Below are 144,179 nucleotides of genomic sequence, written 5' to 3'. Positions count from 1 at the left end.
CTAGGGCTGCAAACAAATATTTGCTATACTGATAAGGGTAGTGCACGTACATCTACACACCCTTTTAGTTATATATTTTGTATACCACTAACGCTATATCATTTTCATAGGACATTTATATTATCCATCTTTAATATTGCTCCAGTATAGGGTGTCTATTTATGATTATCGGGGTTATTTCCCCTTGTAATATTTATCTATTGGATAGGGGTTTGGTTTTTTAGTAAATTATTGAATAAAGTATTCCATTTTATGGGGGTTATTTTTCGTCTGTAAGCTATTTTGTTCTTCCCTCAGTTATATTATTGTTGTACAGTAAGTCCAGGTATAACATACACCAATACATTTCACAGTCGGGCCTCCAGGGGGAGCTAAGGGTGCTATTTATTAGGCCACTCCTCACCGTGTGGGTAAACTGGGGGTCAGGCAGGAAGTTAGTTGAGAAAGCTGACTGAGTTGGAACCAGGCAACACCTTGTGGCAGGGGGTGTTGTGGGGGAAGATTCGGTAGGGTCCCTGTCAGGTTTGGGACCCTGACAGAGGCCTGGCAACAGGAAAGAACGTCACGGGACCGTGCCTGCTCAGCATAGCGGCGGTGCCCTAAGAAAGGATCAGAAGCGAGATAGATTGTGCTGAGTGAGAAACGAGATCAAAGCAAGAAGGAGAATACCAGTAGGAGTCGTGCTGTAAGACCGAGGCAACATCCTACTGAGGCGCACAACCGGCGGCCGGAACGCCAAGGAAGTATTTATATATCTAGCTCCAAGCAATACTTCAAACCAACGGCAGGACAGTCAGTCACAGGCGGGCTGTCTCACACAAATCACCTATGCAGACTTGGGGGGCAACCTGTGGAGAGGGGCGACTCTAGGGTCCCGGAAGAGCTCCGAGCCTACCCGTCATACGGGTGCGTCCCAACCATAACACCGGGAGGGACGGAGGATTAGCAGAACATCATCTAATCGAGTTGTTGTGAGGGAACACGAGAAACAGACACAACAGTTGTGGGGACTATCCCGTAAGCACAGAAAAAGAAGTCTCGCACTCAACTTGAGTATGTTTGTAGATTTATTTGGTGCTGAAGTAGCACTGGAGAAACGTTTCAGCCCCAATTAGGCTTTCATCAGTCACTACAATATTCGGAGTGAAAACAAGTTTTAACACAGTGAACAAAAAAACAAAAAAATCAGCAAATAAAAAACAAAGTATATACAATTTACACAGAATTTGTCAAGAGAGCCATATTTGTAAGATATTTTACAGTTTTATATCAGAGTAACGCCATGTACAGTATCCTCGCTCCATATGGTGATTAGAAATGCATGAAATACATTTTGAAAGAATACTTTGGAAAATAACACACATACCGTGCTATATCTTACACGCTGGATGGTCTTTGGTGGTGATCAGGATATAAGTCCTGTGTGGTGCCTAAAAAGGCGTGGTGAAAGAGGGCATTGGTATGTGGTTATGTGACTGGAAATGGTAAGTATAATGTGCTTAATGAGGTCGTAATACTTACACTAGGTGGTCACCTTATGGGGACGTATGCTGGTTGAGAACCGGATACTGTGTGAATATTGTATCACTAGTAGTGAAAGAGGGGAACACATAATGGTATAGACCAGTGAAGTAACATGATATACGTTGTATATGCAAAAGCTCCCTACATGCTGTACCTCAGATGAACCTGCTCGGGTGACCGGTAATCTGTTTAGAGGTGACCAGATAAGGAGTCCAGGGCTAGATGAATGAAAGATCTGAGCTTAATATTACAGGAGATAGGTACTTAGTTGCAGTGTCACTATGTGTAATGTGCTGCTAGCATACCTGGAGGGGAGCCGCTGTGGAATAGACGTGATCCTCATCGACGCGGTGTCCACCGCTTGTCTGGGATCTCAGTGTATGCGGCGCTATTTGTGTCCCTCTGTGTGCGTCCAACCGGAAGTGACGCATGTAATAGCCGTCGGACCGGAAGTCCATGGCTAAGCATGTGGGAGAGATGTTTGCGTTCCAGGGTGTGGGCGGTACTGCGTTCCACACCGTGAGCACTGTCATGTAATAAAAATGGTTCAATGTGATCGGGGCAGCTGGTTGTATATGGTGGAATCCGGGATAAGGGCCTTTAACATGGAATATGCCGAGACACACATGAGATCGTAATAGGGGGGCGGACCTATATTTTGGGGGCGGGGTTGGTAACGGCCATGGGCTGTGAGTGAATCTGAATAGGCTTGAGCATGACCAATAAAGAAGGAGGAGGGTGAAAGGGGAGAAGACAGTATCGCTATAGCTGGATGGTAAGCTATGTGGTATCACTGAGCAAGGTGTCAAAAGGGGAAAGGAAATCTCGGTAAGAGAGTATGGTATGTTAGGTGGACCCTAGGGTGTAATAATGGTACATAAGAGTGGATGTAATCACACCTACATAACCGGAGTGCCAATAGAAAGAACTTATATCCGCGTGGTCCGTGGTGAGAGGTGGCATAGTGAATAGTGATCGATCCGGTGAAGATTCGTGTTGTATCAGACATCATTAATATAGTCGGTTCTACAAGATGAGAAAAAATATGTCAAATACACAGATCATATCACATATGCAGTATAACATGTACTACAATAGTACCAATCAGGAAATAACAGCTTTAAACAAATGCCGATAGTTCATATTCTCTGTTAAGTCCTTTCGGAGATAGTGTATCTAGAGAATGAATCCAATAAGCTTCACGTTTCTTAAGCATTAGTACCCTATTTCCCCCCCTGCGTTGTATGGGGACATGCTCGAGAACCTGGAATTTCAACTGTGAAATATTGTGTCCTGATGTGTGGAAGTGATGGGGTAAAGGTAATAAAAGGTTATTGCAACGTATGGTGGATTTGTGTTTCGATACTCGATCCCTTATGGGTTGCGTCGTTTCACCTACATATAAAAGTCCGCAGGGGCATTTAATTACATAGACCACGTATGCCGAACTGCACGTGAAATATCCCCGAATCTTGAACTCCTTACCGGAGTATGGATGTCTGACAGTATTCCCTTTCAGTATATTATTACACTGGACACAACTCAAACATGGGAAGGTGCCCTCCCTCGGAGTGCCCAGAAAACTCTGTCTCATTGTGGTTTTAGTGCCTATGTCTGCTCTAACTAGGTTGTCTCGCAGACTGGGGGCCCTTTTGAAGCAGGGAAGGAATGGTTGTTGGAACTCCTTCACTTTGGGGAAAGCATTGGAAAGGATAAACCAGTTGTTCCGTATAGCCCTGTGTAGTTTGTACATGTAGGGATGGAATGAATGTACAAAGGGAATTCGTAGGGAGGTGTCCGTCCTGGGTCTATTTGTGACGGTTCTTGAGGTTTCTAGTAGGGATGAGGGGTAACCTCTGGCTTTAAACTTAGTTGTCATCTCATTTATACGTAATTGTCTGGTGTCAATATTCGAGACAATGCGTTCTACCCTTTGGTATTGAGCTCTGGGAATGGATTTCTTAGTTGAAGGGGGGTGGAGGCTCTGGAAATGTAGGAGACTGTTTCTGTCCGTACTTTTAGAATATAGATCCGTACTGAGGAGACCATTCGGGTCCTTAATCACTAGGGTGTCTAGGAAATTCATTTCCCACATGTGGTAATTGATGGTAAATGTGATACCTGGCCATGAGGTGTTCAAAAAGGATAGGAAGGAATAGAGGGTCTCTTCAGAGCCCCGCCACAGACAGAATACGTCGTCTATGTATCTCTTCCAAATGATGACGTTGTCTCTAAATAGCGGGTTTTGGTAAATGCTACTTTCCTCGAAATGTACCATGTACGCATTAGCGTATGGAGGTGCTGCGTGCGATCCAATCGCGGTCCCCCGTTTTTGTAGGTAGAACGTATCCTCAAATAAGAAAAAATTAGAGGTAAGTATAACCCTCAAGAGGTCGATGCATAATGATATGTGGTCTGTGTCACTATCGGTACTCGCCAGTAGGTGGTGAACAGAGAGGATACCTTCTTCGTGCGGGATAGAGGTATACAGGTCCCTTACGTCTAGGGTCACCAGGAGCGCATCAACTGGTACGATGTTGATTTCTCTAATCAGTTGTAAAAATGAGCCTGTATCAAGAAGGAAGGATTTTGACTCCTGTATAAGTGGGGTGAGTATCCGTTCGACATATCTTGCCAGGGGAGAAAGAATCGAATCCGTGGAGGCCACTATGGGTCTACCCGGTGGATTATCCAGATTTTTGTGAACCTTAGGTAGAGTGTAAAAAACAGGTGTAATTGGGTTGGGGTTCATGAGGAAATCGCAGGTTTTCTGGTCTAAGACTCCTAGATTGGTGTATTTATGGAGGATGGTCTCTATGGTATGTCGGATCTCAAATGAGGGGTCCCTCTCCAGTACCTGGTAAATGGAACCGTCACTTAGTTGTCTCATTATTTCTGCTATGTATTTTGACCTGTCCATAACAACTAGTGCCCCTCCCTTGTCTGCCGGTTTCATGACAATGGACTTATCCCCTTGTAGGTTTTTTAACGAGTGTCTCTCTTCTAATGTCAGGTTTGGTGGGTAAAACAGATTACCCCTCTCAATGTCACTCCTAAGGGATGTGAATGTATTCTGTACGGAATTAATAAATGTCTCAACCGCATGGGAGTTTCGTGGGGGTCTAAAGTGACTTTTATTTCTCAAACCCAGACTGGAAGAAGTTAGTAGCTTCGGGTTACTACCCGTGGGGATAGTGTCAGCGGGCAGAGGGATCGTAGAGAAATGTGCCTTTAATCTGATAGCGCGAAAGAACCTCTGAAGGTCCATATCAAATTCAAAGGTACGACACCGATAGGATGGGCAAAATGATAATCCTTTTTGTAAAAGGGAATGTTCAGACATACTCAGGGTACGGGATGAGATATTAATCACTAAATTGTCCATACCTTCTGTCGGGTGGTCCTGTAGAATTCTTGATTCCTTCTTGTGTTTCTGTCCCCTTCTTGTCTTCTTGTGGGGTATCGTCGCTGTCCTAAAAAAGGAAGGGTAGATACTGAGGTAGATGGTGCCGATTCGTGATCCGACCCTGAGGTGGAGAGATCCGAGGACGTTGGTTGGTTTGTACGAGTGTTCATGCGCCTTGAGTTGTCTTGCCATCTATAGACACGGTTGTTTTTATAGTCCTCTGCGTCTCTTGCAAATTTGCTGCGTTTTCTTGCTTCGATGTCCTTTTTGTGTTTAGTGACTCGGTCCTGAATCTCAGCTTTCAGTGAAGATAATTCCTCAGGAGAACCTGTGGCAGATAACTGTATTTCAATAGATTTAATGTTCTCGGCGGTTACCGCAATAGCACGTTGGAGATGTTCTACCGTGAGGGTAATTAGATCCAGGGAACACTTATTGAGGATGTGCTCAAATTTAGTGCAAAAATCGGGTGAATCTTTGAACAGTGTTGGGCGTAAAGGGACCCGTAGCCCCCTTGGGATCCGTTGTACACGTATATACTCTGACAGAGTGGCACAATGAAGCTCAAGGTTTGTGTGGGATCTGAGTTCCCGTTCCAGGTCACGTCCAAGAATCTCACGTGGCGGAATAAGTAAGAATTCACTGGATAATTTGGATTGGGCGAGGATATTGGCGGTTTCCTCTGTGTTGTAAGAAAACGTGGGAAGGGTGGACATGGCTCTATAGCGTGCAACAACGTATAGGTAAAGTCTATTGTAGGAAAACACCGTGTGCACTGCTATATCAGGTGCAGAGACTAGGTACCCAAATCCTTCTATAAACAGAAAAAGAAGTCTCGCACTCAACTTGAGTATGTTTGTAGATTTATTTGGTGCTGAAGTAGCACTGGAGAAACGTTTCAGCCCCAATTAGGCTTTCATCAGTCACTACAATATTCGGAGTGAAAACAAGTTTTAACACAGTGAACAAAAAAACAAAAAAATCAGCAAATAAAAAACAAAGTATATACAATTTACACAGAATTTGTCAAGAGAGCCATATTTGTAAGATATTTTACAGTTTTATATCAGAGTAACGCCATGTACAGTATCCTCACTCCATATGGTGATTAAAAATGCATGAAATACATTTTGAAAGAATACTTTGGAAAATAACACACATACCGTGCTATATCTTACACGCTGGATGGTCTTTGGTGGTGATCAGGATATAAGTCCTGTGTGGTGCCTAAAAAGGCGTGGTGAAAGAGGGCATTGGTATGTGGTTATGTGACCGGAAATGGTAAGTATAATGTGCTTAATGAGGTCGTAATACTTACACTAGGTGGTCACCTTATGGGGACGTATGCTGGTTGAGAACCAGATACTGTGTGAATATTGTATCACTAGTAGTGAAAGAGGGGAACACATAATGGTATAGACCAGTGAAGTAACATGATATACGTTGTATATGCAAAAGCTCCCTACATGCTGTACCTCAGATGAACCTGCTCGGGTGACCGGTAATCTGTTTAGAGGTGACCAGATAAGGAGTCCAGAGCTAGATGAATGAAAGATCTGAGCTTAATATTACAGGAGATAGGTACTTAGTTGCAGTGTCACTATGTGTAATGTGCTGCTAGCATACCTGGAGGGGAGCCGCTGTGGAATAGACGTGATCCTCATCGACGCGGTGTCCACCGCTTGTCTGGGATCCCAGTGTATGCGGCGCTATTTGTGTCCCTCTGTGTGCGTCCAACCGGAAGTGACGCATGTAATAGCCGTCGGACCGGAAGTCCATGGCTAAGCATGTGGGAGAGATGTTTGCGTTCCAGGGTGTGGGCGGTACTGCGTTCCACACCGTGAGCACTGTCATGTAATAAAAATGGTTCAGAACGCATTGTCTCGAATATTGACACCAGACAATTACGTATAAATGAGATGACAACTAAGTTTAAAGCCAGAGGTTACCCCTCATCCCTACCTCAAGAACCGTCACAAATAGACCCAGGACGGACACCTCCCTACGAATTCCCTTTGTACATTCATTCCATCCCTACATGTACAAACTACACAGGGCTATACGGAACAACTGGTTTATCCTTTCCAATGCTTTCCCCAAAGTGAAGGAGTTCCAACAACCATTCCTTCCCTGCTTCAAAAGGGCCCCCAGTCTGCGAGACAACCTAGTTAGAGCAGACATAGGCACTAAAACCACAATGAGACAGAGTTTTCTGGGCACTCCGAGGGAGGGCACCTTCCCATGTTTGAGTTGTGTCCAGTGTAATAATATACTGAAAGGGAATACTGTCAGACATCCATACTCCGGTAAGGAGTTCAAGATTCGGGGATATTTCACGTGCAGTTCGGCATACGTGGTCTATGTAATTAAATGCCCCTGCGGACTTTTATATGTAGGTGAAACGACGCAACCCATAAGGGATCGAGTATCGAAACACAAATCCACCATACGTTGCAATAACCTTTTATTACCTTTACCCCATCACTTCCACACATCAGGACACAATATTTCACAGTTGAAATTCCAGGTTCTCGAGCATGTCCCCATACAACGCAGGGGGGGAAATAGGGTACTAATGCTTAAGAAACGTGAAGCTTATTGGATTCATTCTCTAGATACACTATCTCCGAAAGGACTTAACAGAGAATATGAACTATCGGCATTTGTTTAAAGCTGTTATTTCCTGATTGGTACTATTGTAGTACATGTTATACTGCATATGTGATATGATCTGTGTATTTGACATATTTTTTCTCATCTTGTAGAACCGACTATATTAATGATGTCTGATACAACACGAATCTTCACCGGATCGATCACTATTCACTATGCCACCTCTCACCACGGACCACGCGGATATAAGTTCTTTCTATTGGCACTCCGGTTATGTAGGTGTGATTACATCCACTCTTATGTACCATTATTACACCCTAGGGTCCACCTAACATACCATACTCTTACCGAGATTTCCTTTCCCCTTTTGACACCTTGCTCAGTGATACCACATAGCTTACCATCCAGCTATAGCGATACTGTCTTCTCCCCTTTCACCCTCCTCTGTTGTGAATTCGGTTTGTGGGCTCCCCCGGTGGTCTGTTATGGTAGTGTCTCTTATGTGCCTTCCTCCATCTCTGATTACCTGTCGCCACCCTCTAGGGGAGTTTCCTATTTAAGGCTGCTTGGCTGTTAGTCACATGCCGGCCATCAATGTGCTAGTAGCATTCTGTTGCATTCACCTGCCTCAAGTTCCAGTTCAGCTAAGTTGTATTTTGTTTCTTGTTTTGCTATTTTTGTCCAGCTATCTGCAATGTGACTCTTCAGTGCTGGAAGCTCTTGTGGACAGAAAATTACCACTCCAGTGGCATGAGTTGTCACTGGAGTTTAAAGTAATTTCTGGATGGTGTTTTTGAATAGTGATTTTTAGGTCGACCGTGAAGTAACTCTTTCCTGTCCTTCTGCTATCTAGTAAGCGGACCTCACTGTGCTAAATCTGCTGTTCATCCTACGTATGTCATTTCCTCTGAACTCACCGTCAATATCTGTGGGGGCCTACTATCATCTTTTGGGGTTCCTCACTGGAGGTAAGGTAGGCCTGTATATTCCTCTTATAGGGGTAGTTAGATCTCCGGCTGGCGCGTGGTGTCTAGGGCATCGTAGGTACATCCCCCGGCTACTGTAAGTGTTGGGTCAGGTTCAGGTCACGGTCGACCTTAGTTTCCATCACCCGAGAGCTAGTCCGTTTTGTATTTTTTTTCCCATGGTCATTGGGGTAACCATAACAGTTTGGCCGGCCTGTAAAAAATCTATGTGTTAAAATATGCACTAAAGTAGGAAGGAGAAGAAAAGGTTTTTTTTTTCTGTGTTTGAAAGTGCACCTTAGTTTGATCATTTGTATTCCTTGCTTAAACTGCAGTCTTCAGCCTTTTTTTTTTCTCCTCTCCTCTTAACCTTTGAATGCTTGGGTTACACCCATTTGAAACATGGATCCACAGAGTTTAGTTGCAGGTTTGAATAACCTTGCGACAAAAGTACAGAACCTACAAGATTTTGTTATACGTGCTCCAATGTCTGAACCTAAGATTCCTCTGCCTGAATACTTTACCGGAGACAGATCCCGGTTTTTGAGTTTCAGAGAAAATTGCAAATTGTTTTTGTCTCTGAGATCTCACTCTGCTGGTGATCAGACTCAACAAGTTAAAATTGTTATCTCTCTACTGCGCGGCGACCCACAAAGTTGGGCATTTGCATTATCGCCAGGGGATCCTGCGTTGTTAAATGTAGATGCGTTTTTTCAGGCTTTGGGGTTGCTTTATGAAGAACCTAATTTGGAGATTTTGGCTGAGAAAGCCTTGATAGCTCTTTCCCAAGGGCAAGATGAAGCTGAGATATACTGCCAGAAATTCCGTAAATGGTCGGTGCTTACTAAATGGAATGAGTGCGCTTTAGCAGCTAATTTCAGAGAAGGTCTCTCTGATGCCGTGAAGGATGTCATGGTGGGGTTCCCTGTGCCTACAGGTCTGAATGATGCCATGAAATTGGCTATCCAGATTGATCGGCGTTTGCGGGAGCGCAAATCTGTGCACCATATGGCGGGGTCTTCTGAGGAAAAATCTGTGCACCATATGGCGGTATCTTCTGAGCAAAAACCTGTGCACCATATGGCGGTGTCTTCTGAGCAAAGACCTGTGCACCATTTGGCGGTGACCTCTGAAAAGGCATTAGAGCATATGCAATGCGATCGTGTTTTGTCTAGAGGCGAACGTCAAAATTACAGGCGCAAAAATGGATTGTGCTTCTACTGTGGAGATCCAGCTCATGTTATATCAGCATGCTCTAAACGTATAAATAAGGTTGATAAAAAGGTTGATAAATCTTTTTCTACAGGTACCTTGCAGTCAAAATTTCTTTTGTCCGTGACATTGATTTGTACCTTATCATCTGTGACTGTGAATGCTTATGTGGATTCTGGCGCCGCTCTGAGTCTCATGGATTGGTCCTTTGCCAAGCGTTGTGGGTTTGATTTGGAGCCATTGGAAGTTTCTATTCCCCTGAAGGGTATTGATTCTACACCTTTGGCTAGCAATAAACCACAATATTGGACACAAGTGACTATGCGTCTTACCCCAGACCATCAGGAGATTATTCGTTTCCTTGTATTATATAACCTACATGATGTCTTAGTGCTTGGATTACCATGGTTACAGATTCATAATCCCGTCTTGGACTGGAAATCTATGTCTGTGTTGAGCTGGGGATGTCGGGGTATTCATGGGGATGCACCTTTGGTTCCTATTTCTTCATCTACTCCCTCTGAGATCCCAGCATTTCTGTCAGATTTTTATGATGTCTTTCAGGAGCCTAAAGTTGATTCTCTTCCTCCCCACAGAGAGTGTGACTGCGCTATTGAATTGATCCCCGGTAGTAAGTTTCCTAAGGGTCGCTTGTTTAATTTGTCTGTACCTGAACATACTGCTATGCGGGAGTATATCAGAGAATCCTTGGAAAAGGGTCATATTCGCCCCTCGTTGTCTCCACTAGGGGCAGGATTTTTCTTTGTAGGTAAAAAGGATGGTTCATTGAGACCTTGTATCGACTATCGACTTTTGAATAAGATTACAGTTAAATACCAGTACCCGTTACCTTTACTGACTGATCTGTTTGCTCGTATAAAGGGGGCTAAGTGGTTCACTAAGATCGATCTACGTGGTGCGTATAATTTGGTGCGGATTAAGCAGGGGGATGAGTGGAAGACCGCATTTAATACGCCTGAAGGCCATTTTGAGTATTTGGTAATGCCTTTCGGTCTCGCAAATGCCCCTTCCGTTTTTCAGTCCTTTATGCACGATATTTTCCGTGAATATCTGGATAAGTTTATGATTGTGTATTTGGATGATATTCTTGTTTTTTCGGAGGACTGGGAATCTCACGTTCAACAGGTCAGGAGAGTTTTTCAGGTTTTGCGAGCTAATTCTCTTTTTGTAAAGGGCTCAAAGTGTAGTTTTGGAGTTCAGAGAATTTCCTTTTTGGGATATATTTTTTCCCCTTCATCTATGGAGATGGACCCTGTCAAGGTCCAGGCTATTTGTGATTGGATGCAACCTACTTCTTTGAAGAGTCTGCAAAAGTTCTTGGGTTTTGCTAATTTCTATCGCCGATTTATAGCGGGTTTTTCTGCCATTGCTAAACCTTTGACTGATTTGACCAAAAAGGGTGCTGATGTTGCTAATTGGTCCTCTGCGGCTGTGGAGGCCTTTCAAGAGCTTAAGCGCCGCTTTTCTTCCGCTCCTGTGTTGCGCCAACCTGATGTGTTACTTCCGTTCCAGGTTGAGGTGGATGCTTCGGAGATCGGAGCAGGTGCAGTTTTGTCGCAGAAAGATCCTGACTGCTCAGTAATGAGACCATGTGCGTTTTTCTCCCGAAAGTTTTCACCCGCTGAGCGAAATTATGATGTGGGAAATCGGGAACTTCTGGCCATGAAGTGGGCGTTTGAGGAGTGGCGTCATTGGCTTGAGGGTGCTAGACACCAGGTGGTGGTCCTCACTGACCACAAGAATCTAATTTATCTTGAGTCGGCCAGGCGTCTGAATCCTAGACAGGCGCGCTGGTCGTTGTTTTTCTCCCGATTTAACTTTGTGGTGTCATATCTGCCTGGGTCCAAGAATGTGAAGGCGGATGCCCTCTCTAGGAGTTTTGAGCCTGACTCGCCTGGTGATTCCGAACCTACCGGCATCCTGAAGGATGGGGTGATATTGTCAGCTGTCTCCCCAGACCTGCGGCGTTCTTTGCAGGAGTTTCAGGTGGATAGGCCTGATCGCTGTCCGCCTGGTAGACTGTTTGTCCCTGATGATTGGACCAGTAGAGTTATCTCGGAGGTTCATTCTTCCGCGTTGACAGGTCATCCTGGAATTTTTGGCACCAGGGATTTGGTGTCTAGGTCCTTCTGGTGGCCTTCTTTGTCTCGAGATGTGCGCATGTTTGTGCAGTCTTGTGATGTTTGTGCTCGGGCCAAGCCCTGCTGTTCTAGGGCCAGTGGGTTGTTGTTGCCCTTGCCTATTCCTAAGAGGCCTTGGACGCACATCTCTATGGACTTTATTTCTGACCTTCCGGTTTCTCGTAGGATGTCTGTCATCTGGGTGATTTGTGATCGTTTTTCCAAGATGGTTCATTTGGTACCTTTACCCAAATTGCCCTCCTCCTCTGAGTTGGTTCCTCTATTTTTTCAGAATGTGGTGCGTTTGCATGGTATTCCTGAGAATATAGTGTCTGACAGGGGTACTCAGTTTGTGTCTAGATTTTGGCGGACGTTCTGTGCCAGGATGGGTATCGATTTGTCTTTTTCGTCTGCATTCCATCCTCAGACTAATGGCCAGACTGAGCGTACTAATCAGACCTTGGAGACTTACTTGAGGTGTTTTGTGTCCGCTGATCAGGATGATTGGCTTGACTTTTTGCCATTGGCAGAGTTTGCCCTTAACAATCGGGCTAGTTCTGCCACTTTGGTTTCTCCATTTTTTTGTAATTCAGGGTTTCACCCTCGGTTTTCGTCCGGTCAATTGGAGTCTTCGGATTGTCCTGGAGTGGATGCTGTGGTTGATAGGATGCATCAGATTTGGGGACAGGTTGTGGACAATCTGAAGTTGTCCCAGGAGAAGACTCAACAGTTCACTAATCGTCATCGGCGTATTGGTCCTCGTCTTTGTGTTGGGGACCTGGTGTGGCTGTCTTCTCGATTTGTTCCTATGAAGGTCTCGTCTCCTAAGTTTAAGCCTCGGTTTATCGGCCCTTATAGGATTCTGGAGGTTCTTAATCCTGTGTCCTTTCGTTTGGACCTCCCAGCATCTTTTAATATCCATAATGTTTTCCATCGGTCGTTATTGCGGAGGTATGAGGTACCGGTTGTTCCTTCTGCTGATCCACCTGCTCCTGTGTTGGTTGAGGGTGAATTGGAGTATGTGGTGGAAAAGATCTTGGACTCCCGTGTTTCCAGACGGAAACTTCAGTATCTGGTTAAGTGGAAAGGTTATGGCCAGGAGGATAATTCTTGGGTGACAGCATCCGATGTTCATGCTCCCGATTTGGTTCGTGCATTTCATAGTGCTCATCCAGGTCGCCCTGGTGGTTCTGGTGAGGGTTCGGTGCCCCCTCCTTAAGGGGGGGGTACTGTTGTGAATTCGGTTTGTGGGCTCCCCCGGTGGTCTGTTATGGTAGTGTCTCTTATGTGCCTTCCTCCATCTCTGATTACCTGTCGCCACCCTCTAGGGGAGTTTCCTATTTAAGGCTGCTTGGCTGTTAGTCACATGCCGGCCATCAATGTGCTAGTAGCATTCTGTTGCATTCACCTGCCTCAAGTTCCAGTTCAGCTAAGTTGTATTTTGTTTCTTGTTTTGCTATTTTTGTCCAGCTATCTGCAATGTGACTCTTCAGTGCTGGAAGCTCTTGTGGACAGAAAATTACTACTCCAGTGGCATGAGTTGTCACTGGAGTTTAAAGTAATTTCTGGATGGTGTTTTTGAATAGTGATTTTTAGGTCGACCGTGAAGTAACTCTTTCCTGTCCTTCTGCTATCTAGTAAGCGGACCTCACTGTGCTAAATCTGCTGTTCATCCTACGTATGTCATTTCCTCTGAACTCACCGTCAATATCTGTGGGGGCCTACTATCATCTTTTGGGGTTCCTCACTGGAGGTAAGGCAGGCCTGTATATTCCTCTTATAGGGGTAGTTAGATCTCCGGCTGGCGCGTGGTGTCTAGGGCATCGTAGGTACATCCCCCGGCTACTGTAAGTGTTGGGTCAGGTTCAGGTCACGGTCGACCTTAGTTTCCATCACCCGAGAGCTAGTCCGTTTTGTATTTTTTTTCCCATGGTCATTGGGGTAACCATAACACTCCTCCTTCTTTATTGGTCATGCTCAAGCCTATTCAGATTCACTCACAGCCCATGGCCGTTACCAACCCCGCCCCCAAAATATAGGTCCGCCCCCCTATTACGATCTCATGTGTGTCTCGGCATATTCCATGTTAAAGGCCCTTATCCCGGATTCCACCATATACAACCAGCTGCCCCGATCACATTGAACCATTTTTATTACATGACAGTGCTCACGGTGTGGAACGCAGTACCGCCCACACTCTGGAACGCAAACATCTCTCCCACATGCTTAGCCATGGACTTCCGGTCCGACGGCTATTACATGCGTCACTTCCGGTTGGACGCACACAGAGGGACACAAATAGCGCCGCATACACTGGGATCCCAGACAAGCGGTGGACACCGCGTCGATGAGGATCACGTCTATTCCACAGCGGCTCCCCTCCAGGTATGCTAGCAGCACATTACACATAGTGACACTGCAACTAAGTACCTATCTCCTGTAATATTAAGCTCAGATCTTTCATTCATCTAGCCCTGGACTCCTTATCTGGTCACCTCTAAACAGATTACCGGTCACCCGAGCAGGTTCATCTGAGGTACAGCATGTAGGGAGCTTTTGCATATACAACGTATATCATGTTACTTCACTGGTCTATACCATTATATGTTCCCCTCTTTCACTACTAGTGATACAATATTCACACAGTATCCGGTTCTCAACCAGCATACGTCCCCATAAGGTGACCACCTAATGTAAGTATTACGACCTCATTAAGCACATTATACTTACCATTTCCGGTCACATAACCACATACCAATGCCCTCTTTCACCACGCCTTTTTAGGCACCACACAGGACTTATATCCTGATCACCACCAAAGACCATCCAGCGTGTAAGATATAGCACGGTATGTGTGTTATTTTCCAAAGTATTCTTTCAAAATGTATTTCATGCATTTCTAATCACCATATGGAGCGAGGATACTGTACATGGCGTTACTCTGATATAAAACTGTAAAATATCTTACAAATATGGCTCTCTTGACAAATTCTGTGTAAATTGTATATACTTTGTTTTTTATTTGCTGATTTTTTTGTTTTTTTGTTCACTGTGTTAAAACTTGTTTTCACTCCGAATATTGTAGTGACTGATGAAAGCCTAATTGGGGCTGAAACGTTTCTCCAGTGCTACTTCAGCACCAAATAAATCTACAAACATACTCAAGTTGAGTGCGAGACTTCTTTTTCTGTTTATAGAAGGATTTGGGTACCTAGTCTCTGCACCTGATATAGCAGTGCACACGGTGTTTTCCTACAATATCCCGTAAGCACAGCAGGGGAGGACCACAACACATAGCGCTAGCAGGAAGGCACAGATTTCCACCTGCAAAGAGAACTCTGGAGGTGCCATCGGACCGGCCGGACTTGCGCAGCCTGGTGAACCGTATTCCGGACTGAGGACCCAGAAACCTTCAGTAAAGAGGTAAAGAGACTGCAACCTGGTGTCCTCGTTATTTACTGTTCCGCACCACCACCACTATCTACATCTATCACTGTACGCCCCTCAGCAGGGTCACGGACCGGGCCTAGCCACCGTGACAACCCCAGAGCAGAGACTCAGAGGCCCGGTACCGGGTACCCCTCGGCCCTGCGGCAGTGGGGGCGCTACATATACATAATAAAAACAAGTACAGTACAACACAAGTCACAATGGTACATGAGGAGAGAGGACCCTGCTGTCAGTATCTAGTCCTGAAATCTGTTTCTCTTGCCCTTAGACTTGCCCTTAGTTAACATGGATCTTGATGTTTCACGTCGGCCATCTTGCTTCCTGCCAAAGTTGTATATAAAGCCAGCACCTGCTCTGTTTCATTGCTTGTGTATTATGTTTTGGACCTTGTTCCTCTGCAGTCCCAAGCCTGGACTTACAATCCCTGTGGGTCCTTTCCTAACGGCGGAGTCCTCTGCCAACCTGCACGTCTGGATCCCTGCCTGCTGACCAAGTGATTGCTAAACACCTGACATCAGAAATCTCTGCCTGACCACACCTGCGGTGAAGTAAGAACTCCAGCCAGCTAATGTGTTCCTCTGCTCTGCAAGAGACTGTGTCTTGTGCACTCATTGCTCAGTGACTTTGCATGCTGTGTCGCAGAGTATCAGCTCTGCTATTACTGTTTATCAGATTGACTGAACATTTATCTGGACTTACATGCTATATAGCATTCAGATCACAAATACAATCTTGCTTGTTCAAACCATTGTGTCTGCAGTCTCTTTGACCTAGCCACTGGTGTCCAGTTGTATCCACTAGTATCGTGACAGGATACACAAGCCTAAAAAATGGATGCCGCTGGGTCAGAGACTTTAGAGGTGCGTGTTAAGAAGCTAAATAATATCACTGCCACTGTACACGCTGAAGTGCAGACATGGAAGAGCAGAATAGAAGGCCTAGAGGGGCAGACTAAATATGATATACAAGTGCTCAGTCAGACCCTTCAGGAATTGCGTGGTCGAGTTGCGGCTCTGGAGGCACAATCTCAGGCTTCTGTTCCTGCCATCCCCAAACTACCGCCATTTAGGTTTGGTGGCGACCGAGACAAATACCGTGGGTTTCTGAACCAGTGCCGTTTATACTTTGCTGCACATGTCACACAGTTTCCTACGGACCGATCCAAAGTATTGACTATTATCATGTTGCTGACTAACAAGGCTCTTGCCTGGGCAAACCCTCTGATAGAATCGCAGGATGCATGTCTGAATGACTTTAATATGTTTATTGCTGCCATGGGGCAGATGTTTGATGATCCGAACCGTTGCCTTATAGCGGAGACGGCCCTGCTGAATTTGCGTCAAGGTAAACGCCCAGTGACTGAGTATGCTATGGACTTTAGAAGGTGGGCTCAGGATACCACCTGGAATAGTGCAGCAAAGTACTCAATATTTAAGAAGGGGTTGTCCAGTTCTATCAAGGACGAGCTTGCACGTGCGGAGGCTCCCACTGCTCTAGGAGATTTCATCAATCACTGTATTCGCCTAGACGCTCGAATCTCTGAACGAAAACTAGAAAGGTGGACTGAGATGAACCGCAGCAATAAATCGCTTCTTCCTTTTCTTCCTAAGGAGACTCCAGACTCAAGTCCTCAGGAGTCCGCACCCGAGCCGATGCAGGTAAATTCCCTACGAAGTCGAGTAAGTGATGAACGGAAGGAATTTCGTTTCAAGGAGAATTTGTGTTTTTACTGCGGGAAGTCAGGACATTTTATTATCAACTGTCCCAGTCGTTCTCGCAGGACCACCGCAGCCGTGGTAGAACGCGACTTCTCTGAATCATACTCCGTGACTTCCGAATCAGGGCCACCCGAGATTGCAGCAACTGTTCCGGATTATGACTTTTCAGATATGAACTCTGTTACATCCGAAACGGTACTACCCATCAATGCTGTTATTCTATCTTCTGCAGTTTCACACCCTGTCAATAAAAAAAAAGACTCACATTGTTACCTCCCTATCAAGATCTGGATTGACTCCCGTTGGGTGAACAGTTCCGCCATGATAGACTCTGGGGCCAGCGGTAACTTCATGGACACTTCTTTTGCTAAGAAATATGGAATCCGATCACAGAGGAGAGTATCTTCAATTCTGATGGAGACTGTGGATGGATCCCCTTTGACCTCGGGGCCAGTAGACCAGCAGACTGAATCACTGAAGGTCCTCATGGGAGATGATCACCAGGAGAAATTGCCCTTCCTTCTGATTTCCTCTCCACATTTCCCTATTATCTTGGGTTTACCCTGGTTGCAGGCTCAAAATCCCATCATTGACTGGGAGACAAAGAGATTGCGCTTCCCAGCTAAGGAGGTAACCTCTGTGAATTCGATTGATCCATCTCCGGGCGACCCATCATCAGACCTAAAGTTACCGACAGTTTATAAAGAATTTTCGGATGTGTGCGATAAAAAGAATGCAGACAAATTGCCACCACACCGCTCTTATGACTGTCCAATCGAGCTTCTGCCTGCTGCTACCATTCCTTTTGGAAATATTTATCCATTGTCCGGTCCTGAGCTCAAGACTCTCAAAGAATATATTGACGAGAACCTGTCTAAGGGGTTCATACGCCCCTCGTCCTCTCCAGCCGGTGCACCCATCTTTTTCGTTAAAAAGAAGGATGGATCTCTCAGACCCTGTGTTGATTACCGGGAAATTAACAAGGTAACCATCAAGAACCGCTACCCCCTGCCATTAATTCCGGAGCTTCTCGAGAGAGTTCGGCAGGCCAAGGTCTTTTCAAAATTGGACCTACGCGGGGCATACAATCTAGTCCGTATAAGACCTGGAGACGAATGGAAAACAGCATTTAGGTCTCGATATGGACACTTTGAGTATTTGGTCATGCCATTTGGACTTTGCAATGCCCCAGCAACCTTCCAACACCTAGTAAATGATATTTTTAGAGACATTCTTGATATTTTTGTCGTAATCTATTTGGATGACATTCTGATTTTTTCTAGCTCCATGGAGGAACATCAGCAACATGTCAAGACTGTCTTGCAGCGTTTGAGGGAACACCATCTGTACATCAAGCTGGGGAAGTGCGAATTTCACAAGTCGGAGATCCAATTCTTAGGTTATGTAATTTCTCCACAGGGTCTGAGTATGGATAACAGCAAGATCAGGGCAATTCAGGAGTGGCCAATCCCCAAGAACGTCAAGGAAGTCCAACGTTTCATCGGATTTGCTAACTTCTACAGACGTTTCATCAAGAACTTCTCTGACATCGTCTCACCCATCACCCGGTTGACACAGAAGAAGACAGCATTTATTTGGTCCCCTCAAGCCCAAGAAGCATTCTCTCGACTCAAGACCAAGTTCACGTCAGCACCAATACTGATCCACCCTGACCCGGAACTCGCCTTCATTATTGAAGTAGATGCCTCAAACTGTGCCGTCGGGGCTATACTGTCCCAAAGAACAGGTGAGAAAGATTTACTTCATCCTTGTGCTTTTCTTTCCAAGCGACTGTCTCCTGCCGAAAAGAACTATGATGTAGGAAATAAAGAATTACTGGCTATCATCGCCGCCTTCAAGGAGTGGAGACATCTTCTGCAAGGAGCTTCACAACCGATCATTGTCCTCACGGACCACCGCAACCTTGAGTTCATCAGGTCAGCAAGATGCCTGACCCCACGGCAGGCCCGTTGGAGTCTTTTCCTTAACCAATTCAATTTTACAATCTCTTATAGACCAGGTTCTCGCAATGGAAAAGCAGATGCTCTATCCCGGATGTACTCTACTGACACTGTTCCAGATGCTCCACCTAAGACCATACTTTCTGATTGCAATTTTGTAGGTGTCATTCATAACCAAGATTTGTTGCAGGTCATCAAAGAAGCTTACAACTCTGATCTTTTCCTGTCTCAGCCATCTGATGAGGTAAGCCTTCTTTTTAGGAATGGAGTTTGGACCCGGGAACGGCGCCTCTACATTCCTGAAGCTGTGAGGTTAAGAGTGTTGAGAATGGTTCATGACTCTAAGGTTGCAGGGCACAGAGGAATTCAGAAGACTCAAGAATTCTTATCTCGCTTCTTCTGGTGGCCAGGTTTTCAGAAGGATGTTCAGAAGTACGTTTCATCTTGCGAGGTATGTGCCAAATTCAAGGTCCCACGTGCCTCCCCTACTGGTCTGTTACAGCCTTTGCCAGTGCCGTCTCGCCCGTGGGGATCCATTTCTATGGACTTTATTGTAGAACTGCCCCTTTCCGAGGGAAAGAGTACAATTTTGGTGGTGGTCGATCGCCTGACCAAGGCGGCCCATTTCATCCCTTGTTCCGGTTTACCCTCTGCGAAGGACACTGCTGATCTAATTATCCAGAACATCTTTCGTCTGCACGGGGTTCCGGATGAAGTTGTTTCGGACCGTGGAGTTCAATTTACTTCAAAGTTCTGGCGAAGCTTTTGTTCGGCACTAGGCATAGAAGTTAACTTATCTTCTGCTTTCCACCCACAGTCCAACGGGCAGACAGAACGTACCAATCAAACACTGGAGCAATACCTTCGCTGCTACGTTTGCCATTTGCAAGATGATTGGGTAAGGCTACTCCCATTGGCTGAATTTTCTTACAACAACTCTCAGAGTGCCTCCACCAAGCAGTCTCCATTCTACGCTAACCTGGGTTATCACCCTAGCATTCTTCCCAGATTACCGGTAGATACATCTTTACCAGCAGTTGCCGACAGGATCTCTTCACTTCAACAGAACCTTGAACTTCTGAAAGAGACTTTGGGTTCCGCACAAGATAGGTACAAGAATGCAGCTGACAGATTTCGCAAGCCAACACCAAAATTTAAGGTAGGAGATTTAGTCTGGTTATCTACAAAGAATTTAAAGATGAAGATCCCTTCTCCTAAGTTGGGACAGAAGTACATCGGTCCTTATAGGATCAGTGGTCTGGTAGGGGCTGTTGCATGTCGCTTAAAACTCCCAGGAACAATGAAGATACATCCTGTCTTTCATACTTCCCTCCTAAAGGCTGTAGTACCAAATCCTTTTCCAGGACGTTCATCTCCTCCTCCCAATCCCGTTCTTGTGGATGGTCAAGAGCAGTTCATCATTGAGAGGATTCTGGATTCAAGAATCTACAGAAATCGATTGCAGTATCTGATTAAATGGCAAGGCTATTCTTCAGAGGAGAATTCCTGGGAACCCGTGAACAATATTAACGCCTCCCGACTGATTGAGCAGTTCCATCAAAGGTACCCTGGCAAACCTGGTTTTGGGTCGTCCGGAGGCCGTTCTTGAGGTGGGAGTAATGTCAGTATCTAGTCCTGGAATCTGTTTCTCTTGCCCTTAGACTTGCCCTTAGTTAACATGGATCTTGATGTTTCACGTCGGCCATCTTGCTTCCTGCCAAAGTTGTATATAAAGCCAGCACCTGCTCTGTTTCATTGCTTGTGTATTATGTTTTGGACCTTGTTCCTCTGCAGTCCCAAGCCTGGACTTACAATCCCTGTGGGTCCTTTCCTAACGGCGGAGTCCTCTGCCAACCTGCACGTCTGGATCCCTGCCTGCTGACCAAGTGATTGCTAAACACCTGACATCAGAAATCTCTGCCTGACCACACCTGCGGTGAAGTAAGAACTCCAGCCAGCTAATGTGTTCCTCTGCTCTGCAAGAGACTGTGTCTTGTGCACTCATTGCTCAGTGACTTTGCATGCTGTGTCGCAGAGTATCAGCTCTGCTATTACTGTTTATCAGATTGACTGAACATTTATCTGGACTTACATGCTATATAGCATTCAGATCACAAATACAATCTTGCTTGTTCAAACCATTGTGTCTGCAGTCTCTTTGACCTAGCCACTGGTGTCCAGTTGTATCCACTAGTATCGTGACACCTGCCCACGAGGGCTCACAATCTATAAGGGTTGGGTGAGGATACAATAGGTGAGGGTAGAGCTGGTCGTGCAGTGGCTTGGTCAAGCAGTGGTTACTGAAGATTGTAGGCTTGTCAGAAGAGGTGAGTCTTTAAGTTCTTTTTGAAGGTTTCGATGGTCATATCTTAAATAACCAAAATAATTATTTAACCCGTTCATAACATGCATATGTATTCCTGCAAATTGCCGTATATGGAAGGTGCCGCTATATCCAGTCACCGCTCTGCATCGCGCAGTGACAGTGTTGAGATGACTGCTGTATCTGACAGCAGGGTCCCGCTAGCATGGCGTCCCGAGGGCTGTACTGCCCTACCGAGTTGGTGATTGCTGAGATTGGCTGATCAATTTGACCAGTCAATTATAGTGATATGACAAGAAAGTTGGCTGCGCCAATGCTCTGGAATGCTCTACCCCAAGATATTAGGACCATCCACAACTTGCATAGTTTTAGGCGCTCGCTCAAAACACATTTGTTCAGAGCGGCCTATCACGTTCCCTAATCAAACTCCTTTTATGTTTGTGTGTGTGTGTAGCCCATTCACTACTTCCATCTACCCCCCACTCCCTGAAGATGGCTGGACCATCATTGTAAATACACACCTGTACTTTGTATCCCCCCACCTCATTGTAGATTGTAAGCTCTCACAAGCAGGGTCGTCTTATTTTGTCATATTTTGCTTTTATTACTGTATTGTTAACATTGTTACCTATGATTGTTGTGTTTGAAACTGTTAAACTGTAAAGCGCTGCGGAATATGTTGGCGCTATATAAATAAAGATTATTATTATCAATATGACACACTGTGTAAGACACCACAATCACAGCAGTCAAAATGGATGGCTTGATCAAGAAGTCACCTCGGCTGATTAAGCCTTTTGGCATGGATTGGCTAAACAATAGTTACTGACCAATTGGCACCAAAAGGATGGATTTAAAATGGCAATCACAGCTCTGCACACCATCTTTTCCTCAGAGCCTAACTTTTATCATTTTTATAAAATTATAGTTGAACACTTCAGCAGAATATTTGCTGGGGAATACAATACCCAAAGGGACATCTGTATAGATGAGGTTCTGGTTCTGGTTCATTTCAAAAGGGAGGCTAAAATTCCCATAATACTTGCACAGTAAGAGGGCCAGGTATGGAATTAAACTGTACAAGCTGTGTGAGAGTACATCAGGGTACACCCACAGATTTAGGGTCTACGAAGGAAAGACCCCCAGATTGACATCCCCCTCCCCTGAATGCCCACCTGTCCTGGGGGTGAGTGGTAAAATTGCATGGAAAATGCTGCATCCACTGCTGGATAGCGGTTATCACCTCTATGTTGATAACTTTTACACCTGCATCTATCAGAGGTACAGTTGCATGTGGCACCATGCAAAGAAATAAGACCGATCTCCCTAAGCCGCTAATTGGGCAACTGCTGGTTAAGTATAAGGGCAAGAGGGGTATCCTTATCTTGACCACCATACACCTCGACAACAGCTCCCTTGCCACTGTCCGAGGAGCCACAACACAAGTCCCAAAGTCAAATTGTATCCTGGATTATAATAAATTCAAGGGCGCTGTAGATCTCTCAAATCAGGTCTCGAATATGGCTAAACCATACAGTGCCATGCGAAAAGCTAAAGTGTGGTACAAAAAATTGGCTGTGCACATTGTACACATGGCACTGTAGAATGCTTTTGTGCTATTTCGATCTGCAGGCAAAACGGGGACCTTGCATCAGTTTCAGGAGGTAGTCATCAAGGCTCTAATCTTTGGCAGTCAGGAAGGTGAGGGTCCCAGTTAGTGTTGAGCGATACCGTCCGATACTTGAAAGTATCGGTATCGGAAAGTATCGGCCGATACCGGCAAAGTATCGGATCCAATCCGATACCGATACCCGATACCAATACAAGTCAATGGGACTCAAGTATCGGACGGTATTCCTGATGGTTCCCAGGGTCTGAAGGAGAGGAAACTCTCCTTCAGGCCCTGGGAACCATATTAATGTGTAAAAGAAAGAATTAAAATAAAAAATATTGCTATACTCACCTCTCCGACGCAGCCTGCACCTTACCGAGGGAAGCGGCAGCGTTCTTTGTTTAAAATTCGCGCGTTTACTTGGTTACGTGAAGTCCCGGCTTGTGATTGTTCGCGGCGGCAATGTTGCCGGGACACGGACCAATCACAGCAAGCCGTGACGTAATTTCAGGTCCTGCAGGATTTTAAAATTACGTCCCGGCGTTGTGATTGGTTGCGCCGCAGTCACATGGGCGACGCAACCAATCACAAGCCGTGACATCACGGGAGGCTGGACACGCGCGTATTTTAAAATGCGCGCTTGTCCAGCCTCCCGTGACGTCCCGGCTTGTGATTGGTTGCATCGCGGTCAACCAATCACAAGCCGGGAGGCTGGACGCGCGCATTTTAAAATGTGCGCGTGTCCAGCCTCCCGTGACGTCACGGCTTGTGATTGGTCGCGGCGGCCATGTTGCCGGGACGCGGACCAATCACAGCAAGCCGTGACGTAATTTCAGGTCCTGCAGGATTTTAAAATTACGTTCCGGCGTTGTGATTGGTCCGCGTCCCGGCAACATGGCCGCCGCGACCAATCACAAGCCGGGACGTCACGGGAGGCTGGACACGCGCGCATTTTAAAATGTGCGCGTGTCCAGCCTCCCGTGACGTCCCGGCTTGTGATTGGTTACGTCGCCCATGTGACCACGACGCGCCCAATCACAACGCCGGAACGTAATTTTAAAATCCTGCAAGGACCTGAAATTACGTCACGGCTTGCTGTGATTGGTCCGCGTCCCGGCAACATGGCCGCCGCGACCAATCACAAGCCGGGACTTCACGTAACCAAGTAAACGCGCGAATTTTAAACAAACAACGCTGCCAGTTCCCTCGCTGAGGTCCGGCCTGCGTCGGAGAGGTGAGTATAGCAATATTTTTTATTTTAATTCTCTCTTTTACACATTATTACATTAATGTTGTTTCGATACCCGATACCCGATACCACAAAAGTATCGGATCTCGGTATCGGAATTCCAATACAGCAAGTATCGGCCGATACCCGATACTTGCAGTATCGGAATGCTCAACACTAGTCCCAGTACTTCTGAAAATGATGATGCCCGTATTGTACCAGGTCAACATTTTCGCGGTGAGGTTCCCCAAACAGTGAAGAAGAGAAGAACACTAAGGCAACGTGCACACATTGCGGATTTTGATGCATTTCCACAGCGTTTTTGGATGTATGGTATTGCATCAAATCCACAGTGTAGTGCACAAGCAATGTTAGTCAATGGAAAATTGACAATTGTTGTGCACATGCTGTTGAAAAAAAGTGCGGATTTGCAGCGTTTTATTTTCCGCAGCATGTCAATTCCTTTTGCGTTTCTGCACCCATTGACTACCATTGAGTCAGGCAAATCCGCAGCAAAACCACAGGTTTAAAAAGATTTGCGGTTTTGCTGTGGAGTTAGGTGCGAGAAACACTGCAGATAAGGAGGAGGAAGAGTGTGTGGGCGGAGTGTGGGTGAAGACTGTGTGTGTGCAGAAGATGTGCTTGTCTGTGTGCGGGTGTTTGTGTGTGTCTGTATGTAGGCATCGTCCGATAGGACCACTAGTCCCATCCGGCTATGCCTGCTACAGTGACAGCTAGTCGATAATGGGACAGTAGTAATCCCATCATCCGGTTACTGTGTAAAAAAAAACACACACACATACAGTACATACTCCCCAATCACCTAGTCACCGACGCCCTTGATCACCTGTAAAAAATAAAATAAAATAAACCAACAATATACTCCCTGTTCCGCCGTAATCTATGGAGGACTATGGGGAGTGTATTATACTGTATTGAGGACTATGGGGTGTGTTTTATACTCTATGGATTACTATCGGGAGTGTATTATACCGTATTGAGGACTATGGGGAGTGTATTATACTATATGAAGGACAACGGGGAGTTTATTATACTATATGGAGGACTATGGTGTGCATTATACTATGGGGAGTGCATTGTACTACATAGAGGACTGTGGGGGTGCATTATACTATATGGATGACTAGGGGGAGTGTATTATACTATATGGAGGACTATGGAGCACATTATACTATGTGGAGGATTATGGGGCGTATTATACTAAACAAGCAAAATATTGCCTATTCATCAAATGATTGGATTGTTTATACCAGAACAGAAATCATTGTTCTCAGCAGCATGTTGCTCAGTGAAAACTGTAGATATGTTGCTGACAACATGATACTGTATGGGGACAGATTGATGTACTAATGATTGTTCTGTCCCCATCATTGTTCCTCAGCAGATGGAAAGAGGCTGGGAAACAAGCATCAAACTACTTCAATTGTCACGGGGTTACCGCAATGGAGTGGAGCCAGAAGACCACAGTGACTGGTTACTGGTTACTCCTACTCTGCCGCTGAGAAGAAGCACTTCTCCGGTTTATTATTTTTTCAGCAGCGCAGGGGTTAATTGGCCATGTTGGAAATACCTGTGTTCAGTTGTGCTCTGTTAGCCACTTCTTTTCTCTATAAAATCTGGGCTCTATTACCTAGTCCTTCTCAGAGTTAGCTCTTGCTGCATGAAAAATGGAGCGAGAGAAGTTGGTGTGAGAAGGAATGCTGGAGGAGTTATAAGTGACTGTTGTTTGGTTTGTACACTTGATAATCCCTTATCCTTCCCAGTTTTGTTTTCTTCTCCTTCCTGCACTCCCTGGTGGATTCATCTGTTATATGTGAGTGAATATTTTGTGTGTCTGGAGCTTTCAGCTTCCCCTTCTCTTTGTTGCCCTACTTGTAGGGTTGGTGTACTGCGGTGCACAGTAGCGCCCCCACTTCCCTGGGTGGGGGAAGGGGACAGACGAAGGGCTAACTTAGGAGATAAGGCAAGGGCGGAGGTCCCCTAGTGTTAGAGTCAGAAAAGGAGCCCCTGGTCCCAGGTCACTCGACAGCTGTGTCATGGCATCAATATTGTTGATCACACTTGTTTAATGGCCTCAAATCAGAGCATGTAAATAAAACTGAAATGTTTCTGTGTGATGGTACAATATTTTAGCATTTGGGCCCCCATTTTAAACTTTTGCTAAGGGCCCCACTTTGCCTAAAACTGGCCCTGGTTAGAATGAGTACCTTTACAATACCAGCTGCGTCTAAATCAGTACTTATCTCTAATCTATGCAAGATTAGTGATTAGTGTGTACTCTTGCTACTTAATTGTAAGTACCCTATGTGAATCTGGCTCTGTCTAACCTGTGTGTACCTGTCTTTGTATTTGACATGTGTGAATCTGTTCCTGTCTGTCCTTTGTGTACCTGTCCTTGTATTTATCCTCAGTGAACTTGGCTCTATCTGACATGTGTGCACCTGTCCTTTTATTTGTCCTGAGTAAACTTGGCTCTGTCTGTCCTTGTATTAGTTCTACATGACCATGGTCCTGTCTGTTCTGTGAGAACCTGAGGTTCCATGTCTGTCTGCACCTGCAGTTTCGTACCCGTTCACACCTGCAGTTACATGGCTGTCCGCACCTCTGGTTCAGTACCTCACCTGTCAGTGACTCAGTTCTTCCTGAAACTGTTCCTTTCCATACAGACTGAACTGGGTCCTATCCATTCCAGTATTCCTGTAGTATCTGCCAGCACCTGCTTGTCTACATGCCAGCAGTACCTGCCAGCACCTATCAGTATACCTGCTGTGTCTGCTAGTACCTGCCTGTGAATCAGCAGTGCCAGTTAGTATACCTGCTGCACCTGCCAGCACTTGTTGTTACAGCTTCCTGTCCCTTGCTGCCATAAGTCCGATGTCTATCCTGGAGTAGCACCTGGCATCCATCTGGAGCCAAGTTTAACCCCACCATCAGGGGCTCTAGCAAAAAGTCAAGTGTTCGCATAGCCATGCACCCCTCCAGGCTCTCCTCGGTCCACGGCACAGTAGGTCCACGATCCATACGTGTGCTTAACAGTCCTCACACAAAATGTATGGTTAAACACATTATTATCTTTGGTTTTGATGGTAGCCAACAGTTAGAGAAGAAGATTACAAATTAAAATATTGTGCAAGATTATTTTAATTTTAGCATTTAGTAAGAAAAATCTTAAAAAACAATCTCATCATAGGAAACTCCATGACTTAACATTATTGTTCTGCAGCACTTGTGTTTTGCAATGGGTATGTTCCCATATTCCACATGCATACTAATAGGTCAATTATACTACTATGGCCCAAGCATGTTATAAATAAATTCATCAGAAAAAAAAATGTGTCTGAAAATGGCGTTGACCACACCTGCGCAGTTGCACCTATCGGTTGAGAAAAAAAAATCAGAAATATGTAAAACAAAATATTTTTGTTTGTGTCCGTTGTTACTTTTTTATCCCCTTAGTGACCGATCTAATTTTGACCTTAATAACCAGGCTAAATTTTAGAGATGTGACCAGCACCACTTTATGTGGTAAAAACTCTGGAACACTTCAACGGATCCCACTGATTCTGAGACTTTTTTTGTGACATAGTGTACTTCATGATATTTGTAAAATTTCTTCAATACGATTTGCGTTAATTTGTGAAAATATTGCAATTTTGGGGACGATTTTGAAAAAAAGATTCACAATTTTGAAACTTTCAATCTTTATATCCTTAAACTACATAGTCATGTTGTACAAAATAGTTAATAAACAACATTTCAGGTATTCGTATAATCAAATGGAAGCACATGCCAAAAATTAATAATATCTTTGTTTAATTAATCTCTTTAAAAATGATTCACTTAAAAAAATTCTGAAATACAATAGAGATACAAATGCAAAATAATGCCGCCATATGCAGATCAGTATCAAAAACAATACATATTTCAGGTCCTAGTTAACCAGTCCAAAACATCCGTTTTTCCAGATTAAATAAATATAAATTAGTTGATCTAGCAAAACTTGCAATAACAACCAGACCAATAGTAAAAGATGTATCTCTTAACAGCAAAAAAGTGCCCTACCAGTACCTCTCATAGCAAAAAGACTGCAAAAAGTGCCTAGTGAATCCATAAACATTTATAGCTGATTTAAGAAAGTGCTAAGTGCTTTTTAATTGCATAATGCATATAAGATTCCTATATTCACCAATAAATGAACTTATACCAAGTAAACAAAATAGTGCTCACTTATGAGAAGGTGCGTAAGAAACGGAAATCAGTAAAACAAAGTATTGATGGCAAGATAAATAGCAGCTGAGTAAAGGGGAACTTGATCTACAGTAGAAGCCCCACATCCAAGTCCTTACAAGTAAAGGATAAAGTATGTGAGAATGATACATGACCTGCACACACAGTTCTGAGCCCCAACGCGCATTTCGCGTTAGCTTCTTCCTGGGGGATGCGTCTTTTCAGATATGTCTACTTTACATCTGCATCATTTTTCAAATGTCATTTTATTTTGTTAGGATGTTAGAAGGGTTAAAAATTAAGCAGCCATTTCTAATTTTTTTCAACAAATTTACAAAACCTGTCTCGTTAAGGTCCTTTTCAGATTTCAATGGACTTTTAAGAATCTATATATTGGAAACTTCCCAAAAGTGATACCATTTTAAAAATCGCACCCTCCACATTCTTTAAAACTGCTGTCAGGTTTTAATTCATCAGGTGCTACACAGGAATGAAAAAGAGGAATGAAAAAAATGTAACTGTTACCTCTAAAATGATGCTTTAGCCCCAATTTTTTCACTTTTGCAAGAGGTAACACCAAAAAGTGGACCTCACAGTGTGTAATGCACTTTCTTACGAGCGCAGTAATATCCAACATGTAATCAAAAAATTCTGTTTGGACAAACGGCAGGGCTCTGAACGGAAGGAGCAATATTTGCATTTTGGAACACAAATTTGGCTTGAAGAAACTGCGGCGCCATGTATGCAGCGCTCCTAAGGTGACAATACAGCAGAAACCCCAACTAGTGACCTCATTTTGAATACTACACCCCTCAAGGATTTTATCTAGGGGTATTCCTCTGTTATATGTGAGTGAATATTTGTATGCCTTGTGTTTTCAGTTTGCCCTTGGTTGTGTAGCCTTGTTTGTCGGGTTGGTATACTGCTGTGCACAGTAGCACCCCTCTTCCCTGAGTGGGGAAAGAGAACAGACAGAGGGCTAGCTCAGGAGATAAGGCAAGAGTGGCGGCCCCAGCATCTTCACCTTCAGAAGTTTCCCGGGAAAAGGGCGAGCTAGGACGCCCCCTAGTGTTAGGGACAGGGAAGGAGCCCCTGGTCCCAGGTCACACGACATCTGAGTTGTGACAGCTTCCTGTAATAAAATCAGTGTAAAATTGTTCTTTCTATCTGCTTAGCACCCAGAGACCAATGGTCAAACTGAACATGCTAGTTAGCCACCTGAACAATTTTTTCAGTGTTATGTACCTGACAATCTGTCTCACTGGTTGGAATGTCTACCTTTAGCTGAATTCTGTGAGTATCATCCTCCCTTTGGTTATTTTTTAGCTTCCGAATTGGACACCCCTAAGATAAGTAAATCTGTAGACAGATCTGATATGAGATCAGAGAAGACCTATCAAGGGCAATGGGCAAACAGATTGCTTCTGCTAATTAAAGACACACTGATGGGCCAAGTTTCAGGGTTTGGAACACGGTGTGGTTGTCCACTAAAAGTATTAAACTTAAAGAGTAACAGTCGTTTTAATTTATATTTAAAAAATTGATAGTACATATAAAAATAGTAAACTTTGTATTGCATCTTTTGGAAAAAATCTGCTTCTTTCTCCTTGAACAATGGGCAGTGACTAATATAATGGCATTTAACAGGGAGAAATGTAAGATTCTGCATCTGGACAAGAAAAAACAAAATTACATGTACAAAATGGGAGGAATAGAACTTAGCAGCAGCACATGTGAAAAAGACTTGGGGATACTAATAGATCACAGACTGCATGAGTCAACAGTGTGATGCAGCAGCAAAAAAGTCAAACACAATTCTGGGATTAATTAAGAGTAGAATAGAGTCTAGATCACGTGAAGTAATAATCCCCCTGCTCCTTGGTCAGACCTCATCTGGAATACTGTGTCCAGTTCTGGGCACCACATTTAAGAAAAGACATGAAAAAACTGGAGTAAGTTCAGAGAAGAGCTACTAGGATGGTGAGCGGATTGCAAACAATGTCCTATGAGGAATTGTTAAAGATGCTGGGAATGTTTAGCTTGCAAAAAAGGCTAAGAGCTGACTTAACAGCTGTTTAAAAATATCTGAAGAGATGTCACATTATAGAAGGATCATCCTTATTCTTATTTGCACATGGAAACACAAGAAGCAGTGGAATGAAACTGAAAGGGAGAAAAAACTGTTTGACAGTGAGTGTGATCAAATAGTGGAAAAGGCTTCCATGAGAGGTGGTAAGTTCTCATTCAATAAAAGTCTTCAAAGTATCACAGGTGAGTCTGCAGACAGTCGCACTGCATCTGGCTGCTGAAGGTCTCCGCGTTTGGCTTTGCAGACACCTTCTTAACCCTTCTGGCTCTTTGACCCAGTGGCAATCTTTCTCCAGCTCTAATTGACACACCTGGACCTGGGTATTATAGACTCCCAGCCTGCTGCTGGGAATTGCCAGTGACATTTCCATTTCCCCCTGTTGAGGCTTGGAGCTGTAGCAGTCGCTATCTTCCTCTTTGGTGTTGCTGAAGAACATCTATGTTACATCTCTGAGTCTTCTCAATATGTGTTCCCCTTGCTTATCTACCTCAGCTGTCATTAGTGGTAGTGGGTAGAGAGATGGGCGAACCCGAACAGTAAAGTTCGGCATCCATACCGAAAACCTATTGTTCGGGCACGGACACCAAACATGGACTTCACCAGGAAGTCTGTGTTAATGTTTGGGTTCAGCTGCATGAAAAAAAGGCTGTTTGTCGTGCTGTCATGTGCATGACAGCATGGCAAACACCGCTTCTGATTGGCGGTGAAATCATCCCCGCTGGTCAGAGAGCCGTGGTTCCCACGCTGCTAGAAGACAGCGCAAGCGCTCAGCTGTGCTCAGAGGTATAAAGTTTACCTTTGGTCACTGGTTTCAGCTGATGGGACAACTGCTCCCATTATCTGACACCTGCTGCCGCTAATAACAGCGAGAGCAGGAGCTGCAGATGGGAGTATTCATCAGCTTCTCCTGCACTGTAAATAAATAATTTAAGCAAAAAACGGCATGGGTTCCCCCCTATTTTTGATAACCAGCCAGGCAAAACTCACAGCTGGGTGCTGCAACCCTCAGCTGTCAGCTTCAGCAAGGCTAGTTATCAAGAATAGAGGGGTCCCCACGCCGTATTTTTTAATTATTTAAATAAGTAATTTAACAAAACAGCATGAGGTCCCCCCTATTTTGGACAACCAACCTTGCTAAAGCAGACAGTTGGGGGCTGGTATTCTCATACTGGTAATGGGCTATGGATTTTGCCCCCCAGCCTAAAAATAGCAGCCCGCAGCTGCCCAGAAAAGGAACATCCATTTGATGTGCCAATTCTGGCGCTTTACCTGACTCTTCCCACTTGCCCTGTAGCGTTGACAAGTGAGGTTCATATTCGTGGGGTTGATGTCACCTTTGTATTGTCCGGTGACATCAAGCCCGGAGGTTAGTAATGGAGAGGCGTCTATAAGACACCCCCATTACTAACCCCATAGTCACATTGTATGAAAACACAGACACCCAGAATAAAGTCCTTTAATTGAAAAAAATGACACAGACTCCTTTAATAATCTCAATTAAACCATACATACGACCTCGCCTAATTCCACCTCGTTCTGCTGTAATAAACCCACACCGTTTTTTTCAAATTATTTATTTACAGTGCAGGAGCGGCTGATGAATACTCCCATCCGCCACTCCTCTTCTCGCTGTTGTTAACGGCAGCAGGTGTCAGATGATGGGAGCAGTTGTCCTATCAGGTAAACTTTATACCTCCGATCACAGCTGAGAGCTCACGCCCACTGTGTGTGCCGCGCTGTCATGCACATTACAGCACAGCAAACACTGGATGTTCTGGTCCCTCATTCAACTGAATGGGGTTCGGGTTCAGGTCCGGGTACTGTTACTGGTACCTGAATCCAAACTTTTTGTTACTCTTCGGCCAAATCCGCTGGACCCGAACATCCAGGTGTCCACCCATCTCTACTAGTGGGGATTGACTAGTGCACATCCTGTCTTCCCAATGCAGGGCTTACCCCAAGAGTAAAGCAGGGATTAGGTTCCTGCTCGGTGATAGGTGCAGAGCCTACATAGGGACGATTAGGGCAGACAGGGTTACGTTTGATCTGCCTATGGGGTCTTCACTTCCCCCTTTCCTAGTGTTGGGTTGTTTTCCCCTTATCCCCTTGTGTTGCACTTAGTCTTTCCTACACTGTGCGTGACACAAACAAAAGCTGGACAGACATCTGTCTGAAATGGTTTAGTGAATCCTGCATTGAGTAGGAGGTTGGATCGATGACCTTTGAGGTCTCTTTCAACTCTAACATTCTATGATTCTATGATTCCTCCTGAACTGCTCATTCTGTTTCAAAATTCTCAATTCACAGGTAAAATCTATAGACAGTGAAGACACATATTTAAATTATTGAGATAGGAGAGTGTAGTTACTGTTAATAAGATTCTATATGGAGGGGAGAAGGTAAAGGGGAGGAGCTAAAGACAGAGCACCTTCCCCTCTATTCTACATAGAATCTTATCAGTAACAACTGCCATCTCCTATCTCAGTAAAGTAACAATCTGTCTTCATTGAATACAAATTTTACCTGTGACTTGAGAATTTTGAAAATGACCTTTCAGTCTATGTGTTCTATACATTTAAGAAATAAAAATTTAAATGACTGTTACACTTTAAGGTCCGCTCCACTAAGATAGGACTTAAATTCATTGGTTCATTCAACCCTGTAGCCTTCTGTTTAAAATTTCCCTCTTCCTTTAATGCACCTATTGTATTCCATAAATCCCTGTATTGGTTGAAGACAGTTTAGAATGTGTGCTTAAAATAATCATTGATTCCCAAGTGTTGAGGGAGTCCTGTAGAATTATCCTAGGTAGTGACTAATAACATTAATGCCGACAATCTTATCATTAAATTCCATCAGTCCGTAGTAAGAGAGGAGTGACTGTGATATCAGTGTCGATGCCCAGCACCTCTGTTTCAACTTTAGTCATTGTGCCATGCTGCATCTCTGTCGCAGGTGATGTGGAGCAACAACATGGTGGTCAGATTTGATTCTATGACACGTGGTACCACCATTCATGGGAACATGAGGGTTATGTTTTGTCTTGGAATCCTGTTGTGAATTATGGTGTTAATCATGGTCTTAGATGCAGGCTATTTAAGGCTCTGTATGCCTTTTGCCATAGCCAGTTATTAATATCAGCTTGACCTGCTCCAAATCCCCGCACTCTCCTCCTGTGGTGATAATTTGATGATTCTGATTTATGACCTCAGCTTGTATTTTTACAACCCGTTTGCTTTCTATTATGTCCTTGGCTTAACCTCTTAGTAAAGAACCCGCATGATGACTCTTCTTACCACCAGCTTGCACCACCATCCAGCAGCCATCCAGCAGCCTACTTCATGGTTTCAACACAGGGGCCACTTTGTAAGTCCTAGTCCCTGTACAGTGGTAAAAGGGTAGACGGACTAGCAAGGTCTAAGCTTGTCGATGGAAACTCTATTAACAGCTGTCAGGCTACCACAAACAGTACCACTGTGACACAATTTTTTCCTGGATTTTATAAATTTGAGATGATCTCACAACCATTTTCAATGATTTTCATTACTGTAATTTTCAAGTGGATCTGTCACCAGAGTTCACAATATTAGCTGCATACATGATTTCTTAGAACTAATGCGGCTGGTGTATTTAGTTTGAAAATATATGTAAGAATGGCTCTACTGTCCTCCCATCCAGCCTGATTGACAAATGCAGCTTGTACTGAGCAGTGTGAGATCAGCAACAGGATGGCGGAGGGACTTTGTGCAGCTGTTGATTAGGATAGGTTGGCATAGATTCAGTTAAAATTTCAAAAAAGAATATACAGCCATTTTCAAAGTACACCAATCACCTGTTTAGCATCTGTTTCTATTTTGCCATCTGGTGACACATCTTGAATATAGTCAGCTAAAACATGTATATTACTTACCAGTAATGTGTTTTTACAGAACCCATGACAGCACCAATGAAAAAGTGGATCCGCCCTTCAAGGATAGGAAACCTTCAAAATAAAAAGGCTCCTTTCTCCGCATCAGTGGATTACAGAGCATGAGAGGAGATCCGACTTAGTGGACACATATCTATATACATTTATTCAAACTATTTTTTAACCACAACCATAAGTGGTGTTCTACATACAACAACCCACCAACCAGAAGGTGATGAACTTAGAAACGGGTGGGAATATAAGGGTGCGATCATGGGTTCCATAAAAACACATTACTGGTAGGCAATATCGGTGATTCCAGTCACCCATGACAGCACCAATGAGAGAATTAAAGACAATTACTCACTTAGGGAGGGACCACAGCCTTTAGATCCCTCTTCCCAAAGGTGAGATCAGAAGAGATAGACAGATCCATTCTATAATGATTATAAAAGGTGGAAGGTAATGACCACGTAGATGCCTTACAGATCTGCTCTATGGGCACATCTGCTCTTTCTGCCCAAGACGTTGCCATCACTATCAGAGTGGGCCCTTAGGTTATCAGGGACTAGTCTTCCTGTGCTTGTATAGGTCAATTTGATAGCCTCTCTTATCCACCTGGATAGGGTATCCTTTGAGACTCTAATTCCTCTCCTAGAGCCCTGAAAGGAGATAAAAAAGCCCTATCCTTCCTCCAAGGTTTTGTTGCTGATAAATAGTGAAGAAGGCATCTCCTAACATCTAGGGTGTGAAACTTCTCTTCGTTACTATTCTTCCTAGGGTCAGGACAGAAGAATGGCAAAGATATCTGTGATATTTGGAACTTAGATACTACTTAAGGTAGATAGTCAGGGTCAGGTTTTAAGACTACTCTATCTTCCATAACCAGGATAAAAGGAGGGTCTGCTGACAAGGCCTGTATATAGCTCACCCTACGAGCTGATGTTAGAGCTTCTAAAAGTATAGTCTTTAGGGTAATCAACTTTATGGAACCTTCACTCAAAGGGGGCTTCTGTCAAAGCACTCAAAACCAAGTTTAAGTCCCATGGAGGGGCCCTGGCGACCCAGACTGGTCTGGATCTAGCACATGCTTTAATAAACCTGACCACCCACTGATTACCCACTAGGTTGTAATTATACAGAGCACCTAAGGCCGAAACCTGGACTTTTGAGGTGCTAACTGCCAGGCCTTGTCCATGCCCCCTCTGAAGGAATAACAGGATTTTTCTTAGGGACATCTTTTCTTCCAGAGTACATCCCGTGGATGACAAGAATTTTTTCCAAGTCCTACCATAAATTTTTGTAGTGACCAGTTTTCTACTAGTAAGCAAGATAGAAACCAGATTGGAAGAAAACCCCTTACCCTCTAGCACTGACCTCTCAAGTTCCAGGACATGCATCTCAGCCATTTGGGGATGGAATACGGGCCCCTGAGCAAGAGGGTCCGGGATCTCTGGAAGGACACAGGGTTCTGAGACTGACATGTTCCCCCATCAAGGACAGGAAACCACTGATGCGGAGAGAGGAGTCGCCCTTTTTATCTTGAAGGTTACTGTCCTTGAAGAGCGGATCCCCTCTCTCGTTGGTGCTGTCATGGGTGACTGGAAAAAGGACTTTATTGGTATAAAGTGATACATTTACTGCTCAAGTAATGCCATGCATAATGCGTGTTTACATTGGCCAATTACTATTACAATTAATCGACTTTGTAGCCATTATAATGATTATTGGACAGTGTGAATGTACAAAAAAGTAACCAATAATTTAATAACACAAGTGATTGAAAAAATCTTTGGGGTCTTTACATATATTAAAAGATGGTAAGCAGATTTGGGGCAAATGAAAAAACTCCTTGTAATGGCCAAATATATTCAACGATGCCCTTACAGCATAAACATGTCTACCACATTTAGAGATCTTCTGAAAATTCGCATATAGGTGATACTTGCAAACTACTGATTTATACTGGATCAATTCCTTTTAATTTGTTTTGAAAAGCTACAAAAGGAGGATGGTAATGTGAACACTGGAGAATCAGTGGGAACATAAGAGAATCCCAAGGCTATGATACGGCATCGGTATTTGAAAATGAAGGATGATTATGTAAGATCTGCATGCGTCGCTGCCTTTTCAAATGTGTTTGTGTAGCATGTTGATCAGCAGGGTCCTACAGTCAGAGTTCGATATTTGTCCAGCCTTATGTTTTAAATGGGAAAGAAGTTTCTTGTGCTTTCACATGCTGAGTTCCCTTGGGAATATCTATCCTTGGTCACCAATTGTGCCTCGTGTCTGCTCAACTGCCCAGCTTATCTCACTCTCAGACACAGGCACGACAGTTTCTTCAATTACTTTCCCTACTGTCTGGGAAAACATTCAACTCTAAAGTGATCTGTGTTTTTATTTTAGAATTTTGTCTATTTTAACTTCATCTTAAAAGAAAATATTTCAGCCTTTCAAAAAATGTAAAAAAAAAAAATGTCATTCTGAGCGGTGATGCAGAAGTAGACCATGCCCCTGATGTAAAACATCTGTCCAATAAAAATAGTATGCCGTGCATTTGCCCTTTTTAAGGCTGGCAAACTTCTCACTTTGAATTTTTAGTCTGCTGTCAATTTTTCCACATAGCAAATTGTAATTCAATTCTCACATTATCACCTAATGCACAGGGCTAGTTTTCAGGGAAATTGGGCTATTGGTAGCAATGAAATTGGAGCCTTTATTTGAAATCTCTGTTGGTAGTATGGTAACAACTAATGCTGAAAAGTTTTAAAATATTCAACCCTGTGAATAAAATTTAAAAGATCAAGAGCACCTTGTTATAATGCATAGGAATTGAGGATCAATAAATGAATTGTTAAATCCATTTAACAGCATATTGCAAAAAAGTCAGTAATGTTTTTGGTTATTAACACTTATAAATAGGTCCAATATTATACAACAAAGATCAAAATAATAAAGTAAAACATTTATGACTAGTGTTGAGCGATACCTTCCGATATTGAAAAGTATCGGTATCGGATTGGATCGGATTGGATTGGATCGGCCAATATTCAAAAAATATCGGATCTCGCCGATACCGTAGCCGATACCAATGCAAGTCAATGGGACCAAAATATCGGAATTAAAATAAACCCTTTCTTTCCTTGTAGGTTCATTCTACATAAGGAAAACAACGAAGAATAATGTAGGATGTATTGGGGGATGTGGAGGAGACATTAAAGGCATAGAGGTTTAGCCCAATCAAATAGAATAGCAGGAATTATTATTTTATTTTTTTTAAGGCTAGGTTCACATTGCGTTAGGGCAATCCGTTTAGCGCTAGCGCTAGCGGATTGCGCTAACGCAATGTATTTTTAGGGGTCACGTTAACGTCCCCGCTCTCGCAGATCCCCGATCTGCGAGAGCGGGGAACGGACCTCGGGCGCGCCGCGGACGCTGCTTGCAGCGTCCGCGGCGCGTCACAAAAGAACGGCACATCGCTAGAACGAGCCGAAAAAGGCACGCGCTAGCGATACGCTACAGGCGAAATTTACATTGCTGTCAATGGGTGCGCTAACGGACCCGTTGCACGGCGTTAATTGCGACATTTTCGCCGTGCAACGCTGTCCGTTAGCGTGCACACATTAACGCAATGTGAACCTAGCCTAAGACGTACGGAGTTACAAAGATATTGACTATGTTAAGATTTTTTTATATTTTGTCAGATATTGATGTTTCACTGATTCCATGCTCTTCACCTTCTTTTTTGATTGTCTGACACTTTCTTCTTCATCATCCTCAGCAGCAGCATCTTTTACATAAACTTCTTCTTCACCTTATTCATCTTCTTCTTCACCTTCTTCCTATGATTCTTTTTTGTTACATTCTTCATATTCTTTTTATTAAACTATTATTCTCCTTCATATTCTACTTCTTCATCATATTCTTATTTGTGACAGGCATTCCTGTCGTTGTTATCTATAAAAGTTTGAAGATTACACCTTCCGTTCTGCCTCTCACAATTGAGTTACAACAGGATTTGTCCGCGTTCAGTTTGGCCTGCAGCAGCAGGCTTTTTCCAGGGGCACCACGAGGAGCAACGGACTCACCTCCATACACTGCTTAGTCTTCTTCTGCTTATAATTTAGATAATATCTTTTGCTCTGATTTTTAGTCTTATGCTTAATGTTCTTCTGCTCTTTGTTCTGCAGCTTCTTGTTCTTCTGCTTCTCGGTCTTCAGGGTCGTCGTCTCCAGGGTCGTCATCTCTACGGTCATCGTCTCCGGGGTCGTCGTCGTCTTCGTGGTGGTCTTCAGGGTCGTCATCTCCAGGGTCGTCATCTCAGGGGTTGTCGTCTCTGGGGTCGTCGTCTTAGGGGTGGTCTTCAGGGTCGTCGTCTTTAGGGTCTTGAACTTGGAAATGTAGCAGAAGGTACAAGAAGGCTGAGAAAATGCCGAGAACCAGCTGATGGTACTGGAACCCGGATGGCTACCCGAAGGTCCAAGAGCCAATGGAACTACCGAGGACAAGCTGACGGTACTGGAACCTGGTTACTAAGCAGGAGGTACCCGTGCCAGAAAGCACTACCAAGGACCACCTGACGTTGGTGGAACTCGGATACCCAGTAGGAGGCACCTAAGTCAAAGGCTCTGCCCGGAACCTGCTGACGGTACTGGAACCAGGATGGAGAGCAGAAGGTACAAGAGCCAAAGACACTGCCTGAACCAGCTGACGGTACTGGAACCAGGATGGGTAGCCAAAGGTACAAGAGCCAATGGAACTACCGAGGACCAGCTGATGTTACTGGAACCCGGTTACTAAGCAGGAGGTACCCATGCCAGAAAGCACTACCAAGGACCACCTGACGTTGGTGGAACTCAGATACCCAGAAGGAGGCACCTAAGCCAAAGGCTCTGCCCGGAACCAGCTGACGGTACTGGAACCAGGATGGAGAGCAGAAGGTACAAGAGCAAAAGACACTGTTGAGAACCAGCTGATGGTACTGGAACCCGGATGGGTAGCAGAAGGTACAAGAGCCAATGGAACAACCTAGGACCAGCTGACACTACTGGAACCCGGTTACTAAGCAGGAGGTACCCGTGCCAGAAAGCACTACCAAGGAACACCTGACGTTGGTGGAACTCAGATACCCAGAAGGAGGCACCTAAGCCAAAGGCTCTGCCCGGAAAGACCTGGCTATTCATTGCTTGCGTTGAGAAACACGTGATGGTGTCTCCGCGGCTTTTCTACATGCATTTGCATATTTCTCTTTAGGGATGGGGCAGTGTTCTGGATCACTGCATTGAGAAACACGTGATGGTGTCTCCGCAGTGTTGGATGTTTTGATCTCCCCGAGGTCATTCATCCTTATGTTTATAGTCTTTTCACTAGGCACTGCTCCTAATAGCCAGTTTCCTACTCCACACTGATGAGTGGCAAATACCCCGAAACAGCTGTCTGTGGATGGATACCATGTTTTGGCATAGGTGGTTTTCCTTTATTAGATGCTGCCCTTCCCATGGTTGTTCCTTCCCGGTGAAAGACCTGGCTATTCATTGCTTGTGTTGAGAAACACATGATGGTGTCTCCGCGGCTTTTCTACATGCATTTGCATATTTCCCTTTAGGGATGGGGCAGTGTTCTGGATCACTGCATTGAGAAACACGTGATGGTGTCTCCGCAGTGTTGGATGTTTTGATCTCCCCGAGGTCATTCATCCGTATGTTTATAGTCTTTTCACTAGGCACTGCTCCTAATAGCCAGTTTCCTACTCCACACTGATGAGGGGCAAATACCCCGAAACAGCTGTCTGTGGATGGATACCATGTTTTGGCATAGGTGGTTTTCCTTTATTGGATGCTGCCCTTCCCATGGTTGTTCCTTCCCGGTGAAAGACCTGGCTATTCATTACTTGCATTGAGAAACACGTGATGGTGTCTCCGCGGCTTTTCTACATGCATTCTTCAGAGTGTGCGGTGTCAGCTGATCCCTAATCACATGCCACGGCCGTGACGCCGCACAGTCTAAAGAAGGCGGAAGGAGATGAGTGAAAGGCGAAGATATGCACTTGGCATGCCCATGAATCCCAGCCCCACAGTGTCTTCTGATTTATTCACACTGCGGGGCTGGGATTCATGGCCTTGCGCAGTGCAAATCTTAGCCTCTCTAACTCATCTCCTTCCGCCTTCTTCAGAGTATGCGGCGTCAGCTGATCCCTAATCACATGCCACGGCCGTGACGCCGCACAGTCTGAAGAAGGCGGAAGGAGATGAGTGAGTGGCGAAGATATGCACTGCGCATGCCCATGAATCCCAGCCCCACAGTGTGAATGAATAAGACACTGCGGGGCATGATCTCGGGCAGGGCGGCTGCACAGGCGCAGCCAGCCTGACACCAAATGATGTCAGAAGACGGGCAGCGCTAACTGTGCATGCCCAAGGTTGAACATAACAGCGCAGGCTCCGGGACCGATTCATACAACGCTGAGGAGGTGGCTCACGGCGCCAAGGGGGTAGGAATGACGGCTGTGCTGCGTCTCATTAAGAAGGAAAGTCCCACCTCCGGGACGGTTTGAAGGTATGAGGGAATACATTTTATAAGTGTTAACTTCAGCATGTGCAAGGAGAAAAACTAAAATAGCCACCTTGTCCAAATGCAGCATTAGAGCTGCACAAGGTGGCTCTTCTAGTTACAAACGCCTGGGGGGACAGGTTCCCTTTAATTTCTGTTGTTGTGTCAGCGTGGAGGTCGCAGGACACATTGCCGGATACACAGCTGGGGATCAGCTGACGTTACTGAAACCCAATAACACGGCAGCAAGTGTTGACTGTGCAAACGGCACTTCCGGGCAGCAACTGGCGGTGTTGGAGCCCAGGGACAGCAGGAGGAGCAGACTTGAGTGATTGCCGCACACACAGCAGGGGAGCAGCTAGCGTTACTGTACCCCACTAACACTGGAGCTTGTGTTTTTCTCTGTGCAGACAGCACTTCATAGGCAGCAACTGGCGGTGTTGAAGCCCAGGGATTACAGAAAAAAAGAGTGTACGCCGAAGCCTAATTGGAGCAAGTTTAATTTCTGAAGTTGTGTGAGTTTGGAGGGAGCAGGAGCAATTGCCGCACACACAGCAGGGGAGCATCTGGTGTTACTGAACCCCACTAACACTGGAGCTTGTGTTTTTCTCTGTGCAGACAGCACTTCCGGGCAGCAACTGGTGGTATTGGAGCCCAGGGACAGCAGGAGGAGCAGACTTGAGTGATTGCCACACACACAGCAGGGGAGCAGCTGGCGTTACTGAACCCCACTAACACTGGAGCTTGTGTTTTTCTCTGTGCAGACAGCACTTCTGGGCAGCAACTGGCAGTGTTGAAGCCCAGTGATTACAGAAAAAAAGAGTGTAGGCTGAAGCCTAATTGGAGCAAGTTTAATTTCTGAAGTTGTGTGAGTTTGGAGGGAGCAGGAGCAATTGCCATACACACAGCAGGGGAGCAGCTGGCATTACTGAACCCCACTAACACTGGAGCTTGTGTTTTTCTCTGTGCAGACAGCACTTCCGGGCAGCAACTGGCGGTATTGGAGCCCAGGGACAGCAGGAAAAGTGGACTTGAGTGATTGCCGCACACACAGCAGGGGAGCAGCTGGCGTTACTGAACCCCACTAACACTGGAGCTTGTGTTTTTCTCTGTGCAAACAGCACTTCCGGGCAGCAACTGGCGGTATTGGAGCCCAGGGACAGTAGGAGGAGCAGACTTGAGTGATTGCCGCACACACAGCAGGGGAGCAGCTGGCGTTACTGAACCCCCCTAACACTGGAGCATGTGTTTTTCTCTGTGCAGACAGCACTTCCGGGCAGCAACTGGTGGTATTGGAGCCCAGGGACAGTAGGAGGAGCAGACTTGAGTGATTGCCGCACACACAGCAGGGGAGCAGCTGGCGTTACTGAACCCCCCTAACACTGGAGCATGTGTTTTTCTCTGTGCAGACAGCACTTCTGGGCAGCAACTGGCGGTGTTGAAGCCCAGAGATTACAGAAAAAAAGAGTGTAGGCCGAAGCCTAATTGGAGCAAGTTTAATTTCTGAAGTTGTGTGAGTTTGGAGGGAGCAGGAGCAATTGCCACACACACAGCAGGGGAGCAGCTGGCGTTACTGAACCCCACTAACACTGGAGCTTGTGTTTTTCTCTGTGCAGACAGCAATTACGGGCAGCAAATGGTGGTATTGGAGCCTAGGGACAGCAGGAGGAGCAGAGTCTAGGCCGAGGCCTACTTGGAGGCAGTTGAAAGGAAACCTTTAACCCCCCCCAGGCATTTGTAACTGAAAGAGCCACCTTGTGCAGCACTAAAGCCGCACAAAGAAAAGTTGGCTCTTTTATTTATGCTCCTTGCAAATGCAGAACTAAATACTTATAAAATGTGTCCCCTGATACCGTGAAACCGTCCCGGAGGTGGGATTTTCCTTTGCAATGAGACGCAACACAGCCGTCATTCCAACACCTTGGCGCCGTACTCCGCCTCCTAAGTGTTGCTTGAAACTGTCCCGGAGCCTGCGCTGTTATGTTAAACCTTGGTCATGCGCAGTTAGCGCTGCCCGTCTTCTGACATAATTTTATGTTAGGCTGACTGTGCCTGTGCGGCCGTGCTGCCCGAGATCCCGCCTTGCAGTGTCTTCTGATTTAATCACACTGCGGGGCTGGGATTCATGGCCATGCGCAGTGCATATCTTCGCCTCTCACTCATCTCCTTCCGGCTTCTACAGACTGTGCGTCGTCACGGTCATGGCATTCGATTATGGATCAGCTGATGGCACACAGTTTGAAGAAGGCGGAGGGAGATGAGTGAGAGCCTGAGGTGAAGATATGCACTGCGCAAGGCCATGAATCCCAGCCCCGCAGTGTGAATAAATCAGAAGACACTGCGAGGCGGGATATCGGGCAGCGCGGCCGCACAGGCACAGTCAGCCTGACAAATGATGTCAGAAGACGGGCATCCGTAACTGCGCATGGCCAAGGGTTAACATAACAGCGCTGGCTACGGGACAGATTCAAACAACGCTGAGGAGGCGGCGCATGGCGCCAAGGGGGTAGGAATGACGGCTTAATGGTTTAACAGTATGAGGGGACACATTTTATAAGTGTTAAGTTCAGCGGGTGCAAGGAGCATAACTAAAAGAGCCACCTTTTCCTTCTGTAACATTACTGCTGCACAAGGTGGCTCTTTCAGTAACAAACGCCTGGGGGGAGGGGACAGGTTCTCTTTAATACCTGTTGTAGTGACAGCGTGGTGGTCGCAGGACACATTGCCGGACACACAGCAGGGGAGCAGCTGATGTTACTGAAACCCAATAACACTGGGTCATGTGTTGACTGTGCAGACGGCACTTCTGAGCAGCAACTGGCGGTGTTGGAGCCCAGGTACAGCAGGAGGAGCAGAGTGTAGGTTGAGGCCAGCACTCGAGGCAGTTTAATATCTGTTGTAGTGTCTGCGTGGCGGTCGCAGGACACATTGCCGGACACACAGCTGGGGATCAGCTGACGTTACTGAAACCCAATAACACGGCAGCAAGTGTTGACTGTGCAAACGGCACTTCTGGGCAGCAACTGGCGGTATTGGAGCCCAGGGACAGCAGGAGGAGCAGAGTGTAAGCCAAGGCCTGCACTTGAGGCAGTTTAATATCTGTTGTAGTGTCTGCGTGGCGGTCGCAGGACACATTGCCGGATACACAGCTGGGGATCAGCTGACGTTACTGAAAGCCAATAACACGGCAGCAAGTGTTGACTGTGCAAACGGCACTTCTGGGCAGCAACTGGCGGTATTGGAGCGCAGGGACAGCAGGAGGAGCAGAGTGTAGGCCGAGGCTTGCACTCGAGGCAGTTTAATATCTGTTGTAGTGTCTGTGTGGCGGTCGTAGGACACATTGCCAGATACACAGCTGGGGATCAGCTGATGTCACTGAAACCCAATAACACGGCAGCAAGTGTTGACTGTGCAAATGGCACTTCTTGGCAGCAACTGGCGGTATTGGAGCCCAGGGACAGCAGAAGGAGCAGAGTGTAGGTCGAGGCCTGTACTCGAGGCAGTTTAATATCTGTTGTAGTGTCTGCGTGGCGGTCGCAGGACACATTGCCGGATGCACAGCTGGGGATCAGCTGACGTTACTGAAACCCAATAACACGGCAGCAAGTGTTGACTGTGCAAACGGCACTTCTGGGCAGCAACTGGCGGTTTTGGAGCCCAGGGACAGCAGGAGGAGCAGAGTGTAGGCCAAGGCCTGCACTCAAGGCAGTTTAATATCTGTTGTAGTATCTGCGTGGTGGTCGCAGGACACATTGCCGGATACACAGCTGAGGATCAGCTGACGTTACTGAACCCCAATAACAGAGGAGCAACTGTTGACTGTGCAGACAGCACTTCCGGGCAGCAACTGGCGGTATTGGAGCCCAGGGACAGCAGGAGGAGCAGAGTGTAGGCCGAAGCCTACTTGAAGGCAGTTGAAAGGGAACCTTTAACCTCCCCCAGGTGTTTGTAACTGAAAGAGCCACCTTGTGCAGCACTAATGCCGCACAAAGAAAAGTTGGCTCTTTTATTTATGCTCCTTGCAAACGCAGAACTAAACACTTAGCAAACACGGGCATCCGTAACTGCGCATAGCCAAGGTTTAACATAACAGCGCTGGCTACGGGACAGATTCAAGCAACGCTGAGGAGGCGGCGCACGGCGCCAAGGGGGTAGGAATGACGGCTGTGTTGCGTCTCATTACGAAGGAAAGTCCCACCTCCGGGATGGTTTAACGGTATGAGGGGACACATTTTATAAGTGTTAAGTTCAGCGGGTGCAAGGAGCATAACTAAAAGAGCCACCTTTTCCTTCTGCAGCATTGCGTTTCAGTAACAAACGCATGGGGGCGACAGGTTCCCTTAAATTTCTGTTGTAGTGTCAGCGTGGAGGTAGCCGTACACATTGCCGGATACACAGCTGGGGATCAGCTGACGTTACTGAAACCCAAGAACACTGGGTCATGTGTTGACTGTGCAGACGGTACTTCTGAGCAGCGACTGGCGGTGTTGGAGCCCAGGGATTGCAGTTCAGGTGGTAGAAACATGAACACAACAGGAGACCTAGATACTGTAGCCAATTAATTATTTAATCTGGAAGAGGACTGGCAAATTCCTGTGAGATCAAGGCCTTGTTAATTTTCAGAAAAGTAAGCCGGTCAACGTTATCGGAGGATAGTCGCATGCGACGGTCTGTTAGTACACCACCTGCGGCACTAAAGACGCGTTCCGATAATACACTAGCCGCAGGGCAAGCCAGCACCTCCAATGCATACTGGCTAAGCTCTGGCCATGTATCCAGCTTAGAGACCCAAAACTTGAAGGGGGAAGAGCCGTCTGGGAGTACACTGAGAGGGCAAGACATGTAGTCTGTCACCATCTGACGGAAACGTTGCCTCCTGCTGACTGGAGCCGTCTGTGATGGTGTAGACATTTGTGGCGGGCACACAAAACTGTGCCACAGTTGGGCCATACTGGTCTTGCCTTGTGCTGAGGCACTGCTTCTGCTCCCTCTTTGTGCAGAGCTTCCTCCACTGCCTCGACTCACTGAGCTGCTTTGTAAAGCACTAGCAGCACCGCTCTCAGTTGAACTGGAGAAGATGTTGGAATTCACCAGTGTGTCTTGGTACTCCCGCATTTTACGCTCCCGGTTCAACGGTGTTATGAGGCTTTGTAAGTTGTCCCGGTAGCGAGGATCTAGGAGGGTGTACACCCAATAATCAGCCGTGTTGAGAATGTGGGCGATGCGGCGGTCGTTTCTCAGGCACTGCAGCATGAAATCAACCATATGCTGCAGACTGCCAACTGGCCAAGAAACGCTGTCCCCTGCTTAAGGCGTGATCTCTGCCTGCTCTGCATCACCCCACCCTCGCTCTACACACTGACTACTGGAGAATTGTGTTACTCCCTCCTCTGAACAGATGTCTGCCTCCTCCATTGACTCCTCCTCATCCTCCTCACAAAGTGTCCCCTGCCTAGGCCTTTGTGAGGAACCACGTTGAGGTGACTGTCCACAACATCATCCCTTAGCGCTTGCAGTGTTCTTTCAAGCCGGCAGATAAGGGGGACAGTCATGCTGACTAATGCATCATCTGCACTCGCCATCCGCGTGGAATCATCGAAGGCACGCAAAACCTGGCAGACGTCCTTCATAGTGGCCCACTCAGTGGTTGTGAAATCTGAACGGCGCGGAGTGTGACTTCTTTGCGCCTGATACAGCTGGTACTCCATTACTGCTGGCTCTGCTCACACAATCGCTCCAACATATGTAATGTGGAACTCCAACTGGTGGGTAGGTCACATATGATGCGATGTTCCGGAAGGCGGAATCAGCGCTGGAGAGCTGCAATGCGCTATCTTGCCATGCTGGAACGACGCAAGTGAGCACACTCTAGGCGGACCTTGTGCAGCAGTGCATCAAGATCCGGATAGTCCCTCAAAAAACTCTGAACGACCAAGTTGAGCACATGTGCCAGACATGGGATGTGAGTGAGTTTGCCCAAGGCCAGAGCTGCCACCAGATTTCGGCCATTGTCACACACTACCATGCCTGGCTGGAGATTCACTGGCACAAACCACCCTCCTGCTTACTTCATGTGGATGACGCATCCACACGGGCTACCCGGCATATCGCTCCTGCTCAAAGGTACTTATCTGCCCTGTTGAGGGCAGAGCAAAGTACTGCAGTGCACTGGCGCTGGGAAAGGTCAGAGAGGTCCGGCGCCTGCGCACTGCAGAACTTTACTCTTCCCTCAACAGGGCAGATAAGTACACCTGCGCAAGAGCGCTGTGCCGAGGAGACTGTGTCATCCACATGAAGCAAGAAGGAGATGGGAGGCGCTAGACCAATAAGAGCGACAGCCCTCGAACCGGACCGGCCAGCAGATGAGTATAATGAAAGTTATTTTTCTTTTCTTACAGGTCAGATTACTGTACAGAATGCTGTATCAGCCCTGAAAGCGGTGGCCAAAACTCGTGGAGTGTGGTGGTGGTGTAGGTCGCAGTAAATAACGAGGACACAGGGTTGCAGTCTCTTTACCTCTTTACTGAAGACTTCGGCATCCGCAATCCAGAGCACTGTTAACTGGGCTGGCTGAGACCGGCCGGTCCGAAGGCACATCCAGAGTTCCCTTTGCAGGTGGAAATCAGTGCCTACCTACTAGCGCCTGGGTGTTATAGTACTTCCCTGCTGAGCACCACGGGATAGTCCTCACAACTGTCGTGTATGTTTCTGTTCTTTCTCTCCATTCCCCAGATGATATGGATAGGACGCACCCGTATGACGGGGTAGGCCTGTAGTAATTTTATAGGGACCCTAGAGACGCCCCTCTCCCACAATTGCCTCCGTTGTCTTCATTAGGTGATTTAGGTGAGGCAGCCAACCTATAATTAACTGCCCTGCCGTTGGTTTGAAGTAATGCGTGGAGCCCAATACTTCCTCGGCGTTCCGGCCACCGGCTACGCGCCTCAGTAGGATGTTGCCGATCTCAGGGCACGACTCCTACTGGTTCTTTCGCCTTTGTGCTGTGATCTCGTTTCTCACTTCTCCACAATAAACCTCGCTTCTTATCCTTTCTTAAGATACCACCGCAATGAAGTGCAGGCGCGGCTCCGTAACGATCTGTCCTTTTCGCTAGGCCTCTGTCAGGATCCCACCCCTGATAGGGACCCCCCTGAATCTTCCCAAGCAACCTCTTCTCTCACTAGGTGTTGCCTGGACAAAACCCAGTCAGCTTCTCTCTAACTTCCTATCCAGCCCCCAGTTTTACCAGATTGTGGGTAGTGGCCTAATACATAGAACCCTTTGCTCCCCCTGGTGGCCTGAGTGTGAAGTGTAATGTGTGACTGTGATACCTGGTCAGGTGAACTCCTTAAGTGCCATCAGACGTACCATCACTCCCCTTAGTGGCGGAGCAACAGTACTGCAACGACCAGGACTCTGGGGCGCTGCACTCGTATCGGCCAAACCTGGTGACAGGTTCCTTTTAAGATATGAATTAGTCGCCCTGCACATCCACACAAACAGGGACCAAGTCCCCTACTAAACCAAATAAGTCATTTTTTTTTAAAATTTAGGAGCAAGTTAAAGGGAACCTATCATTCTGTTTTTGCCACTTAAGGTACCTTCACACTAAGCGACGCTGCAGCGATATCGACAACGATGCCGATCACACAGACAGCTCTCCAGCGACCAACGATGCCGAAGTCCCCGGGTAACCAGGGTAAACATCGGGTTGCTAAGCGCAGGGCTGCGCTTAGTAACCCGATGTTTACCCTGGTTACCAGTGTAAATGTAAAAAAAAACACTACATACTTACATTCGCGTCCCCCGGCGTCTGCTTCCCTGCACTGTGTAAGCGCCGGCAGTAGCAGGGCACAGCGGTGACGTCACCGCTGTGCTTTGCTTTACGGCCGGCACTGACACATTCAGTGCAGGAAGCTCTGAGCAGCAGCGCGGACGCCGGGGGACGTGACAGACATCAGAGGGTGAGTATGTAGTGGTTTTTTTTTACTTTTACAATGGTAACCAGGGTAAATATTGGGTTACTAAGCGCAGCCCTGTGCTTAGTAACCGATATTTACCCTGGTTACCATTGTAAAACATTGCTGGCATCGTTGCTTTTGCTGTCAAACACGACGATACACGCTGATCTGACGACCAAATAAAGTTCTGGACTTTCAGCAACGACCAGCGATATCACAGCAGGATCCAGATCGCTGCTGTGTGTCAAACACAACGATATCGCTGTCCAGGACGCTGCAACTTCACGGATCGCTGTCGTTATCGCTGCAAAGTCGTTTAGTGTGAAGGTACCTTTAAAATGAGAGCAGTATAATGTAGGGACAGAGCCCATGATTCACATGATATGTCACTTACAGGGCTGATTTATGTAGTTTTGATAAAATCAAAGTAGATTATTACTAAAGGACTAGTAAACCTGCTGCCATATTCATGAGCTTTTCACAATCCCGCCCTCACCACTGATTGGCAGCTGTGTACACTGTCCATGGGTAGCAAATTGCCAATCAGTAGTGAGGGTGGGGTCAGCGTTCAGAGAAGTGATGGATCTGTAGCAGATAAAACTGTGATGCAGAGGAGTAGCAAGAACTTGGAGGACGATTCCATTTAAAGATATGTTTATGTACACACTTGGTACCTATGTATAATAAACTGCTAAAGTGATATTAGGTTTGTTACAATTATTACTTTTTACTTGAATAATATAAACCCAAGTGCCTTAGGCATTAATTATGTCAAATCGGACTGATGTAATATTTTGGCACAGTTCAGGAGAAGCTCAGAGAGTGGAAAGTCTACATGTACAAGTCTCTCTGCACTGGGAATTACTTGCGCGGAATATTATAACCACCATGTAAAGGAATGACCAAACTGATACCACCACGAAAGCTACAAATCACCAAAACCAGACTCCGATACTTGTCATGTTCTCTCTTGTGAACTCCATCCATTATATATACAATGTGATCCGATGACTTTGAAACTTGGGTAATTCATCATTTTATTTTACATCATTTATGATTATTAGATTAAAAGGTCTCATGTGCCGCATCCATGTCTCTACAGCACCGCTACGTTGCAGGAAAACAATGCATTTTTAAAGAAGGAAACTTTCCCTGTTGCCTCTCAGGAAATCCTTTTGTTGAAGGCACTGAAAGAAAAATGGAAAGCTTCGAATAAGTTATTGTAAATGCTTTTAACCTAATAAAGATGTTTCATTTGCCTCCACGTGATGAAGAATCATTTCAGCCATTAAGCTAATGTTTGGCAGGCTTTATACATAGACAGAAATAAGCAACATGACTATATCGCCTCCTACTTCCCTTCCTGTTTTCTTTTCAATGAAAGAATTCCATTCAGAGCCTAACGCTAAATGGTATTTCCAGATACAGAGATGACAGAGCATAAGACCACATAATTAACGTATTTTCCCTGTCTTACAAGAGATACAACATATACGGTCTAATGTCGCGCATACAATGAAGTGTTCTGGCATGTCTGCTAAACAGGAGTATATACGCAAAAAATTTGCTTCTCAAATATTAACTCTTACATTTTTGTTCTCTTTTGAAAACATCTTATTCTATTATATTACTATGAAATAAGTCCTAGGTGGCAGCCATACTTTTGCTCTTGTAAATCACTTTCGCATCACAAATAATTGTGTATACATGGCTGCGGGTCTCACGTAACATAGCAATATAGGGCCCGATTCACAATTGTTTATTTATTTTTTTAAGCAATTTTTTATTTTATCTCAGCAAAAGCACAGCAAAAAACGCAGGTATCAGTTTTGCTGTGTTTTTGGTGCAAAAGCCTTAAGGAACATGCATTATGACTTTTTGGGGAACGCTAATCAACATGCACAAGAGACAACAAGAACACAGCAAATATGCAGTAAAAAAAAGCAGCAAAGCCTACTTTTTTTGTAGCAGCTTCAAATAGGTTTTGCCTGCCCCCCGGCAAAAACGGAATGTGTGAACATAGCCTAAGGGTACTGTCACACAATGCAATTTTGATCGCTACGACGGTACGATTCGTGACATTCTAGCGATATCGTTACGATATCGCAGTGTCTGACACGCAGCAGCGATCAGGGACCCTGCTGAGAATCGTACGTCGTAGCAGATCGTTTGGAACTTTCTTTCGTCGCTTGATCACCCGCTGACATCGCTGGATCGTTGTGTGTGACACTGATCCAGCGATGTGTTCGCTTGTAACCAGTGTAAACATCGGGTAACTAAGCGCAGGGCCGCGCTTAGTAACCCGATGTTTACCCTGGTTACCAGCGTAAAAGTAAAAAAAACAAACAGTACATACTCACATTCCGGTGTCTGTCCTCCGGCGTCTCAGCTTCTCTGCACTGTGAGCGCCTGCCGGCCGGAAAGCGAGCACAGCGGTGACGTCACCGCTCTGCTTTCCGGCTATGGTGCTTACACAGTGGAGAGAAGCAGAACGCCGGGGACAGACACTGGAATGTAAGTATGTACTGTTTGTTTTTTTTACGTTTACGCTGGTAACCAGGGTAAACATCGGGTTACTAAGCGCGGCCCTGCGCTTAGTAACCCGATGTTTACCCTGGTTACCCGGGGACTTCGGCATCGCTCCAGCGCCGTGATTGCAAAGTGTGACCGCAGTCTACGACGCTGGAGCGATAATCATACGACGCTGCGACGTCACGGATCGTGCCGTCGTAGCGATCAAAATTGCACTGTGTGACAGTACCCTAAGTGGGTTCTGTAAGATAATTTCCACTATTGGTGTTTAGTTCTTCTCCCTGCATGAGGTGCTGTCTGATAACACCCACTTTAACTTAACAAATGTTAACTCATTAGGTGCCAATACATTGATTGCTAATACCTCCATTACAGAGAGTTGAAACACAAAAAATATATTTTATTACATTTTGTAGCTATCAATGTTTGGTCCATTTATAGCATAACTATCAAACATCAATTATATAAATTAGATTGTTTTCTGGCCTGTTTATACAGACTAACAGAAACTCTATTGGAAAGGAGAATGCTTAACCCCTTTACCCCCAAGGGTGGTTTGCATGTTAATAACCAGGCCAATTTTTACAATTCTGACCACTGTCCATTTATGAGGTTATAACTCTGGAATACTTCTATGGATCCCGGTGATTCTGACATGGTTTTCTCATGACATATTGTACTTCATGGTAGTGGTAAAAATTCTTTGATATGACTTGCACTTATTTGTGAAAAATTTGGTGAAAATTTTGAAAATGTCACAATTTTCCAACTTTGAATTTTTGTGCCCTTAAGTCACACAGATATGTGTTACACCCCAGGTTCCTGGTTGTTACAGTGGCATTGCTTTACTCATGGGGAGAGTGATGTCACGCTTGGAAGTGAGGAAGGAATTACAAGCGTGCAACATGTTCATACTCCAGGCCAGAAGGGGGAGCTTTGATCCAGCTTGTGGGAGGCTCCCCTATATATATTCTGGTCTGGAGGGAAAGTCAGTTAGTCTGTCAGAGAGACAGAGGAGAGAGGATGAGAGGGGCCGTGCAGCCACGAGAGGTGCTGCAGCTCCTGGAAAGAGCAAGGGAAGAGAAAGAAGAACAGATTATAGAAAGTGTGTAGGGGAAGTGAAGTGCAGGATAGTGAAGAACTGGGGAGTTAGCTGCAACTGTGCTAACTCCCTACTGAGGTAGCCAGAAGATCGGTGCTGTGAAGGACTCCACTTCTCACAGCAGAAACCGGTAGGACAGCTGGATTACAAGTCACCTGTCCGCCGTTAAACCTGAGGACACAGTAGCGCATAGACCCCGGGTTGTGATAGAGACCCTGTAAAAAGGCTTGAGCTACCTTTCGTATGGGTAGTGTCCTACCAACATGGAGGACAGAGAGAACGCGAGGACGTTTTGAGAGGCCTAAGGTAGCAAGGGACTACACCACATAGCTAAAGGGAAGGCTTCTAACCCCACATAGTAAGGGGGACTCCCAACTCAATTCCAAGCCAGCCGGACCATACCTGTACCTGTGATCCAATACCCTGGACTATGGCTGCCTGAATCCTTCAGTAAATCAGGTAAAGAGACTGCAAACCTGTGTCCTCCGTTTCTTGCTACATCTTTCACCATCTCTACCTATACACCGGGAGCCCTGGGGACCCAGCTTCACCTGTGGGAAGCCATACCGTCTCTTTTGCCACAACATCACCCTACAGGACCCCTTTAAGCAGCGTCGGTCACCCTGACCGAATACCACAGTTGCGTCACGAGCACAAACTTTATTCACATAAATTATTCCCTTTAAAGACCGTCTCTTTTACTTGGGCGCCCAGGGCCACAGATCGGGTTGCCGCCGCCGTGACACATCCCTTTTAAGTACCGGATCCGGTACCGAGTACCCCATAGCCCTGGTGGGTGTTCCATATGTCACACAAAATATTTAATAAGTAACATTTCCCACATGTCTACTTTACATCAGCACAATTTTGGAACAAAAAATGTTTTTTGTTAGGGAGTTATAAGGATTAAAAGTTGACCACATCACATTTGAAGTCAGTTTGAGGGGTCTATGTGATAGAAAATACCCAAAAGTGACACAGTTCTAAAATCTACACCCCTCATGGTGCGCAAAACCACATTCAAGAAGTTTATCAACCCTTTTGGTTCTTCACAGGAGTTTTTGGAATGTTTAAAAATAAATGAACATTTAACTTTTTTCACAAAAAAATTATTTCAGATCCAGTTTTTTTTATTTTCTCAACAGTAACAGGAGAAATTGGACCACAAAAGTTATTGTGCAATTTGTCCTGAGTATGCTGATACCCCATATGTGGGGAGAACCACTGTTTGAGCGCATGGCAGAGCTCAGAAGGGAAGGAGCGCCGTTTGACATTTTCAACGCAAAATTGGCTGGAATTGAGATCGGACACCATGTCGCATTTGGAGAGCCCTTGACGTGCCTACACAGTTGAAATCCCCCACAAATGACACTATTTTGGAAACTAGACCCCCCAAGGAACTTATCTAGATGTGTGGTGAGCACTTTGAACCCCCAAGGGCTTTACAGAAGTTTATAACGTAGAGCCGTAAAATTAAAAAAATCATATTTTTTCCAAAGAAATGATCTTTTCACCCCTAATTTTAATTTTCCAAGGGTAAAAGGACCCCAAAAGTTATTGTGCAATTTATCCTGAGTACATTGATACCCCATATGTGGGAGTAAACCACTGTTTGGGTGCATGGCAGAGCTCGGAAGGGAAGGAGCTCCGTTTGACTTTTTCAACACAAAATTGGCTAGAATTGAGATCGGACGCCATGTCGCGTTTGCAGAGACCCTGATGTGTTTAAACAGTGGAAGTCCCCCACAAGTAACCCCATTTTGGAAACTGGACCCCCCAAGGAACTTATTTACGTGTGTGCTGAGAACTTTGAACCCCCAGGTGTTTCACTAAAGTTTATAACGCCCGGGTGTGAAAATAAAAAACTTATATTTTTTTCCACAATCATGATCTTTTAGTCCCCATTTTTTTATTTTCCCAAGGGTAACAGGAGAAATTGGACTCGAAAAGTATATGTGGGAGAAAACTACTGTATAGGCACATGTCGGAAGGGAAGGGAAGAGCTTGGAAGTGAAGTAGTGATGTTTTGGAATGTAGACTTTGATGGAATTATCTGCAGGCGTCAAGTCACATTTGGTGAGCCCCTGATGTGCTCAAACAGTGGAAACCCCCCACAAATTACACCATTTTGGAAACTAGACCCTAAGGAACTTATCAAGATGTGTGGTGAGCAATTTGAACCCCTAAGAGCTTCACAGAAGTTTAAAACGTAGAGCCGTAAAAATAAAAAATCATATTTTTTCCACAAAATTGATTTTTTCGCCTCCAATTTCTTATTTTCCCAAGGGTAACAGAAGAAATTGGACCACAATAGTTATTGTGCAATTTGTCCTGAGTATGCTGATACCACATATGTCAGGGTAAACCACTCTTTGAGCACATGGCAGCGCTCAGAAGGGAAGGAGCACCAGATTTTACTGTTATGATTTGCAGGTGGCATGAACCACTGGGAGAGCCCATGAGATGCTCAAGCAGCAGAACCCCCCATAAGTGACCCCATTTTACGAATTACACCTCTCAATGAATTCATCTAGGGGTACAGTATTGAGACCATGGGTGTGTCACAGAATTTTATACCATTGGGCAGCCATGCGGAGAGACTCGGGAGGAACGGAGCGCTATTTGCCTATTCAAGTGAACGGGTCTCTTCACGCCAGTGTGTTTCCACGGACCGTGTGTCCATGGGCAAAGCACACTGATGTCTGTTATGATCCAGTGACCTTGGAGCCGCATGAGACTTTCTCAGGAGTAGGAGGAACCTGTACTGACCGCAAACCCTAAACTGTCACCGCAACTAGAAGTAGCCGTGGGGTGTACCTAACACATCCTAGACACCTCGACACAGCCGGAGGACTAAATACCCCTATAGATGGAAATGGGAATTCTATCTTGCCTCAGAGCAGAACCCCAAAGGATAGGCAGCCCCCCACAAATATTGACTGTGAGTATTAGAGGAAAGACACACGCAGGCAGAAATCAGGATTTAGCAAAAGAGGCCACACTAGCTAAATAGGAAAGGATAGGACAGAATACTAAGCAGTCAATATTAAAACCTTAAAAATATCCACAACAGATAATACAAAAATTCCACCATCTAACTAAAGACATGGAATGTATATCTGCATCTCCTGAGAATCCAACTTGACTGAAATATCCAAACACAGTCTAAGCTGGACAAGAAAAAACATTGAATAGTACTGAATTGTAAAGCACACAGCATGTGTGCTGTAGAAACAAAACCAGACACTTATCTTTGCTGATTTGGCAGCAGGGCAGGAGGAACCAGACAGAGATGCAAAACCTCCAAGAACAATGGACAACTGGCAAGGGCTAATGAATCCTGCACACCTAAATATCCCAGTCAGAGCAGCAATCAGCAGGGACACCTGCCCAGGATTGCAACCCAGGGACAACTGCATTACTACCAACAACCACTGGAGGGAACCCAAGAGCAGAATTCACAACAGATGTCCATTTTTTCATGTCAGCACGGGCCACAAAACATTCAGCACACATGCATGTGCATAACACGTATGGACATGTGACACACATCGGCGCCGGGGAAGAAGCGTTACAGTAAGCGCTGTTCCCCGGCGCCGGGTGCTGAACACGGCTCTCATCATTCTCCCCTGGTTGTGCCGATTGCCGGCAGAGCAGGGAAGAATGATAAGAGCCGATTCAGCACCAGGCGCCGGGGAACAGTGCTTACTATAACTCTTCTTCCCTGGCGCCTGTCCTTGTGGTCCTGTTGAAACACCCGCATGTCACACGTGTGCCGCAAGTATTAGGCCGGGATCACACATGCGCGAGATACGGCCGAGTCTCGCATGGTAATGCCCGGCCCTGCCACCTGCACTTCGGAGCTGAGCGTGCGGCCGCATAGCAATACATGGAACCGCACGCTCCGCTCCGGAGTGCAGGCGGCAGGGTCGGGGATTACCATGCAAGACTCGGACGTATCTCAAGTATGTGTGATCCTGGCCTTACACACACGGACACTGACATCTCCGGTACCAGAAATATCAGGACGTGGAAAAGAGGCGTTATAGCTGGTTTTTACATTTGGCTGCTGTCACACGCTAAAAGACGTTTTTTATTTTAAAAAATAGTCTTTGCATCACCCTATTTTGAGAGCTATAATTTTTCCATATTTTGGCCCACAGAGTCATGTGAGGTCTTGTTTTTTGCGGGACGAGTTAACAATTTTATTGGTACCGTTTTCGGGCACATGACATTTTTTGATCGCTTTTTATTCCGATTTTTGTGAGGCAGAATGAACAAAAAACAGCAAATCATGAGGGGGCGTTTATACCGTTCCGCATGTGGTATAATTGATAAAGCAGTTTTATTCTTCTGGTTAGTACGATTACAGCAATACCTCAAATATATCATTTTTTTAATGTTTTGCCGCTTTTATACAATAAAAACTAATTTATATAAAAAATAATTATTTTGCATCACTTTATTCTGAGAACTAGAACATTTTTACTTCTCCGCTCATAGAGCTGTATGGGGGCTTGTTTATTGCAGGACAAGATGACATTTTCAGCGGTTCCATGATTATATATATCCGTCTTTTTTATCACGTGTTATTCCACTTTTTGTTCGGCGGTATGATGATAAAGCATTGTTTTTGGCCTTGTTTTTTTTTAATGGTGTTTACTAAAGGGGTTAACTAGAGGGACAGTTTTATAGGGCAGGTCATTATAGACGTGGGGATACTAATTATGTGTACTTTTATTGTTTAGATTTTTTTTCACTTAAATATTTATTTAGTGATAGAATAAATATTGATTTTTTAAATTTTTTTTAATTATTTTTAAAAATATTTTTACAATTATTTTAATTTTTTTTTTAAATTCATTCAATTTTTACACTTTGTCCCATTATGGGACACTTATTTTGTTCAGGCTGATCGCTTCTATAGCGATCAGCCTATAGCTGATATAGCTATCAGCGCTGCAGCTTCTATACACTGACATTAGAGACTTCCTGACATGCACTGCACATGACAGGAAGTCTCTCAGCTCCGGAGACCTGGATGTTGTCATGACAACATCGGGTCTCCATGGCAGCGATCAGGACCCCACGGCATGCTGCAGGGTCTCAGATCCAAAGGCAGAGGGGCTTTTTGATCGCAGTGTTCCGGTGGTTAAAGTGTCGGGAGCGGTCCATGATGGCTCCTGGCACTTAGTACTGGGTGTCAGCTGTGAGAATCAGCTGACACCTGGCCCCAATCGGCTGCACACCACCTGTGTGCGTTGCCAATTGGCTACAATGTACTATCCCCTCCATGGCCATACAGGCCCAGCCCACATTGACGGGATAGTACATTAGATGTCAGAAAGGGGTTAAATAAACTCTTCTGCCCCTATACACGTTCATGGCAGCATACTCTCCATTTACACACAGCAATGTGCTGCCTGCAACAAAGATGTTTAAACAATCCAACAACCTAATGAACAAGTGCTTTTGTATGATTGACCACATGTTTGCATGAGAAGATAATTGGGACCAAGAGTTTTAATAAACAGGCCTCGAAGGCAGTGATTCTCAAGGTCTTAAATTGCTTTAATTAGTTAGAATGCATTAGACAGCATGAAAATAAGCAAGTTTACAATTAACTTTTTTATCTGTCTTTATCCTGCAATAAGAGCTTTTATCTTTTATAGTGTACAGCTGGATTCCAAGGAGCTCGCTCACCAGAGCCTATCCTCACCTTGTCTAAGGGCTTTTTTCACATGTTCGTGTCTCCAGTATGTGTGGTAAAAGTTTTCACACGTTTGAGTGAATGGGTTTATGCACATTTCAGTGTGTTTACACGGATCGTGTGTCCGTGGGCAAAACACGCTGACATGTCTTGCACAAGTGCATATGGAGAACACACATGAATGTCATCCGTGTGACACATCCCAGTGCCTGAGAATCAGCGAGAATAAACGCTGTTCCCTGGCTGCTGAAGACGGCCTTCATCATTCTCCTCTGCTCTGCCAGCGATCTCTGTGAGCATGGGAGAATGATGAGAGTTATATTCAAGCAATAACAATGACAGCAGGCGGCAGCTGATGGGACTATTACTCTCATCAGCCTACACCTGCTGCCGCTAATGACAGTGACAGCAGGAGCGGCTGCTGGGAGTATTCATCAGCTGGCTCCTGTGCTTTAAATAAATAATTTAAAAAAACTGAGTTGGTTCCTCTGTATTTTCTATAACCAGCCAGGCAAAACCCCTGTGTCAAGAAGGCTGGTTATCAAAAATAGAGGGGTCCTCATGCTGTTTTTCTAAATAAATAATTTATAAAAATGGCATGGGGTACCCCCATTTTTAACAACCAGCCTCGCTAAAGCTAACAGCTGGGGGCTGATATTCTCAAGCTGTTAAGGGGCCATTGATATAGGTCCCCCATCCTAAAAATAGCTGCCTGCTGCTGCCAAGAAGAGGCACATCTATTAGATGAGCCAATTCTGGTGCTTTGCCCGACTCTTCCCACTTGTCCTTTAGTGGTGGCAAGTGGAGTTCATATTTGTGGGGTTGATATCACCTTTGTATTGTCAGGTGACATAAAGCCCACGGCTTAGTAATGAAGAGGCGTCTATAAAACACCTATCCATTACTAACCCTCAAGTTACATGGTGAATAAAGACACAGTCAGAATAAAGTCTTTTATTAGAAATAAAACAAAACACACTTTTCCATTTTTATTTAAAAACTAGCTGAAGAGCCCGGCGTTGCCTGGGCATAGTAAATATCTGTGGTTAGTTATAGCACCTCACTTCTCTTATTATCCCATCACGCCTCTCATTTTCCCCCTCACATCTTTCATTTTCCCCCTCACTCCTCTCATTCCCCCTCACTCCTCTCATTCCCCCCTCACTCCTCTCATTCCCCCCTAACACTTGTCATTTCGACCTCACATCTGTCATTTTCCAAACACTCCAGTATTTTCCCTCACTCCTCTCATTTTGCACTCACACCTTTTCATTTTCACCTCACACCTCTCATTTTCACCTCACACCTCTCATTTTCCCCTCAGTATATATATGTTTGTCATCTCCCTTATATATAGTATACACCTGTATGTCATCTGTATATAGTATATACCTGTATGTCATCTCCCCTGTATATAGTATATACCTGTATGTCATCTCCCCTTTAAATAGTATATACCTGCTGTATGTCATCTCCTCCTGTATATTGTATATACCTATGTGTCATCTCCTCCTGTTTATAGTATATACCTGTATGTCATCTCTTCTGTATATAGTATATACCTGTATGTCATCTCCTGTATATAGTATATACCTGTATGTCATCTCCTCTGTATATAGTTTATACCTGTTGTATGTCATCTCCTCCTCTATATACCTATGTGTCATCTCCTCTTTTATATAGCATATACCTGTATGTCATCTCCTCCTGTATATAGTATATATGTGTGTGTCATCTCCTCCTGTATATAGTATATTAGATTGTGGCCCGATTCTAACACATCGGGTATTCTAGAATATGCATGTCCCCGTAGTATATGGACAATGATGATTCCAGAATTCGCGGCAGACTGTGCCCGTCGCTGATTGGTCGAGGCAACCTTTATGACATCATCATCGCCATGGCAACCATTATGACATCTACATGGCGGCCTCGACCAATCAGAGACGCGGGATTTCTACGTCGATACTGTGCCCGTCGCTAATTGGTCGAGGCCCAGGCGGCCTCGACCAATCAGAGACACGGCATTTCCAGGACAGACAGAAAAAGACAATTATATATATAGATACCTGTATGTTATCTCCTCCTGTATATAGTATATATGTGTGTCATCTCCTCCTGTATATAGTAAACACCTGTATGTCATCTCCTCCTATATATAGTATATACCTGTGTCATCATCTCCTGTATATAGTATATACCTGTATGTCATCTCCTCCTGCATATAGTATATACCAGTATGTTATCTCCTCCTGTATATAGTATATACCTGTAAGTCATCTCCTCCTGTATATAGTATATACTTGTGTGTCATCTGCTCCTGTATATAGTATATACCTGTGTGTCATCTCCACTGTATATAGTATGTACCTGTATGTCATCTCCTCCTGTATTAGACCTCGTTCACACGTTATTTGGTCAGTATTTTTACCTCAGTATTTGTAAGCTAAATTGGCAGCCTGATAAATCCCCAGCCAACAGGAAGCCCTCCCCCCTGGCAGTATATATTAGCTCACGCATACATATAATAAACAGGTCATGTGACTGACAGCTGCCGTATTTCCTATATGGTACATTTGTTGCTCTTGTAGATTGTCTGCTTATTAATCAGATTTTTTATTTTTGAAGGATAATACCAGACTTGTGTGTGTTTTAGGGCGAGTTTCATGTGTCAAGTTGTGTGTGTTGAGTTGCGTGTGGCAACATGCATGTAGCGACTTTTGTGAGATGAGTTTTGTGTGGCGACATGCGTGTAGCAACTTTTTGTGTCAAGTTGCATGTGACAGGTTAGTGTAGCAAGTTGTGTGCAGCAAGTTTTGCGCATGGCGAGTTTTGCGCGTGGCGAGTTTTATGTGTGGTGCGTTTTGAGTATGTGCAAGTTGTGTGTGAGGCAACTTTTGCATGTGTTGCAACTTCTGTGCATGTGGCAATTTTTCCGCATGTGCAAGTTTTGCGTTTTGGCGAGTTTACCATGAGGTGAGCTTTGCACGTGTGGTGAGTTTTCCATGAGGTGAGTTTTGCACGTGTGGCGAGTTTTGCGTGAGCCTAGTTTTGCATGTGGCGAGTTTTGCGCGTGGCGAGTTTTGAGCGGCGACTTTTGTGTTTGGACTTTTATGTGGCGAGGTTGGTGTATGTGTGATGAAATGTGTGCTGAGGGTGATATATTTGTTCAAGCACATATTGCTTATAACATAATGCATATAGCGCATTTTGTGTGTGTGTTCATATCCCCGTGTGTGGTGAGTATCCCATGTCGGAGCCCCACCTTAGCAACTGTACGGTATATACTCTTTGGCGCCATTGCTCTCACTCTTTAAGTCCCCCTTGTTTACATCTGGCAGCTGTCAATTTGCCTCCAACACTTTTCCTTTCACTTTTTCCCCATTATGTAGATAGGGGCAAAATTGTTTGGTGAGTTGGAACGCGCGGGGTTAAAATTTCGCCTCACAACATAGCCTATGACGCTCTCGGGGTCCAGATGTGTGACTGTGCAAAATTTTGTGGCTGTAGCTGCGACGGTGCAGACGCCAATCCCGGACATACATACACACATACACATACATTCAGCTTTATATACTAGATAACAAACATAGTTATACTCACCTAATGCCTATTCCACCGAAGGCCTCATCTCCTGTAATAAACCAAAAGTAAAAAAACAACATCTCTAACATGTCCGTTGTTCTGTCCCACACTGCAATCCATGTCTGGGGGAAAAAACGTTTTCAACCTGGATTGTGGATTGTCCACAACTATGAACCCCCCTTGCCACCACTGTAGGGCAAGTGGGAAGAGCCGGGCAAAGCGCCAGAATTGGTGCATCTAATAAATGCTCCTTTTCTGGGCAGCTGCGGGCTGCTGAGGGGATATATCAATAACCTTTTACCAGCCTGAGAATACCAGCCCCCTGCTGTCAGTTTTAGCAAGGTTAGTTGTCAAAAATGTGGGTGACCCCACGCCGTTTTTATTAATTATTTGAATAATTAAAAAAACAGTGTGGAGACCCCTCTCTTCTTGATAGCGAGCCTTGCTGAAGCTGACAGCTGAGGGTTGCATCCCCCAGCTGTGAGTTTTGCCTGGCTGGTTATAGAAAATACAGGGGTACTCACACCGTTTTTTTTTAAATTATTTATTTACGGCGCAGGAGCCAGCTGATGAATACTCCCATCAGCCGCTCCTGCTGTCACTGTTATTGGCGGCAGCAGGTGTAGATTGATGGGAGTAATAGTCTCATCAGCTACCATCTGTTGTCATAGTTCTCACTTGAATATAACTCTCATCATTCTCCCCTGCTCACGCTGATCCCTGGCAGAGCAGGGGAGAATGATGAGAGCCATCTTCATCACTCTGAGCCGGGAAACAGCGCTTACTGTAACGCTTCTTCCCTGGCGCCCGTCCATGTGGTACTGATGCTGCACACGGTCGGCACATTATTGCCACACGTGTGCTGAAAGTATTACACACGGAGACACACGAACACTGTCATCTCTAGTACCATTTTTTTCCGGTGCCAGAAATATCAGTACATGTGAAACTGGCCTAAGAGTGCACTGTGGTTACATTACAGGAGATGAGTTAACTCGTAAGATACCAGCCACCTCTCTACAGACCATTATTTTATGATAGGCAGTTAGCTGTTCATGTCCCTGTTCCTCCCTCTCAGCCCCTGACAAATAGCTATTATAAGTCTTGCAAAATCACCAGCCAGCAGCTTGTCTTTTCTAAGAGGTCTACTAATCATGGTTTTCTCTGAGCTGCATGCTTATACAAATGCCCAGTTATCTCTATATGTAAATATAGTGAAAGCAGGGAAGATTCCAGGAAAATCAATGATAGCTGAATGTGTGGCACCCTTGAGGTCCAGTCGCCACAGAGGTACTGAACCTCAGCCAGAGGTGTGGTACCCCACTCTCGGGTAAGGAGGGGGCACTTCCCAGTACCCACACATTAGCATCCAACACCATACCACTCCATGCTAGGGGATCTGGGGAGACCCTATTTAGGGAGAGCCCCATCTCCGGCTGGAGGGGGAACTAGGTAGAGGGTCTGGGTGGAGGAAGTAGATAAGGGTAAGAGACCTTTAGGCAGAGTGAGAGTTGGAGAGAAAGTTGACAGTTGGTAGTGGAGAGTTGTCATGGAAATGGGAGTGAGGTGGAGCAAGTGTAGAGAGAGGAGAGAAGAGTGGCGGAGGATGTCAGAGAAGGGCTCCAGGGAGAGAGAAGGGGTCCTAGGGGCCAGGGAAGTGAAGAATCCACCCATGGCGCCCAAATCCATGCCGACCGTAGTCGGGTGGAGTAGCCAGGTTGCAGTGGGGACCGGCCCCAGACTAGTGGAAAGACTGTAGGACTCAGCTAGCGAACCGGAGTCTGTAGTATCTGTATGTGCAACAACCAAATCGACACACAATCGCTAAAAAGGCAGCCACATTGGGTCAAGGGGGCCAGGAGGTCATCGCCCAACATGACCTGAGGCTGCTGGCTTGGGACACTGTGTGTGATGCGCAGGGCAGGAGGGTGTGAGCCAGCGCAGAGAGACGACCTGGCAAGGTACACAAGAAGGGGTCCCAGAAAAGTGCACCCAAACTACCTGAGAGCTGGCTGGACCACCGACCCGGAGGACACAGCACCTGGCTGGTGATTGTAACCTAAAAACTCTGAGTAAAGTGTGAAGACTGCACCCTGCTGTGCACTCAGAATTATTTACTACATCACCTGCCCTGTGCTACAACAGTTACCATCATCAAATTAACCCTATAACTGCCCTGGGGCCTGCTCTACCCATGGACAGCTGTAACATCTCTGCTGCGTCACCAACTGCCCAGTGGACCTGAATCGCAGCGTCGGCCATCTATTGCCAAACACCATGGGTAGCGTCACGACTTAATCCTCTATAAACTTTTCCCCTTGCATTTTATTGCACGCCCAGGGCCACGGATCGGGTCACTGCTGCCGTGACATCCCCTGAAGAACTAACCGGCCTGGACTGAGATCACACACATGATCACGGGTTGCGCTATTCGTGCTATGGCAAATTTTGACCACGCTCATGGCCAAACCCCAATCCACACCTATTTATCATTACTTTCTCCCCCCCGGCAGGAAGAGATGTCAGAGGGGACACCATAGTGAGGGACATTCAGCAGACGCCCAAGACTGCAGGGTGTAAACCCAAATCCAGGACTGTCCATAGTATACGGAACAGTTGTGACTAGAGATGAACAGATAGATTCATAGGTTTCTGATCTAGCGTGCAGGTCAGTGGTACTTAGCTGCTGGATTGGAGGCCATGAATCTCTATCCTTCCGGTGTTCCCGGTGAGGCTTTTGATTTACCAGGACTGGTGCGACGTCATCTCTAGTTGGAACCTGTAGATTTATTTTTTGTTCTTTCATTCACAGTCTCATCTTTATGTAGCTTCACTATGTGACATCTGGATTTTTTGTGTCTGTAAGGCCGTGTTCACACGTGGCAGAAATAATTTTTGCTTTCTGCAGCATCCGCACCAAACTACACAATAACAATCTTATCCTCCTTATTTGATGCATTGTTGGTGCAGATGTGAAGCCGCGTTTATAATTTGCTTTTTATAGTACAGAAAAGCTTTGATTCTGCACTTATTAAAGTAACTACAGTATTTTAAATGTGTGTTTTCTAGGCTCCACATAGAAGACAAGGGAGAAGCAAAAATATACCCACACAGTTCAGCGGCATTGTTGGGTGCAGAGCGGGTGCCTTTTTGTTAAAGTAGTTTTTATTAAGGATTTTTTACGCAAATGGGGTAAAATGAAAGGTGGGATACATATTATAAATAGCAATATAAATGCAAACAATAACAAAATAAAAGCAGAATAGAGAAAGTTGAAGGGATGAAAGTTATAGGCAAAATAAAGGGTTGAAAGGGTTAGAGATAAGACGGGGAAGGAAAAATATTGTTTATTAAGGAAAATGAAGAAAAAGAAAAAAATTCTTACTGTGTGGTGTGTTTGATTAACCCTTTAACAACTACAGGATTAGTAATAGATAGGTGTCTTATTGACACCTCTCCATTACTAAGCCGGCTTAATGTCACCTTACAATAGGAAGGTGACTTTAACCCCTCACTACCCCGATTGCCACCTCTACAGGGCAAGTGGGAAAAAACAGGCAAGGCTCCAGAATTGGCGCATCTAATAAATGTGCCTTTTCTGGGCAGCTGCGGGCTGCTTTTTTAGGCTGGGGGGGCATACCCATGGCCCCTTACCAGCCTGAGAATAGCAGCCTGCACCTGTGAGTTTTGCCAGGTTGGTTGTAAAATATAGGGGGGACTCCACTTCATTTCTTTCAATCATTCTCCCCTGCTTGCTGGCTGAGCAGGGAAGAACGGTTGACAACCGGCTTCAGCACCACTCGCAGGTGAACAGCGCTTACTGTAGCGCTGCTTCTCGGCAGCCGTCTGTGTGGTCCTAATGCGACACGCGGTTGCCACACGTGTGCCACACGGATGTATCACATGAACACATGGACATGGATATCTCCAGTATCGTGTTTACTGGTACCGGAAATATCAGGATGTGTGAAACCGGCCTTAAGGTTGTGGGTTCAAGAACTGGGAGACTCACAGAAAAAAAAGCACTTTTTGCAATTGCTTATTATTTTTAATACTTTTGTAGGAAAAAAATATTTTTCTTCAACTCAGTATACAGGCATCATAAAAATACATTGTTATATACACATTATATTTCTGTGGATATGTATGCTCTGCTTCTGGGTTCATTGCCTGCAATATAGAGGTCATTCTCCTTTCTCCAGCGTTGTGGCTCACTGGTAAAGCCTGTGGCCACTGAGATGTCAATTCAGTTCCTGGGGAGACCCAATCACAGGACTTAATTTCAGCAGAGAGAATTGGTCCTGCCCCAATGAGGAGGAGCTACCAGAGTAATGAAAATATCAGAGAGGTGAGTAAAAAAGGTCAGAGAACAGTTCAGACGTGATGTGACACGGGACTGAGCCCCCAAGTCAGGACAGTCCCGCTCAATCCAGGATGGTTGGGAGCTATGGCATTATCTAATATATAATTACCAATCGGCTTTGTCACAGCTTCCAGCGATTGTGTCGCTAACACAATCCACAGCGGCCGGAAGCTGTGACAAAAACCACACAGCTATTCCATCGGGAGATCAGCAACCGCTCTCCAGGGGCTCCGGCGATACAGTGACAGAAGGTACCCTTCCGCACTGTATCCCTCTGCCGCTGTGAGTATAGTTCATACTCTCACTTGTGGCACTGCTGTGTGGAAAAATTCACACGCAGCTTTGCCATAAAGTGAGAGCCTGAACTAAGGTAACCTCTTCAGTGATGCACTGCAGGAGCCATTTTCTCCTGTCAGTTCATCACTGGGAGGCCCTACAGAGCAGTTACATCACCTGTTGTCACTGTTCTGTAGGGGAGATCGTCGTGGGACATTCGTTATTAATTGGATTACGGCGGAAAGGGAGTAAACGGTTGGTTTATTTTTTTTTATTTTTTGCAGGCGATCGAGGGTGTCGCAGGAGTTAGGTGTGTTTGTAAGTATGGTGAAATAAGGAATATTAAAATACTTTTTTCTTGCTATGTCATTTTTTAACTCTTTCACTATCATAGGATTAGTAATGGATAGGTGTCTTATTGACGCCTCTCCATTATTAACCGGGCTTAATGTCACCTTACAATACAAAGGTGACATTAACCCCTTATTACCTCATATACCACCTCTACATGGGAGTGGGAAGAAAGGGGATAAGTGCCGAAATTGGCGCATTTTACAGATGTGCCATTTCTGGGGCGACTGTGGGCTGGTATTTGTAGCCGGGGGGCAAATATCCATGGCCCCTCTCTAGGCTATGAATATCAGCCCACAGCTGTCTGCGTAGCCTTTCTGGCTATAAAATATAGGGGGACCCCAATGTCATTTTTTGGGGGGGTCCCTCTATTTTAATAGGCAGTAAAGACCATTGGTATTACCCCCTTCCCAGGCTACAAATATTGGCCCCCGGCCCCTCCTCTGGCCACGCCATTTTCTGTTTTTTTTAATAATCTATCGAATATCTTATTGCCAATTCGCTCTGTCACAGCTTCCAATGATTGTGTCTCTATCCCAAAATCCACCGTGGCCGGAAGCTGTGACAAAAACAGCACAGCTACTCCATCAGGAGATCAGCGGCTCTAGCCGCTGAGATCCCAAAGGTAGCCGCAGCTCATCTCCCGCTGCAGGGAGATCAGCGGCTATGCAGCCAGGAGATGAGTGGCACCAGCATCAGAACTACATCAACTGCCATTTTGGAACACCCAAGTTATGGGTATTCTGATATGGCGGCTGGGATTCATATTTTCTGCCAAGCCATGTGGCACTGCTCATTGGCTGAGCCCCCGGCCTCAGCCAATGAGCGGCGCGGGATTGAAATCCCCCACCGGCTAAGCCAATGAGCGGTGCCACACAGGATTTGAATCTCCCGCCAAATCCACGCGGCCAGAGGCAGCTCAGTCAATGAGCTGTGCTGCGAGGCTTTGGAGGGGGATTTGAATCAGACGCCAAAGCTGTGCAGCACCTCTCATTGGTCGAGCTGCCCGCCGGCTGAACCAATGAGCGTTGTTGCATGGGATTTGAATCCCCCGCCAAACCGTGGGACACCACTCATTGGCTGAGCGTCCCTGGCCTCAGCCAATGAGTGGCGCAGGATTCAAATCCCCCGCCATAGCCGTGCGGCTCCGCTCTTTGGCTAAGCCACCCGCCGGCTGAGGCTTGGCAGGGGATTCAAATCCCACGTGGCACCACTCATTGGCTCAGCTGGTGGGGGATTTGAATCCCGTGCCGCTCATTGGCTGAGCACCAGGAGCACTCAGCCAGTGAGCGGTGCCCCGCGGTTTGGCGGGGGATTCAAATCCCGTGCGGCAACACTCATTGGCTAAGCTGGCGGGCAGCTCAGCCAATGAGCGATGCCATGCGGCTTTGGCGTCAGATTCAAATCCCCCTCCAAAGCCGCATGGCACCGCTCATTGGCTGAGCCGCCCCTGGCCGCGTGGCTTTGGCAGGGGATTCAAATTCCGCGCAGCACTGCTCATTGGCTCAGCCGGTGAGGATTTGAATCCCTCGCAGCTCAAAGCCGGGCGGCACCGCTCATTGGCTGAGCTGCCGCCGGCTGAGTTAATGAGTGGCGCGGGATTCAAATCCCCTGCAAAAGCTGCTCGGCACCATTCATTGGCTCAGCCAGTAGGGCGGGGGATTTTAATCCCGCGCCGCTCATTGGCTGAGCGCCAGGGGATGTTAATTTCACCGCACTCCCGATGCAATAGCATCGGGCCTATTTCTAGTTCTAATAATACTGTAATTATTTTACTTATTGTTACTCAAGGAGCAGAGTCCACCCCACCTGAAACCAGGAAGTAGGGAGATTGCATAGCTCTGTGCTGCTCAAGAGACAACTTGAGAATAATCCTTTAATAGATTGCCCATTCTGCTCCGGTATCAGAGATTCCAGGTAAAAAGTTTTATAGTGAATGGTTCAATCAGAATAATATGATCGGCATAGTCACTAATTTGTTCTTTAGGATGAAGTCCATACATTTCTATGCATGTGATTACAAAGATAAAACACAACTTTGGGATTAAAAACCTTTAATACATATATATGCTTCTTTCAGTAGTGAATAATACTTGTGCTTCAAATAAAACCAGCAGATCCCTCAGTTTTAAATCATTTGCAGTGAAAATTGTCTCAATTTTGCAGGAACACATGTCCCTAAATATGTATTTTGTTAGTTGTAAACTGACTAAGCTTCTCTCGTTAGGGGCATTTTGCATATAATTTATAACAAAACAATAAAGCAGATAGCGTTTCTTCTCCAGTCTGTTAGAAACACAGAAAACCATTGTGAAATTGGGAAAAAGACCACGCAGGACTGTTTTAATGGGAAAATCATGATGTTGATGCTCTTTATTTCATGTTTGATGTTTTCATCCTCTTGAGAAAATGTCTCAAACTGTAATAAAAAAGCAGCTTATGAGCAGGAAAGCATGCAAGTTGGTTTTTCTTTCATGTCCTGCACAGGGACGATATTTGTATTCTGTGTGGCTTTTCCTAAAATTGCTTTATAGGCAAAAGAAAAAAAAATTGTAATTTTGAATGTGATGAAAACCGCTAACATTAGCTTAGTAATGGTGAATGTTGCCACTATGTCTGTTATGTAACTGTATCCTCGTGGGCCATTTACCATTTTTAATCGAATTAAGTATTCACTGCATCCTGTAATAACCAATGATTCCTCACATCAAATGCCTGGATGTTTAAAGAAGCAGAACATCAAGAATATGACTCACCTAGGCTAGCCTCAAAAGTCACATCAAGATTATTCGGTGATTTTATAGATTCCTCTTATCTTGGCTGATCATTTTTCTTCAGTTGAAGTAACATCCAATTTCTATAGTGAGGACCAAACACCAACTGCATATCATGCAACATTAGGCTAGGGCCACATGAACGTATTTTCCCTCATCCGAGAGAATAGGGCCAATTTGCTAATCACACTCTGATCAAACTCTGATCAGTGTGATCCAAGTTTCTTAGCTGAGGAAAAGATGGAAAAATATTTTTTTCCATCTTCTACGTACTGTCAGCAAGTGAATATCAGACTGCGCTCAGATGTCATCCAAGTGCAGCTCTATTTTTCTCCATGGACTCATCGACTTGCATGGTCTAGAGTGATCTGATAACCAGATCTAACTCTGGAATGCTGCAACTCTTTCCTCTGAAAAAATTGGACCTGTGCAAAAAATACGGTCATGTGCACGAGCCCATAGTCTCGGTAAAAAATAATAATATAAAAATAATATATATATATATCCAAAGCCAAAAATAGTGAAGCATATATGTAGAGCAGCACAACCAGGGTCTGTGGGGAAGCAAACAAATTACGTGCTTAAACAGCTGAACTCCTGACTGCTGATCACGGGTGCTCGCATGGAAGCTAGAGTATAACACAATCCTTATTGTAGAAAAATGCGGCAGCACTCACCGATCCTGGAGTGATGAAAGTCCTTTATTCAAAACATGTAACAAGACATCTTCACGGCTCGGGGGTGTGCAGTGACAACAGGAGTGTGCAGGGATCGACGACGGCCATTTCGCGCTTTATCTAGCGCTTCTACGGGGACCCGTAGAAAAAATGGATCTATTGAATATGGTTAGAAAATTAACTTTCAAGTCATCTAATGCCACAATAAACTTGAAATGAGAATTGTACTGCATACAAATTTAACGCAAATAAATTGTACAAGCGAATATAAGAAACTTTGTAGTACAGTATATCATATTAAAGAAATCTGCTTCTTACTCCACTTATCACCCACTATTCCCCTTCCTCTCCAAAGTTATTATTTACTCTGAAGAAAAACAGCTCAAATCTGTTTTTCTTAAGACAATATGAACTACAAACATAGTGAGGTTTCAAGCTACATATCATATTGAAATCTATGGTCAGGGGTGTGAGGTGTAAAGTGGTAAAGAACGGTAGTTATGACCCAGCTGCTCTGGTTACGCTCTGGCACTTTACAGGTGTGGGTGCCTCACAATTACTTGTAGGCTGCAGGCCTCTGCTGTCACCAGCCCTCCATTTTCAGGAGCTGCCGCACACAACTCAGGGGACACCAAGTTCATTGCAACAAGCAAACATTTACTGATCAGTAGTGACGGGTGAACCCGTGTATGTTCGGGTTTGACGGGTTCAGATAAACATCTAAAAAAAGTTTGGTTTGGGTACCAGAACGATACCCAAACACTATCCCCATTTAGATGAATGGGGGGCCCGAACATCCTTTGTTTTCCACGCTGCTATCTGCTTAACAGCATGGAAAACACAGGTTCTGATAGGCAGTAAGATTTTTACCACTTGTCAGAGAGCTGCGGTTCCCAGTTGTAACCGGCGGTAAAAAATTGAGCGCTGGTCACAGGCATCAGCTGATGGGAGAGTACTACTCCCATGAGCCTACATCTGCTGTCGCTGATAACAACAAAAGCAGGTGCTGCTGATAGGAGTATTCTCACGATGCTCACGGTGATCTCATTGAGGTCATAGCAGTTCATTGTCCCTGCTCATAGTGAAGTGTGGGTACGCAGTTTCAGTGACTAACGGTAACCTTGATGATGTCACCGCTAGTCACTGATGCTGTATTCACAGCATCTCATTCTCCCGTGATTTTACGCCTGAACGGTCTCATCATGATACTGTCCAGGTGGCAAACCACAAATCGCAGATGTTTTGGCTAGCTCATCCCAGTGCTGAATTCACATATACTCTTTATGTGTGTTCAAGGTTAATTGAAAATGAAAGATAGAGGCTGTAGAGAGTAAAACTGTTGAAAAATGCAGAGATATGAGTCATATAGTAACCAGAAAAAGTGTTATTCCTTATCACCAAAGGTTTATTTTAGTAATAGGGTTAATGAGCACATTTCTAAGTAAAGTACCTAGTATCCACCAGTTTACACACCTTGTCAGGCTCCAGTACTGAGTGAATCATTGTTACGCCCAACGGTGACACTAGTGGATTTGTGGACCCACTGTGCCACAAAACTGAGCCTGCCCAGGAAGCTGCTAAGTGGTTACCAGGTGTTCACTGGAGCTCCTGATGGTGGAGACAGACTGGGCTGCAGGTAGCCACCAGTTGCCACTCCTAAGCAGATCCCGACACTGCAGCTGCTGACCCCTAGGGTTAGGTTTACTGACATGGACTTGGGCTACGTTCAGACAAACCTGTCTAAAATACTGGATCAAGGACTGACCGCACATTGACTGGGTGACAATGTTCAGGCACTGGCTGCACTGCGACCAGGGGAAATCAGAAACAGGACTGGTTGCACTGGGACAAGGGGACTTCGGATACAGGACTTGGCACACCAGGACCAGGGAACACCGTTTAAGCACTGGCCTCACTGAGACCAGGGGACATCGAGAAAAGGACTGGCCACACTGGGACCAGGGGACAATGTTCAGGCTGCACTGTGTTCAAGGATTTTGGGAACAGGACTGGCTGCACCGGGACCAGAGGACTACATTCAGGTACTGGCCACACCAGGACCAGGGATTCGAGATCAGGATACTGGCCGCACTGGGTCCAGAGATTCAGGTTCAGGACACTAGCCGCACCCGGAACAAGGATTCGGGTTCAGGACTCTGGTCGAACCGGGACCAGGGGACCTCACAACTGAACTGGTAGAACACCACCTAATGACTCAACTCGTTGCTTGGCGACTCCCTAAGGGAGAGGGAGTCTTTTAAACAGGATGACTCTGTGATGCTAGTCACTTCTCACAGCCAAGCCGTGAGTCAGAGTGGTCAAGTAGTCAAAGGTCAGAAGCCAGGAGGGTACGTCATAAACAGAAGGAAGAGACAAAAGCATAGTCAGGTAACATTCCGAGGTCAGAGTACCGAGATTATAAGGGATCAGAGCGGATGGTCAGTATGAAGTCCAAGGCCAGGCAAAAGATCAAGCATACAGAATTCCACGCACAGGAAAGCACAAACTTCACAAGCTGAATGTACATCTGGCAGAGGTATGGAAGAAGCTGCTCAGTTAATTAGGCATGGCAATCACCCGGGATAGTGAACACTTGTAGACAGCCAACACCTCCAAGTCACAGATTGGATAGTCAAGCTGTCAATCAACACACTGACAGCTCAGCATGCCCCTGTACCAGATTGGATGGCTATGCTGTCAGTAACTGCATCCCAGACACCCTGAGGGTGGAACTGTGACAGACTCCCAGAAATTGGCTGAGAGCCATTGTATGAAGATGGACAGGGCTAGGTGTCCCATTTGTGTGTCCAGGCCGGAACTGTCAGGGCTGTCACCATTGTAGCCAGGGGAAAGACTTCCTGACTGAAGAAGACCTTTGCTCCTTACTGATGGGGCGGATCAGGTATAAAAGGGACTGAGCGTGGGAAGACAGGGCTTCTGCTGGATACCCAGCGTATGCGACAAGAGAAGGTTGACTCCCTCTCTGCTGAGCAATGCCAGTTGACAGGGCCGCGTGATCCAACTATGGTGCCCACTTCAACAGACCTTGTTTCTGAAAGGGACCTTTACACATTGCCCTCTGACCCTGAGACTGCTTACTGGACTGTGCCTATGACAACTGCAGACAAATCGCGCAGTACCGATCCCGCGGTACATGCTGAATATAGAAGTGAGATTGCGGCCTACTCTCCTGGACTGTGCACTTCACCAGCGGTTTCCACAAGCTTGCTCGTGGAGAGCTCCCCGTTCCAAGATCAGGAGACCACGTGCAGGAAGAATCGGATACTTCACCGCCGAGACAGTGCTTCACTTATCTCCAGGACTGGATCAGAGAAATCTTGCATCACCTATGGTGCCATCATGGGATTTTTCAGCCTCCACCGTCCAGGAACCAGAGACTGATAAGTTAACCTGTTACTTGACCCTCTGCTGTTACCCTATTGCTTTATCGTTTTTGTGTTGTTTACATATTGTTCCCGCATTCTCCCTGTGTGGTGAGTAACTGCTGAATTGGTTAAATATAAAGAACCTGCTAACTCTTGCTCTGTCTCCTGCCTGTCACTGCATCCCTCTTTCCTGCTAGTACCTTACACCATCTTGCAAGTTTACACATTATGCTCAATGACTCTTTGCAACAGGCTGATGGCATTTAGCAAAATGGGCACTGCTTCTTTAAGAGCAGGGGTACGCAGGTGAACTAGGCTCACTGCTGGGAGCTGTGGCATGCACACTAACAGAAAGCACGCCGGGGACCACATCTATGGCCGGGGTGGTAATTAAGCCGACATCCCTGCATGGAGGAAGAAGGAGACACCATACAGGGGCACGGTCAGGACTCTGAACATTTTTATTACCTTTTGTGCATTACTGCCCTTTTCCAAGATGGCATCTTTGGTCTCATGTGCACTGTGTCTTCCTGCTATAAAACTCCACCCCAGCCTTCAGTCTGTGCTAGAGTATTCTGCCTTGCATGCAGCTCCTGACTCTGTTGACTCCCTGGCTATATACCTGCTCCTGTGAACCTGTGTGGTTACACTGCTACTCTGCTCTGAGTTCCTGCTGCATACACCAGTTTCCAGTAATCCTCCTTCATCTGCTGCTCGTGTTTACTTCCATCTGCATTTGCTGGACATGTAAGTTGTTGCTGCTCTGCTTAAACCTGAGATTATCACCCAGGCCTTCCCGGTTGAGATAAGACATTGCTTGAACTGCCTTATAAGCATATCTATCTGTGTTTGGACTAAAACAAGGACTTATTCGTGTCAAGTATGCTCAAAAATAACTGTGCTTCATAGACTTTCTACATGTTTTGCTCTGAAGTTCCCTATAGACTGCTAAGCTGCGTTTAATATTTACACCAAGTGTTGTGGACTTGGGTTTCCCTCTGCATCTGTTTGAATCACCATGTGATAATATAGACTTTGCCACTTATAAAACTGTGTCCTGTAGTTGTCTTGTTCCACGCAAAGAGTCTCCTGAGTTATCCCCTACAATTATTAAAGGATACTCTCGCCAGAAAAGAGGAGACTGCTGGAACAATGACTGTTGAAAGCAGATTAGAGCAGGTGTTTTCCATAATTAGATCACTGCAGAAAGATGTGGAAGGTCTGCAAAAGAAGTTTGGAAGCATTGAACACAATCAACAAGTGTTTGGACAAACTTTGCAGGACTTAAGTACCCGCATGGCAGCCCAGGAAAACAAACTTGCTGGCATAGAGTCCCAGTATGGACGGGCATTTCAGGACATAAGCATGCAAATAGCTGCACAAGCGACTTTACCCTCTGGGCAACCGCCACCAGCTAGCTTACTTAAGTTGCTCCCAATCAGATTTAATGGTTATTGCGACAAATTTTGTGGCTTTGTGAATTAATATATGCTATAGTTTGATGTGCATGCTGACCGTTTTCCTACTGATGATTGAGTCTCATGACCCACGGTTAAATAACGTGGATGATTTCTTGGCCGCTATGGCATTAATGTTTGACGATCCTAATCGCCGTGCAACCGCTGAATCTGCTTTATTGTCTTTACGCCAGGCTAAACATTCTGTTATTGAGTATGCCACTGAATTCAGGAGATTAGTGGTAGATACCAATTGGGACAGTTAGGCACAATTGCTTATTTTTAAAAGGGGTCTGTTTAGTATTGTACAGCATTGTGTGCGCATAGACATTCGCCTTACTGAGCGTAGGCAGGAGAAGTTTGCTGCATATAACCGTATTTCTAACTTTTCCCTTCCTTCCAAAGAGCCTGCAGGTAAAACCTCTCGGGAGGTGGAGGAGGTGCCCATGCAAATTGATTCCGTTCTGAGGTGCGAGATTAATGAGCACTGGGAGCATCGCCTTCGTGAAAGTCTATGTTTCTACTGCGGTCAGTCTGACCACTTTTTAATCAACTGTCACAAGTGTCCCAAGCGGCCTAACAAGGTGCTAGCAGCGGTAGGAGAATATGACAACTGTGGTGATGAATCTGACATCTCTGATTGTAGCCTGCCTTTAAACGCTGTATTCCATTCACTTTCTATGACTTCACCCCCAAGGAGCTGAAGGAGAAGAACTCTCACTGTTCTCTCCCTATTAAGATCCTGTGCTCAGGACAGTGGATTTCCAGTGCAGCTATGATTGACTCTGGTGCAGTTGGCAATTTCATGGATATCGCATTTGCCAAGGAACATGGTATTGAAATTCAGCAAAGAGCCTCTCCAATTACCATGGAAACAGTGGATGGGTCACCTTTAATCTCTGGGCCTGTGGATCAGGAGACCGTACCCCTTGAAATTTTATTGGAGCCTAATCATCAGGAGCAACTTTCTTTCTTGCTAATTTCTTCTCCTCATTTTCCTGTGATTTTAGGCATTCCTTGGTTGCGCTCTCAGAGCCCAGTCATCACTGGGAGATCAAGGAGATTATCTTTCAAACAAGGAGCAACTCAGCGTTAACAGAAGCTGTCCCTGAGTCCACGGCTACGGAACCACATGTACAGGTATTTACTTTACCTTCAGCATATAAAGAGTTCTGACATCTGTGACAAGAAGAATGCAGATCAGCTTCCTCCACACAGGCATTATGACTGTCCCATTGAGCTACTTCCTGGGGCAGCTATTCCTTTTGGTAACGTATACCCTTTGGCGGCACCTGAGCTTCAAGCCTTAAAGGAGTATATTGATGAAAATCTGGCCAAAGGCTTCATACATCCTTCTTCCTCACCAGCAGGGGCACCTATATTTTTTGTAAAAAAGAAGGATGGGACCCTGAGACCCTGTGTTGACTATCAGGAACTTAATAAGGTAACCATACAAAACCGTTACCCTTTGCCTCTGATTCCCAAATTACTGTAAAGAGTCCGCCATGCTAAGATGTTCTCTAAACTGGATCTTCGTGGGGCTTATAATTTGGTGCGTATTCGTCCAGGGGATGAGTGGAAGACAGCATTCAGATGCCGGTATGGACACTTTGAATCTCTTGTGATGCCCTTCGGGCTTTGTAACGCCCCTGCAACGTTTCAACACCTTGCTAATTACATTTTCAGAGATTTGTTGGACCAGTTAGTGGTGATCTATTTGGACGATATACTAATCTTTTCTAACTCTCTACAGGAACATGAAGAACATGTCAAAACTGTTTTAAGACGTCTGAAAGAGAATTATCTGTGTATTAAGCCAGAGAAATGCGAGTTCCATCGTTCTGAGATACAGTTCTTAGGTTATATCATCTCTCCCCAGGGGCTGAACATGGAATCTGGTAAGATTCAGGCTATCCTTGACTGGCTGGTACCCAAGAACATTAAGGAGGTCCAACGTTGGTTTTGCAAATTTCTACAGACGCTTCATTCGAAATTTTTCTGATATTGTCCGTCCCATTACTTCCTTGATAAACAAGGAAAAGCCCTTTAAGTGGTCATCACAGGCTCAAGAAGCTTTTGATTGGCTTAAGATCTGTTTCACATCAGCACCGCTGTTGATACACTCAGATCCAACACTTTCTTTCATTGTGGAGGTGGACGCTTCTGATAATGCTTTGGGGGCTATTCTCTCCCAAAGAACTGGAGAGAAGGGTTTGCTACATCCTTGTGCTTTCTTTTCCCATAGACTAACCTCAGCAGAGAAGAATTACGACGTGGGAGACAAGGAATTGCTGGTTATTATTGCGGCTTTCAAAGAATGGAGGCATCATCTGCAAGGAGCTGTACAACAGATCATAGTGCTAACTGACCATCGCAATTTAGAGTTCCTGAGATCCGCTAGATGTCTTTCTCCTCGTCAGGCTCATTGGAACTTATTTTTAAATCAATTTAACTTTGTTATCTCGAACCGTCCAGGTTCTCGTAATGGGAAGGCTGATGCTTTATCCCGAATCCATGCTGCGGATTCCGTACCTTGAGCCCCGTCCAAAACCATTCTATCTGATGCCAATTTCATCACAGTTATCCACGATCAGGACTTGTGGAAGGAGTGTAGGGAGGCTGATGACGGTGATGTATTTCTGGCCAACCCACCTGTGGATATTAATCTTGTCTTTAAGGGTGGCATGTGGTTCAGAGATCGACATATCTACGTCCCTGAGGTCGTCCGTCTGCAGATCCTCAAGTTGGTACATGACTCCAAGTTGGCTGGTCACAGAGGGGTACAGAAGACACAAGAGTTCCTGAGCCAATTCTTCTGGTGGCCAACTTGCCTGAAGGATACCAAGGACTATGTTCTCTCTTGCGATGTATGTGCTCATTACAAGACTCCTCATGTGGCACCTATGGGTCTTCTACAACCATTACCTGTTCCGTCCTGCCCTTGGGGGTCTATATCAATGGACTTTATTGTGGAGCTGCCTACATCGGGGGGCATGAATACAATCATGGTGGTCATTGATCGCTTGACTAAAGCTGCTCATTTTGTTCGGTGCACTGGCCTCCCCTCAGCTAAAGATACAGTGAACTTGGTTATACAGAATGTCTTTCGGTTGCATGGGGTCCCGGATGAGATCATCTCTGACTGTGGAGTACAGTTCACTTCAAGATTCTGGAAGGGGTTTTGCTCTGCACTCAATATTAATGTCTTTCTCTCGTCCGCTTACCATCCCCAGACAAATGGTCAGACTGAGCGGACCAACCAGACGCTGGAACAATATCTAAGATGCTATGTCAGCCATCTCCAGGATGTTTGGTTGGAGTTGCTGCCGTTAGCCGAATTTTCATATAATAATTCTCAGTGCGCCTCCACTAAATTTACACCTTTCTTTGCCAATCTGGGTTATCATCCATGTATCTTACCTAGGTCTCCAATTAATTCTCCGGTTCCGGCAGTGGAGGAAAGGCTGACTGCGATGAGGCAAAATCTGGAGGTTCTGAAGGAATCCCTGACCACAGCTCAAGAACGTTATAAGAGATCGGCTGATAGATTCCGTAAACCTGCACCCATGTTCAAGGTAGGAGATTCCGTGTGGTTAGCAACTAAGAATCTGAAGTTAAACATTCCTTCACAAAAACTTGTACAGAAATTCATTGGCCCTTTCAAGATCAACGGTATTGTGAGCTCTGTGGCCTGCCGGCTGAAGCTGCCTAGGACTATGAAGGTACACCCAGTTTTTCATGTATCTTTACTAAAGCCTGTATCTCCTAATACCTTCCAGGGACGTGTTGTGCCACCTGCGCAGCCTGTGGTGATTGATGGGCAAGAACAATTTGTGGTGGAGGAAATTACTGATTCCAGGATTCGCAGGAATCGGCTCCAATATCTGATAAGATGGCAGGGATATCTACCTGAGGAAGACTCTTGGGAACCTGTGGAAAACATCAATGCCCAACAGAAGCATTTAGCCATTGTCTGCACTGCCCTTTAAGAGCAGGGGAGCGCATGTGCGCACTAGGCATGTTGCCGGGAGCTTCAGCGCGCACACTAACAGGAAGTAGATAGCATGCTGAGGGCCAGGGTGGTGAGAAAGCCAGCGTCCCTGCATGGAGGGAGAAGGGGACACCATGCAGGGGCGCCGGCCATTGTGCTTCAAGCATTGCACAAAAAAATAACAATTATCGTACATAACATGAGATCATAGCAAACAATACAGGTTTCCCTATGGTATATATCATACCAATATACTGCACTATCACTTTTTCATAATACTAAAGACAGATCACCCAATAAAGCATGAAAGGGAAAAGGAGTTGGGAAAGATGGAGTAGGGAGGTGAAATACAGACCTCAGAATAAGAACAAATAAATAAATACAGATTCAAACCAGACCCCAGCAGAAATACAGATCCCAAACCAGACCCCAGAATAACTACAATCCCTAGACCAGACCCATTGAATCAATACATATCTGTGACAAGACCCAGTATACAGATCTACAAATTACTATGGACCCCATAATGAAAACAGATTCTAGAATAAATGGCGACCCCCTAAATAAAAACAGATCCTAGAAAAAAAATCATAGTTCAGACTAAACCCTGAAATAATCTGTACCCCAAATAAGCTACAATAAGTACTCCTAAACCAGACTGCTTAAACAAATACAAGTCTGGGAACAGCCTCCCTGCATAAAAACATACTGTCACATCACTAGGGGGTGCCCTGGCTTTCACTATTCCCCTGGATATTTCTGAAGGTCAAGATTCTAGGGGTGCCACCCTTGCCTTATCTCCTTAGTTAGCACTCCATCTGTTCTCTTCCCCCACCAAGGGAAATGGGGTGCTACTGTGCACCACAGTTCACCAACCCCACAAACAAAGCTACACATACAAGGGTAAGCTGAAAACACCAGGCATACAAAATATTCACTCACATATTACAAAGGAATGCACCGGGGAGTGGAGGATGGGGAAAAAAACAAAGTAGAGAAGGGAAGGGAATTACAACACTTGCAAACTACGCAACAGTTGCAAATAACACCTCCAAAGCTTCATCTCATATGAACACCACCTCTTAAGCCATGCAGAAAATGCTAACTCTGACATGGATTTGAGTCCATCCCCAGATTATAAAGGGGATGAGAGTGGCTAACTGAGCTCTGCTGAGAGCTCAGAGATTCCAACATGGCCAATTAAACCCTACCAAAAGAAATACATACCATTAGAACAAAAGACAAGAAGCCAGAATAAATATATGCACAAACCAAGCCCTCTAAATATATTTAAAGCTTTGAAGTACATGCTGTTATTCCTCAGTTTGGGGATTTGATGCGATGATGTCTTGCTCCGTGGTCGGCTCTCCTGTCTGCTGAGCTATTACCCGTTCTTCCATTTTTCTGCTGATGGTTCATCTTCAGGTGTTTCCCATTGTCCTGTTTTGGTTGCACTATCACTTTCTAGCTTAAGCTATATTGATATTCTTCGTTCACTATACTTTCTTGCTGGGGATACTTCTACAGTGCTTTGCAAAAGTATTTACCTCCCTTGGCTTTTTATTATTATTATTTTTATAGCACCATTTATTTTTACCTATTTTGTTACATTAGATCCTGTGTTTGAATATTTTTGCAAGCCAATTTGTGTGTGATGCATCAGCACTAAACAGTCTAAGTTGGTGAAGTGAAGTAAGTAAAATATAGGCATAAATTAAATTTATGGGATCAAAGAATAAAAAATTGGCACTTGCATATTTATTCGGCGCTTTTGCTGTGAAACCCCTAAAAATTTCTGGTGCAAGCAATTACCTTTATAAGTCACATAGTGAAAGGAACTCCACCTGTGTGAAATCTAAGTGTCACATGGTCTGTCAGTATATGAACACCTTTTCTTAAAGGCCACAGAGGCTGCAACACCATTAAGCAAGAGGCACCAGTAACAAAACATGAAGACCAAGGAAATCTCTAAACAAGTCAGGGGCAAAGTTGTTGAGAAGCACAAGTCTGGGTTGGATTACAAAAAATCCCAATCACTGATGATCCCCGGAGCACCATAAAATATATTATCATCAAATGGAAAGAACATGGCACCACAATAAACCTGCCAAGAAAAGGCCGCCCACCAAAACTTTCAGCTTGGGCAAGGAGGACAATAATCAAAGAGGCTGCAGAGAGACCAAAGGTAAACCTGAAGGAGCTGTAGAGACTGGAATATCTGTCCATATGACCACAATAAGCCTTACACTCCAGAGATTTGGCCTTTTTGGAAGAATGGCCAGAAAAATCATTTACTTACACACAAAATTTGTAAAGCTCGTTTTGAATTTGCCGAAAGACATGTGAGAGACTCCCCAAATGTATGGAGGATGGTGCTGTGGTTAGATGAGACCAATATTGAATTGAAACATCCCCACAGCATAATATTGCCACCACAATGTTTCTCTATGGGGATGTTTTTTCAGGACCAGGGACATGGAAAATGGTCCGAGTGGAGGGGAAGATGGAAGGTGTGAAATACAGGGATTTTCTTTAGCAAAACCTTTTTCAGACTGTCAGTGATTTGAGATTGGGTTGGTGGTTCACCTTCCAACAAGACAATGACCCAAAACATACTGCTAAAGCAACACTCGAGTGCTTTAAGGAGAAACATGTAAAAAAATTTGAGCAGCATAGTCAAAGGACAGACCTTAATCCAATTGAAAATCTGTGGCCAGACTTGAAAATTGTTCACCAGAGCAAACCATAAAACTTGAAGGAGCTGGAGCAGTTTTGCCTTGAGGAATGGGCAAAAATCTCATTGGTAAGATGTAGAAAGCTCATAGAGACGTATCCAAAAGGACTTGCAGCTGTAATTGCCACAAAAGGAGGCTCTACAAAGTACTGATTGCAGGGGTCCACTGAAGTTTTCAGTTATTTTGTCCTATTTGTTGTTTGCTTCACAATAAAAAGAAAGCCATTTTTTCACAGTTGTAGGCATTTTCTTTACATGAACTGAAGCAAATCCTAAAAAAACCCTGTAAAATTTTAGGTTGTGAGGTAGCAAAAAATGAAAAATGCCAAGGGGGTGAATACTTTTGCAAGCAACCATAAGTGGATTAGTGCTAAGGAGTTCCAGTTCTTCAGAACAGGGATTTCCCTGCTAGGCAAACACTATTTGTGATTCTGCAGCGTTTTTGTTCATCTGCCTTCCCAGCACCCTTCCTTGACACTGATATTGGCGAAGTCTCATGAGGTAACCCTCTACAGGATCCCCACCCCCCCTTGTCACCAACCCTCCCAAAGCAACACTTAAAATAAATTCCAGGACACTAAATTCTTTGGAATAATTATGGCCACAGCAGCCTTTATTTAACAACAAACAGAACAATTAGTAATAAAATAACATAAAATGCTGGGAGGAGCCCTTGAAGCTCCCAAAATCTGGTGATTAGCAAATATATATATATATATATATATATATATATATATATATATAAAGTGAACACAAATCATCGCCCCAATTTTACTCCCAGCCGTTACCCCACTGGCTCGGGAGCACCATAACAACAAGGGTTCCAGAGTTCACTCAAAAACATCCTGGGGATCCGACGACCTTGCCGACTTCTCCACCCCATTTCACCAGATCCAAAACAAATTAAATGCCAAAAAGGAGGAAACCATATGCCCATGGATCCCTCGTACCAATTTCCAAACAACTTCAAGGACTCCCCCAAACCTCCAAAGCCACCATGACCAATGAAAGCAGGAAACAAACCCCCTTTCGAAAATCATAAAATAAAGGGCAGGCGGGTGGGACCAATCGTGACCCCTGGAGAGTGGGAAGTGGCAAACCCCTCCCCACTTTCTGCTTATAACTGGCCCCCCCACCACACCCTTACCCATTCATGAATAACCCCTGTCTCCCCCAACCAATGTCATGCTGGCCTCCGCCCACGCCGGGGGGGGGAGGGGGCGGCTTTGCTCCTGAGCCAGTGTCGTTGAGCGAGAAAGAAGAAACTCTCACAAACCGAGGATCAATCCTGCCCCCTCTGGCCTAATGTAACCGCGGTAACTCCTCGACCGCCATCTCCCAATGCGCTGAACCGCCGCAGCCCCGAGCCCCCCTAAAGCCGCCTCCGTCGCAGCCCCAATACGAAATGAATGGGAAGCAAAATGAGATTCATCCATACCCAATTTACGCACACCCTTGAAATACCGCAGTAAACTGATATCTAGACAAAAAGGTACCATCCGCATGACATAATAAAGGACCGACATGGCTGGGCTGCAATGCACGAAAACTTCACAAACACTGAACAGCACACATAATAGAACCATGGACAGGGCCCAAAACAACACGCTTCCCCTTACCCTCCTGATCTCTCTTTGACCTACGGAGCCAGAACTCCACCACGTTCGCGGTGATCACCACGTCCCTAGCCAAAATACCCCCCAAGGAGCTTTTACTCAGCGCCACCAACTCACCAACCCTAAGGGCCCCAAAGAATGTGAGGGAAAAGGCAAGCCTAAAAAGACAAACTTCGTAAAAGGAACTGCAGATTGAAACCCCCAGCCTTTCAAGCAGGCCGAAAGAGAGTGGACACCTAACATCACCGCGACTCCCAACTCTACGAAAACCCCTGAAAGCCTGTTTTACCAAAAACAGTTTAGTCAGATCAGGTTGCCCCCGTAATCTAAAACCGAATGCCAAAGCAGCCGACAAACGCGAGGCTTTCGACGATGACCACCCTTCCTCCAAACCATTGCCCAGCCATGAAAGCAAAACTCCCACCTGATGCCCCATGGAAATAGAACCCGGGCTCACGGCCAACAAACCTCCCACAAATACGAAACCACCTGGTAAGCCACCCAGGTCTTAAGAGCCAATGAAGCCCTGATCAACGACTCTGCGGCACGGAGACCACACTCCAAAGCACTTCCGGGCATTCCAACCCTACGACCTCCGAGCCTGGAGCCAGGGCGCGAAAACAGTCCAGCTGTAAATGAGAAAGAGAATCAGCAATACCATTTTTGATCCCTGGCACGTGAGACGTGGTCACATAAGAATTCAAAGACAAACAAACCAGTACAAGTTGACGAAGCACTTGCACCACCAGAGGCGAAGATGCTGTAAGGCTATTGATCGCACAAACCACCCCCATATTGTCGTAATTGAATCATACCCACCTATCCCAAAAATCCTCCTTCCATAAATGAACAGCCACCAAAATTGGAAAAATCTCCAACAAAGCAATGTTCCTGAGCAAACCCGAAGAAAACCAAGCTTCAGGCCAACCTGCAGCACACCACTGACCCATGAAATATGGTCCAAACCAATTCCTCCAGACGCGTCACAAACAAATCCAAAACACCATTAGACACAACACATTGACCCACCTGGGCCAACACACAAAAAGTCATCTAGATAGTGGATCACAGAATCAAGACCGGAAACATCCTGAACCACCCACTCTAAGAAAGAGCCGAAAGCCTCAAAATACGCGCAAGACAAAGAACAGCCCATAGGCAAGCACCGATACACGAAAAATTGCCCTTTCCAATAACAGCCCAACAACTTATAACTATCCGGATGCACTGGCAGTAAACAAAAAGCAGACTCAATGTCCGTCTTTGCCAACAAAGCCCCTTTACCACAAGTATAAACCATGGAGCAGAGCTCCGGATCAATTCCAGCGTTCACCGACATGCCCCGTGGATAAGACAGGTGATGAATGAGCCAAAATGTATTTGGCTCCTTCTTGGGCACCACCACCAAGGGTGAAACCACCTGATCCTCAAATGGAAGACCACTAAATGGACCTGCCATGCGACCCAAAGCGACCTCCTTAGCTAATTTCTCTGAAACCACATCCCCATAAATTTCAGCCGACTGGAGGTTCTTAAGGACCCGGGGGATAACAAAAGGAGGGGTGGGGAACGTAAAACCAACTTCGAAACCTAGCAACAACAAGTCTGCCTTCTCTGTTGTGAATTTGGTTTCTGGGCTCCCCCGGTGGTCACTGGTGGTACTGAACTTGTGTGCTTCATCGCCTCTATTCACCTGTTTCCATCAGGATGTGGGAGTTGTCTATTTAGCCTTGCTCCTCAGTCATTTCTATGCCGGCCAACAATGTTACCAGAAGCCTTTCTGTTGCATGTTCCTGCTCCTAGACTACTATCAGCTAAGTTGGACTTGTAGTCCTAAGTTTGTTTTGCATTTTTGTTCCAGTTCTCTGTGATTGTTATGTTCTGAGGCTGGTAGCTCTTGTGAACTGAAATTGCCACTCTGGTGTCATGAGTTGATATTAGAGTCTTAAAGTAATTTCTGGATGGTGTTTTGATAGGGTTTTCAGCTGACTGTGAAGTTCCCTTTTCTGTCTTCCTACTATCTAGTAAGCGGACCTCAATTTGCTAAACCTATCTTCATACTTCGTATGTCAATTTCCTCTGAAATCACCGACAATATATGTGGGGGCTACTGTCTGCCTTTTGGGGAAAATTTCTCTAGAGGTAAGCCAGGTCTGTATTTTCCTCTGCTAGGGTCAGTCAGTTCTCCGGCTGGCGCTGGGCGTCTAGGGATAAAACGTAGGCACGCTACCCGGCCACTGTTATTTGTGCGGTAGGTTTAGCTCACAGTCAGCTCGAGTTCCCATCTTCCAAGAGCTAGTCCTTTTTGTATGCCTTACTACGTTCTCTTGCCATTGAGAACCATGACAGTTTGGCCGGCCAAGGGTTAAAATTATTGGCAGATGAAAGGAGAGAAAAGAAGTCTGCAGAAATTTTTTTTTTTTTTTTCTGAGTTTGCTCATTAGTTGATTCACTAGCATCTCTGCTTACTGCAGCCTTCGTCTCTCTCTCCTTCTAATCCTTGAATGGTTCTGATTTCACCTGATGAAAATGGATCCTCAGAGTTTAGCTACAGGTCTGAACAATCTCGCTATGAAGGTTCAAAGTTTACAGGATTTTGTAATTCATGCTCCTATATCTGAACCTAGAGTACCTTTGCCTGAATTTTTCTCCGGGGATAGATCTCGCTTCCAGAATTTCAAACATAATTGTAAATTATTTTTGTCTCTGAGATCTCGCTCCGCTGGAGATCCTGCACAGCAGGTCAGGATTGTAATATCCTTGCTCCGGGGCGACCCTCAGGATTGGGCATTTGCTTTGGCACCAGGGGATCCTGTGTTGCTCAATGTGGATGCGTTTTTCCTGGCTTTGGGGTTGCTTTATGAGGAACCTCATTTAGAGATTCAGGCTGAAAAAGCCTTGATGGCCCTGTCTCAAGGGCAAGATGAGGCTGAAATATACTGCCAAAAATTTCGTAGTGGTCTGTGCTTACTCAGTGGAATGAGTGCGCCCTGGCGGCGAATTTCAGAGAGGGTCTCTCTGATGCCATTAAAGATGTTATGGTGGGGTTCCCTGTGCCTGCAGGTCTGAATGAGTCCATGACAATGGCTATTCAGATTGATCGGCGTTTGCGGGAGCGCAAACCTGTGCACCATTTGGCGGTGTCTACTGAGAAGGCGCCAGAGATTATGCAATGTGATAGAATTCTGTCCAGAAGCGAACGACAGAATTTTAGGCGAAAAAATGGGTTATGCTTCTATTGTGGCGATTCAACTCATGTTATATCAGCATGCTCTAAACGTACTAAGAAGGTTGATAAGTCTGTTTCAATTGGTACTTTACAGTCCAAGTTTATTCTATCTGTGACCCTGATTTGCTCTTTATCGTCTATTACCGCGGACGCCTATGTCGACTCTGGCGCCGCTTTGAGTCTTATGGATTGGTCCTTTGCCAAACGCTGTGGGTTTAATTTAGAGCCTCTGGAAGTTCCTATACCTCTGAAGGGTATTGACTCCACGCCATTGGCTAGTAATAAACCACAATTCTGGACACAAGTAATTATGCGTATTAATCCGGATCACCAGGAGATTATTCGCTTCCTTGTGTTGTATAATCTACATGATGTGTTGGTGCTTGGATTGCCATGGCTGCAATCTCATAACCCAGTCCTCGACTGGAAAGCAATGTCTGTGTTAAGCTGGGGATGTCAGGGGACTCATGGGGACGTACCTTTGGTTTCCATTTCGTCATCTATTCCCTCTGAGATTCCGGAATTTTTATCTGATTATCGTGACGTTTTTGAGGAGCCTAAACTTGGTTCACTACCTCCGCACAGAGATTGCGATTGTACAATAGATCTGATTCCGGGCAGTAAGTTTCCAAAGGGTCGTTTATTTAATCTATCTGTGCCTGAACACGCTGCTATGCGGGAATATATTAAGGAGTCCTTGGAAAAGGGACATATTCGTCCTTCGTCATCTCCCTTAGGAGCCGGTTTTTTCTTTGTATCTAAAAAAGATGGCTCTTTGAGGCCGTGTATTGATTATCGGCTTTTGAATAAAATCACGGTTAAATATCAGTATCCTTTGCCACTGCTTACTGATTTGTTTGCTCGAATAAAGGGGGCCAAGTGGTTCTCTAAGATTGATCTTCGTGGGGCGTATAATTTAGTGCGAATTAAGCAGGGGGATGAGTGGAAAACCGCATTTAATACGCCTGAGGGCCATTTTGAGTATTTAGTAATGCCTTTTGGTCTTTCAAATGCCCCTTCAGTCTTTCAGTCTTTTATGCATGACATTTTCCGTGAATATTTGGATAAATTTATGATTGTGTATCTGGATAATATTTTGATTTTTTCAGACGACTGGGACTCTCATGTCCAACAGGTCAGGAGGGTTTTTCAGGTTTTGCGCTCTAATTCCTTGTGTGTAAAGGGTTCTAAGTGCGTTTTTGGGGTTCAAAAGATTTCGTTTTTGGGGTACATTTTTTCCCCCTCTTCCATTGAGATGGACCCTGTCAAGGTTCAGGCTATTTGTGATTGGACGCAACCCTCTTCTCTTAAGAGCCTTCAGAAGTTTTTGGGCTTTGCTAATTTTTATCGTCGATTTATAATTGGTTTTTCTGATGTTGCTAAACCGTTGACTGATTTGACTAAGAAGGGTGCTGATGTTGCTGATTGGTCCCCTGCTGCTGTGGAGGCCTTTCGGGAGCTTAAGCGCCGCTTTTCTTCCGCCCCTGTATTGCGTCAGCCTGATGTTACTCTTCCTTTTCAGGTTGAGGTCGACGCTTCAGAAATCGGAGCTGGGGCGGTTTTGTCGCAGAAAAGTTCCGACTGCTCCGTGATGAGACCTTGCGCGTTCTTTTCTCGTAAATTTTCGCCCGCTGAGCGAAATTATGATATTGGTAATCGGGAGCTCTTGGCTATGAAGTGGGCTTTTGAGGAGTGGCGTCATTGGCTTGAGGGGGCTAGACATCAGGTGGTGGTATTGACTGACCACAAGAATTTGATTTATCTTGAGTCTGCCAGGCGCCTGAATCCTAGACAGGCGCGCTGGTCGTTATTTTTCTCTCGGTTTAATTTTGTGGTTTCTTACCTACCGGGTTCTAAAAATGTGAAGGCGGATGCCCTTTCTAGGAGTTTTGAGCCTGATTCCCCTGGTAATTCTGAACCTACAGGTATCCTTAAGGATGGAGTGATATTATCTGCTGTTTCCCCAGACTTGCGACGGGTCTTGCAGGAGTTTCAGGCGGATAGACCTGATCGTTGCCCGCCTGGTAGAATGTTTGTTCCTGATGATTGGACCAGTAGAGTCATCTCGGAGGTCCATTCTTCTGCGTTAGCTGGTCATCCTGGAATCTTTGGTACCAGGGATTTGGTGGCTAGGTCCTTCTGGTGGCCTTCCCTGTCGCGAGATGTGCGAGGTTTTGTGCAGTCTTGTGATGTTTGTGCTCGGGCCAAGCCTTGTTGTTCTCGGGCTAGTGGATTGTTGTTATCTTTGCCTATTCCAAAGAGGCCTTGGACTCACATCTCCATGGATTTTATTTCTGATCTCCCTGTTTCTCAGAAGATGTCTGTCATCTGGGTGGTGTGTGACCGTTTCTCTAAGATGGTCCATTTGGTCCCCTTGCCTAAATTGCCTTCCTCATCCGAGCTGGTTCCTCTGTTTTTTCAAAATGTGGTTCGCTTGCATGGTATTCCGGAGAATATCGTGTCTGACAGGGGAACCCAATTCGTGTCTAGATTTTGGCGAGCGTTCTGTGCTAGGATGGGCATTGATTTGTCTTTTTCGTCTGCTTTCCATCCTCAGACTAATGGCCAGACCGAGCGAACAAATCAGACCTTGGAGACTTATTTGAGGTGTTTTGTGTCTGCGGATCAGGATGATTGGGTTGCCTTTTTGCCCTTGGCGGAGTTTGCCCTCAATAATCGGGCTAGTTCTGCCACCTTGGTTTCTCCTTTCTTCTGTAATTCGGGGTTTCATCCTCGTTTCTCTTCCGGTCAGGTGGAGTCTTCGGATTGTCCTGGAGTGGATGCTGTGGTGGAGAGGTTGCATCAGATTTGGGGGCATGTGGTGGACAATTTGAAGTTGTCCCAGGAGAAGACTCAGCATTTTGCCAACCGCCGTCGTCGTGTTGGTCCTCGTCTTTGTGTTGGGGACTTGGTGTGGTTGTCTTCTCGTTTTGTCCCTATGAAGGTTTCTTCTCCTAAGTTTAAGCCTCGGTTCATCGGCCCGTACAAGATATTGGAGATTCTTAACCCTGTGTCCTTTCGTTTGGACCTCCCTGCATCTTTTTCTATTCATAATGTCTTCCATCGGTCATTGTTGCGCAGGTATGAGGTACCGGTTGTGCCTTCCGTTGAGCCTCCTGCTCCGGTGTTGGTTGAGGGTGAGTTGGAGTACGTTGTCGAGAAGATCTTGGACTCCCGTGTTTCCAGACGGAGACTTCAGTATCTGGTCAAGTGGAAGGGCTACGGTCAGGAGGATAATTCTTGGGTGACTGCCTCTGATGTTCATGCCTCCGATTTGGTCCGTGCCTTTCATAGGGCTCATCCTGATCGCCCTGGTGGTTCTGGTGAGGGTTCGGTGCCCCCTCCTTGAGGGGGGGGTACTGTTGTGAATTTGGTTTCTGGGCTCCCCCGGTGGTCACTGGTGGTACTGAACTTGTGTGCTTCATCGCCTCTATTCACCTGTTTCCATCAGGATGTGGGAGTTGTCTATTTAGCCTTGCTCCTCAGTCATTTCTATGCCGGCCAACAATGTTACCAGAAGCCTTTCTGTTGCATGTTCCTGCTCCTAGACTACTATCAGCTAAGTTGGACTTGTAGTCCTAAGTTTGTTTTGCATTTTTGTTCCAGTTCTCTGTGATTGTTATTTTCTGAGGCTGGTAGCTCTTGTGAACTGAAATTGCCACTCTGGTGTCATGAGTTGATATTAGAGTCTTAAAGTAATTTCTGGATGGTGTTTTGATAGGGTTTTCAGCTGACTGTGAAGTTCCCTTTTCTGTCTTCCTACTATCTAGTAAGCGGACCTCAATTTGCTAAACCTATCTTCATACTTCGTATGTCAATTTCCTCTGAAATCACCGACAATATATGTGGGGGCTACTGTCTGCCTTTTGGGGAAAATTTCTCTAGAGGTAAGCCAGGTCTGTATTTTCCTCTGCTAGGGTCAGTCAGTTCTCCGGCTGGCGCTGGGCGTCTAGGGATAAAACGTAGGCACGCTACCCGGCCACTGTTATTTGTGCGGTAGGTTTAGCTCACAGTCAGCTCGAGTTCCCATCTTCCAAGAGCTAGTCCTTTTTGTATGCCTTACTACGTTCTCTTGCCATTGAGAACCATGACACTTCTCCCTATCAGGATACCTATTTAGATAGGGTACCATCTTTTCCAACCTCAGTGGAGTCTCCCCCTTGAGAATTTGTGCCCCCCGCTTTGGGCTTTCCTTTCTTGAAACATCTGGTGGCCCCATGGGAAGAGCCATTGCAATGGGAGCAAAGGTGCTTAAACTTACAATTGGCTTCGAACTTGCACTGGCTTTCGTTGAACTGCCAGCATAAACCCAATTTTTTACTGTCAGCCTGCCCTGCCGACCACCAGCCCCTGCTGAGCCAGACTGACTATTGGCGTGGCCGGCAGACTCGGCCCACCCTTGAAAGGAATTACCAGATCTATTTCCTGCCATAATCTTCAGCCAAAGGCCGATATCTTTTTGACCCAACCTAATTGCAGGCCTTATTGTTCTCAGGAGATGCAGATATACTTTCTATGTCTTCTGAGAATCCAGCATGATTGAAAAATCCAAACAAAGTCTAAGCTGGACAAAAACACAATGAATAGCACTGAATTGCAAAGCACACTGCATGTGTGCACAGAGACAAAAAAACAGACACTTATCTTAGCTGAATTGGCAGCAGGGCATGAGGAGCCAGAGAGAGATGCAATCCCTCCAAGTACAATGGACAACTGGCATGGACTCATGGATCCTGCACACCTAAATACCTAATAGAGCTGCAATCAGCAGAAACACCTGCCCGGATTACAACCCCAAGACAACTGCACTACCACCAACAACCACCGGAGGGAGCCCAAGAGCAGAATTCACAACAGTGACAGAGGAAGAACACACGCAGGCAGAAAAACAGGATTTAGCAAAAGAGGCACTTCTAGCTAAATAGAAAAGGATAGGACAGAATTCTAAGCGATCAGTATTAAAATCCTAAAAATATCCACAGGAGATAATACAAATATTCTACATCTAACTAAAGACATAGAAAGTATATCTGCATCTCCTGAGAATCCAGCATGACTGAAAAATCCAAACAAAGTCTAAGCAGGACAAAAACACAATGAATACCACTGAATTGCAAAGCACACTGCATGTGTGCACAGAGACAAAAAAACAGACACTTATCTTAGCTGAATTGGCAGCAGGGCATGAGGAGCCAGAGAGAGATGCAATCCCTCCAAGTACAATGGACAACTGGCATGAAATCATGGATCCTGCACACCTAAATACCTAATAGAGCTGCAATCAGCAGAAACACCTGCCCGGATTACAACCCCAAGACAACTGCACTACCACCAACAACCACCGGAGGGAGCCCAAGAGCAGAATTCACAACACCTCCCCAATTGAATCCATGTAACAGAATAAAGGAGAGCAATTCTCCGGAGCCTTCTCTGTTATGACCTGGTGGTTAGGAGCACCCGAAGTGACCTGATGGTTAAAACAGAAAACCTGGGACAAGCTCTGAGGACGTGGTAACTCTACTGACCGCAATCCCTAATCCTATCACACACACTAGAAATAGCCGTGGAGCGTACCTTACTCTCCCTAGACGCCTCTTCACAGCCTAAGAGTAGTGTTGAGCGATACCGTCCGATACTTGAAAGTATCGGTATCGGAAAGTATCGGCCGATACCGGCAAAGTATCGGATCTAATCCGATACCGATACCCGATACCAATACAAGTCAATGGGACTCAAGTATCGGACGGTATCCCTGATGGTTCCCAGGGTCTGAAGGAGAGGAATCTCTCCTTCAGGCCCTGGGATCCATATTAATGTGTAAAAGAAAGAATTAAAATAAAAAATATTGCTATACTCACCTCTCCGACGCAGCCTGGACCTCACCGAGGGACCCGGCAGCGTTCTTTGCTTAAAATGCGCGCGTTTACTTCCTTCCGTGACGTCACGGCTTGTGATTGGTCGCGTGCCGCCCATGTGGCCGCGACGCGACCAATCACAGCAAGCCGTGACGTAATTTTCAGGTCCTCAATGCCTAATTCTAAGCATTCAGGATTTTAAAATTACGTTCCGGCTTGTGATTGGTCGCGTCGCGGTCACATGGGCAACGCGACCAATCACAAGCCGTGACGTCACGGGAGGCAGGAGCCGCGCGCATTTTAAAATTACGTCGCGGCTTGTGATTGGTTGCGTGCCACCCATGTGACCGCGACGCGACCAATCACAGCAAGCCGTGACGTAATTTTCAGGTCCTGAATGCAGAATTAGGCCGTGACGTAATTTTAAAATGCGCGCGTCTCCTGCCTCCCGTGACGTCACGGCTTGTGATTGGTCACGTCGCCCATGTGACCGCGACGCGACCAATCACAAGCCGGAACGTAATTTTAAAATCCTGAATGCCTAGAATTAGGCATTGAGGACCTGAAAATTACGTCACGGCTTGCTGTGATTGGTCGCGTCGCGGCCACATGGGCGGCACGCGACCAATCACAAGCCGTGACGTCACGGAAGGAAGTAAACGCGCACATTTTAAGCAAAGAACGCTGCCGGGTCCCTCGGTGAGGTCCAGGCTGCGTCGGAGAGGTGAGTATAGCAATATTTTTAAGTTTCATTCTTTCTTTTACACATTAATGTTGTTTCGATACCGATACCCGATACCACAAAAGTATCGGATCTCGGTATCGGAATTCCGATACCCGCAAGTATCGGCCGATACCCGATACTTGCGGTATCGGAATGCTCAACACTACCTAAGAGCTAACTACCCCTAAAGATAGAAATAGTAGCCTACCTTGCCTCAGAGAAATTTCCCAAAGTAAAGGTAGCCCCCACAAATATTAACTGTGAGATGAGAGGGAAGAGACAAACACAGGAATGAAACAGATTTTAGCAAAGGAGGCCGAATCTTCTCTAGAAAGACAGAGGATAGGAAAGGGAACTATGCAGTCAGTATTAAAAACTACAAAAACCACGCAGAGTGTGCAAAAAGACCTCCACACCGACTCACGGTGTGGAGGTGCAGCTCTGCACCCCCAGAGCTTCCAGCTAGCAAGGAAATATCATAATAGCAAGCTGGACTGGAAACATAGCATGTACTGAAAAATATATTCAAAAACCGATGAACAGCAAATGACTAGCAAGGACTTAGCTTCTGCTGGAGTAGACAGGTCATCTGAGAAATCCAAGAGAGATCTGAACAAGTACTGAGACATTGACAGCTGGCATGAATTAACGACCTGGGCAGAGTTAAGTAGGGAAGCCAGCAGCAGCAATAAACGAGGGCAGCTGAGAAAGCCAACCTCAAAGATCAGCAGTTCCACTTAAAGCCACCAGAGGGTGTCCAAGGACAGAACTCACCAAAGTACCATTCTTGACCACAGGAGGGAGCCCGAGAACGGAATTCACAACAGTACCCCCCCCTTGACGAGGGGTCACCGAACCCTCACCAGAGCCCCCAGGCCGATCAGGACGAGCCAAATGAAAGGCACGAACCAAATCGGCAGCATGGACATCGGAGGCAACAACCCAGGAATTATCCTCCTGACCATAGCCCTTCCATTTAACCAGGTACTGAAGCTTCCGTCTCAAAATACGAGAATCTAAAATCTTCTCCACCACATACTCCAACTCCCCCTCAACCAACACCGGAGCAGGAGGATCAACGGAAGGAACCATAGGCGCCACATATCTCCGCAACAACGACCTATGGAACACATTATGGATGGCAAAAGAAGCTGGAAGGGCCAAACGAAACGACACAGGATTGATAATTTCAGAAATCTTATAAGGACCAATGAAACGAGGCTTGAACTTAGGAGAAGAAACCTTCATAGGAACAAAATGAGAAGACAACCAAACCAAATCCCCAACACGAAGTCGGGGACCAACACAGCGACGGCGGTTAGCAAAACGTTGCGCCTTCTCTTGAGACAACGTCAAATTGTCCACCACGTGAGTCCAAATTTGCTGCAACCTGTCCACCACAGAATCCACACCAGGACAGTCAGAAGGCTCAACCTGCCCTGAAGAAAAACGAGGATGAAAACCAGAATTACAAAAAAAAGGCGAAACCAAGGTAGCAGAACTAGCCCGATTATTAAGGGCGAACTCGGCCAATGGCAAGAAGGTCACCCAATCATCCTGATCAGCAGAGACAAAGCATCTCAGATAGGTCTCCAAGGTCTGATTAGTTCGTTCGGTTTGGCCATTTGTCTGAGGATGGAACGCTGAAGAAAAAGACAAATCAATGCCCATCTTAGCACAAAAGGACCGCCAAAACCTAGAAACAAACTGGGAACCTCTGTCTGACACAATGTTCTCCGGAATGCCATGCAAACGAACCACATGCTGAAAAAATAATGGAACCAAATCAGAGGAGGAAGGCAATTTAGGCAAGGGTACCAAATGGACCATCTTAGAAAACTGATCACAAACCACCCAGATGACAGACATCCTTTGAGAGACAGGAAGATCAGAAATGAAATCCATGGAAATATGCGTCCAGGGCCTCTTCGGGACAGGCAAAGGCAAAAGCAACCCACTGGCACGAGAACAGCAAGGTTTGGCCCGAGCACAAGTCCCACAGGACTGCACAAAAGAACGCACATCCCGTGACAAGGAAGGCCACCAAAAGGACCTAGCAACCAAATCTCTGGTACCAAAAATCCCAGGATGACCAGCCAATACTGAACAATGAACCTCAGAAATAACCCTACTAGTCCATCTATCAGGGACAAACAGTTTCTCCACAGGACAGCGGTCAGGTCTATCAACCTCAAACTCCTGCAGCACCCGCCGCAAATCAGGGGAGATGGCAGACAAAATCACCCCCTCTTTGAGAATACCAGCCGGCTCAGAGACTCCCGGAGAATCAGGCAAAAAACTCCTAGAAAGGGCATCAGCCTTCCCATTCTTAGATCCCGGAAGGTATGAGACCACAAAATCGAAACGGGAGAAAAACAGTGACCATCGAGCCTGTCTAGGATTCAACCTCTTGGCGGACTCGAGGTAAGTCAGATTCTTGTGATCAGTCAAGACCACCACGCGATGTTTGGCTCCCTCAAGCCAATGTCGCCACTCCTCGAATGCCCACTTCATAGCCAACAACTCCCGATTGCCGACATCATAATTACGCTCAGCAGGTGAAAACTTTCTAGAAAGGAAAGCACACGGCTTCATCAAAGAGCCATCAGAACTTCTCTGAGACAAAACAGCCCCTGCCCCAATCTCAGAAGCATCAACCTCGACCTGAAAAGGGAGCAAAACATCTGGCTGACGCAACACAGGGGCCGAAGTAAAACGACGTTTAAGCTCCTGAAAAGCCTCAACGGCCGCAGGGGACCAGTTCACCACATCAGCGCCTTTCTTCGTCAAATCAGTCAAAGGCTTAACCACACTAGAAAAATTAGTGATGAAGCGACGGTAAAAATTAGCAAAGCCCAGGAACTTCTGAAGACTCTTCACAGATGTAGGTTGAGTCCAATCATAAATGGCCTGAACTTTAACAGGGTCCATCTCGATAGTAGAAGGGGAAAAAATGAAGCCCAAAAAAGAAACCTTCTGAACTCCAAAGAGGCATTTAGACCCCTTCACAAACAACGCATTAGCACGAAGGACCTGGAACACCATCCTGACCTGCCTTACATGAGACTCCCAATCATCCGAAAAGACCAAAATATCATCCAAATATACAATCATGAACCTATCCAGATAATTCCAGAAGATGTCGTGCATAAAGGACTGAAACACAGATGGGGCATTAGAAAGCCCGAATGGCATCACCAGGTACTCAAAATGGCCCTCGGGCGTATTAAATGCTGTTTTCCATTCATTGCCGTTTAATACGCACAAGATTATACGCCCCTCGAAGGTCAATCTTGGTAAACCAACTAGCCCCCTTAATCCGAGCAAACAAATCAGACAACAGAGGCAAAGGGTACTGAAATTTGACCGTGATTTTATTGAGAAGGCGGTAATCTATACAGGGTCTCAGAGTGCCATCCTTCTTGGCCACAAAAAAGAACCCTGCTCCCAACGGTGACGAAGACGGGTGAATATGTCCTTTCTCCAAGGACTCCTTTACATAACTCCGCATAGCGGCATGTTCTGGCACAGATAAATTAAACAGTCGGCACTTAGGGAACTTACTACCAGGAATCAAATTAATAGCGCAATCACAGTCCCTATGAGGAGGTAGGGCACTGGACTTGGGCTCATCAAATACATCCTGGTAATCCGACAAGAACTCAGGAATTTCAGAAGGAGTGGAAGAAGAAATTGACATCAAAGGAACATCAGTATGTATCCCTTGACAACCCCAACTAGATACAGACATTGATTTCCAATCCAGTACTGGATTTTGAACCTGTAACCATGGCAAACCCAACACGACAACATCATGCAAATTATGCAACACCAAAAAGCGAATATTTTCCTGATGTGCGGGAGCCATGCACATGGTCAGCTGAGTCCAGTACTGAGTAGTGTTGAGCGATACCATCCGATACTTGAAAGTATCGGTATCGGAAAGTATCGGCCGATACCGGCAAAGTATCGGATCTAATCCGATACCGATACCCGATACCAATACAAGTCAATGGGACTCATGTATCGGACGGTATTCCTGATGGTTCCCAGGGTCTGAAGGAGAGGAAACTCTCCTTCAGGCCCTGGGAACCATATTAATGTGTAAAATAAAGAATTAAAATAAAAAATATTGCTATACTCACCTCTCCGACGCAGCCTGCACCTTACCGAGGGAACCGGCAGCGTTGTTTGCTTAAAATTCGCGCTTTAACTTCCTTACGCGAAGTCCCGGCTTGTGATTGGTCGCGCGCCGCCCATGTGACCGCGACGCAACCAATCACAGCAAGCCGTGACGTAATTTCAGGTCCTTCAGGATTTTAAAATTACGTTCTGGCGTTGTGATTGGTCGCGTCGCAGTCACATGGGCGACGCGACCAATCACAAGCCGTGACGTCACGGGAGGCTGGACACGCGCGTCACGGCTTGTGATTGGTCGCGTCGCCCATGTGACTGCGACGCAACCAATCACAACGCCGGAACGTAATTTTAAAATCCTGAAGGACCTGAAATTACGTCACGGCTTGCTGTGATTGGTTGCGTCGCGGTCACATGGGCGGCGCGCGACCAATCACAAGCCGGGACTTCGCGTAAGGAAGTTAAAGCGCGAATTTTAAGCAAACAACGCTGCCGGTTCCCTCGGTAAGGTGCAGGCTGCGTCGGAGAGGTGAGTATAGCAATATTTTTTATTTTAATTCTTTATTTTACACATTAATGTTGTTTCGATACCGATACCCGATACCACAAAAGTATCGGATCTCGGTATCGGAATTCCGATACCCGCAAGTATCGGCCGATACCCGATACTTGCGGTATCGGAATGCTCAACACTAGTACTGAGATTTATTCTTGGCCAATGGCGTAGCATCAATCCCCCTTAAGGGAATAGGAATCTGCAAAGGCTCCAAGAAAAAACCACAGCGCCTGGCAAACTCCAAGTCCATCAAATTCAGAGCAGCGCCCGAATCCACAAATGCCATAACAGAGTAGGACGACAATGAGCAAATCAGAGTAACAGATAAGAGAAATTTAGGCTGCACAGTACTAATGGTGACAGACCTAGCGAACCTCTTAGTGCGCTTAGGACAATCAGAGATAGCATGAGAGGAGTCACCACAGTAAAAACACAGCCCATTCTGACGTCTGTGTTCTTGCCATTCAGCTCTGGTCAAAGTCCTATCACATTGCATAGGCTCAGGCCTCCGCTCAGAGGACACCGCCAAATGGTGCACAACTTTGCGCTCGCGCAAACGCCGATCAATCTGAATGGCCAAAGACATTGACTAATTCAGACCAGCAGGCGTGGGGAACCCCACCATAACATCCTTAAGGGCTTCAGAAAGACCCTTTCTGAAAATTGCTGCCAGGGCACACTCATTCCATTGAGTAAGCACAGACCACTTTCTAAACTTCTGGCAATATACTTCTGCCTCATCCTGACCCTGACATAGAGTCAGCAAGATCTTTTCTGCCTGATCCACAGAATTAGGTTCATCATAAAGCAATCCAAGCGCTAGAAAAAATGCATCCACATTAAGCAATGCTGGATTTCCTGGCTCAAGGGAGAATGCCCAGTCTTGCGGGTCACCACGCAACAAAGAAATAATAATCTTTACTTGCTGAATGGGATCACCAGAGGAGCGGGGTTTCAGAGCAAGAAACAGTCTGCAATTATTTTTTTAATTCAAAAATTTAGATCTATCCCCAGAAAACAAATCAGGAATTGGAATTCTATGCTCTAACATCGGATTCTGAACTGCATAATCTTGAATACTCTGTACCCTAGCAGTGAGTTGATCCACAGATCCACACAAGAGGACAAACCTTGAATATCCATATCTACACCTGAGTCCTGAACCACCCAGAGGTTAAGGGGAAAAGAAAAACAAAACAAGCTGCAAAGAAAAAAAAATTGACTCAGAACTTCTCTTATCCCTCTTTTGAGATGCATTAACGCTTTGCGGGCCAGCTGTACTGTTATGACCTGGTGGTTAGGAGCACCCGAAGTGACCTGATGGTTAAAACAGAAAACCTGGGACAAGCTCTGAGGACATGGTAACTCTACTGACCGCAATCCCTAATCCTATCACACACACTAGAAATAGCCATGGAGAGTACCTAACTCTCCCTAGACGCCTCTTCACAGCCTAAGAGCTAACTACCCCTAAAGATAGAAATAGTAGCCTACCTTGCCTCAGAGAAATTTCCCAAAGTAAAGGTAGCCCCCCACAAATATTAACTGTGAGATAAGAGGGAAGAGACAAACACAGGAATGAAACAGATTTTAGCAAAGGAGGCCGAATCTTCTCTAGAAAGACAGAGGATAGGAAAGGGAACTATGCGGTCAGTATTAAAAACTACAAAAACCATGCAGAGTGTGCAAAAAGACCTCCACACCAACTCACGGTGTGGAGGTGCAGCTCTGCACCCCCAGAGCTTCCAGCTAGCAAGGAAATATCATAATAGCAAGCTGGACTGGAAACATAGCATGTACTGAAAAATATATTCAAAAACCGATGAACAGCAAATGACTAGCAAGGACATAGCTTCTGCTGGAGTAGACAGGTCATCTGAGAAATCCAAGAGAGATCTGAACCAGTACTGAGACATTGACAGCTGGCATGAATTAACGACCTGGGCAGAGTTAAATAGGGAAGCCAGCAGCAGCAATAAACGAGGGCAGCTGAGAAAGCCAACCTCAAAGATCAGCAGTTCCACTTAAAGCCACCAGAGGGTGTCCAAGGACAGAACTCACCAAAGTACCATTCACGACCACAGGAGGGAGCCCGAGAACGGAATTCACAACACTTCTCCCCAATTACGCTCGCCAAAATGGCAAAAGCCTGCAACCAAATTCACGAAAGTTTGAGGGATAAACCGCCACCTCCGCTTCTCTTCCTCTTTTTTCTTACTATCATCCTTCTTTCCCTTGTCTAAATTAAATTTCTCCAAATTAAGCAGGGAAAAAATCTCCACATATTCATCCTTCTAGATTTTTTCCCGGACTTCCTTTTTAAAGTGGGCCCCCAAAGGACCCTCGAAACACACATATACTTCCCCATGTGCCCTGTCATCTAAATTGATTCTACACTCCCTTTCCTTCTCTGTCTGAACCGACACTGACACTGGCTCAGAAAATCTACCAAACCCTTCAAGCGACCTATTTGGCCAAACGCAACTTCCAACCTGCAGACCCACCCAAGCAGCTAAATGCCCAGGTGCCACAACTTCCCTTTCCAGACGAGTAAGCAAATTCCTCACATTATCCAAAACCTCCCTCACACTCCTACTAACTGGATCAACAGAACCCCCGACCCCCCGCTAGGGCCTACACCAACCCCCTGACTATCCAGTAAAACTGGGGATAAAACATTCTGTGGGATGGACAAAACATAGAGTCATACTCACTGGGCTGCGAGGGGGCTGTGATCCCTCCAGCCGGAAAAGGGGAAACCAGATGATCATCCAGTGCGCTGTTCCCACTCCGTGCACCATTCAGAGGCCCCACACCATACCCCAGCATACCAGATGCTCCAGATGTCCCAGAAAGATGACACGAAAGGGAGGAAGCTCCCGCCTGATGAAATGCACCAGCAAGCTGTACCTGCGCCGCTGTACCCACAGCGCACAGCCCGGTGTCTGAAACCCCAGGCAAGAGAGAAGAAGATAGCACACATGAACCACCATGTGCAGGAGAGCCCCCTGCTGCAGGACCAGATTGAGCCAACACCCCCATGTCCAGATGGATGACGCCCGCTGCCGACCCATCCCCTCGCCGAGAAGAGTCGATTCTGTGTGCAGAGGCAGGCCGCCTGGCAGATATTTGGCCACGGCGATCCCCCGTACAAGTTCTTGTCCCAGAAGGCTTGGCGCGCACTGGCACCGCCCCCCAACTGACACGTGTTACAGGCCTAGACCCCGCCACCGAAGCCAGCCTGGAGGTAGGATTCCTCCCAGGCTGGGGCCTGCTGGCACGAGATCTAATTGACGCCCGGCCTGGAGGGTCCCCGGAGGGGCTCCTACGCCTCCTCTGGTTCCTGGGAGCGGCATCTGGTGACAGCCTCTCCGGAGGCCTCACCCGATGAGGACGCCGCCCGGGAGAGGGGGGTTCCCCCACCAACCCCGTTGTCCCTCCTATGATGTCTGCCACCTGCCTCTTGAGCAATCCATGCCACTGTGAAGCTGCCGCAGCACTCAGGCTCTCCAAGTCCCGGTCCACATCAGCCATGGTAAGGAAGGGTGCGGGGAGGACTGATCGTGACCCCTGGAGAGTGGGAAGTGGCAAACCCCTCCCCACTTCCTGCTTATAACTGTCCCCCTCTGCACACTTTTCCTCTAATGGTTAGCTGTGCACAACGGTCTCTTCTCTGGTTTCTCAGGAGGTACGTGGAGCCACTCGACGGCCTTTTAGGGAGCCAGGTCAGAGGTAATATTTTTAAGTTGTGTGACTAGGGATTGTCTAGTCTGTACAGGGATCAGTAGGGTGTAGGTGCAGCTTCTCTTAATTGTTGGCTTTTCTATTCCCTTTTCTCGTGTATGAGTGATTGAGTCACGTGCATAACACATACCCTAAATCAGAACACTAAACAAATAGACTCTAAAATTGTACCTATAAAAAAGCATATACCCCAGGACAGACTGCCTAAATAAATAGAAACTTGGGGCAAACTTCCAATAATAAGATCCCCTAGAATTATTACAGACCCCTTAAATACAGGCTATAGACAATTACACATAATGCTCACATTCTACCCTGTAGACCTTTTGATACACCAATCAATGGCTTCAAGACCAGCAGAGATATGACGATATGACAAACTCTTTGCAGTTTTATTTTCTGCAATTCCTCAAAATCCCTTCAAATCCAGAGTAAACATTTTTATACTATTTTATACAGTATATTCAGTTTGCTTCATAGCTTATGATTGGATTTTCATTGTCTCTACCGCTCTCAGTTTAAGAGCATGGAATTTATTGAAACTACAAAAGAATCACATATTTGATCATAAAACTCAGCCCTCTTTCACTGTCATGGTATATAGATGTTGCAAGTGCTGTAGGACAGACACTAAAACATCAAAATGACATGAAAGGAAATGGAGACAGCCATTTTAATTCTGCACAATGTGAAAACCAGGGCAAGTGCGTGAACGGTGGTAAGCACACACGTCTAATGTTTTCTGTCTGGCTGTGAGAAATTAGCCACACTTACAGTTATAAAAAGAAATAATTGGGAAATAATGGGAAGAAAAAAAGAATTATTTTGAAAATACGGTGTCTTTTGCCAAAATTTTTCATGCATGAATACATTCTGTGTGATCTGTTTATTCAGTAATGTGCCTTTACTAAGTCAGTCATCAGGCACCGCAAGCTATATAACTGGTGTTAATGGGATCGCTACATTCCTAGTGGATATTGTTAAAAAATTCCACAGCTTTTTATTGAACTGCATTATTTCACAAAATATAGACTAGACTAGTGTTTATCGTAAAAAAAGGTTGTCATTAATGTCCAGTCCTTGAGTCCTCACTCCTACTGTCTCACTTCCAACATTGGATATTTTAGTGATATGCAACCCTGGTCTGTCACACCCTTTACCAAGTATTTTTACTATATTTCTTAGTTGAAAGGTATTTTCCTGGAATAACCTTACTCCACTGGCAGGTGCTGTGTTAATGTAATGATATAAATATTTGACACTCAACCACTGCAGCTAGTAAGCAAAGGCCAGATCATTGTTGGAGAGCCAGCTATGGACATGAGGAGGGTGAGTGGCAAAGTTTATTATTTTGACCCAGTTCAGGCTGATGGATTAAAGTAAGTTATTTCCATAAAACAATTTAAAGCACCATGTGAAGAATATGGGGACATTTAATGACAGATTACAATCCTCTTACATAATGTGTAGCTGCAGCAGGACACCTGGCTCAGTAGCTGGTCCAACCACCTCAGCTTCAAAGTGAGAATTCATACCCCCACCATCTTAGCTACTATCCAGGCTCATGACAAGATGACAATCTGCGGAGCCCATGCTGTGTAACTGCTTCATCCAGTCAGTGTCATGTCGGACGCTGTTCAGACCAGGTCGTCCGACAGACAGCGGTAATTCCGCTTTTGACCACTATTTGCTCATTGGCGTCTGCTAGATTTTATCTAGCTGTTCCGGGGTTAATTTTCCTAATCCTCGGATTGGAAGCTGGGCCATTCCCATGGCCTTTAAATAGTTCTCCTGTTCATTGGGCGTCGCCGATTATAGCTTCTGTCTTGTGCGTTGTTATCTCGGTCTGGAGTGGAGAGCTGGTTGTTGGAGATTCGTTGCTGGTGGTGAATTTTCCTCTGTCTTATTTACTCCTTCCTATATTTGTATTTATTTTGCCCTGCACATTTATAGTGTATTCCTGAGTGACTGCGGCATGGTGTATATTTTCTTTTATCCTTGTTTGTGCTAACTGTGGGAATTGGAATATTACCTCTTCACTGGGTGGAGGGCGGAGGTATCAGCCTAGGGTTAAAACAGGAGTCAGGGTGAGGTTCGAGGCCTGGACATGCACACCATCAGTGTAAACTCCAGGTAGAGGGTCAGTCAGGATTTCCCAAGTCTGAGGGAAACTGCAGGGGCCCGGGTTATTAGCTCTCGCTCACCTAGTCTTCCTGTGACATTATAATCGGCCCAACAAAAAAAAAAAAAAGGGGGTTCTTTTTTTGGGGGGGTTTTGTCATGGATCCCATGATTTCCATAACCCGCCAGTTGGAGGCGCTGTCCCTACAGGTCACTGAGTTGAGGGGGGCAGTGCAGCAACAGGGACTAGCAGTATCTAATGTGCAGGCTGGAGCGACAGGAAGAGTTGCTGAGCCTAAATTTCCTTTGCCTGAAAGATTTACTGGGGAACGCAATAAATTTGTTTCTTTTCGTGAAGCTTGCAAACTATATTTTCGCATGCGCCCGATCTCTTCGGGTAATGAGGCCCAGAATGTGGGCTTTTGTGAATTCCGTTCTCGGACTCCCTCCTGTGGTCATGAATGGTACTTTGGTTAGTTCTGTTCTTGGACTCCCTCTGGTGGCTTTGAGCGGAACTGCTGGTCACTGAGGTTGGCTTTGTCAGCTGCTCTCGTTTATTGCTATGTTGGCTTCTCTATTTAACTCCACTCAGATCGTTACTTCATGCCAGCTGTCAATGTTTCAGTATTGGTTCAGATCTCTCTTGGACTTCTCTAAGGACCTGTCTACTCCAGCAGAAGCTAAGTCTTTGCTAGTTCATTTGTTGTTTTTTCTTCCTGAATATATTTCTTAGTTCTGCCAATTTCTAGTCCAGCTTGCTATCATGATATTCCCTTGCTAGTTGGAAGCTCTGGGGTGCAGAGTGGCACCTCCACACCGTGAGTCGGTGTGGGGAGTCTTTTTGCTTACTCTGCGTGGTTTTTTGTAGTCTTTTGTGCTGACCGCATAGTTCCCTGTTATGACCCCAGTGGACAGGGTCTCAGAGGAACGTGTAAGTCTGCGAGATACAAAAATCCAGCTCATAGGGCTGTGGTAACTGGGTTGACCAAATAGCTACTCCTAACGCCAACACTAGAAGTAGCCGGGGATCATGCCTATGGTGATCGCTAGATGACTCGCGCCAGCCGGAGAATCTAACTACCCCTAGGAGAAGAAAACAAAGACCTCTCTTGCCTCCAGAGAAAGGGACCCCAAAGCAAGATACAAGCCCCCCACAAATAATAACGGTGAGGTAAGAGGAAATGACAAACACAGAAATGAACCAGGTTCAGCAAAGAGAGGCCAGCTTACTAATAGCAGAATAAAGCAAGATAACTTATCTGGTCAACAAAAACCCTATAAAAATCCACGCTGGAGATTCAAGAACCCCCGAACCGTCTAACGGTCCGGGGGGAGAACACCAGCCCCCTAGAGCTTCCAGCAAAGGTCAGGATACAGATTGGAACAAGCTGGACAAAAATACAAAACAAAACCAAAGCAAAAAGCAAGGAAGCAGACTTAGCTTGAAATACAGGAACCAGGATCAAAGGACAAGAGCACACAGATTAGCTCTGAATTCAACGATGCCAGGCATAGAACTGAAGGTCCAGAGAGCTTATATAGCAACGCCCCTGAACTAACGGCCCAGGTGAGCATATAGGAGAAGACAGAAGCAACAGTGTCAAATCACTAATGACCACTAGAGGGAGCAAAACGCAAATTCACAACAGTACCCCCCCCTTAGTGAGGGGTCACCGAACCCTCACCACGACCACCAGGGCGATCAGGATGAGCGGCGTGAAAGGCACGAACTAAATCGGCCGCATGAACATCAGAGGCGACCACCCAGGAATTATCTTCCTGACCATAGCCCTTCCACTTGACCAGGTACTGAAGCCTCCGCCTGGAGAGACGAGAATCCAAGATCTTCTCCACCACGTACTCCAACTCGCCCTCAACCAACACCGGAGCAGGAGGCTCAGCAGAAGGAACTACAGGCACAACGTACCGCCGCAACAAGGACCTATGAAACACGTTGTGGATAGCAAACGACACAGGAAGATCCAGACGAAAGGATACAGGATTAAGGATTTCCAATATCTTGTAAGGACCAATAAAACGAGGTTTAAATTTGGGAGAGGAAACCTTCATTGGAACAAAGCGGGAAGAAAGCCACACCAAATCCCCAACACGTAGTCGGGGACCCACACCGCGGCGGCGGTTGGCAAAGCGCTGAGCCCTCTCCTGTGACAACTTCAAGTTGTCCACCACAAGATTCCAGATCCGCTGCAACCTATCCACCACAGAATCCACCCCAGGACAGTCAGAAGGTTCCACATGACCCGAAGAAAAACGAGGGTGGAAACCAGAGTTGCAGAAAAACGGCGAAACCAAAGTGGCGGAACTAGCCCGATTATTAAGGGCAAACTCAGCCAACGGCAAGAAGGTCACCCAATCGTCCTGATCAGCAGAGACAAAACACCTCAAATAAGCCTCCAAAGTCTGATTAGTTCGCTCCGTCTGTCCATTAGTCTGAGGATGGAAAGCAGACGAAAACGACAAATCAATGCCCATCCTACTACAAAAGGATCGCCAGAATCTGGAAACAAACTGGGATCCTCTGTCTGACACAATATTCTCAGGGATGCCGTGCAAACGAACCACGTTCTGGAAAAACACAGGAACCAGATCGGAAGAGGAAGGCAGCTTAGGCAAAGGAACCAAATGGACCATCTTGGAGAAGCGATCACATATCACCCAGATAACAGACATGCCTTGAGACACCGGAAGATCAGAAATGAAATCCATGGAGATATGTGTCCAAGGTCTCTTAGGGACAGGCAAGGGCAAGAGCAACCCGCTGGCACGAGAACAGCAAGGCTTAGCTCGAGCACAAGTCCCACAGGACTGTACAAATGACCGCACATCCCTTGACAAGGAAGGCCACCAAAAGGATCTGGCCACCAGATCTCTGGTGCCAAAAATTCCTGGGTGACCTGCCAACACCGAGGAATGAACCTCGGAAATGACTCTGCTGGTCCACTTATCAGGCACAAACAGTCGGTCAGGTGGACAAGAATCAGGCCTATCAGCCTGAAATCTCTGCAACACACGTCGCAGATCTGGAGAAATAGCTGACAAGATAACTCCATCCTTAAGAATACCAACAGGTTCAGCGACTCCAGGAGCATCAGGCACAAAGCTCCTGGAAAGAGCATCGGCCTTCACATTCTTTGAACCTGGTAAATACGAGACAACGAAGTCAAAACGGGAGAAAAACAATGACCAGCGGGCCTGTCTAGGATTCAGGCGTTTAGCAGACTCGAGATACATCAGATTTTTTTGATCAGTCAAGACCACCACACTATGCTTAGCACCCTCGAGCCAATGACGCCACTCCTCAAATGCCCATTTCATGGCCAACAACTCCCGATTGCCCACATCATAATTTCGCTCAGCAGGCGAAAACTTCCTAGAGAAAAAGGCGCAAGGTCTCATAACAGAGCAACCAGAGCCTCTCTGCGACAAAACGGCCCCTGCTCCAATCTCCGAAGCATCCACCTCAACCTGAAAGGGAAGCGAGACATCAGGCTGGCACAAAACAGGCGCCGAAGTAAACCGACGTTTCAACTCCTGGAAAGCCTCCACGGCAGCAGGAGCCCAATTAGCCACATCGGAGCCCTTCTTGGTCATATCCGTCAAAGGTTTCACAATGCTAGAAAAATTAGCAATAAAACGACGGTAGAAGTTAGCGAAACCTAAGAACTTCTGAAGACTCTTAACCGACGAGGGCTGAGTCCAATCAAGAATAGCTCGGACCTTGACTGGGTCCATCTCCACAGCAGAAGGGGAAAAAATGAACCCCAAAAAGGGAACCTTCTGTACACCAAAAAGACACTTTGAGCCCTTGACAAACAAAGAATTTTCACGCAAAATTTTAAAGACCATCCTGACCTGCTCCACATGCGAGTCCCAATTATCAGAAAAAACCAGAATATCATCCAGATAAATGATCAAAAATTTATCCAGATAGTTCCGAAAAATGTCATGCATAAAGGACTGAAAAACTGAAGGGGCATTAGAGAGCCCAAAAGGCATCACCAAGTACTCAAAATGACCTTCGGGCGTATTGAATGCGGTCTTCCATTCATCACCTTGCTTAATGCGCACAAGGTTGTACGCACCACGAAGGTCTATCTTGGTGAACCACTTGGCACCTTTAATCCGGGCAAACAAGTCAGACAACAGCGGCAAAGGATACTGAAATTTGACAGTGATCTTATTTAAAATCCGATAGTCAATACAAGGCCTCAAAGATCCGTCCTTTTTAGCCACAAAAAAGAATCCCGCACCAAGAGGGGAAGAAGACGGACGGATGTGTCCTTTCTCCAGAGACTCCTTGATATATGAACGCATAGCGGTATGTTCAGGTATCGAGAGATTAAACAGTCTTCCCTTAGGAAACTTACTGCCTGGAATCAAATCTATTGCACAGTCACATTCCCTATGAGGAGGCAATGCACTGGACCTGGACTCGCTAAAGACATCCTGATAATCAGACAAATACTCCGGAACTTCCGAAGGCGTAGAAGAAGCAATAGACACAGGCAGGGAATCCTCATGAATACCACGACAGCCCCAACTTGACACTGACATAGCCTTCCAGTCAAGGACTGGATTATGGGTCTGTAACCATGGCAGCCCCAAAACAACCACATCATGCATTTTATGCAAAACAAGAAAACGTATCACCTCGCGGTGTTCAGGAGTCATGCACATGGTAACCTGTGTCCAATACTGCGGTTTATTTTCTGCTAATGGCGTAGCATCAATACCCCTAAGAGGTAAAGGATTTTCTAATGGTTCAAGAATAAAACCACAGCGCTTAGCAAATGAGAGATCCATAAGACTCAGGGCAGCACCTGAATCTACAAACGCCATGACAGGATAAGATGACAGTGAGCAAATCAAAGTTACAGACAGAATAAACTTAGGATGCAAATTACCAACGGTGACAGGACTAACAACCTTAGTTATACGTTTAGAGCATGCTGAGACAACATGTGTAGAATCACCACAGTAGTAGCACAAGCCATTCCGGCGTCTATGAATTTTCCTCTCATTTCTAGTCAGGATTCTATCACATTGCATCAAATCAGGTGTATGTTCAGACAACACCATGAGGGAATTTGCGGTTTTTCTATCACATTGCATCAAATCAGGTGTCCGTTCAGACAACACCATGAGGGAATTTGCGGTTTTGCGCTCCCGCAACCGCCGGTCAACTTGAATAGCCAGGGCCATGGTATCATTCAGACCTGTGGGAATAGGAAAACCCACCATAACATTCTTAACGGCTTCAGAAAGGCCATTTCTAAAATTAGCAGCCAGTGCACACTCATTCCAATGTGTCAGCACGGACCATTTCCGAAATTTTTGGCAATACACTTCAGCCTCGTCCTGGCCCTGAGACATAGCCAGCAAGGCTTTTTCAGCCTGAATCTCAAGATTGGGTTCCTCATAAAGTAAACCGAGCGCCAGAAAAAACGCATCAATATCAGCCAATGCCGGATCTCCTGGCGCCAACGAAAAAGCCCAATCTTGAGGGTCACCCCGTAAGAATGAAATAACAATTTTTACTTGTTGAGCAGAGTCTCCAGACGAACAGGGTCTCAGGGACAAAAACAATTTACAATTATCCCTGAAATTCCTAAACTTAAATCGGTCTCCTGAAAATGGTTCAGGAATCGGTATCTTGGGTTCAGACCTAGGATTTCTGATAACATAATCTTGTATACCCTGCACACGAGCAGCAAGCTGGTCCACACTTGTAATCAAGGTCTGGACATTCATGTCTGCAGCAAGCTTAAGCCACTCTGAGGTAAAGGGGAAAAGAAAAAAAAAAAAAAAAATGAGAGAGAAAAAAAAAACCTCAAAATTTTCTTTCTTATAATCCCACTTCTGCAATGCATCAAACATTCAATACTGGCCTGGCATACTGTTATGACCCCAGTGGACAGGGTCTCAGAGGAACGTGTAAGTCTGCGAGATACAAAAATCCAGCTCATAGGGCTGTGGTAACTGGGTTGACCAAATAGCTACTCCTAACGCCAACACTAGAAGTAGCCGGGGATCATGCCTACGGTGATCGCTAGATGACTCGCGCCAGCCGGAGAATCTAACTACCCCTAGGAGAAGAAAACAAAGACCTCTCTTGCCTCCAGAGAAAGGGACCCCAAAGCAAGATACAAGCCCCCCACAAATAATAACGGTGAGGTAAGAGGAAATGACAAACACAGAAATGAACCAGGTTCAGCAAAGAGAGGCCAGCTTACTAATAGCAGAATAAAGCAAGATAACTTATCTGGTCAACAAAAACCCTATAAAAATCCACGCTGGAGATTCAAGAACCCCCGAACCGTCTAACGGTCCGGGGGGAGAACACCAGCCCCCTAGAGCTTCCAGCAAAGGTCAGGATACAGATTGGAACAAGCTGGACAAAAATACAAAACAAAACCAAAGCAAAAAGCAAGGAAGCAGACTTAGCTTGAAATACAGGAACCAGGATCAAAGGACAAGAGCACACAGATTAGCTCTGAATTCAACGATGCCAGGCATAGAACTGAAGGTCCAGAGAGCTTATATAGCAACGCCCCTGAACTAACGGCCCAGGTGAGCATATAGGAGAAGACAGAAGCTCCAGTGTCAAATCACTAATGACCACTAGAGGGAGCAAAACGCAAATTCACAACAGTTCCCTTTTCTATCCTCTGACTATTTAGTGAAGTCTGGCCTCCTCTGCTAAAACCTGTTTCATTCCTGTGTTTGTGACTTTCCTCTTAACTCACAGTCAATATATGTGGGGGGCTGCCTTTACCTTTGGGGAATTTCTCTGAGGCAAGGTTAGGCTTCTATTTCTATCTTTAGGGGTAGTTAGCTCTTAGGCTGTGAAGAGGCGTCTAGGGAGAGTTAGGTACGCTCCACGGCTATTTCTAGTGTGTGTGTGATAGGAGTAGGGTTTGCGGTCAGCAGAGTTCCCACTTTCCCAGAGCTTGTTCCGATTACTAGTTTACTCATCAGGTCATTCCGGGTGCTCCTAACCACCAGGTCCATAACAGTACAGCTGGCCAACAAAGTGTTAATGCATCTCAAAAGAGGGATAAGAGAAGTTCTGAACCCATTTTTTTTCTTTGCAGCGTGTCTTGTCTCTCTTTTCCCCTTAATCTCTGGGTGGTTCAGGACTCAGGTGTAGATATGGATATTCAAGGTCTGTCCTCTTGTGTGGATCATCTCACTGCAAGAGTACAAAGCATTCAAGATTATGTAGTTCAGAATCCGAGGTTAGAGCCTAGAATTCCAATTCCTGATTTGTTTTCTGGGGATAGATCTAAGTTTCTGAATTTCAAAAATAATTGTAAACTGTTTCTTGCTTTGAAACCCCGCTCCTCTGGTGACCCCATTCAGCAAGTAAAAATTATTATTTCTTTGTTGCGTGGCGACCCTCAAGACTGGGCGTTCTCCCTTGCGCCAGGAGATCCTGCATTGCTTAATGTAGATGCGTTTTTTCTGGCGCTTGGATTGCTTTATGACGAACCGAATTCAGTGGATCAGGCAGAGAAAATCTTGCTAGCTTTGTGTCAGGGTCAAGATGAAGCGGAGATATATTGTCAGAAGTTTAGAAAATGGTCTGTGCTTACTCAATGGAATGAGTGTGCCCTGGCAGCAATTTTTAGAAAGAGTCTTTCTGAAGCCCTTAAGGATGTTATGGTGGGATTCCCCACGCCTGCTGGTCTGAATGAATCAACGTCCTTGGCCATCCAAATTGATCGGCGTTTGCGTGAGCGCAAAATTGTGCACCATTTGGCGGTGTCCTCTGAGCAGAGGCCTGAGCTTATGCAATGTGATAGAACTTTGACCAGAACTGAACGGCAAGAACACAGACGTCAGAATAGGCTGTGTTTTTACTGTGGTGACCCCACTCATGCTATCTCTGATTGTCCTAAGCGCACTAAGCGGTTCGCTAGGTCTGTCACCATTGGTACTGTACAGCCTAAATTTCTTTTGTCTGTTACTCTGATTTGCTCTTTGTCATCCTACTCGGTTATGGCATTTGTGGATTCAGGCGCTGCCCTGAATTTGATGGACTTGGAGTTTGCCAGGCGCTGTGGTTTTTTCTTGGAGCCTTTGCAGTATCCTATTCCATTAAGGGGAATTGATGCCACGCCGTTGGCCAAGAATAAACCTCAGTACTGGACTCAGTTGACCATGTGCATGGCTCCTGCACATCAGGAAGATATTCGCTTTTTGGTGTTGCATAATTTGCATGATGTGGTCGTGTTGGGTTTGCCTTGGCTACAGGTTCATAATCCAATATTGGATTGGAAATCAATGTCTGTGTCTAGTTGGGGTTGTCAAGGGGTACATGGCGATGTTCCGTTGGTGTCAATTTCTGCTTCCACTCCTTCTGAAGTCCCTGAGATTCTGTCGGATTACCAGAATGTATTTGATGAGCCCAAATCCAGTGTCCTACCTCCTCATAGGGATTGTGATTGTGCTATAAATTTGATTCCTGTTAGTAAGTTTCCTAAGGGCCGACTTTTCAATTTATCTGTGCCAGAGCACGCCGCTATGTGGAGTTATATAAAGGAGTCCTTGGAGAAAGGGCATATTCGCCCGTCTTCATCACCGTTGGGAGCAGGGTTCTTTTTTGTGGCCAAGAAGGATGGTTCTCTGAGACCCTGTATAGATTACTGCCTTCTCAATAAGATCACGGTCAAATTTCAGTACCCTTTGCCTCTGCTGTCTGATTTGTTTGCTCGGATTAAGGGGGCTAGTTGGTTCACCAAGATAGATCTTCGAGGGGCGTATAACCTTGTGCGTATTAAACAGGGCGATGAATGGAAAACAGCATTTAATATGCCCGAGGGCCATTTTGAGTACCTGGTAATGCCATTCGGGCTTTCAAATGCTCCATCGGTGTTTCAGTCCTTTATGCATGACATCTTCTGAAAGTATCTGGATAGATTCATGATTGTATATTTGGATGATATTTTGGTCTTTTTGGATGATTGGGAGTCTCATGTGAAACAGGTCAGAATGGTATTCCAGGTCCTTCGTGCTAATTCCTTGTTTGTGAAGGGGTCTAAATGTCTCTTCGGAGTTCAGAAGGTTTCCTTTTTGGGCTTCATTTTTTCCCCTTCTACTATCGAGATGGATCCTGTTAAAGTTCAGGCCATTTATGATTGGACTCAACCTACATCTGTGAAGAGCCTCCAGAAATTCCTGGGCTTTGCTAATTTTTACCGTCGCTTCATCGCTAATTTTTCTAGTGTGGTTAAACCTTTGACTGATTTGACAAAGAAAGGTGCTGATGTGGTGAATTGGTCCTCTGCGGCCGTTGAGGCTTTTCAGGAGCTGAAACGTCGTTTTTCTTCGGCCCCTGTGTTGCGTCAGCCAGATGTTTCGCTCCCTTTTCAGGTCGAGGTTGATGCTTCTGAGATTGGAGCAGGGGCTGTTTTGTCTCAAAGAAGTTCTGATGGCTCTGTGATGAAGCCATGTGCCTTCTTTTCTAGAAAATTTTCGCCTGCTGAGCGTAATTATGATGTTGGCAATCGGGAGCTGCTAGCTATGAAGTGGGCATTCGAGGAGTGGCGACATTGGCTTGAGGGAGCCAAGCACCGCGTGGTGGTCTTGATGGATCACAAAAATCTGACTTATCTCGAGTCTGCCAAGCGGTTGAATCCTAGACAGGCTCGATGGTCGCTGTTCCGGGTACCTTCCGGGTTCTAAGAATGTGAAGGCGGATGCCCTTTCTAGGAGTTTTGTGCCTGATTCTCCGGGTGTCCATGAGCCGGCTGGTATTCTCAAAGAGGGGGTAATTCTGTCTGCCATCTCCCCTGATTTGCGGCGGGTGCTGCAGGAGTTTCAGGCTGATAGACCTGACCGTTGTCCAGCGGAGAAACTATTTGTCCCTGATAGATGGACTAGCAGAGTTATTTCTGAGGTTCATTGCTCAGTGTTGGCTGGTCATCCTGGGATTTTTGGGACCAGATATTTGGTGGCTAGGTCCTTTTGGTGGCCTTCCTTGTCTCGGGATGTGCGTTCTTTTGTGCAGTCCTGTGGGACTTGTGCTCGGGCTAAGCCCTGCTGTTCTCGTGCCAGTGGGTTGCTTTTGCCCTTGCCAGTCCCGAAAAGGCCTTGGACGCATGTTTCCATGGATTTTATTTCAGATCTTCCTATCTCTCAAAGGATGTCCGTCATCTGGGTGGTTTGTGATCGCTTTTCTAAGATGGTCCATTTGGTACCCTTGCCTAAATTACCTTCCTCCTCTGATTTGGTGCCATTATTTTTTCAACATGTGGTTCGTTTGCATGGCATTCCGGAGAACATTGTGTCGGACAGAGGTTCCCAGTTTGTCTCTAGGTTTTGGCGGTCCTTTTGTGCTAAGATGGGCATTGATTTGTCTTTTTCTTCGGCTTTCCATCCTCAAACAAATGGCCAAACCGAACGAACCAACCAGACTTTGGAAACCTATCTGAGATGCTTTGTTTCTGCTGATCAGGATGATTGGGTGACCTTCTTGCCATTGGCTGAGTTCGCCCTTAATAATCGGGCTAGTTCGGCTACTTTGGTTTCGCCTTTTTTTTGCAATTCTGGTTTTCATCCTCGTTTTTCTTCAGGGCAGGTTGAGCCTTCTGACAGTCCTGGTGTGGATTCTGTGGTGGACAGGTTGCAGCAGATTTGGACTCACGTAGTGGACAATCTGACGTTGTCCCAGGAGAAGGCTCAACGTTTCGCTAACCGCCGTCGTTGTGTTGGTCCCCGACTTCGTGTTGGGGATTTGGTTTGGTTGTCTTCTCGTTATGTTCCTATGAAGGTTTCTTCTCCTAAGTTTAAGCCTCGTTTCATTGGTCCTCATAAGATTCCTGAAATTCTCAACCCTGTGTCATTTCGTTTGGTCCTTCCAGCTTCTTTTGCCATCCATAATGTGTTCCATAGGTCGTTGTTGCGGAGGTACGTGGCGCCTATGGTTCCCTCCGTTGATCCTCCCTCCGGTGTTGGTTGAGGGGGAGTTGGAGTATGTGGTGGAAAAAATTTTGGATTCTCGTATTTCGAGACGGAAGCTTCAGTACCTGGTTAAGTGGAAGGGCTATGGTCAGGAGGATAATTCCTGGGTTGTTGCCTTTGATGTCCACGCTGCCGATTTAGTTCGTGCCTTTCATTTGGCTCGTCCTGATCGGCCTGGGGGCCCTGGTGAGGGTTCGGTGACCCCTCCTCAAGGGGGGGTACTGTTGTGAATTCCGTTCTCGGACTCCCTCCTGTGGTCATGAATGGTACTTTGGTTAGTTCTGTTCTTGCACTCCCTCTGGTGGCTTTGAGTGGAACTGCTGGTCACTGAGGTTGGCTTTGTCAGCTGCTCTCGTTTATTGCTATGTTGGCTTCTCTATTTAACTCCACTCAGATCGTTACTTCATGCCAGCTGTCAATGTTTCAGTATTGGTTCAGATCTCTCTTGGACTTCTCTGAGGACCTGTCTACTCCAGCAAAAGCTAAGTCTTTGCTAGTTCATTTGTTGTTTTTTCTTCCTGAATATATTTCTTAGTTCTGCCAATTTCTAGTCCAGCTTGCTATCATGATATTCCCTTGCTAGCTGGAAGCTCTGGGGTGCAGAGTGGCACCTCCACACCGTGAGTCTTTTTGCTTACTCTGCGTGGTTTTTTGTAGTCTTTTGTGCTGACCGCATAGTTCCCTTTTCTATCCTCTGACTATTTAGTGAAGTCTGGCCTCCTCTGCTAAAACCTGTTTCATTCCTGTGTTTGTGACTTTCCTCTTAACTCACAGTCAATATATGTGGGGGGCTGCCTTTACCTTTGGGGAATTTCTCTGAGGCAAGGTTAGGCTTCTATTTCTATCTTTAGGGGTAGTTAGCTCTTAGGCTGTGAAGAGGCGTCTAGGGAGAGTTAGGTACGCTCCACGGCTATTTCTAGTGTGTGTGTGATAGGAGTAAGGTTTGCGGTCAGCAGAGTTCCCACTTTCCCAGAGCCTGTTCCGATTACTAGTTTACTCATCAGGTCATTCCGGGTGCTCTTAACCACCAGGTCCATAACAGTGGGCCTGGTGTTGTCATTGTTAAGCGGGGATCCCCAAGCATGGGCATTTACTTTGCCATCTGATTCTGTTGCATTTGACTCAGTGGAGAGTTTTTTTTCTTCTCTTGGGAAAATCTACGATGAACCTGACAGAATGGCTCCAGCAGAATCTAAGATACGCACTATTCGCCAGGGGGAGCGAGTTGCAGAGGATTACTGTTCTGAATTTCGTCGCTGGGGGATCGATACACAATGGAATGATCCAGCATTGCGGAGTCAGTTTATACATGGGATTTCAGGAAAGGTTAAAAAAGCCCTTCTGATGTACAAGACTCCTGCTTCTCTAGATTCCGCCATGGGTCTGGTTGTCCGCATTGATCGTCGTTTGAGTCAGGGGGAGCATGAGACGCCGCCTGTGGGAGAAGGTTTAGGTTCACATGAGGTTGCTGCAGGTGAGCCCACGGAACCTATGCAAATCGCAGGGGTGACACATGTCAAGCGTCAAGCCCCTGAGCTCAGGAAGCAGGGAGCCTGTTTTTACTGTGGTAAAACTGGTCATTTTATTAACATCTGTCCTCTGCTGTCTAAGAAAAACGCAACGGCGGAAAACTTCTAGGCTCAGAGGGTGTGGAGGAGACCAATCTGAGCTTATGTATATCCTCCATGGTGGTTTCTCAATGCATGATCCCTGCTAAGGTTTTTATTGCTGGCAGTGAGCTGCCAATTACTGTTTTTGTAGATAGTGGTTCAGCCACAAATCTCATTGATGAGGAGTTTGCTTGCACAGCAGGTTTTAGGATTGAAAAACTGTCTCATCCTATCCGCGTGGTCACCATCAATGCTGCTCCTCTCTCTCAGGGGGAGATTACTGAATTTGTGGCTGAGGTGAAACTCCACATTAGGGTTCTACATTCCGAGCGGGTTACATGTAAGGTGCTCAGGAATCTTCCTGCTCAGGTGGTTTTGGGTTTTCCTTGGTTGTCTATGCATAACCTGGTAATTGACTGGAAAACTCAGGACATAATTCAGTGGAGCGAGTTCTGCCAGGAGAATTGCCATGTGTGGCTGCGGTGACTTCAAGCGTTCCGGAGTCACTTCTGGATTTTGTGGATGTGTTCTCTGAGAAGGGTTGTTCAGAGTTGCCGCCACATCGTCCTTATGACTGTTCTATCAGGTTTAAACCAGGGGCCAAATTGCCTAAAGCAAGGATATTTAACATCTCCGGTCCGGAGAGACAAGTGTTAAAAGATTACATTGCTGAAAGCTTGAGCAAAGGGCACATCAGGCCATCATCCTCGCCGGTGGCAGCAGGGTTCTTCTTCGTGAAGAAGAAAGATGGCGGATTATGCCCGTGTTTGGATTTCAGGGAGTTGAACCAGATTACGGTTTGTGATCCATACCCTATGCCTCTGATACCAGATTTGTTCAACCAGGTGGCAGGTGCTAAGTGGTTTACCAAGCTTGACCTCAGGGGGGCGTATAACCTCATAAGAGTCCATCAAGGTGATGAGTGGAAGACGGCTTTTAATACCCCTGAGGGTCATTTTGAAAATTTGGTGATGCCGTTTGGGTTCACTAACGCACCTGCAGTGTTCCAACATTTCATCAATGATGTGTTCTCGTATGTTTTGGGGAAATTCGTTATCGTGTATCTAGATGACATTCTCATATATTCTTGCGACCGTGATGCTCATTTCGATCATGTCAGGCAGGTGTTACAGCTTCTCAGAGAGAATAAGCTGTATGCTAAACTTGAGAAATGTGTATTTTCTGTTCAAGAGTTGCCTTTCTTGGGTTATATTGTGTCTGCTTCTGGGTTTAAAATGGACGCCGCTAAGGTCCAGGCGGTGCTGCATTGGGAATGTCCTGATAACCTGAAAGCACTTCAGCAGTTCCTTGGGTTTTCTAACTACTATAGGAAATTTATCAAGGATTTTTCCATCATTGCCAAACCGCTAACTGACATGACTAAAAAGGGTACCAATTTCTCCGTTTGGCCTGAGGCTGCTGTGCGCGCATTTGAATTTCTTAAGAACAGTTTTGTTTCAGCCCCCATTCTTGTGCAGCCAGACGTATCTAAACCCTTTGTTGTGGAGGTCGATGCGTCTGAGGTTGGTGTGGGGGCGGTACTATCTCAAGGCTCATCTTTGAGTGGTTTACGTCCGTGCGCCTATTTCTCCAAGAAACTGACGTCCGCCGAACGTAACTACAATATCGGCAACAGGGAGTTGTTGGCTATTAAGTTGGCCTTTGAGGAATGGCGACACTTCTTGGAGGGGTCGGTACATCAGGTTACTGTTATTACCGATTATAAGAATCTGCTGTATTTGGAGTCAGCCAAGCGTCTGTCCCCCAGGCAGGCTCGCTGGGCATTGTTTTTCACGCGGTTCAATTTTGTGGTCACTTACAGACCGGGGTCTAAAAACACTAAGGCGGATGCTCTGTCCAGGTGTTTTCCGGGGGAAGAACCTCAGGAGGATCCAGGACCCATCCTCCAAAAGGGTGTTGTCGTTTTGGCTCTCACTACCGAGGTTGAGGCTGAGATTGCCGAGGCTCAGGAGGAGGCACCATCTGAGCTTCCCATCAACAAATCTTTTGTACCGCTTCATCTCCGCCTAAAGGTTTTGGTGGAGCATCATGATGCTGTCCTGGCTGGCCACCCAGGGGCTAGAGGTACCTTGGAGTTGGTGTCACGTCGGTTTTGGTGGCCCAAGATCCGACAGGACGTGGTCTCATACGTGTCAGCTTGTACCACGTGCGCTAGGGCTAAGACGCCTCGCTCCCATCCTGTTGGCACACTACTTCCTTCTTGAGGTACCTAGTAAGCCTTGGACGGAAATCTCCATGGATTTCATCACTGATTTGCCTTCATCAGCTGGGAACATGGTCATCTTGGTGATTGTTGATCGGTTTTCTAAAATGTCGCACTTTGTGTCTTTGCCTTTGTTGCCTAACGCTAAGACTCTGGCTCAAGTATTTGTGCAGGAGGTGGTCAGACTTCATGGGGTTCCATCTTACATCGTGTCTGATAGCGGGTCTCAGTTTGTGGCAAAATTTTGGAGAGCATTTTGCTCTCGGCTGGGGATCAAGTTATCTCATTCTTCGGCGTTTCATCCTCAGTCAAATGGTCAGACTGAGCGTATGAACCAAAATTTGGAACAGTACTTACGCTGCTTTGTCTCTGATAACCAGGAGGAGTGGTCTACCTTTCTTCCTTTGGCTGAGTTTGCCATCAATAATCACCGCCAGGAGTCGTCTGGGTAGTCTCCGTTTTTTTGCGTTTACGGGCTACATCCTCAATTTTTGTACCTTGAGTCAGAGGGGCTCTTCCGGCGTTCCGAAGGAGGACCAATTGGGGACACAATTGTCATCAGTCTGGAGGAGAGTAAAGCAGCGCCTGTTGAGTGTGGGTGCTAGGTACAAGCATGTAGCTGACAGTAGGCATGTGCCAGGTCCGGACCTGAGTGTGGATGACTGGGTGTGGTTATCCACAAAAAACATAAGACTCAAAATACCGTCCCTTAAATTGGGTCCACGGTTTATTGGTCCATTTAGGGTCACCGCCGTCATTAACCCAGTAGCGTACCGATTGGAGCTCCCTACGGTGTATAAGATACACAACGTGTTCCACAGGTCTCTTCTAAAGAAGGTGGTGGGTTCTGTGGACGCACCGCCTATGCCACCTCCAGTCTTGGTGGATGGTAATTTGGAGTTTGAAGTCTCCAAGGTGGTTGACTCTCGTGTAGTGCGTCGCACTTTACAGTACTTGGTACACTGGCGTGGTTATGGGCCTGAGGAGAGGTCCTGGGTACCAGGCTCGGACATTCATGCGGATCGGCTGGTCAGGTTTTTTCATCATCGCCATCCAGACAAGCCGGGTCCTATAAGCCGTGAGGGCCCTGGGGTCCCTCGTAGAAGGAGGGGTACTGTCATGTCGGACGCTGTTCAGACCAGGTCATCCTACAGACAGCGGTAATTCCGCTTTTGACCACTATTTGCTCATTGGCGTCTGCTAGATTTTATCTAGCTGTTCCGGGGTTAATTTTCCTAATCCTCGGATTGGAAGCTGGGCCATTCCCATGGCCTTTAAATAGTTCTCCTGTTCATTGGGCGTTGCCAATTATAGCTTCTGTCTTGTGCATTGTTATCTCGGTCTGGAGTGGAGAGCTGGTTGTTGGAGATTCGTTGCTGGTGGTGTATTTTCCTCTGTCTTATTTACTCCTCCCTATATTTGTATTTATTTTGCCCTGCACATTTATAGTGTATTCCTGAGTGACTTCGGCGTGCTGTATATTTTCCTTTATCCTTGTCTGTGCTAACTGTGGGTATTGGAATATTACCTCTTCACTGGGTGGAGTGCGGAGGTATCAGCCTAGGGTTAAAACAGGAGTCAGGGTGAGGTTCGAGGCCTGGACATGCACACCATCAGTGTAAACTCCAGGTAGAGGGTCAGTCAGGATTTCCCTAGTCTGAGGGAAACTGCAGGGGCCCGGGTTATTAGCTCTCGCTCACCTAGTCTTCCCGTGACAGTCAGATAGGATTTCATAAGTAGAATACGGAGTTATAGTATGTCCTAGCTGTACACAGGTTACATTTTCGAGATCTCGCAAACAGGCTGAATGCCTTCCAGGGTCTCGATTCGTTCTACCACCGCAGGGTGGGAAGATATGCAGAACAGATAGTAGAAGCCAGGTAGTGAAGCTGTGTTTGGTCTCCAAGCGTAATGGGATCCCAGCCCGATCCGATGGTGCTAGAACCGCTGCTACATAACCTTCCATTGGAAAGTTATGATCCCTCAAAGATTTTGGGAGTTTTAGCTGTAATCATTCAGGGGAGGAGGGATTAAGACCATCCCTGGGGGGGGTCACATCGCGCAACGTGCTGGAAGGAACTGGAAACAGCTGGCACCTTAAGCCTCCCATGTGGTCTAGCTTACATTGTCAAACATCAAACCGGTAACTGACATGTTTCATCTGCTTATACCTTTTGCACTACCGCCTGTATTTGCACAGTATTGTCTAGTATGTCCTTAAAGGCAAGGTACTGCGGTTGTAGATAATTAAGAAATCAATGTAATATAGCATAACATGCTGTTATAACCAAGTTTTGATTGCATTTGAAACATATTTCATGTGATATAGGAGTTTAAAAAAGCCATTGGAGGCTGACATATTGCTTTCAAAGAAGCAGCACGACACTTTCAGTGTCATCATATGGCACCCCATGGTCATATGAGATAACAGATGGACACTGACCCTATCTATTGTAATAGAACTGTCACTGCTGTGAACTGGGCACGCCTCTGTGAGCTGCACAATTCACAGTAGTGGGAGTGTTCTGCTGCCATATTCATGGAGCCCATGGCTGTCAACTGTGCTTGATTCTGGTCTGTTGTCATTAGGATCTGCTAACATAAGCAGTACTGCTTCCAGCATGGCAGATCAAAGATTGACAGGAGTAAAATGCGTGAGAAAAGCTCTGGCAGAGTATCCGAGACTGCAAAGACATCAAGGAGGAACAGTGTATGATCAGCATTATCTCAGCAGGAGTCTGGGAGAGAGAGACATATGAAGACTGATGGGAGAGAGAGATAGTAACTACTGGTGTTAGCAGATCACAGGGCAGTCACCCACAAAATGGCGCTGCCCTGTGATGCTACTCTTCATTCTGCCCAGGGATACTAGACCACCCAAAAGGGGAGGGAAATGGTGATGTAAGTAATTACTGCCCCAATTTTCCAGCTATGGCAGATGATAGCTTCTTAGAAAAATATGCACACGGATTCCATTTACTGGTAGACACACCAAGCGATCCATTTTACCAAACGCGGAACGGTATAAACGCCCCCAAAAAAGAAATTCATGAATAGCTGGTTTTTGGTCATTCTGCCTCACAAAAATCGGAATAAAAAGCGATCAAAATATTTCACGTGCCCGAAAATGTTACCAATAAAAACATCAACTCGTCCCGCAAAAAACAAGACCTCACATGACTCTGTGGACCAAAATATGGAAAAATTATACCACTCAAAATGTGGTAACGCAAAAAACATTTTTTTGCAATAAAAAGCGTCTTTTAGTGTGTGACGGCTGCCAATCAAAAATCTGCTAAAAAACGCGCTATAAATAGTACATCAAACCCACCTTCATCACCCCTTTAGTTACGAAAAATTAAAAAAATTTAAAAAAATGTATTTATTTCCATTTTCCCATTAGGGTTAGGGTTAGGGCTAGGGTTAGGGCTAGGGTTAGGTTTAGGGCTAGGGCTAGGGTTAGGGTTAGGGTTAGGGTTAGGGCTAGGGTTAGGGCTAGGGTTAGGGCTAGGTTTAGGTTTAGGGTTAGCGTTGGGGTTAGGGCTAGGGTTAGGGTTAGGGCTATGGTTAGGGCTAGGGTTAGGATTGGGGCTAGGGTTAGGGTTGGGGCTAAAGTTATGGTTAGGGTTTGGATTACATTTACGATTGGGAATAGGGTTGGGATTAGGGTTAGGGGTGTGTCAGGGTTAGGGGTGTGTTGTGATTCGGTTCGTGGGCTCCCCCGGTGGTCTCTTGTGGTACTGGTGTCCTGCAAGCTTTGCCTTCTCAGTTCACCTGTTCCTATCAGGATGTGGGAGTATCCTATTTAACCTTGCTCCTCAGTCATTCTAATGCTGGCCATCAATGTATCCAGAGTGATCAATGTATCCAGAGTGATTCTGTTGCATGTTCCTGCTCCCAGTTTTCTGCTCAGCTAAGTTGGACACTTTAGTCCTTAAGTCTATTTTTGTATGTTTTGTCCAGTTTGCACTTATGTGAATCTCTGCAGCTGGAAGCTCTTGTTGGGCTGAAATTACCACTCCAGTGGCATGAGTTGTCACATGAGTTAAGGTAATTTCAGGATGGTGTTTTGAAGGGTTTTGCAGCTGACCGCGAAGTCCTCTGTTGTATCTTTCTGCTATTTAGTTAGCGGGCCTCTCTGTGCTAAATCTGCTTTCATACTACGTGTGTCTTTTCATCTGCTCTCACCGTTATTATATGTGGGGGGCTGCTATCTCCTGTGGGGACATTCTCTGGAGGCAAGCCAGGACTGTGTTTTCTTCTACCAGGGGTAGTTAGTTCTCCGGCTGGCGCGCGGCATCTAGAGACAACGCAGGAATGCCCCCTGGCTACTTCTAGTGTGGTGTGTAGGTTTAGCATCGCGGTCAGCTCTAGTTTCCATCACCCGAGAGCTTGTCCGTTTATTCTATGCTTCTGATGTTTCCTTGCCATTGGAAACCATAACAGTATGGCCAGCCTTAGAATGACTGAGGAGCAAGGTTAAATAGGATACTCCCACATCCTGATAGGAACAGGTGAACTGAGAAGGCAAAGCTTGCAGGACACCAGTACCACAAGAGACCACCGGGGGAGCCCACGAACCGAATCACAACAGTACCCCCCCCTTAAGGAGGGGGCACCGAACCCTCACAAGAACCACCAGGGCGATCTGGATGAGCCCTATGAAAGGCACGGACCAAATCAGAAGCATGAACATCAGAAACTGTAACCCAAGAATTATCCTCTTGACCGTAGCCCTTCCATTTCACCAGATATTGAAGTCTCCGTCTGGAAACACGGGAGTCCAAGATTTTCTCCACCACGTACTCCAATTCACCCTCAACCAGCACAGGAGCAGGAGGCTCAACAGAAGGCACAAGTGGTACCTCATACCTCCGCAAAACCTGAAAAACACCATCCTGAAATTACCTTAACTCATGTGACAACTCATGCCACTGGAGTGGTAATTTCAGCCCAACAAGAGCTTCCAGCTGCAGAGATTCACATAAGTGCAAACTGGACAAAACATACAAAAATAGACTTAAGGACTAAAGTGTCCAACTTAGCTGAGCAGAAAACTGGGAGCAGGAACATGCAACAGAATCACTCTGGATACATTGATCACTCTGGATACATTGATGGCCAGCATTAGAATGACTGAGGAGCAAGGTTAAATAGGATACTCCCACATCCTGATAGGAACAGGTGAACTGAGAAGGCAAAGCTTGCAGGACACCAGTACCACAAGAGACCACCGGGGGAGCCCACGACGATGGCGATTAGCAAAACGTTGAGTCTTCTCCTGGGACAAATGCAGGATCCCCTGGTGCCAATGAAAATGCCCAATTTTGGGGGTCTACTCATGTTATATCAGCATGCTCTAAACGAACAAAGAAAGTTGATAAATCCTCTGCTATTGGCACTTTGCAGTCCAAGTTTATTTTGTCTGTAACTCTAATTTGTTCGTTATCTTCTATTGTTGCGGATGCGTATGTGGATTCTGGCGCCGCTTGGAGTCTTCGGATTGTGACTGTTATGGTTTCCAATGGCAAGGAAACATCAGAAGCATAGAATAAACGGACAAGTTCTCGGGTGATGGAAACTAGAGCTGACCGCGATGCTAAACCTACACACCACACTAGAAGTAGCCAGGGGGCATTCCTGCGTTGTCTCTAGATGCCGCGCGCCAGCCGGAGAACTAACTACCCCTGGTAGAAGAAAACACAGTCCTGGCTTGCCTCCAGAGAATGTCCCCACAGGAGATAGCAGCCCCCCACATATAATAACGGTGAGAGCAGATGAAAAGACACACGTAGTATGAAAGCAGATTTAGCACAGAGAGGCCCGCTAACTAAATAGCAGAAAGATACAACAGAGGACTTCGCGGTCAGCTGCAAAACCCTTCAAAACACCATCCTGAAATTACCTTAACTCATGTGACAACTCATGCCACTGGAGTGGTAATTTCAGCCCAACAAGAGCTTCCAGCTGCAGAGATTCACATAAGTGCAAACTGGACAAAACATACAAAAATAGACTTAAGGACTAAAGTGTCCAACTTAGCTGAGCAGAAAACTGGGAGCAGGAACATGCAACAGAATCACTCTGGATACATTGATCACTCTGGATACATTGATGGCCAGCATTAGAATGACTGAGGAGCAAGGTTAAATAGGATACTCCCACATCCTGATAGGAACAGGTGAACTGAGAAGGCAAAGCTTGCAGGACACCAGTACCACAAGAGACCACCGGGGGAGCCCACGAACCGAATCACAACAGGTGTGGTTAGGGTTACAGTTGAGATTAGGGTTAGGGGTGTGTTTGGATTAGGGTTTCAGTTAGAATTGGGGGTTTCTACTGTTTAGGCACATCAGGGGCTCTCCAAATGCGACATAGCGTTCGATCTCAATTCCAGCCAATTCTGCGTTGAAAAAGTAAAACAGTGCTCCTTCCCTTCCGAGCTCTCCCGTGCACCCAAACAAGGGTTTACCCCAACATATTGGGTATCAGCGTACTCAGGACAAATTAGACAACAACGTTTGGTGTCCAATTTCTCCTGTTACCATTGGGAAAATACAAAACTGGGGGCTAAAAAATAATTTTTCTGGGGAAAAAAAATAATTTTATTTTCACGGCTCTGCGTTATAAACTGTAGTGAAACACTTGGGTGTTCAAAGCTCTCACAACACATCTAGATGAGTTCCTTAGGGGGTCTACTTTCCAAAATGTTGTCACTTGTGGGGGGTTTCAATGTTTAGGCACATCAGTGGCTCTCCAAACGCAACATGGCGTCCCATCTCAATTCCAGTCAATTTTGCATTGAAAAGTCAAATGGCACTCTTCCCTTCCGAGCTCTGCCATGCGCTCAAACACTGGTTTACCCCCACATATGAGGTATCAGTGTACTCAGGACAAATTGGACAACAACTTTTTGGGTCCAATTTCTTTTCTTACCCTTGGGAAAATAAAAAATTGGGGGTGAAAAAATCATTTTTGTGAAAAAATATGATTTTTTATTTTTATGGCTCTGTATCATAAACTTCTGTGAAGCACTTGGTGGATCAAAGTGCTCACCACACATCTAGATAAGTTCCTTAGGGGGTTCACTTTACAAAATGGTGTCACTTGTGGGGGGTTTCAATGTTTAGGCACATCAAGGGCTCTCCAAACGCAACATGGCGTCCCATCTCATTTCCAGTCAATTTTGCATTGAAAAGTCAAATGGCGCTCCTTCCCTTCCGAGCTCTGCCATGCGCCCAAAAAGTGGCTTACCCCCACATATGGGGTATCTGCGTACTCAGTACAAATTGTACAAGAACTGTTGGGGTCCATTTTCTCCTGTTACCCTTGGTAAAATAAAACAAATTGGAGCTGAGGTAAATTTTTTGTGTAAAAAAGTTAAATGTTCATTTTTATTTAAAGATTCCAAAAATTCCTGTGAAACACCTGAAGGGTTAATAAACTTCTTGAATGCAGTTTTGAGCACCTTGAGGGGTGCAGTTTTTAGAATGATGTCACACTTGGGTATTTTCCATCATATAGACCCCTCAAAATGACTTCAAATGAGATGTGGTCCTTAAAAAAAAAAATGGTGTTGTAAAAAGGAGAAATTGCTGGTCAACTTTTAACCCTTATAACTCCCTAACAAAAAAAAATGTTGGTTCCAAAATTGTGCTGATGTAAAGTAGACATGTGGGAAATGTTACCTATTAAGTATTTTGTGTGACATATCTCTGTGATTTAATTGTATAAAAATTCAAAGTTGGAAAATTGCGAAATTTTCAAAATTTCTGCCAAATTTCTGTTTTTTTCACAAATAAACGCAGGTAATATCAAAGAAATTTTACCACTATCATGAAGTACAGTATGTCATGAGAAAACATTGTCAGAATCACCATGATCCGTTGAAGCGTTCCAGAGTTATAACCTCATAAATGGACAGTGGTCAGAATTGTAAAAATTGGCCCGGTCATTACCGTGCAAACCACCCTTGGGGGTAAAGGGGTTAAGGAACATCCTTTCCAGGGTAATGATTTATATGTAAGGCAAAATAAATTACCCAAAAAATAAATGTTCCTTAACCATTTGGGCTATGTTCAGACGTAGCGTTTTTGATGTTTTTTCAAGTTTAGCATTGCTTTCAACCAAGACAAATGCGTTTGCAGGGAAATGTCATTTTACAACCTTAGCTGGCCATGTGGTGTGTGACACATCGTCAGACACATCCTGCTTCATTTATGAAGGAGGGACTGTTAAAGGAGGAGGGCAATCAGGCGGCCTTTTATATTCTTAAAGAGACAGCAGTTGGTCCTCACTATTCTTATAGAGCCATCAGCTGGCTATGCTTTGTTGTTCCCATTATTAAACAGTGGGTCTCCTACAATGTTATTGCCTATGCATTGAATGCAAGTCCTGCCCCAAATTTGGACACACCCCATTAACCCTTTGAACCAACGTAGTGGATGGCCACATGACACTAATGTTCCCATTATTATTTATTTGGTAAAGATATGCATATGCATTGAATGCAAGGCCTGGACTGTCCCAAAGTTTAGCGTACCCCAAATAGAGTTTGAACAGACGTGGTGGATGGCCACATGAAACCAAAGTTCCCATTATTATTTATTTGGTACCGACATACTGTTTGCCTTTGCATTGAATGCAAAGTCTGGCCTGTTGTGAATCTGCTTTTGGGCTCCTTCTGGTGGTGGCTAGTGGTACTGGTGACTCGGGTGTGTTTTCTTTCTCAGTTCACCTGTTTTCATCAGTAGTGGGGAGTTCCTATTTATTTCTGCTCTTCAGTCATTGCCTTGCCGGCCATCAATGTAACCAGAGCCTTTCTGTTGCATGTTCCTGCTCCTAGACTACTGATCAGCTAAGTTGGACTCTTAGTCCTAAGTTTGTTTGCATTTTTTGTTCCAGTTTACAGCTATATCATTCTCTGTAGCTGGAAGCTCTTGTGGGCTGAAATTACCACTCCGGTGTCATGAGTTGACACATGAGTCTTAAAGTAATTTCAGGATGGTATTTTAAAAGGGTTTTCAGCTGACCGTGCAGTTCCCTTTTGTATCTTTCTACTATCTAGTAAGCGGACCTGGCTTTGCTGAACCTAACTTCATACTGCGTATGTCTTTTCCTCTGAACTCACCGTCAATATATGTGGGGGGCTTCTGTCTCCTTTTCGGGGGAATTTCCCTAGAGGTAAGCCAGGTCTGTTTTTTCCTCTACTAGGGTTAGTTAGTCCTCCGGCTGGCGAGAGACGTCTAGGGATAAAACGTAGGTACGCCCCCCGGCCACTATTAGTTGTGTGGTAGGTTTAGCTCACGGTCAGCTCGAGATTCCATCACCCAAGAGCTCGTCCGTTATTTATGTGTCCTGACGTTCCCCTGCCATTGGGAACCATGACACTGGCCTGCCCCAGTTAAACGCACCCCAAAAACATTTTGAACAGATGTGGTGTATGGCACATGAAACCAAAGTTCCCATTATTAGAAATTTGGTACTTCCATACTGTTTGAATATGCATTTAATGCAAGACCTGCCCTGTCCCAAAGTTACACGCACCCCAATAACTCTTTGAACCGACTTAGTGGATGGCCACATGAAACAAAAGTTCCCATTATTATTCATTTGGTAGTGCCATACTGTTTGCCTACGCATTGAATGCAAAGTCTGGCCTGCTCCAAAGGTACACGCACACCAAAAACATTTTGAACTGACGTAGTGGATGGCAACATGAAACCAAAGTTCCCAATATTACGATTTCTCTACTCTGATACGGTTTGCCCATGAAGTGAATGAAATGCCTGTTCCAAATTTGGACGCACCCCAGTAGCCTGGTTTCACACTTGCGTTTTTGTCTGCAGCGTTTTTTGCACAAAAAACGCATGCGTTTTTTCCCTATGTTTAACATTGAAAACGCATGCGTTTTTTTTGTACGCGTTTGGTCGTGTTTGTAAACGCATGCGTTTTTTTTCTGCATGCGTTCATTTTCAAAAATGCAACCTGTAGCATTTTCTTGCGCGTTTCTTTTGCCAAAAAATGCATTGCTGTCTATGTAAACGAATGCGTTTTTAAGCACATGCGTTTGTTTGCGTTAAAAACGCATGCGTTTTTATAGAAAAAAAAACAGAAAACACACTGAAAAGCCACCCACCACCATCAAGGTGATAAAGGGATCCAAACCCTAACCCTAACTCTACCCCTAACCTCACCCCTAACAGTTTAATGAACATTTTCTGACAGTCATAGTGCCACGTATTTAAGTGCCACGTATCACGTATTTCAGTGCCACGTATTTAAGTGCCACGTATTTAAGTGCCACGTATCACATATTTCAGTGCCACGTATCACGTATTTCAGTGCCACGTATTTCAGTGCCACGTATTTCAGTGCCACGTATTTCAGTGCCACATATTTCAGTGCCATGTATTTAAGTGCCACGTCTTTCAGTGCCACGATATTTCAGTGCCACGTATTTAAGTGCCACGTACTGTAAATACTATAACTACGTGGTTATACGTGGCACTGAAATATCGTGGCACGTAAATACGTGGCACTTAAATGCGTGGCACTGAAATACGTGGCACTGAAATATCGTGGCATTTACGTGAAATACGTGGCACTTAAATACGTGGCACTTATATACGTGGCACTTAAATACGTGGCACTTAAATACGTGGCACTTATATACGTGGCACTTAAATACGTGGCACTTAAATACGTGGCACTTATATACGTGGCCACTGAAATATCGTGGCACTTATATACGTATATAAACGTATTTCAGTGCCACGCATTTCAGGTTAGGGTTAGGGTTAGGGGTAGGGGTAGGGTTAGGGTTAGGGGTAGGGTTAGGGGTAGGGTTAGGGGAAGGGTTAGGGTTTTTTGTTTTTTTCTTGTTTTCTTGTGTTTTTCTATAAAAACGCATGCGTCTAAAAAACGCATGCGTTTTACCGCGTTTACATGCGTTTTTTCACACATGCGTTTTTTTAAAAACGCATGCAGATAAAAATGCAAGTGTGAAACCAACCTTACTCAAAAAACAGATGTCCTGGATGGCCACATGAAACCAACGTTCCCATTATTATGATTTTTCTTACGTTCATACAGTTTGCCCATTAAGTGAATGCAAGACCTTTTCCAAATTTGGAACCAAAAAAACTGATGTCCTGGAAGGCCCCATGAAACCAAAGTTCCCATTTTTTTAAATTTGGTTGTTAGGTGTCGAGTTCCCACCGCTGCACAGGGGGAATCTCAAGCCACCTCTGCTGCAGTCTCCCATTCTTCTCCAGCCGCAGTGGAGCCTGCTCAGCAGAGACATTGGTCCCATCGTCTGGGTCAGGCAAATACTGTGCACTTGGTTACTGCTGCCCTTCCAGGCTCAGTGATTGTAACCAGCACTGTTTAGCGGTGAGCAGATGCTCCTGGGACTAAGTCCTGCTTTTCCTTTACTAAGCATGCCCAAGAGAAGACCTCTCATTGGAGGTCAGGGGTCACATGCTCAGGTCCTGTAGCAGAATGGAAGATGGCATTTAACACCAGGGACGCGCTCTATAAATACCTGGTGATGTCCTTCGGTCTCTGTAATGCTCCTGCCATTTTCCAAGACTTTGTGAATGATATCTTCCGGGATATCCTCTCCACCTTGGTTGTAGTCTACCTTGATGATATTCTCATCTACTCTCCAGATATAGACTCCCACTGGAGAGATGTTTGCAAAGTCTTCGACCTCCTACAGGCAAACTCCCACTACGCCAAGTTTGAGAAGTGTGTGTTTGAGCAGGAGGCCTTGCCTTTCCTTGGCTATATCAGCCCATGAATAGGCTATGGATCCTGCCAAGCTACCGGCTATGATGGACTGGCAGGAACCCCATTCTCTCAAAGCGGTGCAGCGCTTTATGGGGTTCATTAATTACTATTGCCAGTTCATTCCCCACTTCTCAACTTTGTTAGCTCCCTTGGTTGCCTCTCCAAAAAGGGAGCAAATCCCAAATTGTTGTCAGAGGAGGTCTCCAAGGCCTTCCTCTCTATTAAATCCCCCTTTGCTAGCGCTCCCATTCTACATCGCTCCAATGTAGATAAACCTTTCATAATGGAGGTGGATGCCTCATCTTTCAGTGCTGGAGCAGTCCTATTCCAAAAGGATGCTCAAGGTCGGAAGCATCCTTGCTTCTTTTTCTCTAAGACCTTCACACTGGCAGAGAGGAATTATTACATCGGGGACAGGGAGTTGCTAGCTATGAAGTTGGCCTCCTTGGAATGAAGAAACACCCTGGAGGGGGCTCGTTTTCCCTTCCATGTCTATACCGACTACAAAAGCTTGGTTTACTTGCAGACTGCCCAGCGACTAAATTCTCGCCAGGCTAGATGGTCCTTGTTCTTCTCCCGTTTCCACTTCTCCCTCCATATCTGTCCGGGGAGAAGAACATCCGTGCCAATGCTCTCTCCCGCTCCATAGTATCATCAGTGGAGGAGGAGGAGGAGCCTTGGTTAATTGTCCCTTCAGAGAGCCTGAAGACCGTGGCTTCGGTATCGCTAGAGTCTGTGCCCCCGGACAAGACTTTTGTGCCATCAAATTTGTGACCGGAGGTTATCTCTTAGGCTCTCTCGTCCAGGGTGGGTGGACACTTTGGGACCAAAAGGACATCTGAGCTTCTGGCGAGGATGTACTAGTGGCCGCATATGGCCCGTGACGTTGGAGACTATATTCGGGCATGTGTCTCCTGCACCAAAAATAAGTCTCCTCGACAACGGCCAGCTGGGTGACTTTATCCCCTGCCGGTGGCAGACAGTCCCTGGGAGATTGTCAGGATGGAGTTTGTGGTGGGCTTATCCAAGTCCCGTGGCTGCACCGTTATTTGGGTAATCACCGGCCATTTTTCCAAAGTGGTGCACTTGGTGCCTCTTCCACGGCTACCTTCTGCACGGGTCTTGACAGCGTTGTTTATTAAACACATTTTCCGCCTACACGGTATGCCAGACAAAATTGTCAGTGACCGGGGTCCCCAGTTTGTGTCTCGGTTCTGGAGAGAGCTTTGTCGTCTACTCAGCATCGAGCTGAATCTCTCTTCAGCATACCATACCGAGACAAATGGGTTTGTAGAGAGGGCCAACCTGACTCTGGTAACATATCTGCGACATTTTGTTTCAGCCAGGCAAGATGACTGGGCATCCTTGCTACCATGGGCCGATTTTGCCCTGAACAACGCTGTAACCGACTCCACTGGGCAGACCCCATTCCTCCTTAACTACAGCCTGCATCTGTGGGTTCCTGTGCCTATGCCCGTATCTTCCGCCGATTTCAGGGTGGCAGACTGGGCTGTGGAGGCATGTGACATTTGGGACCGCACACAGGATGCCATCCGGGCTTCCAAGGAGAGAATGAGGTCCTCCGCCGATGCACATCGATGCCCTGCTCTGACCTTTGCTCCTGGCGACTTAGTGTGGCTCTCTGCCCATAATATCAGGCTGCCAGTTGAGTCCACTAAGATTGCACCTCGCTACTTGTGTCCCTTCAAGGTCCTGGAACAGGTTAACCCTGTGGTCTACCGTCTGGCCCTTCCTTCGCACCTAGGTATCACCGACATCTTTCATGTGTCCCTTCTAAAGCCCGTTCACATGTCCCGGTTTTCTGAGTCATCTGCCGGGACATCGGGTTCATCTATGGATGATTATGTGGTGAACGTTATCTTGGGGTGTAAGGTGGTACATGGCAAAACATTTTATTTGGTGGATTGGAAGGGTTATGGCCCAGAGGACAGGTCCTGGGAGCCTGCTGACCACATTCGGGCTCCGCAGCTCATTGCTGCCTTCGAACATAGCGAGGTCCAAGGAGGGGGGCCCTAGGAGGGGGGTAATGTTAGGTATAGAGTTCCCGCCACTGCACAGGGGGAATCTCGAACCACCTCCGCTGCGGTCTCGCATTTTTCTCCAGCCGCAGTGGAGCCTGCACAACAGAGACGTCGGTCCCAGCATCTGGCTCAGGCAGATACTGTGCGTTTGGTTACTGCTGCTTTTCCAGGCTCAGCCATTGTAATCAGCACTATTCAGTGGTGAGCAGACGCTCCTGGGACTGTCTTGCTTTTCCTCTACTGAGCGTGCCCAAGGGAAGACCTCTCATTGGCAGTCAGGGGTCACATACTCAGGTCCTGTAGCAGCTCCTATTGGACCACTAGGAAGGTCCCGGAGAGCTTCCTCTATAAAAGGTTTGCATGGCCGCACGGCAAGGCGCTAGTATAAACTTGATAACATGTGTGTATAGATGAATGACTGTCAATGGATAAAAGCTCCTTAATCATTCCCATTCCTAGTGTTTTTGACTGCTTGTGAATGGTGAAGCTATCTAGCACCCGACGGTGCTACCTGCACACCTGGCACACGTTACAGTGCCTTTTGCAGTGCCCGCTTATACGGCACCGTGCGCAATCAGTGCGCTTTCCTGACAGTTTGTCAGTGTAGGGTGGGAATTCCCGCTTGGACTCTGCATCTAAGTCTGGGCATCCTCAGGCGTGGGCTCAAAAGCCACCGAGGGTCAGAGCGAGTCCAATCACCAGATTAGTGGGGGTGATTCATAGGGATCCCACTAGTGTCTTGCAGCTACACGCTGTGTCTGTTAACAGGGCACAGCGTATTTTGGCGGCTCTGTGAAGCAACAGAGTTCGCTACTATTCACATGGGGTGAAGTCTAACCCACGTGTGAACAAGTGTCCATCCGCCATTACTCAGCAGCAGGTACCATCTCTGCATGGTTGACCCCATGCTGTGAACGCACCTCATATCTATCTCTTTATTATTTGGTGCGTTCCGCTAGCCCTAACATGCTACTGCAATACTGTTTGACTATGCATTGAATGCAAGGCCTACCCTGCCCTAAAATTTAACGCACTCCAATAACCCTTTGAACCAACATAGTGGATGGCAACATGAAACCAAAGTTCCCATTATTATTTATTTGGTACTGCCATACTGTATGCTTATGCATTGAATGCAAGGCCTAGCCTGCCCCAAAGTTACACGCACCCAATAACCCTTTGAACCGACGTAGTGGATGGCCACAAGAAACCAAACTTCCCATTATTATTTATTTGGTACTGCCATACTGTTTGCCTATGCATTGAATGCAAGGCCTGGCCTGCCCCAAAATTACACGCACCCCAAAAACTTTTTGAACAGATGTGGTGATGGCCACATGAAACTAAAGTTCCCATTATTATGATTTCTCTACTCCCATACAGTTTGCCCATGAAGAGAATGCAAGGCCTGCTCCAAATTTGGATGCACCCCAATAACCCAAAAAACTGACATCCTGGAAGGCCCCATGAAACCAAAGTTCCCACTCTTTTTTATTTGGTACTGCAATACTGTTTGCCTATGTATTGAATGCAAGGCCTGCCCTGCTCCAAAGTTACATGCATCCCAATAACCCTTTGAACCGACGTAGTGGATGGCCACATGAAACCAAAGTTCCCATTATTAGGAAGTTAATACTCCCATACTGTTTGACTATGCAGTACATTGCAGTGTCAAGCCTGAAGAACCTGCAATGGAGAATTGCAGTGTTGAGGATGAAGACCCAAAAGCAGAGAATTGCATTGTTGAAGCAGCTGAACAAACCCTTACCGTTCCCATTATTAGGAACAGGGTCTCCCATACTGTTTGGCTATGCAGTGAATGCAATGACTTCTACAAATTTACACGCACCCCGATCCCTCTTGGAAAAAACGTGGAGGGGGACCTCATAAAAAATTTGCCCCTGGGGGGTGTTGCAGAGTGCGTCTTCTTGCAGTCACTGCTGTACTTACGAGAGCTTCAATCAGCAAGATATCTTGAGTAAACAGTATTTACTTCATACTGGATAAACATGAGATACAATTCAGTGTCACACAGTCCGTGCACTGAAGACAGCACATTCAAGAAGAAGAAGAAAAACAGGAAGTAAGAAAAACAACTAACAATTGCGAGCTTCCCTCCCCACATTACAGCAATTATATAACTTTACACACTATCGCCATCTGCTGTCTGGTTAGTATAAAGTCCTCCTTTCACTTATAATAAGTCCTAATCTGTTGCATTTGCCAACACCCTTTCTCAACAGTAAGGACTTATTCAATCAAACCCAACTTTTTTATTAGTCTCTGATGTTTATCAGCATTCAACGCCTTCGTAAAGATGTCTGCTGTCATTTCTTCAGTAGGACAGTACTCTAACTTCAAGACTCCTTGTTCCTGATGATCTCTCAAGAAATGATATTTCACATCAATATGCTTGGTTCTTGGATTGACTCTTTCCATCTGAGCAAGAACAAGACATCCTTGATTGTCCTCTTTCAGTTTTGTTGGTGCCAACTGTGGTTGTCCTAATTCTGTCAACAATTGTCTTAACCACAGTACTTCTTGACTCGCATGTGCTGCGGCAACATATTCTGCTTCTGTTGAAGATAGTGTCACAATTGACTGTTTCTTACTTGTCCAACTTATTGGTCCACCTGAGAGAAAAAAAATATGTCCACTGGTAGATCTTCTGTCAGTTGGATCTCCAGCCCAATCTGCATCAACATATCCTGTTAAAATGCAATCATCACTTGTGGGTAATTTCAGCTTAAAAAAAATATATATATCAAGACAAAAAACCATTACACAGGCAGAGATGCTTACCTACATAAACACAATCCAAAAGTGGATTCACCACCTCAAAAGACAACATTACCTAACAAACACCATACTAATAGTAGGTGAAAAAGAGGCATAGGCAAATATAAAAACATATATACTTTATTGACATCTGATAAAACAAACAAGACAAGGATATTCATACAAGACTGATTGCAGGCAGAACAGAAAAATATAACAGCATACTAATGAGTAATTAAAGCCGTAGAAATAAATTACCATATCATAATAAATCAGCCAATAAAGAGGTAAACATGCATAACTATAATGCACTCTATTTAGATTACTACAAGAAAAGGGGATTTCTATATAAGGCTTCCCACAAAAAGGATTATTACTTATTTTTGATGGGGGCCAAAAAATCTCAAAATTAAATCTCCAGCATAACAATACTAGAAAGTGCCAGGTGCATCTGAGATAAAGTGCTCTATCGTATCCTCATTCCCAATGGCAAAATTAACTCTCCCAAGCAGCATAGCAATGTTGAAAAGTGTCTAGTGCATCTGAGCTAAAATGCTATGACCTATCATTATTTCCAATGGCAAGTAACAACAGTTATAATTAACTAAGTCCTAATCGGCATATCACTTACATGAGTATGTTTTCCAGCCTGCGTGCTCCTCAGTCACCCCGACAGCGCCGTTTCGCCTCTGTGGCTTCCTCAAAATAGGGGCATATGTGTACGCTGTAAAAGGCATATGCCTTTATACCCCCGCCCACAGCTGAATCTCATGTCGGAGTGCCCGGCATGTAATTGCGCATGCGCCGATGACGGACTTCCCCAAGAACAAATAGTGACCTCCTATCCTCCGCGCCTGGAACGCAAAGCGTGACACGCTCTGCGTCGCCTAATTTGAGCGGAGGAGGAGAGCACGGGGTCGTCCCCAATAGCGCATGCGTCAGCCGGGCAGCGAGATCATTGAATATGCTTCAGACAATACTAAAAACGCATGGACAATGGGCATTTTATAATGTGAACCAACAATACATAAATCCCTAGCGTGAAAATGAACAAAACAAAAGATACGTATATCATTATAAGAATAAATAATAAACTGTGCTTAATCCAATAAAAACCACATCAATATTATAAATAAAACACACAATTAAATAACAACAATGACAGAGTGATAAATATATATAATATATAATCAATAAAGTGATTCCGTGCCTATAATTCATGTCACAATCATATACTCAATACAAGGTACCATAATATAACATCCATAATAAATATAATACAATAAAATCCATCTGTGAAATTATATAATAAATAAAATCAATAGAGTGATACTGTGACACTAAGAAAATAAATACCCAAATTATACACCCAGAAAAAAATGCCATAACATGATATACTACGTAATATTTAAAAAACATGTCCCACTGGATTTATAACACACAAAATTCATGATAAAAATGTCTTCTTATGCAAATAGGATATCGGTTTCAGGGAAGAATTAATTTCAATTAATCTTCACATTATTGTTTCTTTATTTTACAGAAATCCCTTTCATCTACACGTATTGCTTCCCTCAGATACGAATCCTCCTAAAGCTAGGAATAAAATCAATACATTAGTTAAAAACAACATACACACAGACAATTTAAAAACAGGAAAATCAGGGGGAAAAAAGAAAAATAACAGATAAAATTACCTATAAAACACTAGAGATCTCTCTTTACAGGAATGCATTGAACCCTAGACTCTCATTCAGACCATTAGGGGCCATAGTACCCAGTAGGTAGATCCACCTACTCTCCTTTTGAGCCAGAATCCTTCCGAGATTACCTCCCCTAGGGCCGAGGCATACTTGATCAATGGCCCGAATCTCAAGCCCTGTTGGGTCACTACTGTGATACAGTCTAAAGTGCTTTGGCAAAGTTTTAAGGGACTTAATATCCTCAATTGCTGCTGACTTCTCAATGTCCCTTATGTGCTCTCTTGTCCTCACTCTTAATTCTTGTGTAGTCAATCCTATATACATTTTTTTACAGGGACACCGTGCGTGATATATCACGCCCTTTGATGCACATGTAAGGGACTTCCAAATTTTAAACACTCTAGATCCATCAAAATTCTCAAAAGTGGTGCTTTTAACATGATTCCTACAGGCCTTACATGAGGTACATGGAAAGAAACCCTTTACTTCACTCCTCGTGTTTAAAAATGCTGGACCTGAATAATGACTGTGTACCAACATGTCATTCAGGTTCCTTGACCGTTTTGGTGTCATTAACGGATAATTTGACAGCACCTTTTTTAGTATTGGGTCTGACTGCAATACTCCCCAATATTTATTCATAATAGTGACTAGCTCAGGCCATTGCTTATTGTACTCCGTAATAAATCTCACCTGATTGGCTGCCACTGTTGTATTTTTCCTCTTTTGATGATATAACAAATCTTCTCTAGTGCATTTTGACGCTTTTTTAAAACCTCTTTTTATTTGTCTATTGCTATATCCTCGGTCCTGCAATCTGCGAGTAAGGTCCTCCGCCTGTTCAAGGAAGGCTTCTTCAGTAGTGCAAATCCTTTTTATCCTCATAAATTGTCCAGTGGGAATCCCATTCAAAGTGGACCTGTGATGAGCAGAGGATGCAGATAACAACGTATTCGTGGCTGTTGGCTTTCTAAAGACATTTGTAATTACTTTTCCATTAGGGAGTGCCTCTATCCTTAAGTCTAAAAACTCCACCTTCCTCCCAAAATTATATGTCAATTTTATATTTTTATTATTACTATTTAGTAATGCCATCAATCCACGCAAATTTTCTATGGAGTCCTCCCAGATAAAGCAGACATCATCTATGAAGCGACTCCACCCCTGAATAGCTTCGTTACCTGGAATACCATCACCCTGAAATATCTCTCGCTCCCAGAAACCCATGAATAAATTTGCGTATGCGGGGGCACATTTGGCCCCCATTGCTGTACCCTGTACTTGCACAAAAATGTCCCCATTAAACATGAAGACATTGTGTTCCAACGCAAATTTTAATAGAGCTAGTAACAGCTCAATCAACGGTGGATCTAAATTGCTCTCATACAAGTAATGCGAGACTGCATTCAAGCCATCTTCGTGCCTAATTGAGGAGTATAACGCCTCAACGTCAGCTGTAACTAATAGCGCTCCCGTGACGTCACGGCTTGTGATTGGTCGCGTCGCCCATGTGACCGCGACGCGACCAATCACATCGGTTTCAGGGAAGAATTAATTTCAATTAATCTTCACATTATTGTTTCTTTATTTTACAGAAATCCCTTTCATCTACACGTATTGCTTCCCTCAGATACGAATCCTCCTAAAGCTATAAAACACTAAAAATCACTAAAGATCAGTTAGACCCGCCCGGAAGGCCGATAGTGTCAGGGATAGGAGGATTATGTGAAATTGTCTGTGCTGTTATTGACCATTATTTGCAGCCCCTTGTCTTAACCTTGCCTTCTTACATTAAGGACACCTCAATGATGCTGCAGAGACTGGATTCCTTGCAATTGGAGGAGGGAGCGCTGTTTGAGCTGTTACTAGCTCTATTAAAATTTGCGTTGGAACACAATGTCTTCATGTTTAATGGGGACATTTTTGTGCAAGTACAGGGTACAGCAATGGGGGCCAAATGTGCCCCCGCATACGCAAATTTATTCATGGGTTTCTGGGAGCGAGAGATATTTCAGGGTGATGGTATTCCAGGTAACGAAGCTATTCAGGGGTGGAGTCGCTTCATAGATGATGTCTGCTTTATCTGGGAGGACTCCATAGAAAATTTGCGTGGATTGATGGCATTACTAAATAGTAATAATAAAAATATAAAATTGACATATAATTTTGGGAGGAAGGTGGAGTTTTTAGACTTAAGGATAGAGGCACTCCCTAATGGAAAAGTAATTACAAATGTCTTTAGAAAGCCAACAGCCACGAATATGTTGTTATCTGCATCCTCTGCTCATCACAGGTCCACTTTGAATGGGATTCCCACTGGACAATTTATGAGGATAAAAAGGATTTGCACTACTGAAGAAGCCTTCCTTGAACAGGCGGAGGACCTTACTCGCAGATTGCAGGACCGAGGATATAGCAATAGACAAATAAAAAGAGGTTTTAAAAAAGCGTCAAAATGCACTAGAGAAGATTTGTTATATCATCAAAAGAGGAAAAATACAACAGTGGCAGCCAATCAGGTGAGATTTATTACGGAGTATAATAAGCAATGGCCTGAGCTAGTCACTATTATGAATAAATATTGGGGAGTATTGCAGTCAGACCCAATACTAAAAAAGGTGCTGTCAAATTATCCGTTAATGACACCAAAACGGTCAAGGAACCTGAATGACATGTTGGTACACAGTCATTATTCAGGTCCAGCATTTTTAAACACGAGGAGTGAAGTAAAGGGTTTCTTTCCATGTACCTCATGTAAGGCCTGTAGGAATCATGTTAAAAGCACCACTTTTGAGAATTTTGATGGATCTAGAGTGTTTAAAATTTGGAAGTCCCTTACATGTGCATCAAAGGGCGTGATATATCACGCACGGTGTCCCTGTAAAAAAATGTATATAGGATTGACTACACGAGAATTAAGAGTGAGGACAAGAGAGCACATAAGGGACATTGAGAAGTCAGCAGCAATTGAGGATATTAAGTCCCTTAAAACTTTGTCAAAGCACTTTAGACTGTATCACAGTAGTGACCCAACAGGGCTTGAGATTCGGGCCATTGATCAAGTATGCCTCGGCCCTAGGGGAGGTAATCTCGGAAGGATTCTGGCTCAAAAGGAGAGTAGGTGGATCTACCTACTGGGTACTATGGCCCCTAATGGTCTGAATGAGAGTCTAGGGTTCAATGCATTCCTGTAAAGAGAGGTCTCTAGTGTTTTATAGGTAATTTTATCTGTTATTTTTCTTTTTTCCCCCTGATTTTCCTGTTTTTAAATTGACTGTGTGTATGTTGTTTTTAACTAATGTATTGATTTTATTCCTAGCTTTAGGAGGATTCATATCTGAGGGAAGCAATACGTGTAGATGAAAGGGATTTCTGTAAAATAAAGAAACAATAATGTGAAGATTAATTGAAATTAATTCTTCCCTGAAACCGATATCCTATTTGCATAAGAAGACATTTTTATCATGAATTTTGTGTGTTATAAATCCAGTGGGACATGTTTTTTAAATATTACGTAGTATATCATGTTATGGCATTTTTTTCTGGGTGTATAATTTGGGTATTTATTTTCTTAGTGTCACAGTATCACTCTATTGATTTTATTTATTATATAATTTCACAGATGGATTTTATTGTATTATATTTATTATGGATGTTATATTATGGTACCTTGTATTGAGTATATGATTGTGACATGAATTATAGGCACGGAATCACTTTATTGATTATATATTATATATATTTATCACTCTGTCATTGTTGTTATTTAATTGTGTGTTTTATTTATAATATTGATGTGGTTTTTATTGGATTAAGCACAGTTTATTATTTATTCTTATAATGATATACGTATCTTTTGTTTTGTTCATTTTCACGCTAGGGATTTATGTATTGTTGGTTCACATTATAAAATGCCCATTGTCCATGCGTTTTTAGTATTGTCTGAAGCATATTCAATGATCTCGCTGCCCGGCTGACGCATGCGCTATTGGGGACGACCCCGTGCTCTCCTCCTCCGCTCAAATTAGGCGACGCAGAGCGTGTCACGCTTTGCGTTCCAGGCGCGGAGGATAGGAGGTCACTATTTGTTCTTGGGGAAGTCCGTCATCGGCGCATGCGCAATTACATGCCGGGCACGCCGACATGAGATTCAGCTGTGGGCGGGGGTATAAAGGCATATGCCTTTTACAGCGTACACATATGCCCCTATTTTGAGGAAGCCACAGAGGCGAAACGGCGCTGTCGGGGTGACTGAGGAGCACGCAGGCTGGAAAACATACTCATGTAAGTGATATGCCGATTAGGACTTAGTTAATTATAACTGTTGTTACTTGCCATTGGAAATAATGATAGGTCATAGCATTTTAGCTCAGATGCACTAGACACTTTTCAACATTGCTATGCTGCTTGGGAGAGTTAATTTTGCCATTGGGAATGAGGATACGATAGAGCACTTTATTTCAGATGCACCTGGCACTTTCTAGTATTGTTATGCTGGAGATTTAATTTTGAGATTTTTTGGCCCCCATCAAAAATAAGTAATAATCCTTTTTGTGGGAAGCCTTATATAGAAATCCCCTTTTCTTGTAGTAATCTAAATAGAGTGCATTATAGTTATGCATGTTTACCTCTTTATTGGCTGATTTATTATGATATGGTAATTTATTTCTACGGCTTTAATTACTCATTAGTATGCTGTTATATTTTTCTGTTCTGCCTGCAATCAGTCTTGTATGAATATCCTTGTCTTGTTTGTTTTATCAGCTGTCAATAAAGTATATATGTTTTTATATTTGCCTATGCCTCTTTTTCACCTACTATTAGTATGGTGTTTGTTAGGTAGAGATGCTTACCTGTCTGAGGCCTCCAACCAATTACACTAACCAAAGTGCAGCGGACCCAAGTTAAGATGGTGGATGACAAATGCACAGGTGCAATAATACCAATACTGCAAGCCAGCCTACAATTAGGATATGGCCGCCTGGCACACCTGCGCAAAAATGATCTGTATGTGGCATGTTCACACAGAAATACAAAGCATATGGCTCAGGCCTATTAGTAACGCCATATAGCGGGCCAGCCATTGCTATCATGCATCCTGTGTGAACAGAGGCCACAGTATACAGAGCCATCTAGGGCCCAGCTGCACCCTGAAAAAATGACGTGTCCAAAAACATAACAATGTATGTAAGGTATTAGTTGGTATTATGGCCACAATACTTAAGTCGGCAACCCACGTCAAGGGTCCTCACATATTGCCGGTCCTAACGCTAACAACAAGAAAAAAAACCCATAAGAGGAAAAAAAAAAAAAATCAAGACAAAAAACCATTACACAGGCAGAGATGCTTACCTGTCTGAGGCCTCCAACCAATTACACTAACCAAAGTGCAGCGGACCCAAGTTAAGATGGTGGATGACAAATGCACAGGTGCAATAATACCAATACTGCAAGCCAGCCTACAATCAGGATTTGGCCACCTGGCACACCTGCGCAAAAATGATCTGTATGTGGCATGTTCACACAGAAATACAAAGCATATGGCTCAGGCCTATTAGTAACGCCATATAGCGGGCCAGCCATTGCTATCATGCATCCTGTGTGAACAGAGGCCACAGTATACAGAGCCATCTAGGGCCCAGCTGCACCCTGAAAAAATGAAGTGTCCAAAAACATAACAATGTATGTAAGGTATTAGTTGGAATTATGGCCACAATACTTAAGCCGGCAACCCACGTCACCCTTGATTCCTACTGCTGCTGCGATGTCTGGTCTTGTAACGGTCGCTAGATACAGTAGTTTTCCTATTGCTGTTCTGTATTCTTCATTATTTGGTAGCATATTTTTTTCACTGTTCATCTCTTTGAGATAATTAGTTTCCATTGGAGACTTTACTGTTTTTGCATCCTTTAATCCAAATTTTTCTGTTATGTCTTGAATCATGTGATTTTGATTCAGTAGGAAACTTCCGTCTTCTTCTCTTTCTACCTGTATTCCTAGATATTGTTTTACATTTCCCAAGTCTTTGATTTCGAAATGTTGCTTCAGGATTTTTAGAATGTTTTCGTTATCCCTTTCTTGTTCAAAACAAATCAAAAGGTCGTCTACATATATGAGTATATAAATCCATCTATTAATCAGCCCTTTTGTGTATAAGCATGGATCAGCTTTGCTTCTTTGACATTTTTCATTTGTAAGTACTTCCGTGATTTTGTCATTCCATGCTTTAGCTGCTTGCTTTAAACCATATATGCTTTTCTGTAGTTTACAAACTTTGTTTGGATTTCTTTCATCTTTGAATCCTGGAGGTTGTTCCATATAAATGTCTTCTGTTAAATCTCCATTCAGAAAAGCTGTCTTTACATCCAGATGTCTCAGTTGCATCTGTTTCATTGCTGCAACTGTAAGTAAAGTTCTTATTGTAGTGTGTTTGACAACTGGAGCAAATGTCTCATCATAGTCTTCTCCATATTTTTGAGAATACCCTTTAGCCACGAGTCTTGCTCGGTATCTTTCAGCTGTGCCATCTGTTTGGTATTTAACTTTAAAAATCCATTTACATCCTATGGTTTTTCTTCCTTCTGGTAAATCTGTTAGTGTCCATGTATTTGAATCTTGCATGGATTTAATTTAATATCTGTTTCTGTTGCTTCTATCCATTTATTAGCTTCTTCTACAGGAAGTTTAGATATGTCTTCCCAAGAGGTAGGCTCATAGATTTTTCTTGTGCTTGTCTTGTATGAGAGACGTTTTGGTGGTTTTCCTTTGTTCTCTCTCATTGAACGTCTTGGTTCTGTGTCTGTTTGTAGTTGTGATTCTTCACTTTCAGTATTTTGTTCTTCATTAATTTCTGCTTCTTTCTCATCAGATATTTCTTCAGTTGTGTCACTATTGGTTTTTTCATTTTTTGTTTCAACTGAAATCATAATGTCTTCATTTAAATCTTCAATGAATGTCACACTGTTACTCACCGTAACTCTGTCTGTTTTGGGATCTAGGATTCTGTATTCTTTGCAATTTTCACTATATCCAACAAATATTCCTTCCATGGATCTGTTTTGAAGTTTGGAACGTTTTTCTGTTGGAATGAATATAAAAACTTTACATCCAAAAACTTTTAAATGATTGACACTTGGTTTCATACCTTGCCACAGTTCATATGGAGTTTTCGTCAGTTTTCTGGAAAAAAGTCGGTTCTGTAGATATGTAGCTGTCA

This window comes from Ranitomeya variabilis, chromosome 2, assembly GCF_051348905.1.
Source record: "Ranitomeya variabilis isolate aRanVar5 chromosome 2, aRanVar5.hap1, whole genome shotgun sequence".
In the NCBI taxonomy this organism is placed as follows: domain Eukaryota; kingdom Metazoa; phylum Chordata; class Amphibia; order Anura; family Dendrobatidae; genus Ranitomeya; species Ranitomeya variabilis.
The sequence above is the reverse complement of the archived record's forward strand: the minus strand, read 5'-3'. Positions refer to the sequence as shown.